Source organism: Ovis canadensis, chromosome 8 (assembly GCF_042477335.2).
Source record: "Ovis canadensis isolate MfBH-ARS-UI-01 breed Bighorn chromosome 8, ARS-UI_OviCan_v2, whole genome shotgun sequence".
Classification (NCBI taxonomy): domain Eukaryota; kingdom Metazoa; phylum Chordata; class Mammalia; order Artiodactyla; family Bovidae; genus Ovis; species Ovis canadensis.
In genome coordinates, this window is record NC_091252.1 from 85472028 (window position 1) to 85615707 (window position 143680).

A 143680-nucleotide genomic window follows, 5' to 3' on the forward strand; every position below is an offset into this window, starting at 1 on the left:
GGGAGAGGTGAGCCACAGGTCTCACCCAAGCCCCTGTCTACTGGCACCTAGAAGGATGCTCTTTCGTAGTCAGGGGCCCCCACACTTCCTGGTAGGTCTAAAATTACTCAGTTGTTGTGGTAGAAGAGGCTGTGCAGGCAGCAAATCCAGTTTCCCTCCTGTGGCAGGGAGGGGAGAGGCAGGGTCTAAACTTCAAAAGGCTGGGGTGGGGTGTTGTCTTCTTGAGATCACACCTACCGTTTCCCCAGTTCTTTCATGAAAAAAATGTTTCCTTTCTGACAATACCATGATTCAGTTCAACAGTTTACCTAATGTTCTAACAGCTCTTCATTCCATCATCTGATGTTTCTTCCATTGACCATGAGAAGGTGGAAATGTTAGATGAGCCCTTGGATGAAGAAACTGATCCTTATGGACAGTCTGGCTGCCAATCTAGTATATTCTCTTCTACTCGGAGGTGTTTTTACCAAGAAGCTAAAGAACTCCTGACTTTCCATGGCTGTTGATTGGCCCTTACCATGTATTGACTTAGTCATGTTGAAGAATTTGCTAAATAAGATGCTTGCTCATAATCAGAGTATCAGCTTTACCTGATGCTTTTCCATGAGTTCCCTCCATGTTAGGCGGAATTGGAGTGTTTGTTGGCACTTTTAAACTCCATTAAGAGGAAAATGCGGAGAAGGCAGTGGCACCCCACTGCAGTACTCTTGCCTGGAAAATCCCGTGGACGGAGGAGCCTGGTAGGCTGCAGTCCGTGGGGTAGCAAAGAGTCGGACATGACTGAGCGACTTCACTTTCACTTTCCACTTTCATGCATTGGAGAAGGAAATGGCAACCCACTCCTGTGTTCTTGCCTGGAGAATCCCAGGGACGGGGGAGCCTGGTGGGCTGCCGTCTATGGGGTCGCATAGAGTCGGACACGACTGACGCGACTTAGTAGCAACAGCAGCAGCAAGAGGAAAATGAGTTAGGAATAAATATGTGTGGTTTAATGAGATATACGTTATGTGTTCTCACTTTTATGTATAGTTAAGTTACTTCATGCTTTTATGGCCAAAATTGTATTCCCCTGAATTCATGTGTTAAAACCCTAAACCCCCAGGACCTCAGAATATGACCATATTTAATAACAAGGCCTTTATATAAATAATGTTAAAATTAGGCCATTAGGGTCTACCCCTAATCCAATCTGATTGGTATTCTTGTAAGAAAATGGAGCAGACCTGGTATGTTACATGGAGGGTCATGTGAAGACACAGGGAAGAGAGGTTCATCTTCAAGCTGAGAGAGTCAATTCCTAGGCAGGTTGATAAGAATTCCAGGGTCCCCGAGGAGGAAAAAGGGGTCTGGAGCTCTAAAGAAGGAGATAGGGGTCTGGAATTCCCAAGGAGGAGGAAAGGACAATTTTTTTTTTCTACATTCCTTAATAAGGACAGAGGATGAGATGGTTGGATGGCATCACTGACTCAATTCAGGAGTTGGTGATGGACAGGGGTATCTCCTCACAGCCGCTTCAGTGCCTATCGTCTTACTGGGGTTTCTCTGACCTTGTGCATGGGGTATCTCCACACGGCCAGTCCAGCAAAGCGCAGCCACCGCTCCTGACCTTGGACATGGAGTACCTATTCACGGCTGCTCCAGCACCAAGCAGCCACCACTCACCCAACATTGCTGGGAGAAATATCAATAACCTCAGATATGCAGATGACACCACCCTTATGGAAGAAAGTGAAGAAGAACTAAAGAGCCTCTTGATGAAAGTGAAAGAGGAGAGTGAAATGGTTGGCTTAAAGCTCAATGTTCAGGAAACAAAGATCACAGCATTGCGGTCCCATCACTTCATGGGAAATAGATGGGGAAACAGTGGCAGACTTTATTTTAAGGTGCTCCAAAATCACTGCAGCCATGAAATAAAAAGACTCTTACTTCACTCCTTGGAAGAAAAGTTATGACCAACCTAGACAGCATGTTAAAAAGTAGAGACGTTACCTTGCCAACAAAGGTCTGTCTAGTCAAGGCTATGGTTTTTCCAGTGGTCATGTATGGATGTGAGAGTTGAACTATAAAGAAAGCAGAGCACCGAAGAATTGATGCTTTTGAACTGTGGTGCTGGAGAGGAATCTTGAGAGTCCCTTGGACTGCAAGGAGATCTGACCAGTCCATCCTAAAGGAGACCAGTCCTGGGTGTTCATTGGAAGGACTGATGTTGAAGCTGAAACTCCAATCCTTTGGCCACCTGATGCGAAGAGCTGACTCATTTGAAAGACCCTGATGCTGGGAAAGATTGAAGGCAGGAGGAGAAGGGGACGACAGAGGATGACATGGTTGGATGGCATCACCGACTCAATGGACATGAGTTTGAGTAAACTCTGGGAGTTGGTGATGGACAGGGAGGCTTGGCGTGCTGCGGTTCATGGGGTCACAAAGAGTTGGACACGACTGAGCAACTGAACTGACTGACTGGCCATTTGTTGAGATTTGTGCACTAAACTATAGGGGTGTCACATTTCAACAAAAAATTAATATCTCAGTTTTCACTAATATCTAGACAAATTGGAAGTTTTCTCCTGTCTGGAATAAAATCAGTTAAATCGGTTATAAAGATGTTGTACATTTTTCTTTTCTGATGAGAATCACAAATTTTTATTAAAACTCCTGTATATCAAGGATACAAATTATTTCAGACTTCTATTTCCCACAGCTGCAAAAGAATAAATTTTGATTGTTTTAAGCTGTTGAGTCTGGTAATTTTTATGAAAGGACTTAACTTCCAACCCAGCCAGCATTGGCTTGAGCTACATCCCTAACACCAAAGGTAGTTGGTGAGTCATAATGCAGACAGGAGACCAGTTTTAGAAAAGAGCAAAGAAATAGACCCAGGGATGTCTAGAAACTTGACGTCTAGTAGGTGTGGCAAGAAATGCCAGTGAAGGGTGTGCTGATCAGTACACAGGAAAGGGATAACTGGTTGATGATGTAAATAAGAAGGAATTTCTATTTGACACAATATACAAAAACTAATTTTAGGTTGATTAATACATGAATATGACTATTCGTGGGGTCTCAGGGCTGTACGCTAGTAGGAGTGTATTTGGTGAGTTCCTTTAGGTGTGGGGCTAGAGCAGCAAAAGAGAGAAAGCACTGTTTTGGGTAGGATCCAGGTTGTTGTTGAGTCACTTAGTCCTGTCTGACTCTTTGTGACCCCATGGACTGCAGCACGCCAGCCTTCCCTGCCCTCTGCTATCTTCTAGAGTTTGCTCAAACTCAGGTCCATTGAGTCAGTGATGCCATCCAACCATCTCATCCTCTGTTGCCCCACCCTCAATCTTTCCCAGCATCAGGGTCTTTTGCAATGAGTCAGTTCTTTGTATCAGGTGGCCAAAGTATTGGAGCTTCAGCTTCAGCGTCAGTCCTTCCAATGAATATCCAGGGTTGATTTAGTTTAGGACTGACTGATAGAGACCTAAAATTCCTGGCTCAGCCCTGGGACAGAGTCCTGGCAGCCAGCTTTCTCCCCAGAACCACCCCGAGCTCTGTGTGGGCTCTGAGACTGCTGCAGGGCCCCCTGTCTTGGGGGAGGACTCATCAGACTATGAGTGTGTGTGTGTGTGTGTGTGTGTGTGTGTGTGTGTGTGAGATAGAAAGGGGGTTGTGCCTGAGAGAAGGGCAGAAGAGAGGAGTGTGTGTGGCAGTGACACACTTATTTGTGATGAGGAGGGTAAGTGTGAGGAGAGTGAGGGGCCACTGGGGAGAGTGTGTTGGGTGTGAGGGGAGCAACTACAACTCATTAGTATGTCAGGACGTTGGGTGTTTGATGGTGTGTGTGTGTGTGTGTGTGTGTGTGTGTGTGTGTGTGTGTGTGACTGTGGACAGCTGAGCCTGGGACAGAAGGGGAGTGGACAGTATGTGTATGCAGAGGGCCCGGAGGGGGGTGCCCTGGGGGCCCCAGAGAGGAGAGAGACAGTGAAGGGAAATGCCCTGTGAGGGGGAATTTTCTGGATGGCAGTGGATGTAGATGGGAGCCTTCTGTGTGGAATTTGTGTGAAGCAGTGTGTACAGACAGTGTGAGGAAGCCAGGGTCCCTGTGGGAGGGGAGCCCAGCGTGTCTTGGGAGAGAGTGGAGAGTGTGGAGGGCAGGCAAGCAGGCACTTGTGTGTGAAAGAGAGTGTGTGGTGGAGGGTGGGGGTGTGCAAAGCGGGGAGAGGGTGTGAGGAGACCTGCCTGGAAAATTTCTCGAGGGCTTCTGTGCACAAGGGTGGAAGGAGTATAAGTGAGAAGCACGGAGTGTATGAGGGGTGTGTGAGTGGGTGGAGCTGGAGAGTCAGGGTGGAGTGTGGGTGACGGAGGGCAGTGTGCAGTATGAGGGGGCTGGTGTCTGTGAGGGTGGGGGCTGGGAGAAGAAACATGGATGGGGAGTATGGGGCCAAGGTGGGTGATGGCTGTTGTTGGAGCGGTTGCCATAACGACTGACTTCCTATGACTGGCCTTTCCTTGGCCTGGACTTTGGAATAAATTAACAGGCTTATTCCTGGCCTGGACCTGGAACTGAAGTTGTAGGGAGCCAAAATGGGCAGGGATAGTAAAGAAACTGACACCCCCTTGTCACTTCCTTTCAATCTTTTTTTCTTTTAGCTTGGAAATGCCACACAAGAATAGCTGCCTGGGGACAGGTGTCAGCTGGGGTCATCAGCCTTCACCTGCTGACGCCTCCCCCAGGCCCAGGGGCTGAGCTGCATTCCCTCCTTCAGGTTCCAATCAGCCTGGAGCCTCTGCGCAACTGTCTTCCCTTCAGTCCCCTCCTGCCTACAAAGCTCACGGGGAGGGACTCCTGGGGGTGCAACAGGTGGGAGTGGGGACACCAAGGGAAGTGGAGTTTTGTGTGTGAAGAGAAGAGTGTGAGACACTGAATGGAGGTGGGGAAGAGGTCAAGAGGTGTTGGTGACAAGGGATGGGCAGTGTGGGGCAAAGACTGGAGGTGGAAATGACCCAGAAGGAAGAGGGGGTAGTGGGGAGGGGCGGGGCGCGAACCCTCTACCACTAGCACTTTGCTGTGCCCCTCTCCAGGCTGGGTCCCCCTCACTGTCCCCTAATCACTCCCTAGTCCTTTCTTCTCCCTTCACCTTCCTCCTCCCCTTCCTGTCTTTCCTCTTACCACCCCCCACCCCATCGCAGATTGTCCCAGCTTTCCCCCAGGTCTGTCCAGCAGCTCAGGCAGGAAGCTAGGAACCTGCACAGAGAGACCCACCTCCCTCACCGGGCCCACCCTTAGATACCCACGGCCACATGTGTCCTGGACTCTTTCTAGCAGCAGGAGAAGCAGTTTCAGGGGAAACAGGGCTCAGGAGCCTGAGCCAAGTTCCTGGGAAACACTCCACCCCACCCACAGCATTGACTCCAGGAATTCTCTACTTCCAGAGTCTTCTACTCCTGGCATCCTCCCAGGCCCCATACAAGGACTTTATCTTGACAAGAGGCCACCCTACAACTGATCATATCATGTTTACTTCCCACCAGAAGGTTTTTGTTTTTTCAGCTCAGTGGTTAACTGCGGGACTCAGGAGGGGCTTTCTGTCTCTTGAGTCACTTGGCACTCTCCTCTTCACACGGCTGACCCCCTCCCCAATATGTGTTAAGGCTACTGTAGTGGCATCAGCATGTTCCCTGGGGAAGTCCTCAGCCATCCATGTGGAGGTGTCTACAGCACATCAGGGGTTAAATGGAGACACCAGTGAGGATGGGGGAAGGGGAGGGAGGCTGTAAGAGAACCAAAAAAGGGCAGGGACAGGGAAGAAACTGACACCCCCCTGACATTGCCTGTCAAACTTTTTTTCTTTTAGCCTGGAAATGCCACACAATAGCTGCCTGGGGACAGGTGCCAGCTGGGGTCACCTGCCTTTACCTACTGATGCCTCCCCCAGGCCCAGGGGCTGAACTGCTTTCCCTCCCTCAGTTTCTAGTCAGAAAATAGTGGCTACATGTGGTAGAGGAGCAGAACATTTGCAAAGAACTAATATTTTTATTAATACCTGATGCTGGGAAAGATGGAGGGCAGAAACAGAAGAAGGCATCAGAGGATGAGATGGCTGGATGGCACCATCAATGCAATGGACATGAACTTCGGCAAACTTCAGGAGATGGTGAGGGACAGGGAGGCCTGGCTGCAGCCCATGGGGTCACAAAGAGTCAGTCATGACTGAGTGACTAAACAACAACAGTATTTTTATTGGTGGTTTGGCAGTAAAGAATCTGCCTACTATGCAGGAGACATGTATATGAGACACTGGTTTGATCCCTGGGTCAGGAAGTTCCCCTGGAGAAGGAAATGTCAACCCACTGCAGTATTCTTGCTGGGAAATCCCATGGACAGAGGAACCTGGTGGACTGTAGTCCTTGGGGTCACAAAGAGTTAGACACCACTTAGTGGCTAAACAACAACAAAATATTTTTATTAAACTGAAGACAACAGCATCTAGGAACAACATCTGCTCAGAATAGAGGTAAAGACGAGGATTTTTATCTTCTATTTCTTTTTCAACAATATCACACACCTCCACCATCCACTTTATGGTGGAGTCATAAACTCCACTGGGTCATCGCAGCAAGCCTCTCTCACCTGATTTCAATTTGGTCACAGTCATTATTAGGAGGGCAGCCGGTACGCTGGGTAAAGACAGGAGAGGCAAGGGAGGGACCCCTGCCTGCTGGAGAGTATGGCCTCATTTAAGAATCAAGACTTTCTTTTTTTCCTTTCTCTAGATTGGGCTGGTTGGCTCCTGTTATCTGACAGTTGATTCCATTCATTCCATCTTCTTAATTCTTTTACACCTGGAGATCTTCACCTTTCTCTAAGCTCTTCTACCTAGGTTCTTAAGCCTGAACTCTTCCTACCATCTAGCTCACAGGTTTTTTCTCTGTCTGCTTCAACTCCACAACATGAGTGAGGACCCAGCCTGCTTGGCCCCAAAGCATCCAATTCCAGGGACTCTTCACCAATGTCTGAAATTTCTGGGCCTGAAGGAAACCAGGTGTCCTTGCAAGAGTCATCTGCTGAGACCCTTGACAAGGAGACTGGACAGTCCTGATTCTTCCACAAGCTCCAGAGTAAAACTATTGCCCATACCTGCCGAGAAAAGTGCACTGAAGAAGGAAGAGAAGGTCCCAGGTAAGAAAGAGAAGATCAGAACCATGTTCAATCAGACCCAGGTGTCTGTGCTCAACGACAGACTTCAGAGGCAGGAATCAGCCTCCAGCAGATGCAAGAACTTTCCAATATCCTGAAACTTAGCTACAACAGGTGAAGCCCTGATTCCAGAACCAGAAAAACAACTGACCGAGTAAAAGTGACTCTGTGACTCAGGGCCACAGAATTCCTGGGTTTCTGTTTCTGGCACAGGCCTGCTTGGTGACCTCTTCTGGAAACCTACCTATACGGAGTGAACGGACCTAGGATATCCCACCTGGGAGCAGCCAAAGCTGAAACAGTTGGTCTTGAAGCAACCACCCCAGAAAGAGTCAGAGCTGGTATCCCCAAGCCTGGAAGAGCCAGACTTGGAACAATCAATTCAACAAACATATCGAGGAATTCCTGCCGCCCCAGATCCAGGGCCAGCAAAACTGTCCTGTCAGCGATTTGGAAGGCACTTTGGAGACTGCTGGAGAAAGCTATAATGTAACATAGCAAACTGCTAAGCATATGAGTTCCCAGCAGCAAATCATGGATTTATCCCAAAATTACTCTATAAATGCAGAGTGATGGTTTTTATAGATAGCTATATTATTCTATCTTTAATATGAGCAGTGACTGTATTCTCTAGAATTTTTCTTCTTTTAGAATTTTGTACCTTTCTACCTTGGAGCTTCCCAGGTGACTCAGTGGTAAAGAACCCATCTGCCAGTGCAGGAGACACCAGTTCAAGCCCTCAGTTGGGAAGAGAGGAATGGAAACCCACTCCAGTAATCTTGCCTGGAAAATCCCATGGACAGAAGAGCCTACCAGACTACAGTCCATGCAGTCGCAAAAGAGTTGGACAGGACTTAATAATTAACGTGCACAAGAGACAACTCTACACATGGACATCACCAGATGGTCAATACCAAAATCAGATTGATTATATTCTTTGCAGCTGAAGATGGAGAAGCTCTATACAGTCAGCAAAAACAACACCAGGAGCTGATTGTCGCTCAGATCATGAACTTCTTACTGCAAAATTCAGACTGAAACTGAAGAAAGTAGGAAAAACCACTAGACCATTCAGGGATGACCTAAATCAAATCCCTTACGATCACACAGTGGAGGTGGCAAATAGATTCAAGGGATTAGATCTGATAGAGTGCCTGAAGAACTGTGGACGGAAGTTCAACATATTGTATAGGAGGCAGGGATCAAAATCATCCCCAAGAAGAAGAAATCCAAAAAGGCAAAATGGTTGTCTGAGGAGGCCTTACAAATAGCTGAGGAAAGAAATGAAAGGCAAAGAAGAAAAGAAAAGATATATCCACCTGAGTGCAGAGTTCCAAAAAATAGCAAGGAGAGATAAGAAAGCCTTCATAACTGATCAATGCAAAGAAATAGAGGAAAACAATAGAATGGGAAAGACTAGAGGTCTCTTTAAGAAAATTAGAGATACCAAGGAAACATTTCATGTAAAGATAGGCACAATAAAGTACAGAAATGGTATGGACCTAACAGAAGCAGAAGATATTAAGGAGAGGTGGCAAGAATACACAGAAGAAATATACAAAAAAGATCTTCACGACCCAGATAACCACGATGGTGTGATCACTCACCTAGAGCCAGACATCCTGGAATGTGAAGTCAAGTGGGCCTTAGGAAGCATCGCTACAAACAAAGCTAGTGGAGGTGACAGAATTCCAGATGAGATATTTCAAATCTAAAAGAGGATGTTGTCAAAGTCAGCTCAGTTCAGCTCAGTCACGCAGTCATGTCCAACTCTTTGCAACCCCATGGACCACAGCACTCCAGGCCTCCCTGCTGCTGCTAAGTCATTTCAGTCGTGTCCAACTCTGTGTGACCCCATAGACGGCAGCCCACCAGGCTCCCCCATCCCTGGGATTCTCCAGGCAAGAATACTGGAGTGGGTTGCCATTTCCTTCTCCAACGGATGAAAGTGAAAAGTGAAAGGGAAGTCACTCAGTCGTGTCTGACTCTTAGCGACCCCATGGACTGCAGCCTACCAGGCTCCTCCATCCATGGGATTTTCTAGGCAAGAGTGCTGGAGTGGGATGATATTGCCTTCTCTGCCAGGCCTCCCTATCCATCACCAACTCCCAGAGTTTACTCCAACTCATGTCCATTGAGTCAGTGATGCCATTCAACCATCTCATCCTCTGTCATCCCCTTCTCCTCCTGCCTTCAATCTTTCCCAGCATCAGGGTCTTTTCCAATGAGTCAGTTCTTTGCATCAGGTGGCCAAATTATTGGAGTTGTCAAAGTACTGAACTCAATATGCCAGCAATTTGGGAAACTCAGCCATGGCCACACTGGAAAAGGTCAGTTTTCATTCCAATCCCAAAGAAAGGAAATGCTAAAGAATATTCAAACTATCACACCATTGCACTCATTTCACACACTAGCAAAGTAATGCTCAAAATTCTCCAAGCCAGGCTTCAATGGTACGTGAACTGTGAACTCCCAGATGTTCAAACTGGATTTAGAAAAGGCAGAGGAACCAGAGATTAAATTGCCAACATCTGCTGGATTATAGAAAAATGAAGAAAATTCCAGAAAAACATCTACTTGTGCTTCACTGACTATACCAAAGCCTTTGACTGTGTGGATCACAACAAACTGTGGAAAATTTTTAAACAGATGGGAATACCAGACCACTTGACCTGCCTCCTGAGAAATCTGTATGTAGGTCAAGAAGAAACAGTTAGAACCAGACATGGAACAATCGACTGGTTCCAGATTGGGAAAGGAGTTAGTCAAGGATGTATATTGTCACCCTGCTTATTTAACTTCTATGCAGAGTACATCATGCAAAATACTGGGCTCAGTGAAGCACAAGCTGGAATCAAGATTTCCGGGAGAAATAACAATCACCTCAGATATGCAGATGACACCACCCTTATGGCAGAAAGTGAAGAACTAAAAAGCCTCTTGATGAAAGTGAAAGAGGAGAGTGAAAAAGCTGTCTTAAAACTAAGCATTCAGAAAACGAAGATCATGGCATCTGGTCCCATCACTTCATGGCAAATAGATGGGGAGGCAATGGAAACAGTATCAGACTTTATTTTTCTGGGCTCCAAAATCACTGCAGATGGTGATTGCAGCCATGAAGTTAAAAGATTGAAGAAAAGCTCCTTGAAGAAAAGCTATAACCAACTTAGACAGCATATTAAAATGCAGAGACATTACTTTGCCAACAAAGGTCCATCTAGTCAAAGCTATGGTTTTTCTAGTAGTCATGTATGGATGTGGAAGTTGGACTATGAAGAAGGCTGAGCAGTGAAGAATTGATGCTTTTGAACTGTGGTGTTGGAGAAGACTCTTGAGAGTCCCTTGGACTGCAAGGAGATCAAACCACTCAATCCTGAAGGAAATCAGTCCTGAATATTCATTGGAAGGACTGATGGTGAAGCTGAAGCTCCAGCACTTTGTCCACCTGATTCAAAGAACTGATTCATTGGAAAAGACCCTGATGCTGGGAAAGACTGAACGCAGGAGGAAAAGGGGATGACAGAGGATGAGATGATTGGATGGCTTTACCGACTCAGTAGACATGAGTTTGGGCAAGCTCTGGGAGTTGGTGATGGACAGGGAAGCCTGGCATGCTGCAGTCCATGGGGTCGCAAAGAGTCGGACGTGACTGAGCGACTGAACTGAACTGAGCCAGCAAGTAAACAAAAACAACCTCTCTACCTTGTGTGCCAATTGTGTGCCTTTTGTATCAATTTGGGAGGGGTGGGAATTGTGGGGAGGGTATGACTGGAGTCCAATCAAAGGGATTTCAGAAGCTTTCAGACATGATAAAAAGTGTCTGGCTATGGATAGCTAAATTATAACACCATCTTTGGGTATCTCTAGGATCTAGAATCTAACCTCAAGAACAGGGAGCAAAAGAACAAAGATGTGTGACAAAGGATTATTCATATTTTCTGAGAGTGAGAGGCTTTCCTTGTTAAGAATTTCAGTTGTTAAGATGAAGGGCTAAGATACCATGTACTTCACTGTTGTTTCCTCTGTCCTGTTTGGCTATTTTACTACAACCTCTTATTTGTTCATTACTAATTTTTATAGAAAGAAGTTTTGTATTTTGCCACATCGTAATAGATGTTTGACTAAAGAGGAAGTCAGGGATTGTTAATTTGTGCCAAGACCTAAGTTCAAAGCAATATTCATTTGACTGGCAGATACATGGATTTTGTGCCAAGCATCATGCTTAATGAAGCAGATAATCGAAACAGAAAGCACTGATTGATAGTACCACATGAAATCACTGAGCCAGCACTGTTTAGTCTTGTAATTCAAGCAGATTTGAGTGTGACTTTAAAAAAATCAGAATATCGTTGCTACCACCTGGCTTTTCATTTATACTTTAGATGCATGAGTAAAAGGAAAAATTCTTAGAAGAGATTAAAGTAGAATTTTTTAAAAGATAACATGTCTGATGTTTACAAAATTTTTGGCTCTAAACAACTGCATGTGATGAATTGACAATGAATTTGAGGAAATAATTAAATGGTGAACGAGAGCCTGAAAACTTTTGGGAAAATAGCCACATAAAGTGGTAAAACCCAGGAAACTCCAAATTTAGCTCTCCAGCACTGAGCTGCGCCCAGTTACCATTTCCTACAACCTTGTCATTGCTTTGGGTTAAGTTCAGCTGTGAGACATGGGAAGAGGCAAGGGACAGCTAATTCCGGAAGATGCGTTAGGGGCAGGAAGGACAGGAGCACCTCGTCTAAAGTGTCAAGCGAGATGTGTGGTGTGCTGTCACCAGTCGCGTCTGACTCTTTCGACCCCGTGGACTGTAGCCCACCAGACTCCTCTGTCCAGGGGTTTCTCCAGGTAAGAATACTGCAGTGGGTTGCCATTTCCTTCTCTAGGGTCATGCTAGATACTGGAGAAGCAAGAAACAAGTAAGAGGAGGGAGAAAGGAGGGGGGAATAGAAAATAAAGCAGAAGAGAGACAGATTTCTGATATTCATCACTTGATTTGCTTTTGGAAATAAGTCATTTACAGCAATGCCATTTGTCTCTGATGTCTGTGCCCAATCAGTATCAAAAGATAAAAAATTAAGGCAGAGGATAGTAAAAATCCACAACCACCAAGGAATCAAAGGAAGTCTTTAAAACCGTAATGTCTTTTTTTTAAAAGACCAGAAATTTTGATTGCCAAATTAAAAGAATTTTATTTTTAAACCTAGTGTAAGCAATAGAGAAATACATAATGAAGTGAGTATATTAAATAGTGAACAATTTAGTATATACTCCTGCAAGTGTTTCAATATGTGTAATATGGGTGGTATTTGTATGTCAATTTTAATGGAGTATTAATACGCTGGAACAGGATTATACCTACATTCTCTTCTGAACCTTTTATCCACTTGCCATTACATTTTTCAGCCTCTTTGCACATCAAAATTTAGAAACAACTATTCAAGAACATTCCGATTCCCTATTTTCCTTATGAAATGTATTAGCCAAGATTGAGATGGTTTCTTCCTCAAATATTCTCTGTCAAAACATTTCTGATAATGAAGAATAGAGTGAAATTCAAGTAATTGAACCAGGGAAAGATCAAGTTTTTTGTTTTTTTTTCTAACACCTCAATAAACTGAGGAAAATTCTGAAAGAGATGGGAATACCAGAGCACCTGACCTGCCTCTTGAGAAACCTGTATGCAGGTCAGGAAGCAACAGTTAGAACTGGACATGGAACAACAGACTGGTTCCAAATAGGAAAAGGAGTACATCAAGGCTGTATATTGTCACCCTGCTTATTTAACTTCTATGCAGAGTACATCATGAGAAATGCTGGGCTGGAGGAAGCACAAGCTGGAATCAAGATTGCCAGGAGAAATATCAATCACCTCAGATATGCAGATGACACCACCCTTATGGCAGAAAGTGAAGAAGAACTAAAGGGCCTCTTGATGAAAGTGAAAGGGGAGAGTGAAAAAGTTGGCTTAAAGCTCAACATTCAGAAAACTAAGATCATGGCATCCAGTCCCATCACTTCATGGCAAATAGATGGGGAAACACTGTCAGACTTTATTTTTCTGAGCTCCAAAATCACTGCAGATGGTGACTGCAGCCATGAAATTCAAAGACGCTTACTCCTTGGAAGGAAAGTTATGACCAACCGAGACAGTATATTGAAAAGCAGAAACATTGCTTTGTCAACAAAGGTCCCTCTAGTCAAAGATGTGGTTTTTCCAGTGGTTGTGTGTGGATGTGGGAGTTGGACTATAAAGAAAGCTAAGTGCTAAAGAATTGATGCTTTTGAACTGTGGTGTTGGAGAAGACTCTTGAGAGTCCCTTGGACTGCAAGGAGATCCAACCAGTCCATCCTAAAGGAGATCAGTCCTGGGTGTTCATTGGAAGGACTGATGTTGAAGCTGAAACTGCAATCCTTTGGCCACCTGATGTGAAGAGCTGACTCATTTGAAAAGACCCTGATGCTGGGAAAGATTGAAGGCAGGAGGAAAAGGGGATGACAGAGGATGAGATGCTTAGATGGCATCACCAACTCAATGGACATGAGTTTGGGTGGACTCCGGGAGTTGGTGATGGACATGGAGGCCTGGCATGCTGCGGTTCATGGGGTCCCAAAGAGTCAGACACAACTGAGTGACTGGACTGAACTGAGGACATTCTGCTAAGTGAAATAAGACAGTCACAAAAAGACAAATACTGTGTTATTCCACATATACAAGATTCTTAGAGTAGACAAAATACTAGGACAGAAAGTAGAATGGTGGTTTTCATGGGTCAAGGAGAAGGTGAAGTGGGGAGCTAATGTTTGATGGGTACAGAGTTACAGTTTTGCAGTGATAAGGTCTATGGAGGAAGATGGTGGTAATGAATGCAGAACAATGTGAAACCATTTAATATCACTGGACTGTACACTTTAAAATATTTAATAGCTAAGATGGGATTTCCCTGTTGGTACAGTGGGTAAGAATCCACCTGCAAATGCAGGGGACATGGGTTCTGTCCCCGGTCCAGGAAGATTCCATGTGCTGCGGAGGAACTAAGCCCATGCACCACAACTATTGAGGCTGCATGCCACAACTGCTGAAGCTGGCATGCTTTAGAGCCCTCACATGGCGACTACTGAAGCCTGTGTGCCTAGAGCCTGTTCTCCACAACAAAAGAAGCCACTTCAATGCGAAGCCCGTAGCCCGTGCACTACAACAAATGTTCACCACATCTAGAGAAAGCCGGTGTGCAGCAACCAAGACCCAGTATAGCCAAAAATAAATTAAGTCATTAACTTAAAAAATTAGCTAAGATGGTAGATTCTGCTATGTGTATTTTATCACACACACAAAACAGTTAAGGGGGCACAATTCTGGCTCATCACTGGTCCTACTTTCCTGGCAGCAGGCTTCAACCCTGACCCTTCCTGCACCTGATTTCTGCTCTGAGTCAACTGGTTTACAGCAGGAGCAGCCACAGAGAGGCCATACCCGGGCAATGATGACGTGGGTGTTTGCCACTGGGCTGGTAAAAAGGATGGGGGCAGCTCTAAGTGCCAACAACTAGGATCTGAAAACGTGGACCTGGGACATTGCCTAAAGCTGGAAGACCCCTCATCCTGCTGTGGGTTGCCCAATAGGTCGCCCTGCTCTCCAGAGCCTGAGAAAGGGTACAAGCTTGTGTGCTGACACTTTTCCAGAACTCTCCAAAACTTTTGGCATGGACTGGAATTAACTCTGATGGAATGGAAGAGATGGTACAAGCCAGTGAACAGAAAGGTGATGGGAAAACAAAAGAAGCAACCCTCTCCACAGAGAGGTGAAGAGTCCAACTCTGGGCTGGAAAACCTGTGTGACCTTTCTGCCTCACGTGGAGAGCTGCCCTCCTCACCCCAGACTGCTGACAGCTGGGCACTGCAGTCTCTCTCAGGGCCCGGACCTGAGAGATGTTCACACTGCTCACACTTTCCTCCTTCCTAGTCTCATTTTCTGAGGCCCTGGGCCAAGGTTCTCTTGTGGTGCCTCTGCTAAGGCCTCCATAAGAGAAGAGAATGGAGAAAGCTTGAAGACTCCTGTCCCCACTCGGACTCAGGCCCAGGTCTCTTTACACTGAGTTCTTCCCCTACCCCTACCTCAGGGTCCATAAAGCTGCTGGAGCCTTTTGCTCTGGGCTCTCTGATCAGGGAGGTGGGCTCTTCGCAGGCCATCCCATGGGGGAAAGTGAATGAGAGCTGCACTTCCTCTGGGTTCAGACTCTGGCCTGTGTTCTCACAGTAAGGGTGTTAATTTAGGTGTCTCTCAGCTCAGCTGAGCTCCTTATAAGGAGTGGTGGGGGTGGTCAGGGATCAGGAGAGCCTGGGGACTGAGCTAATCTTGGTCAGGTCCTTGTTGCCTCAGCTTTCACCGATGCCAACAGGAGACATCAAGTAGGTGGTGTGAGTCACTGTGTGGATTGCCTCAGCTTCAAGACAACAGGAAGCAACACGCAGCCTGGTATGAGCCACGTGTGCCCCAGTAGCTGAGGGTTTTGCCTGCAGTCACTGCTCTCTCCCTCACCCTCACCCTGGACCAAGAGGAAGTGCCCACCCCAAGCCCGTGACAGAGGGCGTCACCAGCCAGGCTGCCATTGGGCTGTCATAGCTGCTCCGCTGGGCTCACCCACAGCTTCTGGGGTGTCCAGAGAGATTTCTCCCTGAACTACCCCCAACTTCAATCTCTCTCTGCGGACGCACCTCCACACTCATCTGCAGCGGTGACTCCACTTCCTACTGTCCTAAGTGTCATGTCGTCTTACAGAGGCGCAAAGCACGGAGGTGAAACAAAACTCAAGCCACAGCCAGAGCTGCCCACGCCTCCCCTCATGACTCCTTTCCGACTGGTGAGCTGGGTGAGTGGGCAGCCTCACTTCACCTCAGTTTCTTCCTCAGTCGCTCAGGGAGAGAAGCAGGACCACTCTCACCAAGGAGCGAGGAAAAAGTGAGGTCACATTTGCCAAGCCCTGGGTGCCCAAGAGCGGGCTTCCCTGATAGCTCAGTTGGTAGAGAATCTGCCTGCAATGCAGGAGATCCCAGTTCACTTCCTGGGTCGGGATGATCCGCTGGAGAAGAGATAGGCTACCCACTCCAGTATTCTCAGGCTTCCCTTGTGGCTCAGCTGGTGAAGAATCCACGTGCAATGCAGGAGACCTGGGTTCAATCCCTGGGTTGCCAAGATCTAGGAGAAGGGAAAGACTACCCACTCCAGTATTCTGGCCTGGAGAATTCCATGGACTGTATAGTCCACGGGGTTGCAAAGAGTCAGACATGACTTTCGGTTTCACTTGGTGCCCAAGAGATGCTCGACAAATATCAGCTCTCCTCATTGACTGAAGAAGCTTCAGTTATTTTTAAACTCTCCAGGATCCCCCAGAGAGAAGCCCTCTACTCCCTTCTGACTAGAGAACCCCAAATCTCTCCCTTTGCAGAAATGCTGACTTCCTTTTCTTAAGCAATCTTTTTCTTTATTCACCTGGGCCCTTTTTCTTCTTGATGGACTCAAAATACTTTATTATAAACATCATATTTACAAACACTAAATATGCACATGGTAACACAATGCACTGTTTGTGCTAATAGTAGCTTATATTTTATTTTATTTTTAATTTAAAAATGTTACTGAAGTATAGTTGATTTATAATCTTTTGTTAGTTTCAGGTATACAGCAAAGTGATTCAGTTATATATTATACATACATATATATACCATATAGATTATTGCAAAATATCAGGTATAGTTCCCTGTGCTATATAGTAAGTCCTTGTTGTTTATCTATTTTATGTATAGTAGTGTGTATATGTAGTAGCTTCTATTTTAAATGCAAACTCTGAGCTCCACATAAAGGAGACAAGGAAATTTCTTTTTCTTTTTTTGGTTGCGCCTTGTGGTTTGTGGGATCTCAGTTACCTAACCACGGTTTGAACCCAAGCCATGGCAGGGAAAGCCTGGGATCCTAACTACTAGGTCAGCTGGAAACTCTGGAAATATATATATATATATATATATATATATATATATATATACTTTTTAGCTAGACTCAGATTTAATAAATTAATAAATTATTTACTCAAAAAAAGAATAAGTTGGTGACAAATTCACACTCAAATAGTTTTGACTGTTGACGGAAGTAAGTAGCCTATCATTTGAAACCCAAGCAGCAAACATAGCATACACATAGGCTACACACATTTTGCTATTTGTTAAATATATAGGCATATAGATAAATATGTTTACATCCTTCAGTAAGCTGTAAGAGCACAAAACTAGAGAACAAATCTTTCCTATATTCAACTTATTTGACCTGAAAATAACGTACTTTCCATCTTTCAACATATATTCTAATTTCTTACCTTGCCTTAGAAAGTAAATGTACACAGTTCAACCTGTATTATTTCCATGCTAAATACTAGTTGCATACATTTATTAAACAGGAGCATCCTTATGAGGGGATTTATGAATTTGTTCTGGGACAGAAAATGAGAACCAGATAGTGATTTCATCACTTTAAACTGAATTCCTTAGCATCCCCTCATGATAACATATGGCAAATCTTTAACCATAAAGTACATTCTGAGCCTTGTGTAGTTCAAAGTGCTAGGACAAAATCATACCATTCTCACTACCTTTGAAAATAAACAGAATTCTTATACTTACCTTAGATCTTGTTGAACATCCCATTCAATTTATTGGAATTTTTTAAAATGCTGCGTTACAAATGTAATAGCAAATGAAGAAAACAAGTTAAATCTTATTGAAAGCAATTATCAGTCTAAAAGCATCAGTGAAAAACCAAAATGGTACTTTTAGTCAAGGCATGAAATACACATAAAATCTAGCTATTTTCCTATTATTCTTTGAGCACTTTCAAGTTGGAAAATACATTACAAAAGACTGAAAGATTCTGCTAAGTTTACTCATTGAGTACTTTTGACACTGAAAATAAGAGAAAGATTAATACCACAGTTTTAACCACTGGGACACAAGAATCATTAAATGATAGGATTGAGGACTTCTCTGGTGGTGCAGCAGTTAAAATCCACCTGCCAATGCAGGGGACACGGGTTTGATCCCTGGTCCAGGAAGATCCCACGTGCAGTGGGGTAACTAAACCTGTATGCCACAACTACTGAGGCCCTGTCTCCTAGATCCCACGCTCTGCAACAAGATAAATCACCACAGTGAGAAACCAGCACACAGCTAGAGGGTAGCCACTGCTTCTCACAACTAAAGAAAGCTGGCACCCAACAATAATGATCCAGTGTAGCCATAAATAAATAAAATGAAAATTTTTTAAGGAATAATTACCAGTGGAGCCCCAGGGCATTCCCTGTCTCATCCCTTTCAGTTGTGCAGTTTGTGTCTAGGTTGGCCGCCCATCTGGGTGTTTGCCTCTAGGATCGCCCTGTGCTGGGAACCAGTGTCATACTCTACAGTCAGGACCTGGCAGCCGTCCCATCTCTCTAATCTTATCAACCATTGCGCCTGCTTTGTTCCTGACACGGTGCAACCCCACCTGGGATCTGCATGCGTGCAACCCCTGTTTCTGCTGGAAGCCCACTGGAGACACCTGCGAGCAGCATCCTGACCTTCAGCAAAAGCCCTCCTGTGTTACCGACCAGGGCTCCTGGACTCCATCAATAGAAGTTGGTAAAAGGCCAGACACAAATTCAGGGGAAGAAAAGCTTTATTGGGACTCTCATGAGGGAGCAAAAACAAGTAACATGTTTCCTTGCTGGCTCCAGAGGGTAGGGGAGCCAGTCCTGCATATGAGATGAGGGTGGGGGCGGGTCCTGGGTTCAGGCCAGGGGGGTGACCTGGGTGTTTGTTCCCCCTTGGTGGTGCTGTGTGCAGGGATCATGACCAGTACCCTGCTTTTGCTCCTGGCTGCTCTGAAATTGCCTTCAGTTTTGGTCTATTTGTATCTTGTTGTTGATTATTTTCGCCAACTGCACATGCATGCAATTACTTTTAGCCCCTTACAATTTCTTTGTGTTTTGATGCTTGATGTGACTTTTGTCCAGGTACACTCACTGCAGCAAACTGTCCCAGCCTGTCTCGTTACCCACTGAGGGGTCTACACCCTTATTCTTAAGGGTTAAGGGGCTGAAGCTTTCTTCTATCAAAACTTCTCCCTACTGGACAGAGACCACTGAACTGAGCCTCCCCTCAAGGTGCAGAAGTCCCTCACAAGGACCTACATGGATCTGGGCCTCCCTCCACTGGAACAGGCTATATTCCTTGAGCCACCAGGAGTGTTATTTCAAACTGGTAGATCCTACAGACACAAAGTCAATCAAAGGGTTAAATAAACAAGGACTAGAAAGGAAAGAACAACAATAGCCATTAAAGGGCCTAGAAAGGGAAGGACCCGGGTTAACTTTGGAAGGACTTTCTCTTTTTTTAAGCTCTTGGCAGAGGCGAAATCTCCCATGAAAAACTTGTGAAGCCCCTCTACCTGTATATTTAAGGTGCATATTTACACCTTAATATAAGATGTAGTAATATAAGGTGTCTATTTCCTTAATATTGATCTCAGAGAGACAGCAGTGAGCGGTGCTAAAGAGGGATCTTAGTTTCCTGCCCAGGAATTGAACCTGGGTAGCTTGGTGTAAAATGAGGAGTTCTAGACACTAAACACCAGGGGCGAGATGCAAAGTTCCCTTGGCTCTTACCATCTTTGAAAGCAAGAATGTTTCAAGGAGGCAAAAACTGTAAAAACAGATACCAAAGTTATTACTGGGGACATACAGAAATAGTTCATTTTAAGACGGAAGCAAGGCGGAAATATACACCCAGAGAGAAGTGCAGGAGTCCTGAATGAGCAGCACAGAGAAGCTAGGCTAGGGATTTAACACACATACAGGGCTTCCCTTGTAGCTCAGTCAGTAAAGAATCTGCCTGCAGTGCAGGAGACCGGGATTCAATCCCTGGCTTGGGAGGATCCCCTGGAGAAGAAAATGGCAACCCACTCCAGTATCCTTGCCTGGAAAATCTCATGGATAGGAGTCTGGTGGGCTGCAACCATGGGGTTGCAAAGAGTCGGGCACGACTGAGCAACGAACACTTACTTACTTACATGTCTCTATCTTCCCTGCTGGCTCAGTTGCTAACGAATTTGCCTGCACTGCAAGAGACCCGGGTTCGATCCCCGGGTCGTGAAGACCTGGAGAAGAAAATGGCAACCCATTCCAGTACTCCCTTGCCTGGAGATTTCCATGAACAGAGGAGCTGGCAGCTGACAGTCCATGGGATCCCAAAGAGTCGGACATGACTGTGTAACTAACCTTCTTTCACTTTCACTTCCATACATGCATCTATTCTTCCCCAAATCCCCTCCCATCCCCACCCAGGCTGCCACATAACATTGAGCAGAGTTCTATGTGCTATACAGTAGGTCCTTGCTGATTATCCATTTTAAATAAATCAGTGTGTACATGTTGATCCCAGACTCCCTAACTATCCCTTCCCCCAATCCTTTCCCCCTGGCAACCATAAATTCATTCTCTAAGTCTGTGAGTCTCTTTCTGTTTTGTAAGTAAGAGCACTTGTATCACGACTTTTTGGATTCCACATATAAGGGCCGTCAGAAGGTGCTTCTGCTTCCCTGTCTGACTTATGTTGTTCAATATGACAATCTCCAGGTCCATCCACATTGCTGCATATGGCATTATCTCATTCTTTCTGACGGCTGAGTAATACTTCCCTGTGTATATGTCCCACATCTTCTTTATCCATTCACCTGTGGGTGGACGTTTAGGTGGCTTCCAGGTCCCGGCTACTGTGAGCAGCGCTGCCGTGAACACAGGGTGTCCTCTCAGACCCTGTTTCCTCAGAATCTCCAGGGGCACTGAATCCCATAAGACGGAGAAACGGTGAAACATCATGACCTCTCTTGTGGGTTACAAAACAAAAATCTTAAATATTTCAAGTTTTCTGGAGTTCTGAGATGTTGATTTAAATAGCGCTAGCATCATAAACAGGCTTCCCCAGTGGCTCAGATCGTAAAGAATCCGCCTGTCAACGCAGGAGACGCGGTTCAATGCCTGAGTTGGAGAGGTCAGCTGGAGAAGGAAACAGCAACCCACTTCAGTGTTCTTGCCCATAGAAACCCACGGACAGAGGAGCCTAGAGGGCTAAAGTCCACCGAGTCGCAAAGAGTTGGACAGGACTGAGTGACTAACACTTTCCCTTTCAGCATAATAAACTATTAAGGGAAATAGTCATGAATAAAATTATCTTCTATTGAAAATAGGCTGAGGTGATTTCCCCAGACACAGAAAGAATCTCTGAGTCCTGTAATAGCAGATGGTATTTTTCTTGCAATATCATTTGAAAGAACGAGGTCACGAGGCAGAATCTAATTATCCACAAACTAGAATATGATGAAAAATGTTCTGTTTGTGGAGATTTCTTCAACTACTTGAGCATTTCAGTGTAGAAGTTCCATCACTTAGCACCAGGAGAAAGTGGAGAAATAAACTGTTTCTGTTTAGTGTTTTAGAGATGCTGAGTAGGATTTCCCCAAATGTGATAAAGCCCATGAGGTGATGCATCTACTGTGACATTGTAACTGGAAAACAGACTCAGGATTCATGGGGTCTGATCTCCTGGATCTAAAGTGAAGAGCAGGAGAAAGGCAGACAGAGCACCTGCCGCGCTTCCTGGGAGCACAGTCACCTGCAGAAAAGAAAGAGCCTTGGTCCAGGGGGCTGAGGAACTCCTGTCACTTTCCTGGGGCTGCCCCTCGCCAGTCCCCCGTCAAGCCCTGCCCTCACTGGCTCCTATATCCTCCACCCCCACCCTAGGCCGCAGCTTCTTGTCACCTCCTCTTTCCTTCCTGCATCACAGAGTCACCCCAGGCCCTGACACCCCCTACTCAGGCTCAGGACTGGAACCAGTGAGGAATCAATCTGCTCCCTTTACTCAGGTCCTGATCCTCCCCGAGGGGGGCCTAAAGGACCAGGGAGCAGGTCCCCGGAGGAGGGGCCTTGCTTCCTGACAGCCTTGGGGAGCTGCAGGGAAACCTCCATCCTTCGTGCCCCTCCAGCCTCTGAGGCAGCAGCACACACAGCTCTCAGGACCAGGGTCTTTGCCCCCCCATCTCTTCACGGTCCCGCCCAGCTGGGCGCCTCCACCCCAGCTGGGGCCCACCACCCCCAGGCACCTCTGCTCAAGGTAGGGTCCCTCAGTGATGGAGGCTCTGGGTCCCCAGGAGGCTGCTGACATGTAGGCCACAGGCTGAACAACAGTTGCTGCTGCTCCAGGAGCACAGGCCTGGCCTCAGCCCTTCCCCCAGTCTCTGCTGTGGGGCTCCTGCCTTGCCTGCTTGACCCAGGCCACTTCCTGTGAGAACAGGCCTTTGGAGTTGGGTCTGCAATTATTGCTCTTGGGTGATATGGGGTCTTATCCCCCTGCTCATTTCCAGGGTGAGGAGGTTCAGTGAGCAGCAGGGGTTGGCTGGGATTCACCTACCCCGGCCTCACACCAGGCCCTATGCCCCTGCCTTCCCTCTGAATTCTGCCCTCAGTACCTGCTCCTGGAAAGGACTCAGCCCAGGAAGATAGTTATGACAAAACTGGTGAGGAGCACGGGGAGGATCCAGGTGGTGTGCTTGCTGGCTGTGACCGAGGACTTCACTGTAGGGGGCCCCGTGGTCGGTGATGCTGCAAGGAGAATGAGGGTGAAGCCCTCGTCCAGACCCCAAACTCGGCAGATGCCGCCTCAGCCCCCCTGACCCAGGTACCCCTACTATGCAGCCTGTTTGCACCCACACGTGGAGGCCCTTGTGACAGGTCCTCAGGCAAGATGGGAGGGAGGGAGGAGCCCAGTCCCCATGGGACTCTGACAGCTAATGGGGAAGCAAGATTTCCAACAGAGTCACTCAGTCCTGCTGTGACATCAGAGATGGTGACATCAGGATGGAGTCCTCAGGAGCTGACAGCAGAGGCGGTATTGACAGATTTCCAGGAGGATTGGTGACATTTAAAAGAAGGTTCTGGAAAGAGGGAATAGTAAGAAGGAGATTGGAATCACAGAGATGCTCTCATGTTTAGGGTCAGTGAGAATCCGTGTCCAACAGTACAAAGGCCTGTGCTGTGAGGAGAGACGCCAGGAGGTGGACGAGGAAGGAGGGTCACAGAGCATCCCCGGGCCATTGTTCTCCCAAGACAGCTCACCTCTGACGGATCATTTTCACAAACACAGAGGGGTGGGTCCATGTCACCAAGAGAGAACTACCACTTTCTCCTACTCTTCTCACTTACCCGAGGTCTTCAACATTTGCTCCCAGAGCTCCAAGAAAGTGTGATACCAGAACCGACAGTCTCCCATGGAGACCGTCCTGAAGAAGTCCGTCACAGCCCTGTCGTTCTCCCACTTCTCTTTCATCCGCCTCCCTTTTTTTCATCCGGTCTTGTGTTTGTCTCTCCTTGGTTTCTGTCTCTCAGTCAAGCAGTTTGCATCCAGGTTCACTGGCCATCTCTCTGCCTCTAGATCACCCTGTGCTCTGAGCCGGCATTGTGCTCTCGGCAGTCAGGCCCTGGCTGGCACTGGGACTCTCTAATCACTTTCAGCTTCCCTGATAGCTCAGTCGGTAAAGAATCTGCCTGCAACACAGGAGACCCCAGTTCAATTTCTGGGTCTGGAAGATCTGCTGGAGAAGGGTAGGCTACCCATTCCAGTATTCTTGGGCTTCCCTTGTGGCTCAGCTGGTAAAGAACCTGCCTGCCATGCGGGAGACCTGAATTCGATCCCTGAATTGGGAAGATCCTCTGGAGAAGGGAAAGGCTACCCACCTCGGTATTCTGGCCTGGAGAATTCCATGCACTGTATAGTCCATGGGGGTCACAAGAGTCAGACATGACTAGCGACTTTCACTAATCACTTTGACCATTGTACCAACTTTGCTGCTGACATACAACACTCCACCTGAAATCTGATTTTTCCCCATTTACCATCCTGTTCCTGCCGGAAGCCCATGGGAACATGTTCTCCTACCACTATCCCTGATTTTCACAAAAGTCAACCTTGAGCTGTTGCAGATGTTTCTCATCCACGCTTTCCTCTCAGGCTCCATAGAGTTCATCATGCTGTCCCATGGAGCTGGTGGATTGCACACTTTCCCACCCTTTCATACCGTGTCTGCCTGGGCAGATTCACTTCCCTAAGGCTTTGATTCCCTCCTCTACCACCTGCCTTGGAAGTTCTGGACTTTCTCTTTCATGCCATGTGGGCCAGGCCTTTCTCCAGGCTCCCGAGACCCATCCTAATGGGAGATCAGCAGCATCTCCCCGGCCTTGCTAAGTCCTGTGACCTGTAATTATTAACTCTTCCTTCTCCAACTTGGGGTTCTGTGCTCACCTGTCACCTCTTTGCCCCTCTCCCTGTGGTCCTGCTTCCTCAGGGGCATCCCCACAGGCTCCCCATCTCTCACAGGACCCGGGGTTAGATTCTGACCGTCCTCTGTCATCTAGACTTTTCCTGCATAGCAGCCTGGCACGTCTCTGCAAAGGTTATGATGCTGGGAACAGACCTGGTGGACAAGGGGACACAGCCAGGATGTGTGCAATTTGCCAGGCAGGGGACTCCTCCTTCTCCACAAGGAGAGGAGGGGCACTGGCTGTATGGTGTGTGTTGTGGGGTGTCATTGCTCTGTCAGCCCAGCCCTGCACTTTACTCCGCTCTCACATAACTGGGGGAAGGGGCCTCAGGGTCTTTTTCCCCAACCTCACCCTCACTGTGTTTTGCCTTCACAGACCCTCATTCTCTTTCCTATCATTTCACCATCGATCCTCAGCCCAGATATGGTCAGCCATGGTGTGAGGTTCAAGGAGAAGTTGATCAAAAGATCTTTCTCTCCTATGACTGTGGTACAGCTCAGATCAAGTACATGAGTCCATTGGGAGAGGAAGTGAAAAATATGAGCACCTGGGAAATACAGACTCGCACACTCAGAGACACTGGAGACTTGCTCCAGGAGCACGTGCTTGACGTTACACCGGAGAAATACACAGACAAGGGTGAGTTGGAAAATCCAAATGCAGGAGGAGTAGACTCGGGGCTTAGCTGCATCCACTGTTTTTGGGTAAAAAAAAAAAAAAAAAAAAAATTGATATTGTCCTTCCCTAGTAGTCCAGTTGAAAGAACAGCTGTTGCAGGAGAGACCAGGGCCAGATTAGCTGGGCCCAGGGAAGGTGGACCCAGGTGGTTAAGAATCTGTTAAGCCCAGAGGCTGAGCTCTTTCTTTCCTTCCATGGGATCAGGCCCTCTGACCCTGCAGGCCAGGATCACATGCTGGCGTGAAGACAATGGACACACCAGTGCATCCTGCGGGTTTGGCTTCAATGGACAACTGTGCCTCCTCTTTGATTCGGAGAATGGACACTGCACAGTGGTTCATCCTGGAGGGAGACAGATGAGAGAGAAATGGGAGAATGACAGGGCTGTGACCGACTTCTTCAAGAAGGTCTCCATGGGAGGCTGTCGGGCCTGGCTTCAGGCTTTCTTGGTGCGCTGGGAGAAAATGTTGAAGACCTCGGGTAAGTGAGAAGAGTAGGAGAAAGTGGTCGTCCTCTCCTGGTGACATGGACCCACTCCCGTGTGGTGTGTGTGTGTGTGTGTGTTAGAATGTGATCCGTCAGAGGTGAGCTGTTCCTGGGAGAGCAATGGCCCGGGGACGCCCTGTCATCCTCCTTCCTCTTCCACTCCTGACGTCTCTCCTCACAGCACAGGCCTTGGAAGACTGAACATGGATTTTTGCTGATCCCAACCTGTAGACATCTTTTTGATTTCTGGATTTATTTCTCACTATACCCTCTTTCCAGAATCTTTCAAATGTCATCAATTCCACTTTGGGCAATCTGTCAATACCGCCTCTGCTATAGCTCCTGAGGACTGCATCCTCAGGTCACCATCTCTGGTGTCACAGCAGGACTGAGTGGCTGTGTCGGAAACCTTGCTCCCCCGTTAGCTGTCAGAGCCCCGTGAGGACTGGGCTCCTCCCTTCCCCCCATCTCGCCTGGGGATCTATCTCAGGGGCCTCCATGTGATGGGTGCAAGCTGTCTGCACAGTAGGGGTACTGAGTCAGGGGGGTGAGGAGGCATCTGCCGAGTTTGCGGTCTGAACAAGGGCTTCACTCTTACTCTCCTCGCAGCATCACTGACCATGGGACCCTCTACAGTGCAGCCCACGGCCCCAGCCATCAATCACATCAGCTGGATCACCACCGGGGTTCTCACCAGTTTTGTCATAATGGGCATCATAATCACCTGTATCCATTACAAGAAGAGGTACTGAGGGCAGAATTCAGAGGGAAGGCAGGGGCATGGGGTCTGGTGTGAGGACAGGGAGGGAAATCCCAGCCAAGCCCTGCCCCTCACTGAACCTCCTCATCCTGTAAATGAGCAGGTGAACAAGGCCTCATATAACCTGAGAGCAAGAACTCAGACAAGTTCAGCCCTGAGTTCTAAGAGGTCCCCACTGTCAGGTGACATTGTGAAAAGGGAGAGGCCTTTACTAGGCTGAGGGTCTACTGATGCTTAAAGGGTTTAGCCAAACCCCCTGACTGAGCACAGATTGCTGGCTGGCAAGGCCCAGGGTAGGTGGTATGAGAACAGCAGGCACTCAGGGGGAGGGCAGGACTCAGGGGCGCTGAGAGCAGGATGGGGGCTCCACGTGATGTGTCAGTGGGGACCCACCCAGGGGCCAAGGTGAGAGGGACTGGGCTCTCACCCAGGAGGAAGGGGTGGGAAGGCCTTTGCAGACCCAACTCCAAAGACCTATTCTCACAGGAAGTGGCCTGGGTCAAGCAGGCAAGGCAGGAGCCCCACAGCAGAGACTGGGGGAAGGGCGAGGCCAGGCCTGTGCTCCTGCAGCAGCAGCAGTTGTGGTTCAGCCTGTGGCTTGCAAGTCACCAGCCTCCTGGGGACCCAGAGCCTCCATCACTGAGCGGCCCTGCCTTGAGCAGAGGTGCCTGGGGATGGTGGGCCTGAGCTGGGGTAGAGGCGCCCAGCTGGGGGGACCAGGAAGAGATGGGGGCAGGGACCCTGGTCCTGAGAGCTGTGTGTGCTGCTCAGAGGCTGGAAGGGCGCAAGGGAAGGAGGCTTCCCTGCAGCCCCACAATGCTGTCAGGAAGCAAGGCCCCTCCTCTGGGGACCTGCTCCCTGGTCCTTTAGGCCCCCCTCGGGCAGGATCCGGACCTGAGTAAAGGGAGCATATTGATTCCTCACTGGCTCCAGTCCTGAGCCTGAGCAGGAGGTGTCAGGGCCTGGGGTAACTCTGTGATGCAGGAAGGAAAGAGGAGGTGACAAGAAGCTGCTGGCCTGGGGTGGGTGTGGGGGTGGAAGACATAGGAGCCCCTCAGTGAGGGCGGGGCTGAAGGGGGCTGGGGAGGGGCAGCCCCAGGAAAGTGACAGGAGTTCCTTAGCCTCCTGGACCAAGGCCTCTTTCTTTTCTGCAGGAGACGGTGCTCCCAGGAAGCCCCAAGGTGTGCTCTGTCAGCCTTAGGACTCAGTCTCTGCTTGTCTGCCTTTGTTCTCCTGCATTCACTTTAGAGCCAGGAGATGAAACCCAGGAATTCAGAGCCTGCCTTCCAGTTATGATGACGCGGTGGCTGCAGTCTCGTGTCTCTTATCACATCTGGTGAACAGCCTCCTCAGTCTCTCTTTTTTCCCAGCCTATTTTACCTCTTTCTCTTGCTGCTAAGTGATGGAATCCCTGCACTGAAATGTTCAACTACTTGAACAGGAAATCTCCTCAAATAGGACACTTTCTGTCTTCTTCTAGTTTGTGAAAAATCAGACTCTTCTCTGTATGGCAATCTCATTGTTGCAAATGATGATAATGGGAGAAAAAATACCATCTGCTATAACAGGACTCAGGGATTCTTTGTATGTTCAGAAAAACAACTTCAGAGTATTTTCAACAAAATAAAATATTGTGCCTGAATGTCTCTTTTAGTCATTTTATTTCCTAATATGAATATTTAAGTCAGTATCTCGCTATTGCAAAGGACATAAATACTTCAAGTTTCTTTTTCTAATCAAAGAGGGAACTCGGGGCATTTCACCCTTTTCCCACCTTATGGGATTAAAGAGAACTGATGATTCGGCTACATTTATTGTGGAAGCCGAGAGTAAAAAGAACGCTCTTAAACTAACATGCAGTCTAGCTGTCAATCCCAATCCTGATACCTGGATCCAAAGACATATCCTGGAACTTGTGCAATGAAATCGTTTTTTATTTCATCAAGATCTGCACCCCCAGTAGTGACTCCTGTGTTCCTCTATTCCTCCCCCTCTTGAAGGAGAAGCCAGACTTCACAGCACAAACTATGTCTGTTTTGAAAAGTAGATTTATTTCTCCACTGACAGGATCATAGAATACATAATGAATTACTACAAATAAATAAGATAAATTGTAACTTTTGGTAACTGAGCTGTTCACATATATGAATTGTTCTTCAGTCGCTAAGTTATGTCCAACTCTGTGACCCCATGGACTGCAGCACGCCAGGCTTCCCTGTATCTCACTACCTCCAGAGTTTGCTTAAACTCATGTCCATTGAGTCGCTGATGCCATCCAACTATCCCATTCTCTGTAGCCCCATTCTCCTCCTGCCCTCAATCTTTCCCAGCATCAGTGACTTTTCCAGTGTCTTGGCTTTTCATATGAGGAAGGCAAAGTAGTGGAGTTTCATCTTCAGCCTCAGTCCTTCCAATGAATATTCAGGACTCATTTCCTTTAGGACTAACTGGTTTGATCTCCTCGCAGTATAAGCGACTCTCAAGGGTCTTATCTAGCACTACAGTTCAAAAGCATCAGTTCTTCAGCACTCAGCCTTCTTTAAGCTCCAACTCACATAGTGCATGACTACTGGAAATTCCATAGCTTTGAGTGGACAGACCTTTGTTGCAAAGTGATGTCTTTGCATTGCACGTCCTACTCAGCATCTTTCTTTTTTCTTCTCAAACCAATTTTACCACTTGACCCTGATGGTCAATTTTGCTTCCTTGTCATGCATGTGTTCACTGGGGCAGCACTTTTGATTTCCTTTAAGTACTTTTTCTTTGCTTTCACAGCTTGGCCAACTGTTTGATTTGCAAGGCCTAGCTTCCAGCCTGTCATGGCTTTTGATATGCCTTTTTCAAAACTTTAACTATTTCTCCCCTTGGATTTAAAGAGAAAGATGTCTGATTCTGTCTCCCACTCGGACATGGAGAGGGCATGTAAGCTTATTTTTTTTTCTTTTCTTAACCTTTTCTTCCAAGGAGCAAGTGTCCTTTCATTTCTTAAATAAAATTAATTTTAATTTGATGGCTGCAGTCACCTTCCAGGTGATTTTGGAGCCCAAGAAAATAAAATCTGCCCGTGTTTCCACTTTTTCCCCATATTATTGCCATGAAGTGATGGCCCCAGATGCCAAGATCTTAGTTTTTAGAATGTTCAGTTTTAAGCCAGAGTTTTCACTCCTCCTTCACCTTCCCCATGGGGCTCTTTAGTTCCTCTTTGCTTTTTGCCATTCGGGTGGTTATCATCTCCATATCTGAGGTTGTTATTTTTCTCAGCAATCTTAATTCCAGCTTGGCATTCATCCAGCCCAGCATTTCACATGATGTACTTGACATAGAAGTTAAAAAAGCAGAGTGACAACATACAGCCTTGACGTACTCCTTTCCCAATTTGAACCACTCCATTGTTCCATGTCCGGTTCTGACTATTGCTTCTTGTCCTGCATACAGGCCACTCAGGAGACAGGTAAGGTGGTCCGGTATTCCCATCTCTTTAAGAATTTTCCACAGTTGGTTGTGATCCACACAGTCAAAGGCTCTAGTGTAGTCAATGAAGCAGATGTTTTTCTGGATTCTCTTACTTCTTCTGTGATCAGCGGATGTTAGCAATTTGATCTCTGCTTCCTCTGCCTTTTCTAAATCCAGAGTGTGCATTGGGAAGTTCTTGGCTCACCTGCTGCTCAGGCCTAGCTTGAAGGATTGTGAGCATGACCTCGCTAGCATGTGAAATGTGTGTGATGGTATGAGAGTTGAAACGTTCTTTGGTATTGGAGTGAAACCGACATTTTCCAGTCCTGTAACCACTGTGGAGTTTTCCAAATATCCTGGCATACTGAGCGCAGCATTTTAACAGCATCATTGTTCAGGATTTTAAATTGCTCAGCTGGAATTCCATCACCTCCACTAGCTATGTTCTTAGTAATTCTTCCTAAGGCCCCCCTTGACTTCACACTCCATAATACCTGGCTCTAGATGAGTGACCACACCATCGTGGTTATCCTGGTCATTAAGACCTTTTTTGCACACTTCTTCTGTCTATTTTTGTCACCCCTTTTTCATCTCGTCTGCTTCTCTTGGGTCCTTTCGATTTGTCCTTTATTGTGCCCGTCTTTGAATGAAGTGTTCCCTTTGTATCTTGAATTTTCTTGAACAGATCTCTAGGCTTTCCCTTTCTATTGTTTCCCTCTATTTGCACTGATCATCTAGGAAGCTTTTCTTACCTCTCCTTGCTACTCCTGGGAATTCTGCATTCAGATGAATAGATCTTTCCTTCTCTCCTTTGCCTTTCACGTCTCTTCTTTTCTCAGCTATTTGTAAAGCCTCCTCAGGAATCATTTTGTCTTCTTGCATGTCTTTTTCTTGGGGATGGGTTTGGTCAGCACCTGCTGTAAAATGTCATGAACCTCCATCCATAGTTCTTCAGGAACTCTGTGTACCACATGTAATCCTTTAAATCTATTTGTCACTTCCACTGGATAATATAAGAGATTTGATTTAGGTCATAGCGGAATGGCCTGGTGGTTTTTCCTAGTTTCATCAATTTAACTCTGAATTTCGCAGTATGGACCTCCTGATCTAAGCCACAGTCAGCTCCCGGTCTTGCTTTTCCTGACTGCATAGAGGTTCTCCACCTTTGACTGCTGCTGCTACTGCTGCTAAGTCACATCAGTCGTGTCCAACTCTGTGCGACCCCATAGACGGCAGCCTACCAGGCTCCCCTGTCCCTGGGCTTCTCCAGGCAAGAACACTGGAGTGGGTTGCCATTTCCTTCTCCAATGCACGAAAGTAAAAAGTCAAAGTGAAGTCGCTCAGTCGTGTCCAACCCTCAGTGACCCCATGGACTGCAGCCTACCAGGCTTCTCCATCCATGGGATTTTCCAGGCAAGAGTACTGGAGTGGGGTGCCATTGCCTTCTCCGCCACCTTTGGCTACAAGGAATATAATCTGTCTGATTTCAGTATTGACCATCTGGTAATGTCCATGTGCAGAGTCTTCTCTTGTTTCGTTGGAAGAGTGTTTTTGCTATGACTACTGTGTACTCTTGACAAAACTCAAAATAGCCTTCTCCTGCCTCATTTTGTACTCCAAGGCCAAACTTGCCTGTTACTCCAGGAATCTCTTCACTTCCTACTTTTTCATTCCAATCCCCTATGCTGAAAAGGATATCTTTTTTGGCGTTAGTTCTAGAAGGTCAGGTAGGTCTTCATAGAACTGTAAACCTATGAAAAGATTGAACATATCTCGAATAATCAACCTGACAAAAAAATTGCTGGGACATCCTTGAGATGTCGCCTTCTTTCAAAATTGGAGTTCATTTTCTGCAGTCTGCTGCTGCTTTTTTCAACTAAGTTTAGATTATGTTCTAAATCCTTTGTTGTCATTTCCATAAACTTCATAGCTTCTTCACCAACAGCAGTTTCTGTCTCAAGAAACCACTTCCTTTCTCATGCATAAGAATGAACTCTTATTCATTTCCCATATCTTGGGACATATTCGTATAACTGACATCCTTTAAAATAAATCTGGATCAAGTGGTACAGGAATTGTAATAACAGGAGTTTCGTACATTGTTTGTAGGAGTAAAACTGAATCCTGCCTTGAGATGTATATTTCACTGTATCTCAACAGTAGATCGTTTGTTCATCTTATTACACAACCAACCCGATGTTAGTTCCAGATGGAAAACGTGTACCAAAAGCCATGTAGATACAGCAAAACCTCAGAGATAGTCCAGGCTGTGTTCCAGACCAGGGGACTAAACTGAAGATCATAATAAAGTGAGTCACACAAGTTTTTCATTTCCCACGTTGCATATAGTTTTGTCGACACTGTCTGAAGTCTGTGAAGCGTGCAATAACTTTATGACTAAATAAATAATATACAAAGCTTAATTAACAGCACTGTGCTTCTAAAATAAAGTAGTTTGAGCATCATCTGTGTCTTCACAAATCAAAATCTTTATGCTGGTGGAGGGTCTTGTCTCAGTCTCTCTGTCTGCTGACTGGTCAGGATGGTGGTTGCTGAAGGTTGGGGTGGGTAGGGCAATTTCTGAAAAGAAGACGACAATGAAGTTCGCCACGTCTTATGACTCTTCCTTTCACAGAGTTCTCTGGAGCATGCAGTGCCCTTTAACAGTGTTCTTACCCACAGTAGAACTTCTTTCAAAATTGGAGTTCATCTCCTGCAGTCTGCTGCTGCTTTTTTCAACTAAGTTTAGGTTATGTTCTAAATCCTTTGTTGTCATTTCCATAAACTTCATAGCTTCTTCACCAAGAGCAGTTTCTGTCTCAAGAAACCACTTCCTTTCTTATGCATAAGAATGAGCCCTTATTCATTTCAGCTTTATGATGCCGCTGCAGCAATTCAGCCACATCTTCAGGCTCCACTTCTAACTCTAGCTTCCTTGTTATTTCCACTACATCTGCACTTACTTTCTCTAATGAATTCTTGAACCCCTCCAAGTCATCTGTGAAGGTAGAAATCTACTCCCATTCTTGCGTTACTGTTGATATTTCAACCTATTCCCATGATTCACTGTTTTCAGTGGAATCTATAACCATGAATGCACTGTAAAGGGACTTCCTTGGTGGCCCAGTGGTGAAGAATCTACCTTCCAATGCAAGGAATGATGGCTTGATACCTGTTCAAAGAACTAACTGTTCAGATACCTAAGATCCCACATGTTGCCAAAAAAGTAAGCCCACGTGTCACAACTTCTGAGCCCAGGCAACCCCACTAGAGAGTCTGTGAGCTGCAATGAAGGATCCTGCATGACCCAACAAAGACCCCACATGCCTCAATTATGACCAATGCAACCAAAAAAATAAATTAGCAAATGTTTTTTAAAAGACAGTATCTTTTTTTTTAATGAATTCAGTGCAGAAATTTTTCAGTTGACTTTGCCCAGATCCAACAGAGGAATAACTATCTATGCAGCTATAGCCTATAATGTGCTTCCTAAATACAATGAATTGAACATCATAATTACTCCATGATCCATGTGCTTCGGAATGGACGTTGTGTTGGCAGCCATGAAAATAACATGAATCTCATTGTACTTCTCCATCACATTCTTGGATGCTTTGTCAATCAGCAGTAATATTTTGAAAGCATTCTTTCTTTCTGAGCAGTTGTTCTCAACATTGGACTTAAAACACTGGGCGCCAATGTTGTAAACAGGTATGCTGTCATCCAGGCTTCATTGTTTCACTTGCAGAGCTCAGGCAGAACAGGTTCAGCCTAATTCTAAAGGGCTTTAGAATTTTCCAAGTGGTAAGGGACCATTGACTTCCAGTAATCTGCTGCATTAGTCCTTATCTAGAGAATCAGCCTGTTCCTGGAATCTTTGAAGCCAGGCATTGACTACTCCTTTCCAGGTATCAAAGTCCTGGTGGGCATCTTCACCCAATAGATGGATATTTTGTCTACACTGGAAATCTCTGATTCAGTGGAGCCACCTTCATAGATTGTCTTAGCTAAATCTTTTGGAAAACTTGCAGCAGCTTCTACATCATGTCTAGTTACTACACTCTGCACTTTATGTTATGGAGATGGCTTCTTTCCTTAAACTCCATAACCCACCCCCTGCTGGCTTCAAATTTTTCTTCTGCAACTTTTTCACCTCTCTCAGCCTTCATAGAAATGAAGAGAGTTAGGACTTTGATCTCGATTAGGCTTTGGCTTAAGAAAATGTTGTGGCTGGTTGGATCTTCTACCAAAACCCATAAACCTTTCTTCATATCAGCAATAAGGATGTTTTGCATTCTCAGAAAGAGACTCACAGATTTACTTAGAGAACAAACTACTAGTTGCTGGAGGAGGGATGGGGGAAAGAGATCGTTAGGGAGTGTGGAAAGGTCATGTACACCCTGCTCTATTTAAAATGGATAGCCGTCAAGGGCCTATGGCACATGGTGTGTCTGTGTGTGTGTATACTCCTTCTGTGTGTGTCCGACTCTTTCTGTCCTCACAGACTGTAGCCTGCCAGCTCCTTTGTCCATGGGATTTTCCAACCAAGGATACTGGAGTTGTTGTCCTTTCCTTCTCCAGGGAATCTTCCCAGCCCAAAGAACGAACCCACAACTCTGCTCAATGTTATGTGACTGCCCTGTGAGGATGGGAGTGTAGGGAGAATGGATACATGTATGTGTACGGGTGAGTCCCTTAGCTGTTCACCTGAAACTATCCCAACACTGTTTGTAGATCAGCTATACCCAATATAAAATAAAAAGGTTTTTAAAAATAGACTTTTTTAGGTGGAGTAGCTGAAGCTATTCTGGGAAAAAGACACAAAGAGATGAAAAACCCAACTGCCACTTTTGAAGAGCCCAAGCAAAAGCAGGATGCCTCACATGCCCCCAACTCACAACAACACTTGAGGGTTCAGCCAGTCACTTAGCCACCCCTCTGACTCACCCTATAGACTGGGAACACCCCTCCCCTCACCCTATAGAAGGAACAAGCTCACCCCACTACCTCAGGGAGTGAGCAAGCAACAAAACTGTCATTTGTCCTCTCTCCCCTCAGCTGCAGCAGGAGCCCCAATAAAGCCTTACCTCAATTTCTTTTGATTAGGAAATTTGATTTATTTCTATTGCCTGGCCTCTGGTTGATTTCTATTGATGAAGGAGGCCAAGAGCCTGGTGTGTAACAATTTGGGAACAGAGACACATGGGGGCTGGAAGGAGGACAGGACTCAGGCTTGGGTGGGGCAGCAACTTGGTGGGTTCAGGTGACCGATGTGTCAGGGGAAGACTCTCATGCATAGGCCTGGGGACAGGGGCCTGGGTTTAATCTCTGGCAAGAGGCAATACCGGGACCATGTAGCCCCAGTGGAGGAGGCTGGCGAAGAGCCAAGTGAGTGGGAGAGCAGGAGAAAGGCAGAAAGACAGCATTAGAGTCCTGGTCAGGACAGCCAGGTGGGGGAAGACGGGGCTCTCTGGACAGGCCTGGCCACCCCCACCCGTGCATGCTCCTGGCACCTGGGCACAGTCTAGACCCCAGATGGGAGTGGAATCAACTGCGAGGTGATTTTAATGAGTGTTGACCACTAGCATACTTCCAACAACATGAAACTCCACCTGATTGCTCTTGCTACTTCGGTAAAACTCTGCTTGCATCCATTTCCACATCTATAAACAGAGAAGCCAGCCTCACTCAGTGACAAGACATGAAATGGAGCACTGCCCGTGCTGAGTCAGCGCGACCTTCCGAGCTCAGGGCTCAGTCACCCCTGAAGCAGAGGCCAAGAGCCCCATGATAACAGAGGTGGATCCCTTTGTCACAGACGTTGACCTCTCAATGTCATTGGTAGACCCCCTTCCCAAGAATCAGGAGGTCTTGCCAGCCCCAATGAGTGATGGATGATCTCACTCTTCATCAGTGGATAGCCCTGAGACGTAAACCTGAGATGCTCAATGCTGCTTGGATACTGCATAGAAGTAAACTATGAGGGGGAAGAAAATGGATCACACAGGCCACAGTGTAGATCCCCTGGAGGACAGCATTGCAGTCCGCTCCTGTATTCTTGCCTAGAGAATCCCCATGGACAGAGGAGCCTGGTGGGCTAAAGTCCATGAGGCACTGGGAGTCAGACATGGCTGACGCAACTTAGCATGCACAAAGGCACCAGAGTAGAACAAGCAGCCAGAGTGACCGCCAGGGGGCGCCCGGGGGGCACAGGCTCCCCGTCTCCACGCGGATCCTGTAAATCGGGTTTCAGACTCAGTCCTCAAACCCTTTCTAATGAGCAGTTACTTTGGCCCACAAAATGTCTAGGACTACCCTGGGACAGAAACTACTAGAAAATATATTGCTGATGACACTGCAGTTAAGGGCTCTCTCCAGGCCCTTTCCACAGATCCGCAGAGTTTTCCGGTGGGGGTGGTGTTTTTTTTGGGTGGGGGGGGCGGTGCAGGGGGCAATCGAGTCTTTTAAAGAAAAGCAGGGCTTTCCTAGAAGCTCAGTCAGTAAAGACTCTGCCTACAACGTAGGAGATCCGGCTTCGATCCCAGGGTCAGGAAAATCCCAAGGAGGAGGGCATGGCGACCCACTGAAGTCCTCTCGCCTGGAGAATCCCCATGGTCAGAGGAGCCCGGCGGGCTACAGCCCTCGGGGTCGCAATAGTCGGACACGACTGAGCGAGTAAACCACCACCGCAGGAAGACAGGCGGGAATGGGGAGGAAGGGGCGAGAAGGACTCGGAGGAGAAAGAAACGGGGAGGGACTGGAAGGGACAGGAGTGAGTCACGCAGGTCGGCTACTGCCCGGCGTCAGTGACGAGGGGAGCAGACTGGGGCGGAGAACGGACTAAAGGCTGGGCGGGTATAAATAGCTCCCCGCGAAGTCGGATCCAACCAGTCTCCAGCTGGCGATGGACTGGAAGGCTGGCCCCGGAGCGCGTCTTGGTTTCACGGCTCTGGTGCTCCTCGTGGCTCCCCGGTTCTGCACGGCGGGAGGCGGTGAGTTCGGGGATTAACCTGCGAGGAGAGGACATGGGGCCATAAGACCCGAGAGGGACGGGGTGTCCGAGGCGGTTCGGGGAACACGCGACTGGGCCCCCTCCCTGTTTAAAGCTCCGCGCGCTCCTTTCCCGCTGGGCTCCTGCTCCCCGCCTCCTCTCGCGGCTGGCTGCAGTCCCCCTGCAGGGAAAAGACAAGATCTGGGTGAAAAAGGAATCCCATCAGGAAGGGAGGGAAGGCAGGGAGACATGAGAGGCAGGTGGGCGTCACGAAATGCTGCTGCAGCCCCCCGGGCTCCCCCGTCAGGAATTCGGAGTCACTGAAGCGGGTGCAGGAAAGGTGGCGGCCGCTTCCGAGGGACCGAACCCACGGGGGTTCAGGGGAAGGCTGGGTGGAGTCTGACCAGTTGCCTTGGCCGCAGGAGAGGCGGCGGGAGATGGGCAAGGGTCGAGGTGGAGTCTGCCATTTGGGCGGGAAGTGGGGGGCCCAGTGCAGGAGGGCTGGGCGGGGAGATGGGTGGAGTCTGTCGTAGGAAGCTTCCTTAGAGTCCTGCTTGGTTACAACACTATTTTTTTTTTCGAATTCCTCCCCATCCCAAGAACCTCAGAGCCTCCAACCACTTCCCATCTGTGAAGGGATCCTAAACCTGCCTTCTTTCAACTGGCATCCTATCTTCTTGCCTGAGAATTCACCCCAGCAGAAGCCTCCCAGCCTAGCCCCCAGGACATAAAGCAGGAGAGATGGGAGAAGAGCTTCCCAAAGTGTGTGACACAGGGCACGAGGGTGAGGACGGGCACCCCCACTTCTACCCTTCAGTCCCACACTCATATTCCCTGAGACTATGGAGACAGTGGCCTAGAATAGCTATTATTTAAGACAGGAGTTGGAGAACCTTTTCTTCAAAAGATAGAGAGTAAATCTGTTTGTCTCGACAGGCTATTTGGTGTCTGTGTGCATTCTACATCTCCACGTTTGTGCTACAAGAGCAGGCAAAGACGACCTGGATAAAACCTAAAGAATCATGTGACTTCCCTGGGTCACAAAACAGTAACAGATGACTCATCCCCTAGGGACTAGTGCAAGGGATTCCTTAGCTGCCTGTTGGTGAACCAAAAACTTGCTCTGTCCTGCCTTGTAGGTTCTGGGTGGTGTGAATGTGAAAGGATTGTGGGTCCAGCAGATATGGGCTAATGTCCCCTGACCCCCTCTGCTCTAGAGTGGTTTCCATGGTCCATGGAGATATAGGGGACACTGCATGAAGCCTCAGGCATGAGCAGGGTAGTATGTGCATGCTAAGTCGCTTCAGTCATGTCCAACTCTTTATGATCCTATGGACTATAGCCCACGAGGGTCCTCTGTCCAAGAGATTCTCCAGGCAGGAACACTGGAGTGGGTTGCCATGCTCTCCTCCATGGGATATTCCCTCACTCAGGGATAGATCCCACATCTACTCCAACTCCGACATTGCAAGTGGATTCCTTACTGCTGAGCCACGGGGGCAGGCCCTGGAGAATAGTGGTCCCACAACAATTCTGATGTCAGGCCTAGGCCACCTGCTGCTCTCTCTTATTTGTTGCCTCTGGCCCTTCTTATGCCAAACGACAATATCTCTTTAATCCTCTGATGGCTGGTCTATCTAAACTAATGATTAGGGTTTGATGAGCCCAGATCATGATAGACAATGTTGGCATTTCATGACCAGAGGCCTCACCTCCACCAGCCCACAGGACCACACCAGGAGCCACATTTAAATGGTGTCGTATTCCCCACTGCAAATCACATGGCCTTTCTTCAGGACATAAAGGGTCTGTGTTGTGAACCTCCAAGTAAAATGCCATATTCGGCACATAGCACCTTTCAGAGCACAGATACCTCTGACATCACAGGTTCTGCTGGGTCATCTGCCCAAGAAGCAGGTCATCATTCACCACTCATCTGTGACTGCTTTTGTGCTAGGATAGCAGTTGTAACAGAAAGCCATGATCTGCAGAGCCTGAATATGTCATATGTACAATTATAGAAATTTATGGACACACTGGGAATTAAATGGAGATCGGATAGGGTCGACACTCCTGCAGCCCTGGAGGGTTGTAGGTTGGTACTCCTCTCTGTCATTTTCTCCAGAATATGATATTGCTTACATGTACTATTGGGGGATGAAGGTCCGTGTCAGAAGTGTGAACTTGGAAATCGCTGCTGTGGTAGCCCTCACCACATGGTAACTTACTAACTGTGAAGATTTTTCATTCATATGCAAATGCAGTGGATGTGAAATGAGCACTATGAGGACCAGTGAATGGGTGACACTCCTGTGGGCAGGACGTGGGACAGAAGTGTATTCCTTACACAGATCAGAGGCACCACAGTAATAACAGGCGGGCCATGACGATGTTTCAGACTGCTGGACATGATGACAGTCCCACTCTAGGTCCTTATGAACGTGGCGGTGGCTTCTCTGCCAAGTGTACACTTACCCCAGTCAATGACCGTGTGGCTTCCAAGGCCAGAAGGACTTCTGCACTTGCTGTGGTGATAAGAGGGCCCTCCTTGCTGATGCCTGGCATCTCTGTCTCTAGGAATGGATTCTGAATATAAGACCTGACTCAGTGCTGGATACTGCACAAAGGACCTGGACATTTTGTTGGGATGTCTGCTCAGGTTCCTGAACATCCAGCCTTGTGTTTGTCTCTGTTTTTTATATAATTTTTCCTTTCAACTGTGTAGTTTTTAGCAGGGCTCACTGCTCATCTGTCTGCCTCTAGGATCGCCCTGTGCTAGGAGCCAGCGTGGTACTCTCTGCAGTGAGGCCTGGCTACAGGGGGGCTCTCTGGTCCCCTTGGCCGCTGCATCTGCTTTGTTTCTGACATAGGGCACTCCCCCTGGCATCAGCTCTTCCGCCTTCTCCATCCTCACTCCTGCTGGAAGCGCCCAGGAACACCAGTCCCACCACCGACCCTGACCCTCAGCAAAAGTCACCCTGGAGCTGTTGGAGATGCTTCTCATCCATTCTTTCCTCTCGGGCTCCATAGAACCTGGGGGACTGCACACTTTCCTGCCCTTTCATACCGTGTCCACCCTGGCACATTCACTTCTCTGAGCCTTTGATCCCCTCCTCTACCACCTGCCTCGGAAGTTCTGGATTTTCTCTTTCATGCCATGTGGGCCAGGCCTTCTCCAGGATCCCAAGACCCATCAAAGTGGTAGATCAGCAGCATCTCCCTGGCCTTGCTAAACCCTGTGACCCCAATTGTGAATTCTCCTTTCTGTAGCTTTCGGTTCTGTGTTGGCCTTATCAGCACAGTAGAGATAATGTTGTGTGGTTTCTCCACTTGCTCAGCCTGTAGGTGGTGTTGGGAGCAGAGGGGCCTTCCTGCTCTACCAACCCAGCCCTGCAGCTTTCCTCTGCTCTCACATAAGTTGGGGGAGGAGGTAACGGGTCTTCTCCAAAACCTGTCCTCACCTGCGTTTTCCTTCACAGGAGCTCACTCTCTTTGCTACAACTTCGCTGTTGATCCTCAGCCCAGAAATGGAGAGCTGTGGTGTGTCATTCACGGCCAGGTAGATGATTCATCCTTGAATCTGCCATGAGTAGTTGCTCAATCCTGTCTGACTCTTTGCAACCCCATGGACTTATACAGTCCGTGGAATTCTCCAGGGTTGAATACTGGAGTGGATAGCCTTTCCTGTTTCTAGGGGATCTTCCCAACCCAGGGATTGAACCCAGGTCTCCCACATTGCAGGTGGATTCTTTACCATCTAGGAAAGAAGCTAGATGGCACCAGGGAAGCTCAAGAATACTGGAGTGGGTAGCCTCTCCCTTTTCCAGGGGATCTTTCTGACCCAGGAATTGAGCTGGGGTCTCCTGCATTGCAGGTGGATTCATTACCTGCTGAGCCACCAGGGAAACCCTTAAGTTTCTTTCTTTCTTTCTTCCTTTTTAAAAAAATATTTATCACTAGTCCTGGGAATTATTTGTTTATAAGATGAAATACTTTGTCTTACGAAAAGAAAAATTAAAAAATGCACTCACCTTGTACAAGAAAAAGCAGTGTTGGAGGAAGAAAACTTACAAGGTAGAAGGAAAAAAAAAGAAAAAATACAATAGAAACAGAAACTACTCTTTCATGGAAAGTTGCCTTTTTAAATTTTTTTTAATACAGACGAGTTCTGCCTTCTTGCTTTGGGGAAAGTAGGAGAGGAATTTACTGAAACATCTTAAATTTGGCAGATGCTAGCATTTCTCAGTGCCAGATGTGGGTTTGGGTCACGTCAATAGTAAAAAATCCCTTTTACTGCACCTAGAACAGTGCTATGCACAGAATGGGTGCCCGAGTTGTGTTGCGTAGGAAAAAAAAAAAAAGTAAACAGATTTTGTGCTTATCTTCAAGGCTGGCTTAAGTAGAAAATGAATTTTTTAAAACACTTGAAAAAATTAAAGAATTCAATTTATTTATTTTTTAATTACATATGCATCATGAGGAAGACACTCAATACCTAGCCACTGATCAGCGCCTCCCTGGAGTCAAAGCTCCTCCCAGACAGCTCAGGGTGTTACTAGTTGAAGCTGGTTATGACTCAGATCCTACCACCTATGAAAGTAACAAGTGGTTGAAAAGGACAAGTTGGTTTGCTCAGGAGCCCCGGGAAAATAGTGGCCTAAAGTCCTCAGACCGCCTCCAAGTTTCCAGGCTAGAAAGGGGGCAGAGGTGGCTGCTGCAGGGCGCATCAGCGTCTTGAGCACAGTCAGGGTGGTTGGCACAAGCCGAACATTTGAGCACCACCAAGCTTATGCTTTCAACCAGTCTGGGGGTCTGCGTGCTTGCAGCCAGCAGTTTTGATGTGCTGGGGGTCTGCTTCCTGTAGAAGCAACTTGAGGCTTGTGTCAGCTCTTTGTTATCTTTCAGGGAACTGGGAGTTTCATGACACTGCTCTGTGGCTGGTCACAGTCTAAATTGTTACCAGTTTCCCAGCCTAAGGAGTATTCCTTTCTCCATCTTCACATGTTCTAATCCTTAACTCTTAAACCACCATTTTGAGACTCACAGGAGGCCTGGCTGACTAAAACTTTTCTACAAACGAGAGGCAGACAGAGACCATGGGGGCGGGTCTTTCCCACTAAGGCGCCCTAGGGCCCTTTTGGTTACAAGAGCATTTATTACCCATTTTTCCATGATCCCAAGAAGCTCAGGGCCTCCAACAGCTTCCTGTCTCTTGAAGAGAGTCTAAACATGCCCTCTGTCAACTGGCATCTTATCCCTTTGTCTGATAACTCACCCAGCAAACCCCTCTGACCTGGCCCCCAGGACCTAACTTAGGAGGCATGGACACAGGGTTTCGCAGAGTGTGACACAGGGCTCGAGGGTGAGGCAGGGCATCCCCACGCCTACCCTTTGCTCCCACATTCATAGTGTCTAGGAATTGGGACACCGTCAGCAGTGGCACCCCACTCCAGTACTCTTGCCTGGAAAATCCCATGGCTGGAGGAGCCTGGTAGGCTGCAGTCCATGGGGTCGCTAACGACTGAGCGACTTCACTTTCACTTTTCACTTGCATGCACTGGAGAAGGAAATGGCAACCCACTCCAGTGTTCTTGCCTGGAGAATCCCAGGGACGGGGGAGCCTGGTGGGCTGCCATCTATGGGGTCGCACAGAGTCGGACACGACTGAAGCAACTTAGCAGCAGCAGCAGCAGCAGCCTATAATGGTTATTGATTAAGGTAGGAGTTGACAGATATTTCTTCTACAGAAGAAAGTAAATCTCAAGGTCTCATTAGGCAATTTGGTATCTGTATCTGGGTGCAAAAGGAGCTTCCGCATTTGGGGAGCAGCAGGAGCCAAATATAATGTATAAATCAACTGAGAACCAGACTTGTCCACTGTCCCAGTTTCTGACCCCAGTAATGAGTGATCCATTCCCTAGAGAATCATCCAAGAGCTGCCTCAGTTGTCTGTTTATGAACCAGAAACGAACCCTGTCCTGCCTTGTAGCTTCTGGTGGTGGGACTGTGATAGGAGTGTGGATCTGGCTGTTATGGGCTAATGCACCCCCTCGGCTGTAGACTGGCTTCCTTGGTTCAAGGAGCCGCAGGGGACACTGCATGAAGTCACAGATGTGATCAGGGGATAGTGGCCCTGTATCAACTCTGGTGTCAGGCCTAGGTCCCCTGCTGGTACATCTTATTTGTTCCCTGTGGCCCTGGTTATGCCAAGCCACATAATCACTTCTATCCTATGACGGCTGGCCTATCTGAACTAATGGTTAGAGGTTGGGTGAACCCAGATCATGATGGGCAAGTCTGACATTCCATGACCAGAGGCCTCATCTCTGCCAGGCCCCAGGACCATACCAGGAGCCACGCTGAATGGTATGGGCTTTCTCACTGCAAGTAGTGTATCCTTTCTTCAGGACACTAGGAGTCTGTGTTGTGAGCCTCCAAGTAAAATGCCACATACAGCATGTAGCACCCTTCCGAACACAGATAGCTGTGACATCACCGGTTCTGTTGGGTCATCTGCCCAAGAAGCATGTCCAGCCACACTCATCATTCATCAATTGTGACTACTTTTGTGCCAGGAAAGAAGTACAGTGATTTATAACAAAGAGAAAAGTAATTAACTCAAAAGTCTAGTGTTGCTAACATCAAAACTACTATATTCCTTTTTCTATATCCCAATTACATGGATTAATATCCTTCAGGTGCCTAAAAGATAAAGAATATGGAGGCCTGGCAGCTGTCATTGACTCAACAGTGAAACCTGTCACCAATATAATTTTTAGCTCTTTAGAAAGGCTCTGTATCTGTAGATGCTTTAAGCTTTGTGCCTCTCACGGTTGGGGGCCATAAACAATCACAAGTTGTAAAAGTCCAGGCAGACCGGTCAGGTAAGTTAGAAAGCCATCAAAGGGGTTTAAACTGAGACATTCTTTTTATATGCAGGAGACTGTTAACTGGAGCCCTAAGTTAATTCCTTTGAGAGGAAGGTGACTGGGGATGGCCCCCTGATATGTCAGAAGAGTGGAAAGCACAGTACAATAAGGCAGGCAGACTCTGGTTTTGGGGGGTAGACGTTCAGGAAAACCCAGGGGGAAGCCCTGAAGCCAGATCACACCTTTGCATATGTCTGGCTTCCTTTCTCATGACCTTTGCCATGGGCAGGATTCCTCACGCTGGCTCCCAGTACATCTCTTCTTTGCGTGTCTACATTTCTTTAAAGGCGTGCCTCCTGGTAAAGGCACTAGTCTTTGGATTAGAGCCCAACCTAATCTATGCTGACCTCACCTTGGTTGGATTACATCTGCACACACCCTATTTCCAGGTGAGGTCTCCTTCACCTAATGGTAGGACTTTACCACGTTTGGGCCCCTAAAATAAAGGAGTTTCAATAAACATTCATGTGATTCTCACTGGGCAAAAAAGGTACAGTGTATAATTGAATTCTCTGCATCACTGAATATATTCCTGACAGGAGAAAACTTCAAGTTTGTCTAGACATTAGTGAAAACTGAAAGGTTAAAATTTTTTCTGATGTTGTCTTCTTCTCATCCTGGTATGAATGTATGAGCTCAAACATCCTCTGTGTTTGAGCATTGTTTTTAGGTGTTTCTGAGGTCAGCAGTGTTCTCTGTTAGCCAGTTCAGTGCAGTCGCCCTTTCTAAGTGGAAAATATTCATCCAAGAGCTAATTCTCTAGTTTTGTTGTGCATGAGCTGGTTTAGAGCACCTGATAAGGGTCCATCTAGGTTGTGGGTAGTCCTTTAAATAATATCTTTTCCAGTATGCATAATTTCCTGGTTGCAAGTCATGGAACATCTAATCTTCATCCATAAATTATTGAGATGTGATTTAGAAGCAAGCTTAGAATGTCTTTTTAATAATTCCATTAGGGGCTTCCCTGGTGGTTCATTGGTAATGAATCTGCCTGCCAATGCAGGAGACACAAGTTCAATCCCTGTCCGGGAAGATCCCACATGCTGTGAAACAGCTAAGCTCATGGGCCACAAATACTGAGGCTGTGCTCTGGAGCCTGGGAGCCTCAACTGCTGAGCCTGTGTGCCCCAACTACTGAAGCCCGCAGCCTAGAGCCTGCACTCTGCTACAAGAAGAGTCATCACAGTGAGCGGCTCTCGCACCGTAACTAGAGAGCAGCAAGTAGAGAAAGCCCACACACAGCAGTGAAGACCCAGCACGACCAAAAATAAATACATCTTAAAAAGATAATTCAGTTAAACTGCACAATCATGTAACACAACAAATAGGAGTAGCACAGCGTATCTATTCTTTTGTGTCCAGCACTTGCCTCTCAAATCCTTTTTATGAGGCATCTATGTTTTTACTGCAGTAATTTATTCTTTATTGATTGCGTTATACTGTTCCATTTCTGGCTATATCACACTTTATCCTTTCTTCTGTCCTGGATACATTTTTACACATTAACATGTTAGTATGTTAATATGCATATTAATCTACATGATAATTCAACTGGTAGCCTCATACTTTTGTGTCATGACATCTAGGCAGTTAGCACTTGACTGTGGTTTCTGCATATGTATTAATCTGCTAGGTCTCTAAAGAAAAGCTGGTTTTCTATACTCAGAACACCAAATATGCTACCAAAATGTGGGTTTTAGAAACTCTGCTCCAGGAACCAGGACTCCGACCAAACGTATACTTCCTATTGTATCACAACACAGACTATAACCACACACCGCCGACTGAGTGGTTTCAACAAGTCTTCCTGGAGGTGAGGATTTTATCACATGAATTAAGAACATTCAGCCCATAAAAGAACACGGTAACTTAACTATACATGAAAGTGAGTGTGAACACATAAATTATGTCTCATTAAATCACAGAAGTATATCCCTAATGCATTGTCTTCTTAACAGAATTAAAAAAATGCCAACCCTGCCCCCTATCCCAATTCCACCCCACATGAAGGGAAGTCTAATGGAAAGAATAGAACTGGAAGTCTTAATTGATTGTGAGCAAATATTTGACTTTTGCAAATCCTCAAAACGACCAAGTCAGTACATCTTAAGGGCCTATCAACAGCCATGGAAAGTGAAGGAATTCTTAAGCATAAGCTTCTTTAGCTTCTTGTTAAACCCCACTCTGAGTAGAAGGTAGTATATTAGATCAACAGCCAGACTGTCATCAAGGGTCAGCTTTTGCCACCCAGAGTTGGGTTAACATTGTACCTTCTCATAGTCCAGGGAGAAACATCCAAATGATGGAATAGCTGTTAGAACACTGGGGGAAATGTTCAGCTAGATAGTGCTATCATCAGAGAACAAAAGGTTTTTTTCATCAAAGGGCTGGGAAAGCCTGAGTAAGATCTCAGGACAACTCCCCACCCCACCACGTCTACATCTCAAACCTGGGGCCCCCAAAGGAGAAGACACTTGTCTTCATCCCCACCCCCACTGCACTGTCCTGCTGCCCACACCAGCCTCTTCTACCCCAACAACAGGGTGGTTCCCAACCCTACAGGGAAGTGTGGGGGCCCAAGACAAAGACAGAACATCATCTTGGTAAAGATGGGTTCAGTGGACAGTGGCTTGGTGAGACCCGAGGCTCACCTCTCCCAAGTCCTGACCAGAACATGCCTGCCTAGGAGCCAGAGGCCGGCTGGCTTCTCACCTGCTGTGGTCCCTGATTTCTTCATAAGATTCATGACGATGAAGCAGTTAGAACTAACTGGGTGATGATCAATAGGATAATGCAAGCTACCAATCAGATGGATGCAGACTGGCTGATATCTGGGGCCATTATTAGTGGTTCTAAAATGAAAAAGCAAAAGCCTTGTCAAATCTAAGAATACACCTTCCTCAGCACCTGCTGTCCTTAGCGCCTGTCCCCCATATAGTTACTGACTCATGTGAAGGCACGCTTCAGGTCCGGGTATGGAAAGATTAATGGGCTTATGCTCTGTCTTCGTGGAGCTTATATTTCTCCTGAGTTGTGTTAGTTGCTCAGTCATGTCCAACTCTTTTGAGAACTCAAGGACTGTAGCCAACCAGGCTCCTCTGTCCATGGGATTCTCTGGGCAAGAATACTAGAGTGGGTTACCATTTCCTACTCCAGGGGATCTTCCCAACCCAGGGATCGAACCCAGGTCTCCTGCCTTGCAGGCAGATTCTTTACCGTCTGAGTCACTGAGACAGCAAGTGTCCATCTGATTATCTTTCAGGTGGACATGTTTACTGTGAGGAGTCCTTTTTGAGGAGGACACAATTGGGGGCACTTAATTCTCTCTGGGAAGGAATAAGGGCTTCATTAAGTGACACTGGAGCTGGTTAAAGGCTCAGTATGACAGGAGGGAGAGAAGGCCTGGAAACATAATGCATATATAGATTTGGGGACCATCGTGCAGTGCCTGGGGTCTGGGTCATTGGTTAATGGGGAAGGAGGCTCCTGTGCTGAGGGAGGTGGGCTGGGACAGGAGGATGCTGGCAAGTTCTGTGCTATGCCCATCACTGACTGTCCAGACAGGAAGTCCACCAAGAGATCAGTCACTCCATCCATCCATCATATTTTCAATTACACACACATATGTGCTCACATCCACACATGAAGGCTCTACACCTTTGAAGAGAGCTGCCACCTCCCCCACACCCCGCTCAGGTACCTGTGGTCTCTGGAGCAGCATGTTCTCCCAGTGTTCCAGGAATTCCCTAAGCCAATAGCTGCAGTCTCCTGTTGAGATGGTCCTGAAATACTTTGCTAGTTCCTGGTCGTTCTCCCACTCCTCCTTGATGCCTGTGGCTCCAGGATCAATGACTGTCCAGGTTACGCTCATGGTGTCAAGGAGGAGGGCTGTCCGTCCATTGAGACTGAAGTGCAAGGATGCACCAGAGCATTGCTCAGCTTCACGTTGACAGCACATTTTGACCTGCAGGGTGGGAGGACCTGCAACCCCCACACACAATGAATCTTTCTGGACTCTCCACAGTCCCTCCTCCCCAGTCACTCAAATGTGTCTGCACATCTAGGGGCCTGTGATCTTCTGACCATGACCTCCCCCTCTTACCCATCAGGTCCACCGGGTCTCTAAAGCTGGATCGTGTTCAGTCCTTTCACAGGAATCCTCTCCTTGCATGCACTCTTTCTCTTGCTGTCTCCAGCTCCCCATCCCCTTCCCAAACTTACCCCTCGTCTCCTTTTTGTCCAGTTTGGTGACAGGCAGGACCATCTTGAGCTCTTTTCCTGCTTCTGCCAGTGTTTCGCTCAATCCGGTCCACACGTTCGTGTCGTTTACCTCCTTCCCCAGGAAACCCAAAGGTTTGACCTTGTTGCTGTCACTGTCATACTGAAGGAAAGGCTTTGTGTTCATGGAGGCCTGGACTCGACACCAGGGCTGGCCAGGTCTGGACTGAGATTTGATAGTGAGGTCAAGGCACAGAGAGTGGGCATCTGTGAGAGAAAACCACAGGTATGGCTGGGAGTTTTCTCCTCCAGGGCCTGGTTGCAGAGGGAGGGGTCTCTATCCCAGACCCCCTCCTCTGCTGCATCCTCAGTCCTGCCTCTCCTTTAACTGTCTGAGCTTTAGTTAAACACTTTGATGCCACCATGGATCTTTTCCGTCCATATACTATTAGCAGGAAGATTTATCTGATATATGGTGGCTCAGGCAGTAAAGAATCTGCCTGCAATGCAGGAGACCCAGGATTGATCCCTGGAGAAGGAAATGGCAATCCACTCCAGTATTCTTGCCTGGAGAATGGACAGAGGAGCCTACAGAGTGCATAGGCTGGCAAAGAGTTGGACACACCTATGGACGGAGGAGCCTGGTAGGCTACAGTCCATGGTGCCGCGAAGAGTCAGACACGACTGCGTGACTTCACTTTGACTTTTTACTTTCATGCACTGGAGAAGGAAATGGCAACCCACTCCAGTATTCTTGCCTGGAGAATGGACAGAGGAGCCTACAGAGTCTGTAGGCTGGCAAAGAGTTGGACACACCCATGGATGGAGGAGCCTGGTAGGCTACAGTCCATGGGGCCGCGAAGAGTCAGACACGACTGAGCGACTTCACTTTGACTTTTTACTTTCATGCATTGGAGAAGGAAATGGCAACCCACTCCAGTATTCTTGCCTAGAGAATCCCAGGGGTGGGAGAGCCTGGAGGGCTGCCGTCTATGGGGTCACTGAGTTGGACACAACTGAAGTGACTTAGCAGCAGCAGCAGCAGCAAGTGACTAAATATGCACATGCCAGCTTGTGAGGCAGCAAAAACAGAAGACAGTGTCTGGTTTCTAGAGACTTCAAATCTATCTGAACAGACAAGACTTTCAACAGAATGGGGAGAAGGATGCCATAGGACACATGCCGCATTCACGATGGGCCCCTGGTCATCAGGAAAGTCTTACTGGAGTAGGAGGTGGGGCTTGCCAGGAGAGGGAACGCTGCTACAGGAGCACAGGCCCAGGCACCATGCCTTGGGTGGGGTCCCGGAAGGCAGGGTGTCATCTCCTGGGCAGCCAGTCCAGCTAAACCACACCCTGTCCTAAGAGCAGGTGGACAGGCGCCCACCAGGGTGGAGCCCCTTCCCTCCCCATTTTCTCATGTCCTCCCTCCCCCACCAGAGCCCCAGATCCAGGACACTCACTGCCCAGAGTCTTCCCGGCTTCTGTCAGCAGTAGTGTCAGCAAAAGACGACCTGCACTGTGAGCCACTGACATTCCTCCCTGCAGTTTTAGGAGAGTGACCAGCAAAAGGTAGTCTGGGCTGTGTCTATACCTCTGTCTCCTGGCACTGCCCAAAGTCTTCAGTCCTAGACTGAGGAAGCCCTGTTGAAATACAAGAAAAATAACACTTATACCCAGGAAGTATTTCTTAAGTTTCAAATGTAATTACTCATTAAAAAAAAAAATAGTCATGACATTACAAAGCCAAATTCACTTTGAATAACTATCCTCCCTCCAAAAAAGCCCCTTTCTGGTGTGAGCAAGCAAAGCCCACGTTTTGTTGGCTCTTCTGCTCATTCCTTGAACCACTTCCTTCTCTGATCTTTCTTTGAACTCACTTCCTCCCTCACTCACAGGGCACCAGCACTGGTACCCTCCGCTGCCATCTCCTGCTCAGTTATCCCTTCTTTTCTCCTACATCCACTTTCCATCCTAACCTCTCAAACTTTCTCTGTAATGATTACGATTCCCTACATGGTAGTCACTCAGTTGTGTCCGACTCTTTGTGACCCCATGGACTGTAGAGCCTGCCAGGCTACTCTGTCCATGGGATTCTCCAGGCAAGAATACTGGAGTGGGTTGTCATTCCCTTCTGTTAATCAAACTAGCAGCCGCCGACCCCACCAGGTCTGTCATATCGGAGGAGGGTGTACAACAGAGTCCAATAGTCCTGTTGGAGCCGAGCTCCAGAACAGCCAGGAATTTATTATCGTTTGCTCATCTGCAAGTGGCAAAGGCCTCCTAGGGACCCAGAGAAGCAAGCTCACCGCAAAACATTGGCGGATCTTCCCTAGTCAAGCAGCAGCAGCGGCCCCCTCCCGCCTTTCCCAGCTCCCTCCACTATGCTACCCGTCTCCAGCACGACATCCGCCGCGCAGGTGGCTCAACCCCGCGGTCTTCTGACTGGTGGCTTCGGGGCGGCAAGAGTAGACAGAACATTTGCTGGGGCCCGTCCTGGTTTCGTCCTCACCCCCCACTCCTTCTCCGCACCCGGCTCCTGCGATCGGCGGGGCGCGGTCCTCACCTGCACGGTCCAGCCAAGGTCTCTTCTGCGTAGGTTGAGGCTGTCGAGTTCACAACGACAAGGGAAGTTCAGAAACTCTCCTCGGGGTTTCGTTTTGGGGTTTTCAGTTTGAATCGCTCTTTCGAATCTTAGCCCGACGCCCCGTGGCCCCGGCTCGGGGGAAGCTCGGCCGGCGGCTTCGGAGAGGCGTCGCTGGAGCGCGGACCCCGGGCGGCAGCGGAAGAGGGGCCCCGGGCCGAGGGGCTGCGGTCGGGGGACGTCGCCCCGGGAGGCCCGCCCGGCCGGTGAATGAGTCTCTGTAAGGCAGTGCCCAGGGCTGGGGGGTGATGACCAGGCACTTTCCGGTTGTCAGTCTGGGCGCCGCCGCGGTGACTTCGGGGACCCAGGACCTGGGACGGGGCCGGCCAACGAGCCACGGGCGACTTCTCAGTCCTGCCCGGGTGAGTTTCCAGGCTCTCAGGCTCCGCCACTCTCTTCTCTATCAGCCTTTCCCCTGTTTCCTGGCCACCTGACCAGCTGCCCCAAGTCAGTCCTTCATGGATGGCATTCTTTATAAGGGCAGCTCAGTTAGAACTGGACACGGAACAACAGACTGGTTCCAACTAGGAAAAGGAGTACACCAAGGCTGTATATTGTCACCCTGCTTATTTAACTTATATGCAGAGTACATGATGAGAAACGCTGGGCTGGAAGGAAGCCCAGGTTGGAATCAAGATTGCCAGGAGAAATATCAATAACCTCAGATATGCAGATGACACCACTCTTATGGCAGAAAGTGAAGAGGAACTAAAGAGCCTCTTAATGAAAATGAAAGAGGAGAGTGAAAAAGTTGGCTCGACATTCAGAAAACGAAGATCATGGCATTTGGTCCCATCACTTAATGGGAAATAGATGGGGAAACAGTGGAAACAGTGTCAGACTTTATTTTTCTGGGCTCCAAAATCACTGCAGATGGTGACTGCAGATGTGAAATTAAAAGTCGCTTACTCCTTGAAGGAAAGTTATTACCAACCTAGACAGCATATTAAAAAGCAGGGACATTACTTTGTCAACAGAGGTCAGTCAAGTCAAGGCTATGGGTTTTCCAGTGGTCATGTATGAATGTGAGAGTTGGACTAGAAAGAAAGCTGAGTGCAGAAGAATTGATGCTTTTGAACTGTGGTGTTGGAGAAGAGTCTTGAAAGTCCCTTGGATAGCAAGGGAATCCGACCAGTCCACCCTAAAGGAGTTCAGTCCTGGGTATTCATTGGTAGGACTGATGTTGAAGCTGAAACTCCAATATTTTGGCCACCTGATGTGAAGAGCTGGCTCATTTGAAAAGACCCTGATGCTGGGAAAGATTGAGGGCAGGAGGAAAAGGGGATGACAGAGGATGAGATGGTTGGATAGCATCACCGACTCAATGGACATGGTTTGGGTGGACTCTGGGAGTTGGTGATGAACAGGGAGGCCTGGCATACTGCAGTTCATGGGGTCGCAAAGAGTCGGACACGACTGAGTGACTGAACTGAACTGAAATAAATAGATGAGCTAAATAAAATACATGGCAGCAGGCTGTTTATTCTTCCGACATTCTGTTACTCCCACCGCCTTTCTAGGTGGTCTGTGATCAAGTCTGGGACAAGTTAGAGGGTGCAGGGCACCACCCCACTCCTAGGGACAGTCCTTCTCTGTTCCTCCCCAACAGTGGTTCCACGTTCACCTTGAACCTCCAGGGTCCGAGGGACACGGTCTTCCCCAGCACCCCTCACTTCACACTGCCTCCCACACGGAATGTCTGTTGTGTATTGGTTTGATCTGATTTCAAATCCACTTGCTTTTGACTTAAATGAAGTTGTACTACTTGTTTATGACTTAAATGAAATGTTCTAGTCCACTTGTTTATAACAAAAACAAAAAAGTTAGTTTTTCATGGTAAAGTTATTTTGAGACTAGAATGATGTAAGATGTGACAGCGTGTCCTTTCATCCGTTGTGGTTCCTCAGCACTTTTTAGATCATCTGCCATGGGTCCTCCCTGGGAGCTTGTCCAGAGAGCACACCCATTATGGAGTGAGTTCTTTATCTATTCTGATGTCAGTCACTTACCAGATATATGTGAGCTCGTTCTTGTGTTCAGCCGCTCGGTTGTGTTTGCTTCTTTGCGACCCTATGGACTGTAGACCGTCAGGCTCCCCTATCCATGGGATTTGCCAGGCAAGAATACTGGAGAGAGTTGCTATGTCCTCCTCCAGGGAATCTTCCTGATCCAGGATCAAACTTGTGTCTCCTGCGTTGGCAGGCAGATTCTTTACCAATGAGCCACCTGGAAGCCCTACCAGACACATGACTTGCAAATATCTTCTCTCATTTTTTCACTTTCTTCATGGTATCCTTTAAAAAGGAATTTTCTTTTAATTTTGAAAAAGTCTTTTTTTTTCTGTTGTCTTTTGTGGCTAGTATTGTATTTAAGAAGAGTTTTGTCAAATGCAAAGGCAAAGATTCACTCATCTTTTCTTCTAAGACTTTCATAGTTTTGTCTCTTCAGTGTATGTCTATGATCCAATTTGAGTTAATTTTGTATATGGTGTTAGGGGGCGGGTCAACCTCATTCTTTTGCATGTAACTCTCCAGTTGCCCCAGCACCTTTTGCTGAAAACATTCTTCTTTGCCCATGACTTGAAAATTAATTGACCATTGTTGACTTAAAAAATAGTCACAACCTAAAAGTTGAGAGCTGTGTTTTATTTGGCGGAAATTTTTCAGACATAAATCCCAGAGGTAGCATCTCAAGTAGCCTTGAGAGAATTCTTCCAAGAAGGCAGCGAGGAGGACTCAGGTGATGTGGAAGTTTGCAACAGAGGGCAGGTAGTCTGAACATCAAAAGTATTTTTGTGAATTAAAGAAAACCAGATATCTCAAGTTAGGGAATTTAGTGCTTTCCTATATGTGGGAAGATGCAAGAGTCTGGGCTCACTGAAATCACTCCTTTCATATGCATCTCAGCTCTCTGAGGCCACTTGTCTGTGTCTTCACCTTCCAAGTTCCTCAGGGCTCCCAGTAGCAAGTGGCTGCAGCCTGATTCCTGCCATATCACACAGGTGTTCTTTTCCCTCCTGAGTGCTCTGGAGGGCCGGAATCGCTGATGACTGTGGCATCCTTTACTGACATAACAGGAAATATTCCATTTTCCAGTCCCTTCCCTTGGTCAGAAATTCGACCGATATTTGGGAGACATTTCGTGACCAATTTTGGTCCCACGGTGCTGGGAGGCTCATCCCAGGTCAGGTGAAGGTTTTCGTTGATATATCGCTCCAGGTGTTAGTTTCTGGATTAGACCCATTGATAGAGAATGAAAGATTTTCTGGGTCCTCTGTCTTTTAAGCTATTGTGATCCAGGAGATAGTTCCCTTCTTTTCTTTCCCCATACCTAGAGTCACACTATTATAATTATTGATCACATACAGAACTAAATATTTGATTAATTGTTTTAAGTCACTGTTCCATTTGTTGGAAGCCTGGTTATACACTCTAAGAGACAACAATCTTATAAAATATAATATAGGTAATGTAGCTGTTAATAGCCAGAGAAGGCAATGGCACCCCACTCTAGTACTCTTGCCTAGAAAATCCCATGGATGGAGGAGCCTGGAAGGCTGCAGTCTATGGGGTCGCTGAGGGTCGGATACGACTGAGCGTCTTCACTTTCACTTTTCACTTTCATGCATTGGAGAAGGAAATGGCAACCCACTCCAGTGTTCTTGCCTGGAGAATCCCAGGGACGGGGGAGCCTGGTGGGCTGCCATCTATGGGGTCACACAGAGTTGGACACGACTGAAGTGACTTAGCAGCGACAGCAGCAGCAGCAGCTGTTAATAGCAACATTGACAGAGTCATAGTGTAGTAGAGACACGGACATAAACAATTTGGAAACGAAAAATAAGTTAAAACAAAGATTAGTATCACTAGTTGTAATCCAGTTGTAATAAACCATCAAATCCATAGGAGAGCCAGCTGGAGAATCCAAATTTTGCCAGTATCAGGTAGAGAGAAAAAGTTAAATGTCTCATCTTTGTTTACAAAAGCTTCATATATCAACTTGGGACAGTATCAGAGAAAAAGGTTTACTGGAAGACAGATTCAAGTTAGTATGTTTTCTGAAATTAAAGTGATAAATTATATTTATCTATTTAGTGTCATGTACTTAACTCCTATTGATCTGCAGGAATTAGTCAAGTTTTCTATTATAGTTGTCATTTATCATCCAGTTTAGCGGCATTACCTAAAGGCTATCAGAAACTTACATTTGTTTAAACAGGTTCTTTTTATGAGTCTTTTTGAAAATCTTTATTTTGTACAAGCAATGTAAAATTATAATACTCTATGAAGGACAAATTTAAAATAGTTTAGTTAAAACTTTGAATACAATGTAATTTGCAAGAAACTTGGATATTTCTGTAACATATAACCTTTTAGGATAATAACTAGAATTATGACTGATAACATTATATCAGGACATATCAGATGTTAGGGATAAATTTTGGAATATCTTTATCAATGACATTTACCTATACATTACAACCTAAAGTTTACCTTCAATAACTTGACAATGTTTTTGAATTAAAAATAAACTTAATTTAGTATTTCTCTCTGAGATGTCTCAGAGATTTTTTTTGAAGCATCTCAGAGTCAGCTGGAGGCTAAAGGAGTTTTAGTTAGATTTTACTATTTGGGAAGTTTGTTAGAAATATTAAAAAAAGTTTTAAAACAACAGGATCATAGGTCACTGAAACAGTACTTATTCACTTCACCAAAGTCACAAAAACAGTAAATATGGCTCGCCTAAGGGCACAGAAACTCATGCAATTTGTTTTCAAACAGGAGCACTTTTAACAGAAAGAGAAATCAAATTCCAGTCTTGCATTAGCTCACTTAACAAAATCCATTTAGTTAGCTTCAAGGCTCAGAGGGTAAAGCATCTGCCTACAATGCGGGAGACCCGGGTTCAGTCCCTGGGTTGGGAAGATCTCCTGGAGAAGGAAATGGCAACCCACTCCAATATTCTTGCCTGGAAAATCCCATAGACGGAAAAGCCTGGTAGGCTACAGTCCATGGGGTCGCTAAGAGTCGGACACAACTGAGCGACTTCACTTAGCACTTAGGTGTTGTTTATCCTAACTATGTATAAAATTTTCCTCCTCAGGCTTCTTTTGCATAATCTCTCATCACTTTCTGTATTCATCCTGTCTCTCATTTTTCCATCTAAATATGCTCACCCAGCTAATTTTTTTCCTCCATAAAATGTAATCTCATTTCTCATATCTTTTTTAACTGAAAACATATATTTTACTTCTTACTATATACTGAAATGTTACTATATTATTCCTTATAGCTTTAGTGACATGTTTAAATTAGAATCCTCAGCACTTAAAACCTTACTTTTTAGTAAAAGCTAAGAATTAAGCAATGGACTGTCTTTTACACTGGCATTTTATAGACTAACGGTTATCATAAACACTAGTGATAAGTCTTTAAAACTTTTGTTCTCTTATAGAGAACATCTCAATGTGATAGAAACATTTTTTGATATTTCTAAAAGGAGATCAGCCCTGGGATTTCTTTGGAAGGAATGATGCTAAAGCTGAAGCTCCAGTACTTTGGCCACCTCATGCGAAGAATTGACTCATTGGAAAAGACTCTGATGCTGGGAGGGATTGAGGGCAGGAGGAGAAGGGGAAGACAGAGGATGAGATGGCTGGATGGCATCACGGACTCATGGACGTGAGTCTGAGTGAACTCCGGGAGTTGGTGATGGACAGGGAGGCCTGGCATGCTCTGATTCATGGGGTTGCAAAGAGTCGGACACAACTGAGCGAGTGAACTGATCTGAGCTGAAATACCTTTAGTGTTTTTTAGTAATTGATGTTTCAGTATATTTTATTTAATAAACTTTTATCACTTAAATTAACACAGTTCTAGGACTTTCAGTTCGTCAGTCATTTCAGTTGCTCAGTCATGTCCAACTCTTTGCAACCCCCTGGACTGCAGCATTCCAGGCTTTCCTGTCCATCACCAACTCCTGGAGTTCATTCAGACTCACATCCATCGAGTCAGTGATGCCATCCAGCCATCTCTGCTCAAACTCAGTTATCAAATATCTAGAAAGATTATTTTAGGTAGACATTTCTAAAATATAATTATTTTAAAGAGTTTATCCCAATGTTTTTATCTCATTTACATTTACTTTCAGATTTCATAATATCGTTATTTTTCTTATAACAGATCTAGTAAGGTCTTATGTATTAAATCTAGGTACAATAAGGAGTTACATAATTTTGATGAGTCTTGACATGTCTATATCAATTAGATAAACAAACAAACATTAATACCAGATATTAACTTAATATTGAATATTTGCCAGTTCACGTGAACCTGAAAGTTATTTAGCCACTGTCTTTAAATGTAAGTGCTTTTTAGTAAAATTAAATAGTTATTTATAAATCTAATCTTGATAAAACTTTTTAGAAGTAGAGATATCTCATATGTATAATGTATACACAGAAATATACAGGCAAAACCAGAGATCTCATAGCTTCACTTAAAAGCTTAACCATGAATCGGGTATTACAATATAAAGTTATTAGTTTACAAAGAACAGCTGAAATACATTAACATTGTTTGCTCAGATGACAAAGGCTTTGCTATCTGTGCAGTTTGGTTAACAGAACATTCCCAGCGCTTTTAATTTTAAAGCTGCCACTTTTCCCCTTGGTTTCAACTCTTGTCTGATGGAGCTAATTAGGCTCAGTCTCAGTCCTTGGGGCTTGTATTTACACTTTGGTTTGTAAGAGATTTCTAAGAGAAAGCCAGTTGCTTTTATAGTTTTCTAAAGAACAGTTCTGTCACCTAAAGATATTAAAATCAGTGACAAGATCTTTAACAAAACTGAAACTTCTTTTACTAATTGTCTGTTTTAGAACTTTAGAGTTTAACTTACCATGCCTTCAAAGGTTTATATAAAGTATTTAGCAAAGATCCTTTTGAGTTTACAAATTACACCCAAAGCAAAATCACTATTTTTATTAGTCCTAGTATGTTAGTTCCCAGTTGTTTTTTTTTTTTTTTTTCCCTTTCTTGTGTGGCTCGGGTAACATTATTGGTTAGTACGTTTAGTTATTATCTCCTGGGTGGCAATCTATATCTCTTGTCTTATAATTCCACGCAGGAGAACTATTCTCCAGTGAAACATGTCTATCTCATAGTATAGTTAAACAAGAGATTTAACCATTTTCTATAAATCCATTTAAATGTACCAATTTTATATACTCTTATCTAAATTCCATTAACTTGTATACCCTTTAACTTTAGTTTCTATCATTATTGTTGTTGTTCAGTAGCTCAGTCACATCCAACTTTTTGTGACTCCATGGACGGTAGCCCACCAGGCTCCTCTGTCCATGGATTTCCCAGGCAAGAATACTGGAGTGGGTTGCCATTTCCTTCTCCAGACGATCATCCTGACCCAGCGTTCGAACCTATGTCACCTGCATCACAGGCGGATTCTTTACCACTGAGCCACAGGGGAAGCATATTGGAATTTTTTTTTTCTTTTTTTCCCTGTCCATTTTATCTTGTTTTATATAAAAAGCTCTGGGATCCCCAGAGTGGGGTTGAGCCAAGATGGTCAGGCCCCTTGGTCTAATTCTTGCCCCAAATAACTGTTGGTCAGATATCTCCATGTGAATTTTTCTAGCCCCTTAAATAATGGCTGCAGCCTGATGGCTGCTAGATCATAGGTGTTCTTCCTGAGTGCCCTTAGGGCTCACCAGCTCTCGTAGGAAGGCTGAGCAATCACTGGTGGCTATAGCATCCTCATTTGCTGATATGGCAGAAGATATTCCATTTCTCACTTTCTTAAACATCTTTTATCTCCCCTAAGCCTACATCCCTCTCCTCTCTCATTTCCTTATTAATGTGATATTTTGTGTGTGTATGATATAAACTGCTTTTTATTATTTATTAAAATTTTTTTGGATTGTGGTTTTGAGATATCTATTATGTAAGTTTCAGGTATACAGCGCAGTGATTCACAATGTTAACATGTTATTCTCCGCTTATAGTTATAAAATATTGACTCTATTCCCTGTGCTGTACAATTAAAGGTAGTATTTAAGTCTGAATTCTAAGGAGATACTCATTTTTCCGTGGGTATCTCCCATATATACATGAGGTATACATGTTAATAAACTTAGCCACCTGATGCAAAGAACTGACTCATTGGAAAAGACCCTGATGCTGGGAAAGATTGAAGGCAGGAGAAGGGGACAACAGAGGATGAGGTGGTTGGGTGGCATCACTGACTCGATGGACATGAGTTTGAGTAAATTCTGGGAGTTGGTGATAGACAGGGAAGCGAGTTCGATCCCTGGGTTGGGAAGTTCCCCTGGAGAAAGAAATGGCAACCCACGCCAGTATTCTTACCTGGAAAATCCCTGCTGGGCTACAGTCAGTGGGGTTGCAAAGAATCAGACATTCCTGAGCTACTAACACATGTATCCTCCAAAGGCTCACAGTCTGCCTGGACACACAGGATGTTCAGCAGATAGTGAAGAGGCAGAACATCCTGGAAAACGTGGTAAATGAACACAGGGCGCAGGGTGGCCAGAGGCCTCCTGGGGAAGAAGGTAGGACACAGCAACAGGCAGAGTGAAGAGGAAGACTAGAGGCAGGAGTTATAAACCAAGGGTCTGCTTTCCAGAAGATCCAGAGAAAGGCGCAGTGCCAGGAGGGGTCTACCTTGGGGTCTAAGAGGCAAGATTCCAGAGCAGTGATGAAAGAGATGTTCACATATTGGGATATAGGGAAGTCATTCTGGCTTATACATGAGTTTACCTGAATTTTATGTTAGTTAAGATAGCCTGTTTGTGGCCTATCAAACATACACTGTACATCTGCTTTAATTGCTATGGAAAAGGACACCCTGACCAGAAGGAAAGAATGTCCATGCTAAAAATGAAGAATTAAATGCCCTTCCTCCTGGGATTCCAATGCTGGTCCTTCTTTGAGGGTAAGACGCCCTTCCCAGGGGCCAAGGCTGTACCGACTGGATGTGTACATGCTGGTCTGTTCTTTCTTGAATCATTGGAGAAATATAAGCCTCACTTCTTTAATGTTCTTTGTTCTGACGAGATATAAGACTGTGCAGAAAACCCTGCTTCTCTGGAGCATTTTCTCAGAGTAATCTGAAAGCTGGCTACTGGGCTAGTTGTTCGTTTGGCTCCAACAGAACTCTTTTCTATTCTTATAAATTGTTTCTTGGTTATTTCTGTTGACAGAGGGCCAGGCTCTCTCTCAAACACTGGGAGGGGACAACTTCCCTGGTACCTCCTGGCTAATCTACAGGCCCCTTTAAACACACTTGGAAATCAGACAGACACACACACACACACACATCTGAAGAAAGAAACAGGCAAAGCCCCAAGCACCTAGCTCAGAAGATTGAGGGAAGGATGAGAAAGACTCATCTTCTTCCTTCACCAAGACAGAGTTCCCTCCTCCTTGGCTGAGGGGACCCAGCTCTGCAGAACAATGACCAATTCCAAGAGAGAGAAAAAGCATCACGCAGCCATGCTCCAGAGACAAGGCAGAGGCAGGAGCCTCAGCTTCACCTAAGGGCACAGGGATGGGAGGCCAGGCCTGAAGCCGCAGCCCCTCCTGCCCTTCCAAGTCCTGTGCTTCTGTTAGGGGTGGATCCCCAGAAGTGGTACCGACCCAGGTTCTGGTGAGGGAGGCAACAGTGGGCCTCTGGGCTGGACACTGGTGTTTGTCAGGTGGAATAACATTCAAGCTTTGTCCTCACTCCAAGGACAAAGTTAGTGGCAAAAGTTGAGCTCTGCTGAAGCAGAGATGAGGTGCCCACTCCTGAGGTTAAGGAAGACTTCCCTGGGTGCACATGTGCAGGAAGGCTTCTTGGAGGTCAAAAAGGGAGCCCCCCCCCCCCCACCATAAAAAGTGTGAACATGTACCTATAGGCCTCTGTGGTGGGATCCAACTTAGAAAAACATTGCACATGTTACAGTTCACAAGGGGCTCATAGCGTATTGTTAAAATATGGCCCATTGTGGTGACCTGACAATCAAGGGATGAAGTCACAGTGGCCACATTGCCCTGGGGGGCAGACTGTACCTTCCTTAAGGCGATATCCTGTTTTCCCCTGCTGGTGCCAGTTTCTCAAGACTATGTGACCACCCGACCCTGAGACCCCTTTGACTAAGTGACCGTAAGACCCCAGCTGCAGGCTAAAGACAAACTGAGGCCCCCTTCCTCCAGGGCACAATTTCCCATCCATAGGGTATAAGAAGGCTTGGCTGTAAAAAGAGAGCACTGGTTTCTCTCCCTAGCCAGTCACTTTCTTTCTTTCTTCCTATAATAAATCTTTCTCTGCTTGAATGCCTGGCTCACTCTCTTATTCATCACGTTTGCCTTACGTTTCTGGTGCTGAAACATGGGAGGGAAGACCCACTGCGGCTAGGTGGGCTCCTCTCCTGAGCCCACCTTTAGTGGTTCCCTCCCTTGGACCTTGCTAAGAAACTGAAGGGAGTCCCCAGGATGAGACTCTCCACTTGCCTTCCTGGACTGACATCCACACACAGGCTCTAATTTCATCAGCTGCAGGGGTGAGTGAATTCCTGCTCTCTGGGATCCTCTTTCTCTGGTCTGGTTTTTGAAGCCCTAGAGCTAGGCAGAGGATCCCCTCAGCCCTTGGGCCCTGCTCCCACTTTGAAATAGGGGATGCCCATTTCAAAAAAATAAAATGCTGAGCACCGAAGAATTGGTGCTTTTGAACTATAGTGTGGTGTTGGAGAAGACTCTTGAGAGTCCCTTGAATAGCAAGGAGATCTAACCAGTCCATCCTGAACAAAATCAATCCTGAATATTCATTGGAAGGACTGATGCTGAAGCTGAAACTCCAATCCTTTGGCCACCTGATGTGAAGAACTGACTCATTAGAAAATACCCTGATGCTGGGAAAGATTAAAGGCAGGAAGAGAAGGGGATGACAGAGGAGGAGGTGGTTGGATGGCATCACGGATTCAATGGACATGAGTTTGAATAAACTCCGGGAGTTGGACAGGGAAGCCTGGTGTGCTGCAGTCTATCAGGTTGCAAAGAGTCGGATACGACTGAGTGACTGAACTGAACTGATATCAAGGTAGACCCTGCCGCTATCTGGCTGTCTGAGAAGCCCGTGAGAGTGGGTACGCCTTTTCTTTGAGACTTTTCTCCTCGTTTTTCTCTCTCCCTAGTTTGCCCTCCCTCCCTATTTGTCTATAATGGGAAATTCTCAGTCCCAACCTACAAAATCTACCCCTTTAGGCTGCCTTCTCCAAAACCTAAAAACCTTGGGTTTTCAAGGAGAGATAAGGCCAATGCAACTCACTTATCACCCTAACACTGTCTGGCCACAATCTCAACTGGATATTAGGTTCCAATGGCCAGAAAACGGAACCCTCCATTCCAGTACTTTACGGGACCTCTATAACTTTGGCTGCCGCAATGGCAAGTGGTCAGAGATCCCTTATGTTCAGGCTTTCTTTGCTTTCCACCCTTGGCCCTCTCTGTACTTCCTGTTTTACTCCTGAAGTACTTTTAGCCCATCCTGGGCCACATCCCCCCAATACTATATCTCCTGATCCCTGTTCGGATTTTTCCTCCTCTTCTTTTGAGCCTTCTGACCACAGTGCACCTCCTATCGCCCCTAATCCCACTGTAGCAGACCCAGTTCCCCAACCTCCACCTTAGGTTCCCCCTCTCCTCTTGCTCTCAGGTGCAGGCGGCCACCACTTCTCACCCTCCCCCCAAGCCTGTTTGGAAGGGGCTCTGCGGCTTTGATCCACCCTGCTACCCTGCTACCTGAGTCTCAAGTCCCATCCGACCTCCCTAAATCCCCTCCTCACACCTGGCTGCAAAGGGCCTTAAAGAAACAGGACCTTGAATCTCTCCTGCTCCCCTCCTTCTCTTAGTAGAGGTGGCTGGTACAGAAGGCATTGTTCGGGTACACGTCTCATTCCCCCTCTCCGATTTATCTCAAATTAAGAAACATCTTGGCTCTTTTTCCTCTGACCCTGACACTTGTTTCAGTTCAGTTCAGTCGCTCAGTCATGTCTGACCCTTTGAGACCCCATGGACTGCAACACACCAGGCTTCCCTGTCCATCATCAACTCCCAGAGCTTACTCAGACTCATGTCCATTGAGTTGGTGATGCCATCCAACCATCTCCTCCTCTGTCATCCCCTTATCCTCCTGCCTTCAATTTTTCCCAGCACCAGGGTCTTTTCCAATGAGTCAGTTCTTTACATCAGGTGACCAAAGTATTGGAGTTTCAGCTTCAGCATCAGTCCTTCCAATGAATGTTCAGGACTGATTTCCTTTAGGATGGGCCGGTTAGATCTCCTTGCTGTCCAAGGGACTCTCAAGGGACACTTTTATTTAAAATAATTTAAATACCTCACCCAGTCTTATGACTTGACCTGGCATGATATTTATGTTATACTCTCTTCTACCCTCCTCCCAGAAGAGAAAGAACAAGTCTGTCAAGCTTCTCAGGCTCATGCGCATGAAATACATCAAACTGATGGTACTAAACCTGTAGACCTAGGTGCCATTCCCAGGGGCACCTGGGCCTGATTGGGCCTACCAGGCAGGACATCTGGGGTGAACAGCCCATAATCACATGGTGACTTGCCTTACTACAGCCCTCCAAAAAGCAGGACATAAGGCTGTTAACTTTGATAAACTCAAAGAAATAACTCAAAGATCAGATGAAAATGCAGCACAAATTCTAGCTAGATTAACAGAAGGCATTGTTCTGTTAACCTAGCTAGAATTCTATCCCTACAAAAATATACAAAATTAGATCCAACTTCAAAAGAAGGTACTATTGTCCTGAATACCCATTTTACTTCCCAATCATCCCCAGACATTCAAAAAAAGCTAAAAGAGGCAGAGAGGAAGGCCCTCAAACCTCTCAATGAGATCTTTAAAATTTGGCTTTAAAATTTTTCAATAAATGGGAAGAACAGGCAAAACTAGTAAAGGCTCGAAGAGATCAGGCTAAATATCATCTCTTAACCTCTGCTCCACACAGCTCCAAACCTTAATCCTCTGACAGAGAGAAGAAATCATCTAGGCCCTGTTGCAAGTGCGGTAGAGAAGGGCCCTGGGCCTGCTCACGCCCAAAGCCCAGGCCCCCTCCCGGCCCATGTCCTAATTGTGGCATAAAGCGACATTGGAAGGCGGGCTGCCCTAATCCCTCTCTAGGGATCCGGACATCTCCTCCCGGTCCCGAGCAGGAGTCCTCAGACCCAGCTCTGCCCAGGCTCCTCGGACTGGCCGCTGAAGACTGAAAGTACCCAGGGCCCCAGGCCCCAACTCTCATCACCTTTATGGAGTCCAGGGTAACTCACAGCGGCAGGGAAGCCGATCTCTTTTCTTATCAACACAGAGGCCACCTGTTCTGCCACGCCTGCTTATTCCAGAAAAACTAAAGTCTTTCAGATCTCTGTCATGGGGGTTGACGGTTTAGCGCCTACACCACAGATTACCAAGCCTTTGCCTTGCACACTTCAAAATACCCCATTCTCTCATTCTTTCCTTGTACTCCCAAATCGCCCCACTCCAATCCTTGGAAAGGATCTACTCTCCAAATTCAAGCCTTTCCTCACTGTTCCAAATCTTTCTCCTGACCTGGCCTGGCTACTGCTTCTCGAACCTACTATTTCTTTACCTCCCCCACTACCCTCCTCGTCTGTAAACCCTATAGTCTGGGATAGGGTTTACCATCGCCTCCCACCATACTCCCATTTATATTTGTCTAAAAGATCCAACAAAGTTTCCCAATCAACCTCAATATCCTATTTCCCAAATACATCAGCAGGGATTAAAATCCAACATCTCTAAGCTGCTGCGTCAGGGTCTCTTGTGCCCTACTCACTCTCCTTATAACACGCCTATCCTACTTGTTAAAAAGCCAAATCGCTCCTACTGTCTGGGTCATGACTTGACCCAGGGATTAAACCCAGGTCTCCTGCATTGCAGGCAGGTTCAGGCTACCATATGATACAGCAATCCCACTTCCGGGCATATATCCAGAGGTGAAAGGTGATGGAGAGAGATAAACTGGGAGTTTAGGATTGATGTATACACACTACTATACTTAAAATAGATAACCAACAAGTACTTATTGTGTGGCATAGGGGACTCTGCTCAATATTCTATAATAACATAAACGGGAAAAGAATTTGTAAAAAAAATAGATACATGTATATGCTTAATTGAATCACTTTGCTGTACACCTGAAACTAACACACATTTTTAATCAACTATATACTCCAATCAATATAAAATAATTTTTTAAAATTAATTAATTAAAAATAATAAATATTGATATCAAGCATCTTTTCACTTGCCTATTGGCCATGTGTATGCCTTCTTTGGAGAAATGTCTATTTAGATCTTCTGCCCATTCTTTGATTGGGTTCCCTGTTTTTATTATTGAGTTGTAACAGCTTTTCGTATATTTTGGAAATTAACCCTTTATCAGCTGCATCATTTGCAAATCTTTTCTCCCAGTATGTAGTTTGCCTTTTTTTGTTTTGTGTATGGTTTCCTTTGCTGTGCAAAAGTATGTAAGTTTGATGAGGATCTGTTTCTTTATTGCTTTTTCTCATCTTTTTGTTTTCTGTTTCTACCAGAGTAGAAGCCATCTTGAATTGGCCTTCTTTCAGGAACTTTAATTCCCCTTGGATGGTTGCTGGGAGCAAGAGAAAGTTGTTTTGTTTTGTTTTGTTTTGAATGACAAATAATACTGGATCATTATAACTTATGTAATTTTCAAAGTTGTACAATTATACAGAAAAAAAAAGGAGGGGCAAACAACCTGTAGAATTACACAGAATCCTTCTTCAAAATGCATCGGCATTGAAATTTTTAAGGAAAAATAAACAAATGGGACCGAAGCAAACTTGCAGTGATGAACTGGCCTAATTTCAATACTGTTGTGTCTCTGGGACTCAGGAAGCCCGAGTAGAGGGAGAGAGATGAGAGAAGGGCAGATCAGTGGACCGGTCAGGACACAGACGACGTTTATGAACTAAGTTTGCCACCTGAATGGCACCGGACACAATAACTGGGTTGGCTGAAAAGTTCCTTCAAGTTTTTATAAGATGGTATGAAAAACCTTAAGGAAACTCAATACAATGAAAAGGTCAGTGATCAAGGCAAGCTCGAGATGGGGAAGCAGGAAGCCCTGAGCTCTCCCCTCCATGACCTTCTTGCCAGAAATTCTTTCCTGACCTCTGATCAATTTCTATTAATTAGGGAGATCAAAATGATCAAACTAGGAATATTCTGGCTATCAGCTCGCGGAACGCCTCCAACAAGTGGGAAGAGGAGGAAGTGGCAACACCCTGGCTGCGAATTAGCAGTCTGGGGAAGCCTCAGGTTAATGACCGCAGGGGCCTGTCCCGGGCCGGGGCGTGCGGGTGGAGCAGCGCCGGCAGCGCCAGAAGCGCAGTGTCTGCCTCCCCAGAAAGGATGGCTCCTCTGACCTGGCATCCTCCATGCCTGCAAAATCGAGATCCAGGTGGTAAAGGGAGAGATGGGTGGCCCTGAGACGCCTCTTGGCTTCCTGGACTTGCTTCTCATTGTCTGGTTCAGCGGGACTCCCGGGGGTGAGTTCCGGGATGAACCTGCGCGCGGGGGGCGGGGGATGGGCCCGGAGGGCGGCCGGCGCGAGGAAGTTGGGTGCGCGGGGGTTCGCGAAACTTCTTGCGGGGTGGCGCCGCCGCCCTTTCCTCTTTTCCCTCCCCTGGGTCCTTTACTCCTCGGTGGCTCCCCCAGGCTACTTGCGGGCTCTCTGGGCCAGAACAGGGGTGCCTTGGTGGAGCAGTAATGCGGGGAGTTTGGGAGGTGACGCTAGGAGAAGAGGGGGCCAGAACGCTACAGGAAATGGTGTTGAGGCGCCCCCCGCCCCAGGGCTCAGCCCGGCCCCAGAAAGTGGGAGTTCTGGAGCCGGGGGAAGGCACCCAGAGCCGCCCTAAAAACCACAAGCCCATGATCTGCCCTTCTGCACCGTCGCAGCCGCCTTGCTCCTGTCCCCTGTCGCAGCCGTGGCTTTCCCGCACCAGGCTTCAGCAATACATGAACCATGAACTTCCAGATGTTCAAACTGGTTTTAGAAAAGGCAGAGGAACCAGAGATCAAATTGCCAACATCCGCTGCATCATTGAAAAAGCAAGTGAGTTCCAGAAAAACATCTATTTCTGCTTTATTGACTATGCCAAAGCCTTTGACTGTGTGGATCACAACAAACTGTGGAAAATTCTGAAAGAGACGGGAATACCAGAGCACTTGACCCGCCTCTTGAGAAACCTGTATGCAGGTCAGGAAGCAACAGTTAGAACTGGACATGGAACAACAGACTGGTTCCTGCTGGGGTCCAGCCCCAGTGGATCCAGGGTGATTCGAAGGTGAGGACAGAGTCGGCGTCTTTGGAAAAATGCATATTTAATCACAGATATAGAGAGATTAAAAATGGATAGTGTAGTAGGAAGATTAGTGGAGAAAAGGAGGCTGAACAACTTGGATTACGTGGAATAGCATCCATGCTCCAGATGGGAATTCAGCCAGAAAAACTGGAGCAAGAAAGAAGCGACATGGGGGAATCAGTCTTTCCGGAAACTGATCCGATTTCTTTATTTTTGGGTTTGCTTATATACCTTTGTTACACATAGGGATGAATACAGAGTCACGCGGGAGTCAGCAGTCCTGACCTCTATCAAAATCAGGTGCTTCACATAAAAAGTTCTTAGGGATTTTATGATTCTTTCTTTCTGATAACCAAAATCTTATTTTTTTCCAAGGGTGTTTTTTCTTAAACCAGGCACCACCCTCCAGTAAAGTTACATTCCTATAGCATGAGGGTGTAGTGAGTTACAATCAAGAAAGGAATTTATTTAACCCAAGGTTAACATGATTAATCTTAAAGGTTAATGCTTATTTCTCCTATATGCTTAAAGGTTAATACTTATTTCTTCCTATATGCTAGTTATATTCATTATAAGGGTAGGGAACATGGAGATTTAGCAGCAAACATCAGCCCAACAAATGAAAATCCTTTCACCAATGCTCCCCTTAAGATCTATTTAGTCATAAGATACGATAAAGTTACATTTTACATAGCAAGGACACAGTGATTTATAACAAAGTACAGTGATCTATTACAAAAGAGAAAATCCATCAACTCAAAAAGTCTAGTATTGCTAACATCAAAAACTACCATATTTCCTTTTCTATAGTCCAAATATATTGATTAATATATTCCCAGGTGCCTAAGGATATGGAGGCCTGGCGGCAATCATTGACTCAACAAGAAAAAAAAGCCCTATGCTAATTAGGACTCTCAAAATACTCCAAAACTCTCTGTGCTGTTTATGGTTAAGAGGTAGTAAACAATCATGTGGCAGGAGTATGGATAATCCTGTCACACAAGCTAGTCTGTCAGCAGAGAGGTTTGACCTGAGACATCCTTGTCCCACCCAGAGCAGGGAATTGGCAGCAATTATTGACACAACAAATGAAAAACCCTTCACCAATATAATTCCTAACCAACCCATTATACTAATAATTTTTAACTCCCCAAAAGAATTTGCCTTTAGTAAGTCTAAAACATCTCGTGCCTCTCAGATTGGGAGGCTGTAAACAATCACATGTGGCCGGACGAACCTATACAGGTGGGCTAGATAACCTTCAGAGGAGTCCGTAAGCTGAAACACTCTTGTCACGCCCAAGAATTTTTATTGCCTTGGAGCTGCATGTCTACTCCTTCTCCGAGAGAAACGGTTATGGGGGAGAGCCCCCCGTAAAGTCAGAGGTGTAAGTGAGAGCATAAAACAGACTCTGGTTTTGGGGTTAGATGCTCGGGAACAGGGGGTTTCCTGAGACTTCACGCCTTTGCATATGCCAAGCCTCCTTCCTCATGACCTTTGCCATGGGCGGAGTTCCTCACGCTGGCCCCCGGCAGGTTCCAAATAGAAAAAGGAGTCTGTCAAGGCCGTATATTGTCACCCTGCTTATTTAACTTATCTGCAGAGTACATCATGAGAAACACTGGGCTGGAAGAAGCACAAGCTAGAATCAAGATTGTTGGGGGAAATATCAATCACCTCAGATATGCAGAGGATACCACCCTTATGGCAGAAAGTGAAGAGGAACTAAAAAGCCTCTTGATGAAAGTGAAAGAGGAGAGTGAAAAAGTTGGCTTAAAGCTCAACATTCAGAAAACGAAGATCATGGCATCTGGTCCCATCACTTCATGGGAAATAGATGGGGAAACAGGGGAAACAGTGGCTGACTTAATTTTGGGGGGGGGGCTCCAAACTCACTGCAGATGGTGATTGCAGCCATGAAATTAAAAGATGCTTACTCCGTGGAAGAAAAATTATGATCCACTGAGACAACATATTAAAAAGCAGAGACATTACTTTGTCAACAAAGGTCCATCTAGTCAAGGCTATGGTTTTTCCAGTGGTCATGTATGGATGTGAGAGTTAGACTGTGAAGAAGGCTGAATGCTGAAGAATTGATGCTTTTGAACTGTGGTGTTGGAGAAGACTCTTGAGAGTCTCTTGGACTGCATGGAGATCCAACAAGTCCATCCTAAAGATGATCAGTCCTGGGTGTTCATTTGAAGGACTGATGGTGAAGCTGAAACTCCAATATTTTGGCCACCTGATATGAAGAGCTGACTCATTTGAGAAGACCCTGATGCTGAGAAAGATTGAGGGCAGGAGGAGAAGTGGACGACAGCAGATGAGATGGTTGGATGGCATCACCAACACATTGGACATGGTTTGGGTGAACTCTGGGAGTTGGTGATGGACAGGGAGGCCTGGCATGCTGTGGTTCATGGGGTCGCAAAGAGTCAGACATGACTGAGTGACTAAACTGTATTGATGATCTGTGCACAGAGCCCCGTCTGGTCCCTTCGTACTACTGATGAACTGAAGTAGATCCCTTCCCTACTGCTCTCTGCCCTTGAAGGACCACCAGGTCCCTTCCCTACTGCCTCTGGTCTCTTCTTGCTAATGCTGAAGGGAAGTAGTCCACTTCTCTACTGTTCTCAGCCACGAAGGATCAGCAGGTCCCTTCTGAAATGCTCTCTGGTTCCTTCTTACTACTGTTGAGGGAAGTAGGTCCTTCCCTACTGCTCACAGCCCTTGAAGGACCAGCAGGTCCCTTCTCTACTGCTCTCTGGTACATTCTTACTACTGCTGAAGAGAAGTAGGTCCTTCCCTACTGCTCACAGCCCTTGAAGGAACAGCAGGTCCCTTCCCTCCTGTGTCTGGACCTTCTTACTACTGCAAAAGGGAAGTATGCCCCTTCCCTACTGCTCTCGGCTCTTGAAGAACCAGCGGGTCCTACCCTGCTGCTCTCTGGTCCCTGTTTACAACTGCTGAAGGGAAGGAGATCCCTTGCCTGAGATGCTCTGGTTCCTTATTACTACTGCTGAGAGAAGTAGGTCCCTTCCCACAGCTCTCAGCCCTTGAAGGACCAGCAGGTCCCTTCCCTATTGCTCTCTGGTCACTTTTTACTACTGCAAAAGGGAAGTAGGCCTCTTCCCTACTCCTCTCGGCCCTTGAAGGATCAGCAGGTCCCTTCCCTACTGCTCTCTCGTTCCTTCTTAATACTGCTGAGGGAAGTAGGCCCCTTCCCTACTCCTCTGGGCCCTTGAAGACCAGCAGGTCCTTTCCCTACTGCTGTCTGGTCCCCTCTTACTACTGCTGAAGGGAAGTAAGTCCCTTCCCTACAGCTCTCGGCGTCTGAAGTACCAGGCAGTCCCTTCCTTACTGCTCTCTGGCCCCTGCCTACTACGGCTGAAGAGATGTACCTCCCTTCCCTACTGCTCTCTGGCTCCTTACTACTGCTGAGGGAAGTAGGCCCCTTCCTTTCTGCACTTGGCCCTTCAAGACCAGCAGGTCCCTTCTCTAATGCTTTCTGGTTCCTTCTTACTACTGCTGAGGGAAGTAGGCCCCTTCCCTGCTGCTCTCGGCCCTTGAAGACCAGTAGGTCCCTTCCCTACGGCTCTCTGGTTCCTTCTTAATACTGCTGAGGGAAGTACGCCCCTTCCCTACTCCTCTCGGCCTTTGAAGACCAGCAAGTCACTTACTAATGCTCCCTGGTCCCTTCTTACTACTGCTCAAGGGACGTAGGTCCCTTTGCTACAGTCTCGAAGCTTGAAGGTCCAGACAGTCCCTTCCCTACTGTTCTCTGGCCCCTTCTTACTACGGCTGAAGAGATGTACCTCCCTTCCATACTGTTCTCGGCAAAGGAAAGACCGGCAGATCCTTCCTTATGACTCTCTGGTCCCTTCTTACTATTGCCGAAGAGATGTACCTCCCTTCCCTACTGCTCTCTGGTCCCTCCTTACTACTGCTGAAGGGAAGTAGATAATTTCCCTACTGTTCTCTCGTCCTTTCTTACTACTGCTGAGGGAAGTAGCCCCCTTCCATACTGTTCTCGGCAAGGAAAGACCGACAGGTCTCTCTGGCCCCTTCAACTACTGCTGAAGAGATGTACCTCCCTTCGCTACTTCTCTCTGGTTCCTTCTTACTACTGTTGAGGGAAGTAGGCCCCTTCCCTGCTGCTCTCGGCCCTTGAAGAGCAGCAGGTCCCTTCCCTACAGCTCTCTGTACCCTTTCACTACTGCTGAAGGGAAGTAGGCCACTTCTCTACTGTTCTCAGCCCTTGTAGAATCAGCAGGTCCCTTATGAACTGCTCTCTCGTCCCTTGTTACTACTGCTGAGGGAAGTAGGCCCCTTCCTTTCTCCTCTCGGCCCTTGAAGACCAGCAGGTCCCTTCCCTACTGCTCTCTGGTCCCTTCTTACTACTTCTGAAGGGAAGTAGGTCCCTTCCCTACAGCTCTCAGCGCCTGAAGGACCAAGCACTCCCTTCCCTAGCACTCTCTACCCACTTCTTACTACTGCTGAAGAGATGTACCTCCCTTCCATACTGCTCTCGGCAAACAAAGGATGGGCAGGTCCTTCCTTATGATTCTCTGGTCCCTTTTTCTATTGCAGAAGAGATGTACCTCCCTTCCCTACTGCTCTCTGGCTCCTTCTTACTACTGCTGAGGTAATAGGCCCTTTCCCTACTGCTCTTGATCCTTGAAGACCAACAGGTCCCTTCCTAATGCTTTCTGGTTCCTTCTTACTACTGCTGAGGGAAGTAGGCCCCTTCCCTACTGCACTTGGCCCTTGAAGACCAGCAGGTCCCTTCTCTAATGCTCTCTGGTTCCTTCTTACTACTGCTGAGGGAAGTAGGCCCATTCCCTACTTCTCTCAGCCCTTGAAGACCAGCAGGTCCCTTCCTAATGCTCTCTGGCTCCTTCTTACTACTGCTGAGGGAAATAGGCCCCTTCCCTTCTGCTCTCGGCCCTTGAAGAGCAGCAGGTCCCTTCCCTACAGCTCTCTGTTCCCTTTTCACTACTGCTGAAGGGAAGTAGGCCACTTCTCTACTGTTTTCGGCCCTTGTAGGATCAGCAGGTCCCTTATGAACTGCTCTCTCGTCCCTTCTTACTACTGCTGAGGTAACAGGCCCTTTCCCTACTGCTCTTGATCCTTGAAGACCAACAGGTCCCTTCCTAATCCTTTCTGGTTCCTTCTTACTACTGCTGAAGGAAGTAGGCCCCTTCCCTGCTGCTCTTGGCCCTTGAAGACCAGTGAGTCCCTTCCCTACTGCTCTCTGGTTCCTTCTTACTACTGCTGAGGGAAGGAGGCCCCTTCCCTACTGCACTTGACCCTTGAAGACCAGCAGGTCTCTTCCTAATGCTCTCTGGTTCCTTCTTACTACTGCTGAGGGAAGTAGTCCCCTTCCCTGTTCCTCTCAGCTCTTGAAGACCAGCAGGTCCTTTCCCTATAGCTCTCTGGTTCCTTCTTACTACTGCTGAGGGAAGTAGGCCCCCTTCTCTACTCCTCTCAGCCCATGAAGACCAGCAGGTCCCTTCCCTACAGCTCTCTGTTCCCTTTTTACTACTGCTAAAGGGAAGTAGGCCACTTCTCTACTGTTCTTGGCCCTTGAAGATCAGCAGGTCCCTTATTAACTGCTCTCTTGTCCCTTCTTACTACTGCTGAGGTAAGTAGGCCCCTTCCCTACTGCACTTGACCCTTGAAGACAAACAGGTCCCTTCCTAATGCTTTCTGGTTCCTTCTTACCACTGCTGAGGGAAGTAGGCCCCTTCCCTGCTGCTTTTGGCCGTTGAAGACCAGTGGGTCCCTTCCCTACTGCTCTCTGGTTCCTTCTTACTAATGCTGAAGGAAGTAGGCCCCTTCCCTACTGCCCTTGACCCTTGAAGTCCAGCAGGTCCCTTCCTAATGCTCTCTGGTTCCTTCTTACTACTGCTGAGGGAAGTAGGCCCCTTCCCTAATCCTCTCGGCCCTTGAGGACCAACAGGTCTCTTCGTAATGCTCTCTGGTCCCTCATTACTACTGCTGAAGGGAAGTAGCTCCCTTACATACTGTCCTTGGCAAAAGAAGGCGTGGCAGGTCCTTCCTTATGACTCCCTGGTCCCTTCTTACTATGCTGAAGAGATGTACCTCCCTTCCCTACTGCACTCTGGTCCGTTCTTTCTTCTCCTGAAGTGAAGTAGGCCCCTTCCCTACTGCTCTCGGCCCTAGAGGGCCACAGGTCCCTTCCCTACTGCTCTCTGATCCCTTCTTACTACTGCTGAAGGGAATTAGGTCCCTTTCCTACTTGCTCTGGGCCCTTGAAGGACCAGTGCTCTTCATCACGGATCAGCTAATACCAGCAGGGTGGCCAGTGTAGGAGCTATTCATCTATCAATGGCTTGGGCTGGGTGGGCGGCAGCAGGTGGCCTGGTTTCTCCTTGGCGGTGGAGGCGGGCACTCACAGCAGGATGGATGTACAGGGCTGTCTCCCTGGGATGGGGATCTGCAGGCTGCCACTCGTACAGCTTGGGTTCGCTATGCTGCCTGCAGACTGGGCCCCCCCCTGCCCCCAGAACTCCCACGCACTGTATCACTGTTTGGGCTCGAGCTGTCCTGTCCTGGAAAAGTAGATTCTGAAGTTATGATACTAAATGCAGCTCAACTTGACAGTAACTTCAAAAAGCTTCACATCTTAGAGTTGAAACGAAGGAAAAGTTGCCATCCAGAAATTGAGGAAGGAAAACTTCAGCCTTGGACAAAACGACGAGCAGAGGAACCCATTTATGATCCTGTACTTGCAGCTCCAGCTGTGTCTGCACGTGTGTTTTATATCAGCCTAGGGATTTGCTGTCCAGTTATATCTCTTGCAGTACTAGTATTAGCTGTTTTGCATCTTCATCGTATGAAAAGGATTGAACTGGAAGGTAGTATCAGCGCCAGCAGTAGTTCCCAAGGGCTGTCTCAGTCCCAGTCATTCCCAGATGTCTCAGTATATGAGAGGCAACACACCCAACAGTACAAGTCCCATGTCCAGTTATCCAACCTTGTGGGTAGAGTAGGACTTGAGAAGTGTCGCTCTTTCGGAGGCCAGAGCTAAGGTGAATGATATCAAAATATCTATCCAGGGAGAGGAACTCAAAAGAAGTACTCTAAGAAGGTACCTTTTGGTGTACTATCCATGGAGTTTATGGAGATGAAAAAGATCCAGATAAAAAGCAACAAGCATTTGTAAAAACAATTAGAGATCGAGCTTCTGAAATTCAGGTGACAGCGATGCTCCCTGAAAGTTGTGAGCTACGAGATCTTCATCACAGAAATCATCCTATTACCCATGTGTGAACAGAAAAAGGGGGAAAGCCCATGGTGATTGCCTTACATGAACTGGGGGTATCTTAAATTGTTTTTATGACAGTGCAAAGTTGTAGAGGCCAATAGTCTGCAGGAAACTTCTCAACAAAACCTAGTTCACATGGCTGCTCAGATTGCCTGTGGAATGAGCTACCTGGTCAGAAGGATGTCATCCACAAAGACGTGGCAGCCAGGAGCTCCATCATTGATGACAACTTCAAGTTAAGAGCAAAGCCAATCCCTCTCCAAGTCTTGTTCCCCATGGACTCTCACTGTCTAGGGAACAGCAAACACATGGGATCAATGGATGGCTTTTGAAAGTCTGGTTAATAATGAGTTCTCCAGCCTTCCCTGGTGATCCAGTGGCTAAGACTCCACACTTCAATGCAGGGGCCTGGGTCTGATCCCTCGTGGGAGAACTGGATCCTGCATGCCACAACTAAGAAGTCAGCATGCTGCTACTAAAAGAGCCCATGTGTCTATGACTCTGACCAAATGTCCTAAGTGGACATCTACCCGTTTGATGTGGCTGCGTACCTGAAAGAGGGTTACCAAATAGCCCAGACTATCAACTGTCCTGATGAACTATTTATGTGATGGCTTGTGCTGGGCCTTCGATCCAGAGGAGAAGTGGAGTTCCAGAAGCTGGCCCAGTGTCTCACAGAGCTCCATGAAGCCCTGGGAGCCTGTGTCTGACTCTCCTCTCACAGTCCCCCAGTGTCAGGAGGAAGGTGCCTGTCGAGGCCCACTTGGAGCCAGCCAGTCACATACATCACCCAGCACCACAGAAGCACATTTGTCTTCCAGAACACCATGCCTTAGGAATGCTTTAGCATCTCAACTTTCGAAGACAGACTTAATGATGTGGAATACTTTCTCAATATCACTTTTATTAGCTTGAACTGAAAATGTTTGTGTAAATTTTTTACACATAGTTGCCTCTGAGGTATAGGTATAGTATTACAAAATAGTTTTAAAATTGTTTAAACACACACATTTGAACTAACAATCTTACTACCAACTGCTTTTTATTTTCTTAACTTCTACAAGGTAATGCAGTTGATTCACCTTTAAAGTTTTGCTTTCTTTCACTAGTTTTGGGAATTATTTGTCTTCAGCATGCAGTACTTTTTCTTAGGAAAATAAAAACCATCTGGAAGTTATGGGCTAACGCCCCCGCTCCTTTATTACAGAGTAGCTACCTTGGTCCAAAGTGCCATACAGGAATCCAGAGGTGTGAGCAGAGGATAGTGGCCATATAACAACTCTAGTGTCACATCTAGGCCACCTGCTGGTGGATCTTGTTTGTTCCTTGTGGCCCTGCTTATGCCAAAACACATAACCACTTCTATCCTATGATGGCTGGCCTAGCTGAACTAATGACATGGGGTTGATGAGCCCACATCACGATGGGCAACCCCAGTCCATGACCAGAGGCCTCATCTCTGCCAGGCCCCAGGCCCACACTAGGAGCCACGTTTAAATGGTGTGACTTTCTCCATTGCAAGTGGCATGGCCTAGCTTCAGGATACTCGGGGTCTGTGTTCTGAGCCTTCAAGTAGAAAATGGCATGTAGCACCTTTCTGACCACAGACACCTCTGACATCACCGGTTCTGCTGGGTCATCTGCCCAAGGAGCAGCTCCAGCCATGCTCATCGTTCACCAATTGTGACTGCTTTTGTGCTGGGACAGCAGGTTGCACCAGAGACCTAGGGTCTGCAAAGCCTCAGATATTTTCTCTGTACCATTACAGGAAACCTAAGGCCACAGTGGCAGTTAAATGGAGATAGGATAAGGACCACACCCCTGCAGCCCTCAAGAGGATATTGTGTACATGGACTATTGGAGGATGGGGAGGTAGAGTCTGAAGTTTGAATCTGGAATTCATTAATATGGTAGCCTTCACCCCACGATAATTTACTAGCTACTCAGGTCTCCATGCCTGTCACAAGTCCAGGGCATGCGAAATGACTGCTGTGTGGTCTGTGACCCAGTGATAACCACTGCACCAGAACCTGGGACTTCTGTCCATGAATGGCCTGGTACTCTGAGCATCGCTTCAACACTTGGGGGACCATGATGATGCTACGGTTCCTGTGCCAGATATTAGAAACACACTAGTGCAATGCGAATGTGAGAGTAGTTTCTGCTTCTGCAGGTTCACTTACCCCAGTAAATAACCATGTGGCTCTTTGGGAAAGAATGGAAGGACTTTTGCATTCGATGTGGTGATGAAAGGGCCCTCCTCTTTAGAATGTGGCTTCTAACTTTGGTGGCTGAGCTCTGAGAAGTGGCTCAGATCTGGAAAATGGGCCTGGATCAGATGTTTGGTAGGGATGGCTGCCTTTGACTTCCTTATCAATCAGCCTTGTGTTCTGTCTCTCTTTATTTCTTTCAGTGGTCCAGTGAGTTTGTATCTAGGTTCCGGCCCATAGGTTTGCCTTTAGGATCACCCTGTGCTATGAGCCAGCATCATGTTCTCTGCTGTCAGGCCCTGACTGGCATTGAGACTCCCTAATCACTTTGATCCCTGCACCTACTTTTCTGCTGCCCTAAAGTACCCCCACCTGGAATCTGATTTTTCCACAAACTCCATCCCTGTTCCTGATAGAAGCCCACAGGAACATAGTCTCTTCCCACCATCCCTGACTTTCTGCAAAAGTCATCCTTGAGCTGTTGGAGATGCTTCTCATCTACGCTTTCCTCTTGGGCTCCCTGGAGTCCATCAGGCTTTCCCATGGAGCTGGTGGGCTGCACACTTTCCTGCCCTTTCATACAGTGTCTTCCCTGGCAGGTTCACTTCTCTGAGCCTTGGATTCCCTCCTCTACCACCTGCCTCGGAAGTTCTGGACTTTCTCTTTCATGCTGTGTAGGCCAGGCCTTTCTCCAGGCTTCCAAGACCCATTCTAGTTGAAGATCACCATGTCTCCCCGGCCTTGCTAAGCCCAGTGACCCATAATTATAAACTCTCCCTTCCCCATTTTGGGTTCTGTGCTCATCCTCCCCACCCCCAGCCCCACTGGCTGTGATCCGCTTCCTCAGGAACAGCCCCCTCACCCTCTGCATCTCCCACAGAACACTCAGAGAGAAGCTGACAGTCCTGTGGATTTAGGCCTTTCCTTCTGAACCAGCCTGGCTGATCCCTGGGAAACGTATGTGTCTGTTAGTGCCACGTGGGGAGCTTGTGAGCAGAGTGGAAATGGGGCACATGCAGGGTTGTGGTGTTTCTTGCCTGACTGAGGCTTCGTTGTCTTCCTCAGTTGTACCTGGTGAGGGGTTGGGGGCGGCAGGCAGAGCCGTCCTGCTCTGTCAGCCCAGCCCTGCAACCCCACTCTGCTCTCACAGAACTGGGGGAGGAGGCCTATGGGTCTTCTTCTCCCAGCCTCACCCTCACTGCGCTTTGCCTTCACAGATGCTCACTCTCTTTCCTATAACTTCACCGTCGACCTTCAGCCCGGACGTAGACAGCTGTGGTGTGAGGTTCAAGGGCAGGTGGATGGAGAGGTTTTTCTCTCCTATGATTGTGGACATGCTAAGATCATATTCACAAGTCTACTAGGAGAAGAAGTGAAAACCATGGAGGCCTGGGAAAGACAGGTCGAAACACTCAGAGACATCAGGGACTGGATCAAGGACCAACTGCATGACTTTGCACTGGGGAAACGCATGGCCAGAGGTGAGTTAGAAAGTCCAAGTACAGGAGGGCCAGATTAGGGGCTCAGCTACATTCACTGTTTATAAGTAAAAAATATAATTGGATATTGGTCCTTCCCTATAGCCTGTTCCGGGCGCCACTTGTCAGGGTCTAGTCCTGGTGGATTTAGGGTAATTTGAAGCAGGGACTGAGTCGGCGATAGATTTAAAGAGAGATAAGAAAAGAATGTTGTAGATAAGAAAATAGATAGAAAGAGGCTGATATTTCTTGGTTTACATAGAAAGCCAATAAAACTTCAATATAAGAAGTTTGCCCTGTTCATGGAGGCCACAGGTGTCCTCCTGGTCTCCCGAGGGAGTGAAGACGCAGAACGTCTTTCCATTTAGGTCTTAGAAACCCGGGCAAATAAATGAACGCAGGGAGCCTCTATGTTCTAAGGGATCAGCCTGAAAAAAGAGAGGGAGAGAGAGAATGATTGACACGGGGAGACCAAGCTGTTTTGGTGAGCAAGACCTCATAGATTTATTTTTAAAAAGGACTATTATATCTTTTTCACAAATGATGTTGTGTACAATATCTTTTGGCCTTGGAGACCTGTGAAACATTTTAAGACCCTCTTTTGATAAAGGCTGTTCAACCAGAAAAGTTATTTTCCCTTGAAGTGTTTTTTCTTTATATGTCTAATCTATGTCAGCCTCAGAAAGTATCAAACAAAGTTACATTTTTCATGGAGCAAAGGTGCAGTAAGTTACAACAAAGAAAAAACCAATTAGCTCAAAAGTCTGATGTGGTTAGTTTCAAGGCTACATTTTATTTTATTTTATTTTTTTTACATTTTAACTATGTTAACAAATATACTCCCAGATGCACAGTGGGTAAGAGATATGGGAACTTAGCAACAAGTATTGGCTCAACAGTGAAATCATATACCAGCGCTATTCTAATAACTTTTTAACTCTTTGAAAGGCTCTATGGTGCCTCTCACAGTTGGGAGGGTATAAACAATCACATGTGTAGTTGTAAAAGTCTGGGTAAGGCAAGTTAGAGAGCCATCAGAGGGGTCTGAGCCAAAACACTCCTTTTATATGCAGGAGACTGTTAGCTGGAGCTCTAAGTTAACTCTTTCCAGAGAAAGGTGGTGGGGGGACAGCCCCCTGTTAATGTCAGAAGAGTTGGTGAGAGCATAATGCAGTAAGGCAGGCAGACTGTGGTTTGGGGGGCAGATGTTTGAGAAAGCCCAGGGGGTTTTCCTCGAGGCCTGATCTCGCCTTTGCGTTTTGTCAGGCCCCTTTCCTCATGACCTTTGCCACGGGTGGGATACCCCATGCTGGCTCCCAGCACCAGTGGAAGGAGTGGCCTTTGGGGAGAGCAAAGGGCCACATTAGCTGGGCCACGGGAAGTGGACCCAGGTGGGGCAAAGAATCTGTCAAGCCCAGAGGCTGAGCTCTTTCTTTCCCATGGTGGGAGCAGACCCCCTCACCCTGCAGGCCAGGATGGCATGTCGCTGTGAGGATGACAGACACATCAGTGGATCCTGGCAGTTTGGCTTGAATGGACAAATGAGTCTCCACTTTGATTCGGAGAATGGCCACTGGAGAGTGGATCACCCTGGAGGCAGATGGATGAAGGAGAAGTGGGAGAGTGACAGGGCAGTGACCGACTTCCTGAAGAAGGTCCCCATGGGAGACTGTCGGGCTTGGCTTCAGGCTTTCATGGTGCGCTGGGAGGAAATGTTGAAGACCACGGGTAAGTGAGAAGGGAGGAGAAAGTGATCGTCCTCTCATGGTGACATGGACCCACTCCCGTGTGTGTGTGTGTGTGTCTGTGTGTGTTGTGTGTGTGTTTGAGGAAGGGATCCATCGGGAGGTGAGTTGTTCCTGGGAGAGCAATGACCTGGGGATACTCTGTCATATCCTTCCTCCCCCACCTCCTGACGTCTCTCCTCACAGCACAGGCCTTTGGTCAACTCAGCATGGATTTTTGCTAATTCCAAACCTGTAGACATCTTTTTGATTTCTGGGGTTTATTTCTCACTGTACCCTCTTTCCAGAATCTTCTTTCAAATGTCACCAATCCTTCTTCTAGAAATCTGTCAATACCACCTCGGCTGTAGCTCCTGAGGACTGTATCCTCATGTCACCATCTCTGATGTCATAGCGGGATTGAGTGCCTGTGTTGGAAACCTTGCTCCCCCATTAGCTGTCAGAGCCCTGTGAGGAGTGGGCTCCTCCCTTCCCCCTGTCTCGCCTGAGGATCTATCTCAGGGGCTTCCATATGATGGGTGTAAATTCTGCATAATAGGGGTACTGAGTCAGGAGAGCGAGGAGGCATCTGCCGAGCTTGGGGTCTGGACAAGGGCTTCACTCTTGCTCTCCTTGCAGCATCACCGACCACGGTCCAGCCTACAGTGCAGCCCACAGTCCCGCCTACAGAGCAGCCCATGGCCCCAGCCATCAGTCCCATCACCTGGATCGCCCTTGGGGTTCTTGCCATTTTTGTCATAATGGGCATCGTAGCCTGGATCCTTTACAAGAAGAGGTACTGAGGGCAGAATTCAGAGGGAAGGCAGGGGCACAGGGCCTAGTGTGGGGACAAGGAGGGGAGTCCCACAGGCTGAGTCACAACTGTTGCTGCTCCAGGAGCACAGGCCTAGCCTATCCCCTCCCCACAGTCTCTACTGTGGGGCTCCTGCTTGCCTGCTTGCCATGCCACTTCATATGAGAAGAGGCCTTTGGAGTAGGGTCTGCAAACGCCTTCCCACACCTTCCTCCTGGATTTGGGAATCCCATGCAACCCCTGCCCTTCACTGAACCTCCTCATCCTAGAAATGAGCCAGGTGAGTAAGACCTCATATAACCTGACAGCAAGAACTCAGACAAGCTCAGGCCTCAGTTCTGATAGCTCCTCACTGTCAGATGACAATGGGAAGTGGGGGCGGGGGGGTGGCTGGGTGCAGGAAGACTGGGGGCCTGTTGAAGTTGCACAGACTGCTGGCTGGCAGGGCCCAAGGGTAGGTGGTGTGAGAATAGCAGGCAGTCAGGGCGAGGGCAGGACTCACGGGGGCTGAGAGCAGCATGGGGGCTCCACGTGATGTGTCAGCAGGAAGGGGACCCACACAGGGGCCAAGATGAGAGGGGCTGGGCTCTCATCCCAGGAGGAAGGGGTGGGAAGGCCTTTACAGACCCAACTCCAAAGGCCTGTTCTCACAGGAAGTGGCTTGGGTCAAGCAGGCAAGGCAGAAGCCCCACAGGAGAGACTGGGGGAAGGGGTGAGGCCAGGCCTGTGCTCCTGGAGCAGCAGCAGTTGTGGTTCAGCCTGTGATTTGCACCTCACCAGCCTTCTGGCGACCCAGAGCCCCATCACTGAGCGGCCCTGCCTTGAGCAGAGGTGCCCGGGTATGGTGGGCCTGAGCTGGGATAGAGACGCCCAGCTGGGGGGACCAGGAAGAGATGGGGGCAAGGACTCTGGTCCTGAGATCTGTGTGTGCTGCTGGCTCAGAGGCTGGAGGGGAGCGAAGGAAGGAGGTTTGCCTGCAGCCCCTCAAGGCTGTCAGGAAGCAAAGCCCCTCCTCTGGGGACCTGCTCCCTGGTCCTTTATGCCCTCCTCGGGGAGGATCCAGACCTCAGTAAAGGGAGCAGATTGATTCCTCACTGGCTCCAGTCCTGAGTCTGAGCAGGGGGTGTCAGGGCCTGGGGTGACTCTGTGATGCAGGAAGGAAGGAGGAGGTGACAAAAAGCTGCTGGGCCTGGGGTGGGGGTGGGGGTGGAGGACATAGGAGCCCCTCAGTGAGGGCGGGGCTGGGGGGGTTAGGGAGGGGCAGCCCCAGGAAAGTGACAGGAGTTCCTCAGCCTCCTGGACCAACACCTGTTTCTTTTCTACAGGAGGCGGTGCTCCCAGGAAGCCCCTGACAGGTGCTCTGTTGGCCTCAGGACTCAGTCTTTCTTTGGTTGCTCTTCTTCTCCTGTGTTCACTTTAGTGCCAGGAGAGCAGACCTTAGGAATCCCAAGTCTGTCTACCAGTTATAACGACACGGTGGCTGCACCATCTCGAGTCTCTTGTCCCATCTGATGAGCATCCTCCTCAACATCTTTAATTTTTTCAAACCTAATTTCTCTTGGTGCTGAGTGACGGAATCCCTGAACTGAAACTTTCAACTATTTGAACAAGAGATCTCCACAAACAGAACTCTTTTAGTCTTTTTCTAGTTTTTGGAGAATTAGACTTTTCCCTGCATTGTGACCTTATTCTTACAAATGATGATATTGCTGGAAAAATACATCTGCTATTACAGGACTCAGGGATTTTTTTCTATGTCTAGAGAAACAACTTCAGTGTGTTTTCAATGGAACAAAATTTTACGTTGACTGATTCCCTTCATGATTTATTACCCTATTGGCACTGAGTCTTGCTCGATTTTTTGTGACCCCATGGACTGTAGCCCACCAGGCTCCTCTGTTCATCAGATTTCACACCAAGAATACGGAAGTGGGTTCTTATTTCCATCTCTAGGGGCTCTTCCTGACTCAGGGATCAAATCCTTGTCTCCTGTGTCTCCTGTATTGGTAGGCCAATTCTTTACCACTAGCACCACCTGGGAACCATTTATGCTGCTGCTGCTGCTGCTAAGTTGCCTCAGTAGTGTCCGAATCTGTGCACCTCCATAGATGGCAGCCCACCAGGCTCCCCCGTCCCTGGGTTTCTCCAGGCAAGAACACTGGAGTGGATTTATCTCCACACAACTATGGACACCTGATCTTCGACAAAAGAGGCAAGAATGTACAATGGATTAAAGACAATTTCTTTAATAAGTGGTGCTGGGAAAACTGGTCAACCATTTGTAAGAGAATGAAACTAGAACAGTTTCTAACACCATACACAAAAATAAACTCAAAATGGATTAAAGATCTAAATGTAAGACCAGAAACTGTAAAACTCCTAGAGGAGAACATAGGCAAAACACTCTCCGACATAAATCACAGCAGGATCCTCTATGATCCACCTCCCAGAATACTGGAAATAAAAGAAAAAATAAAGAAATGGGATCTAATTAAAATTAAAAGCTTCTGCACAACAAAGGAAACTATAAGCAAGGCGAAAAGACAGCCTTCGGAATGGAAGAAAATAATAGCAAATGAAGCAACTGACAAACAACTAATCTCAAAAATATACAAGCAACTTATGCAGCTCAATTCCAGAAAAATAAATGACCCAATCAAAAACTGGGCCAAAGAACTAGACATTTCTCCAAAGAAGACATTTGGATGGCTAACAAACACATGAAAAGATGCTCAACATCACTCATTATCAGAGAAATGCAAATCAAGACCACAATGAGGTACCATTTCACACCAGGCAGAATGGCTGCAATCCAAAAGTCTACAAGCAATAAATGCTGGAGAGGGTGTGGAGAAAAGGGAACCCTCTTACACTGTTGGTGGTACAGCCACTATGGAGAACAGTGTGGAGATTCCTTGAAAACTGGAAATAGAACTGCCTTATGACCCAGCAACCCCGCTGCTGGGCATACATACTGAGGAAACCAGAATTGAAAGAGACACATGTACCCCAATGTTCATCACAGCACTGTTTATAATAGCCAGGACATGGAAGCAACCTAGATGTCCATCAGTAGACGAATGGATAAGAAAGCTGTGGTACATACACACAATGGAGTATTACTCAGCCATTAAAAAGAATACATTTGAATCAGTTCTAATGAGGTGGATGAAACTGGAGCCTATTATACAGAGTGAAGTAAGCCAGAAAGAAAAACACCAATACAGTATACTAACACATCTATACGGAATTTAGAAAGATGTTAATGATAACCCTGTATGCAAGACAGCAAAGAGACACGGATGTATAGAACAGACTTTTTGGACTCTGTGGGAGAGGGAGAGGGTGTGATGATTTGGGAGAATGGCATTGAAACGTGTACTATCATGTAAGAAACGAATCGCCAGTCTATGTTCAATACAGAATACAGGATGCTTGGGGCTGGTGCACCGGGATGACCTAGAGAGATGATATGGGGAGGGAGATGGGAGGGAGGTTCAGGATGGGGAACTCATGTACACCCGTGGTGGATTCATGTCAATGTATGGCAAAACCAATACAGTATTGTGAAGTAAAATAAAGTAAAAACAAACAAACACTGGAGTGGGTTGCTCTTCCTTCTCCAATGCATGAAAGTGAAAAGTGAAAGTGAAGTCACTCAGTTGTGTCTGACTCCTAGCGACCCCATGGACTGCAGCCTACCAGGCTCCTCCCTTTTACTGATCCTTAAATTAATATTGCAAAAGAGTTAAGTACTTCATGCCTGTTTTCTAATCCAGGAGAAAAGTCATGGTATTTGAGCCTTCCCCCTGGTTATGGGGTTAAATAAAACCAATGATAATGCTTTATTTCTTGTGGAAACAGAGAATTCCTAAACAAACATGGAGTCCAGTTGTGGAGTGATGCTTAAATTCTCTGGATTTTCAAATGTATATTTCACCATATCCCAACACTAGGTCATATATTCACCCTACTACGCAGCCATCCCAATGTTAGTTCTAGGCTAGAAGTTCAGTTCAGTTCAGTTCAGTCGCTCAGTCGTGTCCGACTCTTTGCGACCCCATGAATCACAGCCGCCAGGCCTCTCTGTCCATCACCAACTCCCGGAGTTCATCCAGACTCCAGTCCATCGAGTCAGTGATGCCATCCAGCCATCTCATCCTTGGTCGTCCCCTTCTCCTCCTGCCCCCAATCCCTCCCAGCATCAAAGTCTTTTCCAGTGTGTCCACTCTTCGTATGAGGTGGCCAAAGTACTGGAGTTTCAGCTTTAGTATCATTCCTTCCAAAGAAATCCCAGGGTTGATCTCTTTGAGAATGGACTGGTTGGATCTCCTTGCAGTCCAAGGGACTCTCAAGAGTCTTCTCCAACACCGCAGTTTAAAAGCATCAATTCTTCAGTGCTCAGCCTTCTTCACAGTCCACCTCTCACATCCATACATGACTACTGGAAAAACCATAGCCTTGACTAGACGGACCTTAGTCGGCAAAGTAATGTCTCTGCTTTTCAATATGCTATCTAGGTTGGTCATAACTAAATGGCAACCCACTCCAGTATTCTTGCCTGGAGAATCCCATGGACGGAGGAGCTTGGTGGGCTACAGTCCTCGGGTCACAAAGAGTCGGACATGACTGAGTGACTTCGCTTCACTTCACTTTCTTCCAAGGAGTAAGCGTCTTTTAATTCCATGGCTGCAGTCACCATCTGCAGTGATTTTGGAGCCCCCAAAAATAAAGTCTGACACTGTTGCCACTGTTTCTCCGTCTATTCCCACGGAGTGATGGGACCGGATGCCATGATCTTCGTTTTCTGAATGTTGAGCTTTAAGCCAACTTTTTCACTCTCCTCTTTCACTTTCATCAAGAGGCTTTTTAGTACCTCTTCACTTTCTGCCATAAGGGTGGTGTCATCTGCATATCTGAGGTTATTGATATTTCTCCTGGCAATCTTGATTCCAGCTTGTGTTTCTTCCAGTCCAGTGTTTCTCATGATGTACTCTGCATATAAGTTAAATAAGCAGGGTCACAATATACAGCCTTGACAGACTCCTTTTCCTATTTGGAACCAGTCTGTTCCATGTCCAGTGCTAACTGTTGCTTCCTGACCTGCATACAGATTTCTCAAGAGGCGGGTTAGGTGGTCTGGCATTCCCATCTCTTTCAGAATTTTCCACAGTTTCTTGTGATCCACACAGTCAAAGGCTTTGGCATAGTCAATAAAGCAGAAATGGATGTTTTTCTGGAGCTCTCTTGCTTTTTCCATGATCCAGTGGATGTTGGCAATTTGATCTCTGGTTCCTCTGCCTTTTCTAAAACCAGTTTGAACATCTGGAAGTTCACGGTTCAAGTATTGCTGAAGCCTAGCTTGGATAATTTTGAGCAATACTTTACTAGTGTGTGAGATGAGTGCAATTGTGCAGTAGTTTGAGCATTCTTTGGCATTGCCTTTCTTTGGGACTGGAATGAAAACTGACCTTTTCCAGTCCCATGGCCACTGCTGAGTTTTCCAAATTTACTGGCATATTGAGTGCAGCACTTTCACAGCATCATCTTTCAGGATTTGAAATAGCTCAACTGGAATTCCATCACCTCCACTAGCTTTGTTCATAGTGATGCTTTCCAAGGCCCACTTGACTTCACATTCCAAGATGTCTGGCTCTAGATGTGTGATCACAGCATCGTGATTATCCAGATCGTGAAGATCCTTTTTGTACAGTTCTTCTGTGTATTCTTGCCACCTCTTCTTAATATCTTCTGCTTCGGTTCGGTCCATACCACTTCTGTCCTTCTGAGCCCATCTTTGCATGAAATGTTCCCTTGGTATCTCTAACTTTCTTGAAGAGATCTCTAGTCTTTCCCATTCTGTTGTTTTCCTCTATTTCTTTGCATTGATCGCTGAAGAAGGCTTTCTTATCTCTTCTTGCTATTCTTTGGAACTCTGCATTCAGATGCTTATATCTTTCCTTTTCTCCTTGGCTTTTCGCTTCTCTTCTTTTCACAGCTATTTGTAAGGCTTCCCCAGACAGCCATTTTGCTTTTTTGCATTTCTTTTCCATGGGGATGGTCTTGATCGCTGTCTCCTGTACAATGTCATGAAGCTCATTCCATAGTTCATCAGGCACTCTATCTATCAGATCTAGGCCCTTAAATCTATTTCTCACTTCCACTGTATAATCATAAGGGATTTGATTTAGGTCATACCTGAATGGTCTAGTGGTTTTCCCTGCTTTTTTCAATTAAGTCTGAATTTGGTAATAAGGAGTTCATGATCTGAGCCACAGTCAGCTCCTGGTCTTGTTTTTTTTGACTGAATAGAGCTAGGCTAGAAAACGTAGACTAAAAGCCATGTAAATACAGGCAGACCTCAGAGATATTGCAGGCTGGGTTCCAGACCAGGGCAATAAAGTGAATTTCACAACAAAGGGAATCACACAAACTTTTTCATTTCCACTGCAATGTATTGTTATGTTGACACGGAAGTCTGTTAAGGGTGCAGTAACTTTATGTCTAAATAAATAATGTACAGACCTTAATACAGAACACTTTGTTTCTAAATTAAAATATGTTGAGCATCATCTGAGCCTCCAGGGAGTCATCATCTTTTTGCTGGTGGAGGGTCTTGTCTCAAGGTTTGTGGCTGCTGACTGATCAGGGTGGTGGTTGCTGAGAGTTGCGGTGCGTAGCACAACTTCTGAAAATAAGACAACAATGAAGTTTTCCACATTGTTTGACTCTTCCTTTCACAGAAGCTTTCTCTTAGCATAAATGCTCTTTGACGGCGTTTTACCCACAGTAGAACTTCTTTCAAAATTGGGGTTAATTTTCTCAAACCCTCCTGCTGCCTTTGCAACTAAATTTATTCTAAACTTAATATTCTAAGTCCTCTGTTGTCATTTCAACGATCTTCACAGAATCTTCACCAGGAGTCGATTGTATATCAAGAAACCACTTTTTTTTGCTCATCCTTTAGAGTCAACTCTCGTTTATTCCAATTTTATCATTCAGTTTAGTTCAGTCACTCAGTCGTGTCCAACTCTTTGTGACCCCATGAATCGCAGCACGCCAGGCCTCCCTGTCCATCACCAACTCCCAGAGTTCACTCAAACTCATGTCCATCCAGTTGATGATGCCATCCAGCCATCTCATCCTCTGTCGTCCCGTTCTCCTCCTGCCCCCAATCCCTCCCAGCATCAGAGTCTTTTCCAATGAGTCAACTGTTCACAAAAGTATTGGCGTTTCAGCTGTAGCATCATTCCTTCCAAAGAATACCCAGGACTGATCTCCTTTAGAATGGACTGGTTGGATCTCCTGGAGTCCAAGGGACTCTCAAGAGTCTTCTCCATTAGATTGCAACAATCAGTCCAATCTATACATTAGGCTCCACTTCTAATTCTAGCTCTCTTGCTATTTCCACCACATTGTAGCTACTTCTTCCAGTGAACTCTTGAACCCCATCTAAGAAGGTTAAAATCAACTTCTAAATTCCTGTTAATGTTGTTATTTCAACCTCTTCTCATGAATCACATGTTTTGGGTGGAACTTATAATTGTGAATTCGCTCTAGAAAGTTTTCAATTGATTTTGCCCAGCTCCATCAGAGGAATCACTATTTCTGGCAGCTATAGCCTTACAGAAACTATTTCCTAAATGCCATAACTGGAACATCATGACTACTCCTTGATATGTGGGCTACAGACGGATGTTGTGTAGGCAGATGTGATCAGAACGTGAATCTCATTGTACTTCTCCATCAGGGCCCTTGGGTGCTTTCTTAACGAGCAGTGATATCTTGAATCTTTTTTGTGAGTAGTAGGACTCAACAGTGAATTTAATATTTTTGGTAATCAGTGTTGTAAACAGATATGCTGTCATCTAGACTTTGTTGCTCCATTTGTAGAGCACAGGCAGAGCAGATTTAGCAGAATTCTGAAAGTCACTAGGATTTTCAAAAGGTAAGTGAGGCTTAGCTTCACCTTCAAGTCACCAGCTGCATTAGGCCCTAACAAGAGAGTCAACCTATCCTTTGAATCTTTGAAGCCAGGAACTAACTTCTTGCTAGACATGCAAGTCCTTGGGGGCATCTTCTTCCAGTAGAACACTCTTTTCTCTACACTGGAAAGCTCTAATTTAGCATAGCTATCAACACAGATTATTTTATTAGATCTTCTGGATAAATTACTGCAGCTTCTGCATCAACCCTCACTCTTCCACTCTGTACTCTGTTAGGAAGATGGCTTCTTTCCTTAAACTTTATGAACCAACCTCTACCAGCTTTCAACTTTTTATCCCTGCAGCTTCCTTACCTCTTTCAGCCTTCATAGAATTGTAGCCAGCTAGGGCCTTGCTCTGGATTAGGCTTGGGCCTAAGGTAGTGTTGTAGCTCTTGTGGTCTCTCATCCAGACCACTGAAACATTCTCCATATCAGCAGTAAGGCTGTTTTGCTCTCTTCTCATTTGTGACTTCAGTGGAGGAGCACTTTTGATTTCCTTTATTTGAGTTCACAGCTTGACTAACTATTTGGGGCAAGAGGCCTAGTTTCTGTCCCAACTTGGCTTTGACGTGCCTTCTTGAAAAGCTTAACCATTTCTATCTTTGGATTTAAAGTGAGAGATGTGTGATTCTTCCTGTCAATGGCATAATTTTGATATTGCTGTGTCTCAGGCACTCAGGAGTCTCAGGAGAGAGATGGACGGGTCAACAGAGCAGTCAGGACACACACACATATCAGATGGCAATGTGCCCATGGTTCCTGGCACCTCAAAACAATCACAATACTAACATGAAAGATCATTGATCACACAAAGGCAAAATCAAGATGGCCAAGAAGGACGCCCTGAGCTCCACTCTCCCATGAACACACCAAAACTACAACCACATACAAAACAGTTCTCTTTCTGAGAAAATGACCTGAAACAAGCAGAACATCCCCTCTACAACCAGCATAGAGAAAGAACCACGCTGAGAAGGGCAGGAGCAGAAAAGAAGGGATCTAGTCAGGACCCTTTGGCCAGGTACTCTCCAACAGAGGGGTCATCACAAACTGGAGCATTCTTCCTAAGGAGCAGGAGGTTTGGGCCCTACATCAGGCACCCCAGCGCTGCAGCAGAGAAGCAGCGCTGCACCAGAGAAGCAGCCCCACGTCCCTCCTCCCTCACTCCTGTTTTAGAAACCAAGAGGGTTTATGATCTAGAGCACTGGAGGACTATGGGAAATGGAGACTCCACTCTTAGAGACCATGGGCACAGAATTATTTGCTCCCTGTCCCAGCACAGAGTCAGCAGATTGCAAAGTGTCTGGTGAGCTGGCCAACATCTGGAGACCATGCCTAGCATTGGGTGGGGCTCACAGCCAACAGAACTCCAGACAGGAGCCTCCCCTCAACCCATCCCCCCAACACACACACATACATACACACACAGGCACACGGGGAGAAGCCAAAGCTTGGCTCTAGCCAAACTCTCAGCTCTGCCCCACCTCCATGTGATGCCAGCCCAGGCTAAGACAATCACTGCAGGTCCCTGGGATCCTGATGAGTTGTGTGACTGCATTGCCACACGAAGGCTTATCTGAAGCCCTGACTCACACCCAGTCCAGCACCAGGCTCTACCTTGGGGTCACCCAGCTGCCGCCCACGGAGAGCAGCAAACTCTATGAATCAGCAGGTGCAAAGGAGACAAGAAGGTTCTCAATGGACTCGCTAGAGTCTCTGTGTGGGATGGACCTGTGCTGGGAGGCTGGTTGGAGGACAAGAGACCCACAAGGGTGGGCAGGACTCAGGGTTGGGTGGGGCCAGGTGAGCTGTGTGGGGACAGACTCCCTTATGAAGGGCTGGGGGTCTGAGCCTCAGTTGAATCCCCTGGAGGAGGCAACCCGGAAGCCCCTGGTAGACTCAGACCACAGGGAGGAAGGACTGGGAGAACAGGAGAAGTCAGAGGCTGCCACCACAGATGGGCCAGGTCGGCCCCATGTGTGGAGCACAGGCCCCAGGGACCTTGGCACCCAGACTCACCCCATGCATGCCCCTGACCCCCGGCCTCACTCCAGATCCCCAGGCATGAGGTAAGAGGTGGAGGGCTGGGGAGGTTGCAATTAGTACCTGAGGCAGTTTCATGGATGTGAACTGTAGATACCTCCAGAAACAGGAACCTGGACAAAATTCTGACTGTGCTAGATTCTTCATCTTGCCATGCCTCAATTTACACATTTGTCAATGGGAAACACTACCTACAGGAATGAACAGAGGCTGAACATTCATTTAGGACCTGAGGAGATCATGCAGGTGGCCCCGAGTGTGTATATGCTGAGGACTCGCCAACCCCTGTCTCAGGAGTTGTTGTTGTTTAGTCACTAAGTCATATCTGTGATCCTGTGGACTGTATGCCTCTAGCCTCCTCTGTCCATGGGATTTCCTCAGGCAAGAATATTGGAGTGTGTTGCCATTTCCTCCTCCAGGGGATCTTCCCCATCCAGGGATGGAACAGACATCTCCCACATTGACAGGCGGATTCTTTACCACTGAGCCACCTGGGAAGCCCCTTATCAGGTGTTAGTGCTGCTAAAAAACACAAGGAACATGGGGATCCAGAGAAGTGGATGGATAGAAGAAAGGGGAGGGACAGATCATTGAAATTTTGAGGAACACCAGTCCCACAGAGGGTGTGGGGAGCCTGGGGGAGCCCCCAGGAGAGACTCCAGTGGGAGGACTCTGGGGACTGATTCCCTTCTCCACTGGCCAACCAGGCTCCTCCTTAAGGGTGGGTCACCCCAGGGCTCCAGGTGGCAAGGGGTGCTGGCACCAACTTCAGTCATGGTTCCTGGTCCTGCTTCTGCTGCCCAACTATGCCCACGAAGCACAGGCTGGTGAGCTCCCAGTGAACCTCCTGTGAGAGGGCGGGGATGATGCATTATAACCAGAGAGCGGGACCCGAGCTGCCTTGATTAAAGAGCCCACAGGCGTGGTGTTGCCTCCGCCTCCTCCTCCTCAGTCCTTAGGTGAGCTCCATTCCTTGTTGGCAGCTGTTGGGCTGCTGGCCACTTTCAGGCCAGCAAAAGTGCAAACTGGTTGAAATAACAATACTCAGACTATGAGAGGTGGGGAGGCGAGAGGACAAGGAGAGCATGGCAGGAAACACTGCCATCCCTAAGCTCCAAGCCCCTCAGCAATGCCTCCAGGAGTGGGAGCCCCCGTGGCAGGGCTGGGACAGGCGACCTTCCTGTGGGGAGGAACCTGGACACCCCCTGAAAAGCACACACCACTCATCTCATCTGTCCACACAAACCCTTCTCCTCCACACGACCCCCTGCCCTTGACTCCCAGGCCACTTTACCAGCCATGAACCACCCGTGCCACCCCGGGCTCTCCCTTCCCCAGACACATCCCTTTAGTGGCCACAGCTCCTCCTCTGCAGCTCACTAAGTTCATTCCACATCTCTGCATCCCGAGAAGCCCAGGGCCTCCAATACCTTCACACCTGTGAAGGGACCCGAATCACACTCTCCACCAACTGGCGTCTTATCCCGTTGCCTGAGGACTCACCCCAGCAAAAGCCTCCCAGCCTGGTCCCCAGAGGGACAGGAGCCCATTCTTCTGAAGGGTGATATGGGGCCTGAGGGTGAGGAGGGGCACCCCCACTTCTGCCCTTTGGTCCCACATTCATATCGTCCACAGACTGTGGAGATGGCAGCCTGTAATGGTTATTGATTAAGACAGGAGCTAGGGAACTCTTCTACAGAAGACAAATCTGTTCGTCTCTTCAGGCCTTTTGGCATCTGTCTCTGTGCACGTCCAGGTTTGTGGCGCAAAAACAGGCAAAGACAACGTGAAAAACCAAAGGAACCCCTCTGACCACTGCCCTGGTTTGCGAACCCCAGCACTGGGGGACTCATCACCTGGGGAATTATCCAGCGGCTGCCTCGGCTGCCTGTTTATGAATCCCAACTCTGCCCTGTCCGCCTTGTAGCCTCTGGTGGTGGGAATGTGATAGGAGGGTGGGTCCTTCAGTCACAGGCTAAGGCCCCCCTCCTCTGCTGTAGAGTGGCTTCCTCGGTCCAAGGGACCACGGGGACACTATGTAACCACAGAGGTGAGCAGAGGACAGGGAGGTGCCACAGTTCTGGTGTCAGGTCTTGGTCCCCTTCTGGTCATCTTATTTGTTCCCTGTGGCCCTGCTTATGCCAAACCACATGATCACTTCTATCCTACGACAGCTGGCCTCTCAGTCATGATTATGAAGTGGATGAACCCAATTCATCAAGACCAGAGGTCCCTTCTCTACCAGACTTAGGACCATATCAGTAGCCATGTTTAAATGTTAGGCTTTCCCCACTACAAGTGGTGTGGCCATACCTCTGACCCTGTGGGGCTGGGTTGTGATGCTCTGATTAGATGTCACAAGCTGTCCCTGGATGAGGGCGTGGCAACCCACACTGGTATTCTTGCCCGGAGAATCCCATGGACAGAGGGACCTGGTGGGCTACAGTCCATAGGGTCGCAAAGAGTCAGACATGACTGAAGTGGCTTAGCAGGCAGGCAGGTTACCCCTGGCATGATTTCCCCGCTGATGGACTTCTGTGTCATGGGTGCCGCAGGGTCCTAGGGTCCCAGTGGCAGATCCCGCCACACTCCTTCCTTCATGTCCTTTCCATGAACACCTTCCACAGCTGAGTTGAGCACTTGCAGAGGCCTCTGGTCTGCAAATCCTGAAATATTTAGTGCCCATCCATTGATAGAAATGCTTTACACCAGGCAGATATAAAAAGATGTGAAGGGATCACAGCCCTGCATGCTTTCAGGTTATGATTGTTCACTAATCTCTGCCATTTTACCCAGAAAAGGGTGGTCTTGCAACATTCTGTTTGTAGCAAAGGAAAGGCAATATGAGAATGTACTTGTACTTCTCAACTATGGCAGCCTTCACCCCATTCCTAACTACAGAGACTTTTCCATCACTGGATCAAACCTGGAGAATGTGAAATAACCACTGTGTGGGTCTTCACACACCATGATACTCCTGTAAGCAGGATGCAGGATGGTTATGTACTCAGTACCCTGCATCTCAGGCATCACATTAATCACAGTGGGGCCGTGATGATGCTTCAGATCCCCGGACATGATGTGAATCACATCCTGGGTCCATAGGAATGTGGGGTGGCTTCTGCTTCCCAGTGTGCACTTACCTGAGTCAATGGCCATGTGGCTCCCAGGGATGGGGAAGGCCAGAGGACCGTGGCACTGCACTTGCCATGGTGATGAGGGCCCGCCTGCTGGAAACTGCACCTCTCTCAGATAACGGGTTCTCGGTTCTGATAACTGGCTCAGTTCTAGAAACTGGGCAAAGTATCCAGACAAGCTGTTATGATGGCTGTTTTCAGCGTCATGATTATCCAGCTTGTGTTCTATTTTCTTTGGTTTCTTGGGTGTTTTGTTTTCTGGTCGGCTGCCTGGCTTTTGGGATCTTAGCTCCCTGACCAGTGATCAAACCGGGCACCTGGCAGTGAAAGCCTGGAGTCCTGACCAGTGGAGCCCCAGGGCATTCCCTGTCTCATTCCTTTCAGTCGTGCAGTTTGTGTCCAGGTTGGCCGCCCATCCGGGTGTTTGCCTCTAGGATCGCCCTGTGCTGGGAACCAGCATCATACTCTGCAGTCAGGACCTGGCAGCCGTCCCATCTCTCTACTCATATCAACCATTGCGCCTGCTTTGTTCCTGACACGGTGCATCCCCACCTGGGATCTGCATGCGTTCAACCCGTTTCTGCTGGAAGCCTACTGGAGACACCCTCTCCGAGCAGCATCCTGACCTTCAGCAAAAGCCCTCCTGTGTTACCGACCAGGGCTCCTGGACTCGATCAATAGAAGTTGGTAAAAGGCCAGACACAAGTTCAGGGGGGGAAAAGCTTTACTGGGACTCATGAGGGAGCAAAAACAGGTAACATGTTCCCTTGCTGGCTCCAGACAGTGGGGGAGCCAGTCCTGCATATGAGATGAGGGTGGGGGAGGGTCCTGGGTTCAGGCCAGAGGGGCTGAGCTGGGTGTTTGTTCCCCCTTGGTGGTGCTGTGTGCAGGGATCATGACCAGTACCCTGCTTTTGCTCCTGGCTGCTCTGAAATCCCCTTGGGTTTTTGGTCTTTTTGTATCTTGTTGTTGATTATTTTCGCCAACTGCACATGCATGCAATTACTTTTAGCCCCTTACAATTTCTTTGTATTTTGATGCTTGATGTGACTTTTGTCCAGGCACACTCACTGCAGCAAACTGTCCCAACCTGTCTCATTACCCACTGAGGGGTCTACACCCTTATTCTTAACAGTTAAGGGGCTGAAGCTTTCTTTGATCAAAACTTCTCCCTGCTGGACAGGGACTACTGAACTGAGCCTCCCCTCAAGGTGCAGAAGTCCCTCACAAGGACCTACATGGATCTGGGCCACCCTCCACTGGAAGGGGCTGTTTTCCTTGAGCCACCATGAGTGTTATTTCAAACTGGTAGATCCTAGACACAAAGTCAATCAAAAGGTTAAATAAACAAGGGCTAGAAAGGAAAGAACAACAATAGCCATTAAAGGGCCTAGAAAGGGAAGGACCCGGGTTAACTTTGGAAGGACTTGCTCTTTTTTTTTAAACTCTTGGCAGAGGCGCAATCTCCCATGACAAAATTGAAGCCCCTCTCCCTGAATATTTAAGGTGCATATTTACACCTTAATATAAGATGTAGTAATATAAGGTATCTATTTCCTTAATATTGATCTAGAGGGATAGCAGTGAGTGGTGCTAAAGAGAGATCTTAGTTTCCTGCCCAGGAATTGAACCTGGATAGCTCGGTGTAAAATGAGGAAAACACCAGGGGCGAGATGCAAAGTTCCGTTGGCTCTTAGCATCTTTGAAAGCAAGAATGTTTCAAGGAGGCAAAAACTGTAAAAACAGATACCAAAGTTATTACTGGAGACATACAGAAATAATTCATTTATTTAAGACGGAAGCAAGGCGGAAATATACACCCAGAGAGGAGTGCAGGCATCCAGAATGAGCAGTACAAAGAAGCTAGGCTAGGGATTTAACACACACATACAGGGCTTCCCTTGTAGCTCAGTCAGTAAAGAATCTGCCTGCAGTGCAGGAGACCCGGGTTCGATCCCTGGGTTGGGAAGATCCCCTGGAGAAGGAAATGGCAACCCACTCTAGTATCCTTGCCTGGAAAATCTCATGGACAGCGGAGTCTGGTGGGCTGCAGTCCATGGGGTTGCAAACAGTCGGGCATGACTGAGTGACTAACACTTAATCACTTACATGCCTCTATCTTCCCTGGTGGCTCAGTTGCTAAAGAATTTGCCTGCAATGCAAGAGACCCAGGTTCGATCCCCGGGTCGGGAAGATCCCCTGGAGAAGAAAATGGCAACTCATTCCAGAACTCCCTTGCCTGGAGATTTCCATGAACAGAGAAGCTGGCAGCTGACAGTCCACGGGATCCCAAAGAGTCAGACATGACTGTGTAACTAACCTTCTTTCACTTTCACTTCCATACATGCATCTATTCTTCCCCAGCTCCCCTCCCATCCCCACCCAGGCTGCCACATGACATTGAGCAGAGTTCTATGTGCTATACAGTAGGTCCTTGCTGGTTATCCATTTTAAATAAATCAGTGTGTACATGTTGATCCCAGACTCTCTGACTATCCCTTTCCCCTCATCCTTTCCCCCTGGCAACCATAAATTCATTCTCTAAGTCTGTGATCTCTTTCTGTTTTGTAAGTAAGAGCATTTATATCACAACTTTTTTGATTCTGAGTATAAAGGACATCAACAGATGCTTCTGCCTCTCTGTCGGACTTATGTTGTTCAATATGACAATCTCCAGGTCCATGCATGTTGCTACATATGGCATTATTTCTTTCTTTTTGATGGCTGAGTAATATTGCCCTGTGTATATGTTCCACATCTTCTTTATCCATTTACCTGTGGGTGGATGTTTAGGTGGCTTCCAGGTCTGGCTACCGTGAGCAGCGCTGCCATGAACACAGGGTGTACGTGTCCTCTCAGACCCTGTTTCCTCCATATCACCAGGTGCACTGAATCGCATAAGACGGAGAAATGGTGAGACATCATGACCTCTCTCATGGGTTAGAAAACAAAAATCTTGTATACTTCAAGTTTTCTGGAGTACTGAGATGTTGATTTAAATAGCACTAGCATAATAAATTGCCTTCCCCAGTGGCTCAGATGGTAAAGAATCTGCCTGCCAGCGTAGGAGACACAGGAGACGTGGGTTCAATCCCTGAGTTGGAGAGGTCCGCTGCAGAAGGAAACAGCAACCCACTTCAGTGTTCTTGCCTGGAGAATCCCACAGACAGAGCAGCCTGGCAGGGTACAGTCCAGGGGGTCACAAAAGGTGGGATACGACTGAGCGACTAACACTTTCACTTTCATCATAATAAATTATTAAGGGAAATAGTCATAAATAAAACTTTCTTCTATTGAAATAGGTTGAGGTGATTTCTCCAGACACATAAAGAATCCCTGAGTCCTGTAATAGCAGACGGTATTTTTCTTGCAATATCATTTGCAGAAATGAGGTTACGAGGCAGAGTTTAATTATCCACAAACTAGAATGAGATGAAAAATGTCCTGTTTGTGGAGATTTCTTCAAGTACTTGAATATTTCAGTGTAGAAATACCACCAATTAGCACCAGGAGAAAGTGGCGAAATAAATTGTTTCTGTTTTTTTTTAAAAAAGTGCTGAGTAGGATTTCGTCAAAAGTGATAAAGCCCATGAGATGATGCATCTACTGTGTCATCATAACCGGAAAACACTGAGGATTCATGGGGTCTGATCTCCTGGATCTAAAGTGAAGAGCAGGAGAAAGGCCAACAGAGCACTTGTCACACTTCCTGGGAGCACCATCTCCTTTAGAAAAGAAAGAGGACTTGGTCCAGGGGGCTGAGGAACTCCTGTCAATTTCCTGGGGCGGCCCCTCCCCAGCCCCCTCCAGCCTCACCCTCACTGAGAGGCTCCACCCTGACCCCCACCCCAGGCCCAGCAGCTTCTTGTCACCTCCTCCTTCCTTCCTGCATCACAGAGTCACCCCAGGCCCTGACACCCCCTGCTCAGGCTCAGGACTGGAGCCAGTGAGGAATCAATCTGCTCCCTTTACTCAGGTCCGGATCCTCCCCGAGGGGGGCCTAAAGGACCAGGGAGCAGGTCCCTGGAGGAGGGGCCTTGCTTCCTGACAGCCTTGGGGGGCTGCATGGAAACCTTCTTTCACTGCCCTCCAGCTTCTGAGCAGCACACACAGCTCTCAGGACCAGGGTCCCTGCCCCCCATCTCTTCCTGGTCCCACCCAGCTGGGCGCCTCCACCCCAGCTCAGGCCCACCCATCCCCAGGCACCTCTGCTCGAGGCAGGGCGGCTCAGTGATGGAGGCTCTGGGTTCCCAGGAGGCTGGTGACTTGCCGGCCACACTGAGTCAGACCTGCTGCTGCTCCAGGAGCACAGGCCTGGCCTCACCCCTTCCCCCAGTCTCTGCTGTGGGGCTCCGGCCTTGCCTGCTTGACCCACACCACTTCCTGCGAGAACAGGCCTTTGGAGTTGAGTCTGCAATTATTGCTCTCGGGTGATATGGGGTCTACCCACCTGCTCATTTCCAGGGTGAGGAGGTTCAGTGAGGGGCAGGGGTTGGCTGGGATTCACCTGCTCCGGCCTCACACCAGGCCCGGTGCCCCTGCCTTCCCTCTGAATTCTGCCCTCAGTACCTGCTCCTGGAAAGGACTCAGCCCAGGAAGACAGTTATGATGAAAGTGGGGAGGAGCATGGGGAGGATCCAGGTGATGTGCTTGATGGCTGTGGCCGAGGACTTCACTGTAGGGGGGCCCGTGGTCGGTGATGCTGCAAGCAGAATAAGGGTGAGGCCCTTGTCCAGACCCCAAATTCGGCAGATGCCGCCTCAGCCCCCCTGACCCAGGTACCCCTACTATGCAGCCTGTTTGCACCCACACGTGGAGGCCCTTGTGACAGGTCCTCAGGCAAGATGGGAGGGAGGGAGGAGCCCAGTCCCCATGGGACTCTGACAGCTAATGGGGAAGCAAGATTTCCAACAGAGTCGCTCAGTCCTGCTGTGACATCAGAGATGGTGACATCAGGATGGAGTCCTCAGGAGCTGACAGCAGAGGCGGTATTGACAGATTTCCAGAAGGAGGATGGAGACATTTAAAACAAGGTTCTGGAAGGAGGGAATAGTAAGAAGGAGATTGGAATCACAGAGATGCTCTCATGTTTAGGGTCAGTGAGAATCCGTGTCCAACAGTACAAAGGCCTGTGCTGTGAGGAGAGACGTCAGGAGGTGGACGAGGAAGGAGGGTCACAGAGCATCCCCGGGCCGTTGTTCTCCCAGGACAGCTCACCTCTGACGAATCATTTTCACAAACACAGAGGGGTGGGTCCATGTCACCAAGAGAGAACTGCCACTTTCTCCTCCCTTCTCACTTGCCCATGGTGTTCGCCCAGCACACCAAGAGAGCCCGATGACAGAGCCGACAGTCTCTCTTGCAGACCTTCTTGAAGCAGTCGGCCACAGCTCTGTCATTCTCCCTCTTCCTTTTCATCCGCCTCCCTCCAGCATGATGCACTGTACAGGGTCCATCGTCCAAATTTGCACTGATGTGTCCGCTGTCTTCTCAACAGCATTTCATCCTGGCCTGCAGGGTGAGAGGTCCTGACCCCACGGAGGAAAAGACAGAGCTCAGCCTCTGGGCTTGACAGATTCTTACCCACCTGGGTCCACCTCCCCTGGGCCCAGCTAATCTGGTCCTGGTCTCTCCTGCAACAGCTGCTCTTTCCACTGGACTACTAGGGAAGGACAATACCCTTTTTTTTAAATTCCGAAAACAGTGGATGCAGCTAAGCCCCCAGTCTACTCCTGCATTTGGATTTTCTAACTCACCCTTGTCTGTGTGTTTCTCTGGTGTAACATCAGGCATCTGCTCCTTGAGCAAGTCTCCAGTGTCTCTGAGTGTGTCAGCCTGTGTTTCCCAGGCATTTATACATTTCACTTCCTCTCCCAATGGACTCATGTACTTGCTCTTACCTTTACCAAAATCACAGGAGACAAAGACCTTTTGATCAACTTCTCCTTGAACCTCACACCATGGCTGACCATCTCTGGGCCGAGGATCGATGGTGACATTATCGGAAAGAGAATGAGCATCTGTGAAGGCAAAACACAGTGAGGGTGAGGTTGGGGAAAAAAACCTGTAGGCCCCTTCCCCCAGTTATGTGAGAGTGGAGTAAAGTGCAGGGCTGGGCTGACAGAGCAATGACACCCCACGACACACACCATACAGCCAATGCCCCTCCTCTCCTTGTGGAGAAGGAGGAGTCCCCTGCCTGGCGAATTTCACACAGCCTGGGTGTGTCCCCTTGTCCACCAGGTCCGTTCCCAGCATCATAACCTTTGCAGAGACGTGCCAGGCTGCTATGCAGGAAAAGCCCAGATGACAGAGGACTGTCAGAATCTAACCCCGGGTCCTGTGAGAGATGGGGAGCCTGTGGGGATGCCCCTGAGGAAGCAGGATCATAGGGAGAGGAGCAAAGAGGCGACGGGTGAGCACAGAACCTCAAGTTGGAGAAGGAAGAGTTAATAATTACGGGTCACAGGACTTAGCAAGGCTGGGGAGATGCTACTGATCTCCCACTAGGATGGGTCTTGGAAGCCTGGAGAAAGGCCTGGCCCACATGGCATGAAAGAGAAAATCCAGAACTTCCGAGGCAGGTGGTAGAGGAGGGGATCAAAGCCTTAGAGAAGTGAATCTGCCAGGGCGGACACCGGATGAAAGGACAGGAAAGTGCGCAATCCACTAGCTCCATGGGACAGCCTGATGGACTCTATGGAGCCCGAGAGGAAAGCATGGATGGGAAGCATCTCCAATAGCTCAAGGTTTACTTTTGTGGAAATCAGGGATAGTGGTAGGAGACCGTGTTCCTGTGGCCTTCTTGCAGGACTAGGGATGGAAAATGGGGAAAGATCAGATTCTGGGTGGAGTGTTGTATGTCAGGAGTAAAATTGGTACAATGATCAAAGTGATTAGTGAAAGTCGCTCAGTCGTTTCAGACTCTTGTGTCCCCCATGGACTATACAGCCCATGGAATTCTACAGGCCAGAATACTACAGTGGGTAGCCTTTCCCTTTTCCAGAGGATCTTCCCAATTCAGGGATCGAACCCAGGTTTCCGCATTGCAGGCGGATTCTTTACCAGCTGAGACACAAGGGAAGCCCAAGAATACAGGAGTGGGTAGCCTATCCCTTCTCCAGCAGATCTTCCCGACCCAGGAATCAAACTGGGGTCTCCTGTGTTGCAGGTGGATTCTTTACCAACTGAGCTATCAGGGAAGCTGAAAGTGATTAGAGAGTCCCAATGCCAGCCAGGGCCTGACTGCCAAGAGCACAATACTGGCTCAGAGCATAGGGTGATCCTAGAGGCAGACACCACTGAGTGACTGAACTGAACTGGAACTGCAGAAGGAGAAACTACTCCCACATTCATTTGAGACCCAGTGTGTTGCTAACACCACGCACAGGAACAGTAGCATGATCCTGGCCCCCGTGCTGTGAAGTGATGCTCCGAGGACCAGGTCCTGCTAACAGTGGTTATCTCTGGGTCCACAGATCCACTCAGTGTCCATTGCACATGTCCTGGACTTCTGACATGAATGGACAGTCTGTGTTGTTAGTAAACTACCATGGGTGAGGGTACCACAGTCGTGAATTCCACATTCACTCTTCTGACCCTGACTCCCCATCCCCTGATAGTATGTGTAAACAACATCACCTCCTGGAGGAAATAATGGAAACGAGTAGCAACCTACAGTCTCCCTAGGCCTGCAGAGCTGTGGTCCCTATCTCATCTCCACTGAATTACCACTGAGGTCCTAGGTTTCCTCTAATGGTACATATGAAACATTTCAGGCTTTGCAGACCCTAGGTCTCTGCTGCAACTGCTGTCCTGGCACAAAAGCAGTCACAATTGATGAATGATGAGTGTGGCTGGACCTGCTTCTTGGGCAGATGACCCAACAGAACCGGTGACATCATAGCTATCTGTGTTTGGAAAGGTGCTACATGCTGTATGAGGCATTTTACTTGGAGGCTCACAACAGACTCCTAGTGTCCTGAAGAAAGGACACACCACTTGCAGTGAGAAAGCCCATACCATTCAGTGTGGCTCCTGGTATGGTCCTGGGGCCTGGCAGAGATGAGGCCTCTGGTCATGGAATGTCAGAGTTGCCCAGCATGATCTGGGTTCACCAACCCCTAACCATTAGTTCAGATAGGCCAGCCGTCATAGGATAGAAGTGATTATGTGGCTTGGCATAACCAGGGCCACAGGGAACAAATCAGATGTACCAGCAGGGGACCTAGGCCTGACACCAGAGTTGATACAGGGCCACTATCCCCTGATCACATCTGTGACTTCATGCAGTGTCCCCTGCGGCTCCTTGAACCAAGGAAGCCAGTCTACAGCAGAGGGGGTGCATTAGCCCATAACAGCCAGATCCACACTCCTATCACAGTCCCACCACCAGAAGCTACAAGGCAGGACAGGGTAAGTTTCTGGTTCATAAACAGAAAACTGAGGCAGCTCTCGGATGATTCTCTAGGAAATGGATCACTCATTACTGGGGTCAGAAACCAGGACAGTGGACAAGTCTGGTTCTCAGTTGATTTATACATTATATTTGGCTCCTGCTGCTCCCCAAATGCGGAAGCTCCTTTTGCACCCAGATACAGATACCAAATTGCCTAATGAGACCTTGAGATTTACGTTCTTCTGTAGAAGAAAAATCTGTCAACTCCTTCCTTAATCAATAACCATTACAGGCTGCTGCTGGTGCTGCTGCTGCTAAGTTTCTTCAGTCGTGTCCGACTCTGTGCGACCCCATAGATGGCAGCCCACCAGGCTCCCCCATCCCTGGGATTCTCCAGGCAAGAACACTGGAGTGGGTTGCCATTTCCTTCTCCAGTGCATGCAAGTGAAAAGTGAAAGTGAAGTCGCTCAGTCGTTAGCGACCCCATGGACTGCAGCCTACCAGGCTCCTCCAGCCATGGGATTTTCCAGGCAAGAGTACTGGAGTGGGGTGCCACTGCTGACGGTGTCCCAATTCCTAGACACTATGAATGTGGGAGCAAAGGGTAGAAGTGGGGATGCCCAGCCTCACCCTTGAGCCCTGTGTCGCACTCTGCGAAACTCTGTGTCCGTCCCTCCTAAGTTAGGTCCTGGGGGCCAGGTCGGGGGGGTTTGCTGGGTGAGTTATCAGACAAAGGGATAAGATGCCAGTTGACAGAGGGCATGTTTAGACTCTCTTCAAGAGACAGGAAGCTGTTGGAGGCCCTGAGCTTCTTGGGACCGTGGAAAAATGGGTAATAAATGGTCTTGTAACCAAAAGGGCTCTAGGGCGCCTAAGTGGGAAAGACCCGCCCCCATGGTCTCTGTCTGCCTCTCGTTTGTAGAAAAGTTTTAGTCAGCCAGGCCTCCTGTGAGTCTCAAAATGGTGGTTTAAGAGTTAAGGATTAGAACATGTGAAGATGGAGAAAGGAATACACCTTAGGCTGGGAAACTGGTAACAATTTAGACTGTGAGCAGCCACAGAGCAGTGTCATGAAATTCCCAGTTCCCTGAAAGACAACAAAGAGCTGACACAAGCCTCAAGTTGCTTCTACAGGAAGCAGACCCCCAGCACATACAACTGCTGGCTGCAAGCACGCAGACCCCCAGACTGGTTGAAAGCATAAGCTTGGTGGTGCTGAAACGTTCGCCTTGTGCCAACCACCCTGACCGTGCTCAAGACGCTGATGCGCCCTGCAGCAGCCACCTCTGCCCCCTTTCTAGCCTGGAAACTTGGAGGCGGTCTGAGGACATTAGGCCACTATTTTCCCGGGGCTCCTGAGCAAACCAACTTGTCCTTTTCAACCACTTGTTACCTTCATAGGTGGTAGGATCTGGGTCATAACCAGCTTCAACTAGTAACAGCCTGAGCTGTCTGGGAGGAGCTTTGACTCCAGGGAGGCGCTGATCAGTGGCTAGGCATTGAGTGCCTTCCTCACGATATATATGTAATTAAAAATAAATAAATAAATTGAATTCTTTAATTTTTTCAAGTGTTTAAAAAAATCCATTTTCTACTTAAGCCAGTCTTGAAGACAAGCACAAAATCTATTTACTTTTTTTTTTTTTTTATGCAACACAACTCAGGCATGAATTCTGTGCATAGTAAAAGCTCTTATTTACTATTGACCTGACCAAACCCACTTCTGGCACTGAAAAATACTAGGATCTGGCAAATTTCAGATGTTTCAGTAAATTCCTCTCCTACTTTCCCCAAAGTAAGAAGGCAGAACTCTTATGTATTAAAAAAAAAATTTAAAGGCAACTTCCCATGAAAGAGTAGTTTCTGTTTCTATTGTATTTTTCTCTTTTTTTCCTTCTAGCTTTTAAGTTTTCTTCCGCCAACACTGCTTTTTCTTGTACAAGGAGAGAGCATTTTTTCATTTTTCTTTTCCTAAGACAAAGTATTTCATCTTATAGACAAATAATTCCCAAGACTAGTGATAAATATTAAAAAAAAAAAAAAAGAAAGAAACTTAGCGGTTTCCCTGGTGGCTCAGCAGGTAATGAATCCACCTGCAATGCAGGAGACGCCGGCTCAATTCCTGGGTCAGAAAGATCCCCTGGAAAAGGGAGAGGCCACACACTCCAGTATTCTTGAGCTTCCCTGGTGCCATCTAGCATCTTTCCTAGACGGTAAAGAATCCACCTGCAATGTGGGAGATGTGGGTTCAATCCCTGGGTTGGGAAGATCCCCTAGAGACGGGAAAGGCTATCCACTCCAGTATTCAACCCTGGAGAATTCCACGGACTGTATAAGTCCATGGGGTTGCAAAGAGTCAGACAGCAGTGAGCAACTACTCATGGCACATTCAAGGATGAATCATCTACCTGGCCGTTAATCACACACCACGGCTCTCCATTTCTGGGCTGAGGATCAACAGCGAAGTTGTAGCAAAGAGAGTGAGCTCCTGTGAAGGAAAACGCAGGTGAGGACAGGTTTTGGAGAAGACCCGTTACCTCCTCCCCCAACTTATGTGAGAGCAGAGGAAAGCTGCAGGGCTGGGTTGGTAGAGCAGGAAGGCCCCTCTGCTCCCAACACCACCTACAGGCTGAACAAGTGGAGAAACCACACAACATTATCTCTACTGTGCTGATAAGGCCAACACAGAACCGAAAGCTACAGAAAGGAGAATTCACAATTGGGGTCACAGGGTTTAGCAAGGCCAGGGAGATGCTGCTGATCTACCACTTTGATGGGTCTTGGGATCCTGGAGAAGGCCTGGCCCACATGGCATGAAAGAGAAAATCCAGAACTTCCGAGGCAGGTGGTAGAGGAGGGGATCAAAGGCTCAAGAAATGAATGTGCCAGGGTGGGCACGGTATGAAAGGGCAGGAAAGTGTGCAGTCCCCCAAGTTCTATGGAGCCCAAGAGGAAAGAACGGATGAGAAGCATCTCCAACAGCTCCAGGGTGACTTTTGCTGAGGGTCAGGGACGGTGGTGGGACTGGTGTTCCTGTGTGTTTGCAGCAGGAGTGAGGATGGAGAAGGGGAAAGAGCTGATGCCAGGGGCAGTGCCCTATGTCAGAAACAAAGCAGATGCAGCGGCCAAGGGGACCAGAGAGCCCCAAGTAGCCAGGCCTCACTGCAGAGAGTACCACGCTGGCTCCTAGCACAGGGCGATCCTAGAGGCAGACAGATGAGCAGTGAGCCCTGCTAAAAACTACAATTGAAAGGAAAAATTATATAAAAAACAGACAAACACAAGGCTGGGTGTTCAGGAACCTGAATGCAGACATCCCAACAAAGTGTCCAGGTCCTTTGTGCAGTATCCAGCACTGAGTCAGGTCTTATATTCAGAATCCATTCCTAGAGACAGAGATGCCAGGCATCAGCAAGGAGGGCCCTCTTATCACCACAGCAAGTGCAAAAGTCCTTCTGGCCTTGGAAGCCACACGGTCATTGACTGGGGTAAGTGTACACTTGGCAGAGAAGCCACCCCCATATCCATAAGGACCTAGAGTGGGACTGTCATCATGTCCAGAGTCTGAAACATCGTCATGGCCCGCCTGTTATTACTGTGGTGCCTGAGATCTGTGTAAGAAATACACATCTGTCCCACGTCCTGCCCACAGGAGTGTCACCCATTCACTGGTCCTCATAGTGCTCATTTCACATCCACTGCATTTGCATATGAATGGAAAATCTTCACAGTTAGTAAATTACCAGCCGGTGAGGGCCACCATAGAAGCGATTTCCAAGTTCACACTTCTGACACTGACCTTCATCCCCCAATAGTACATGTAAGCAATATCATATTCTGGGGAAAATGACAGAGAGGAGTACCAACCTACAACCCTCCAGGGCTGCAGGAGTGTCGACCCTATCCGATCTCCATTTAATTCCCAGTGTGTCCATAAATTTCTATAATTGTACATATGACATATTCAGGCTCTGCAGATCATGGCTTTCTGTTACAACTGCTGTCCTAGCACAAAAGCAGTCACAGATGAGTGGTGAATGATGACCTGCTTCTTGGGCAGATGACCCAGCAGAACCTGTGACATCAGAGGTATCTGTGGTCAGAAAGGTGCTAGTGCCGAATATGGCATTTTACTTGGATGTTCACAACACAGACCCTTTATGTCCTGAAGCAAGGCCATGAGATTGCAATGGGGAATACGACACCATTTAAATGTGGCTCCTGGTATTTACCTGGGGGCTGGTGGAGGTGAGGCCTCTGGTTATGAAATGTCAGCATTGTCTATCATGATTTGGGCTCATCAAACCCTAATCATTAGTTCAGATAGACCAACCATCAGAGGATTAAAGTGATATTGTGGTTTGGCATAAGAAGGGCCAGAGGCAACAAATAAGAGAGAGCAGCAGGTGGCCTAGGCCTGACATCAGAATTGTTGTAGGACCACTGTTCCCCACGGTCTGCCCCCGTGGCTCAGCAGTAAGGAATCCACTTGCAATGTCGGAGTTGGAGGAGATGTGGGATCTATCCCTGAATGAGAGAAGATCCCATGGAGGAGAGCATGGCAACCCACTCCAGTGTTCTTGCCTGGAGAATCTCTTGCACAAAGGACCCTCGTGGGCTATAGTCCATAGGATCATAAAGAGTTGGACATGACTGAAGCGACTTAGCATGCACACACTATTCTCTGCTCATGCCTGAGGCTTCATGCAGTGTCCCCTATATCTCCATGGACCATGGAAGCCACTCTAGAGCAGAGGGGGTCAGGGGACATCAGCCCATATCTGCTGGACCCACACTCCTTTCACATTCACACCACCCAGAACTTACAAGGTAAGACAGAGCAAGTTTTTGGTTCACCAACAGGCAGCTAAGGAATCCCTTGCACTAGTCCCTAGGGGACGAGTCAGCTGTTACTGTTTTGTGACCCAGGGAAGTCACATGGTTCTTTTGTATTTTTTTCAGGTCGTCTTTGCCTGCTCTTGTAGCACAAATGTGGAGATGTAGAATGCACACAGACACCAAATGGCCTGTGGAGACAAACAGATTTACTCTCTGTCTTTTGAAGAAAAGTTCTCCAACTCCTGTCTTAAATAATAGCTATTCTAGGCCACTGTCTCCGTAGTCTCAGGGAATATGAATGTGGGACTGAAGGGTAGAAGTGGGGGTGCCCGTCCTCACCCTCATGCCCTGTGTCACACACTTTGGGAAGCTCTTCTCCCATCTCTCCTGCTTTATGTCCTGGGGGCTAGGCTGGGAGGCTTCTGCTGGGGTGAATTCTCAGGCAAGAGGATAGGGTGCCAGTTGACAGAGGGCAGGTTTAGGATCCCTTCACAGATGGGAAGTGGTTGGAGGCCCTGAGGTTCTTGGGATGGGGAGGAATTCGGAAAAAATAGTGTTGTAACCAAGCAGGACTCTAAGGAGGCTTCCTAGGACAGACTACACCCATCTCACCGCTACTCCCTCCTACACTGACTCCCTACTCCCCGCCCAAGTGGCGGACTCCGCCTCGACCCTTGTCCATCTCCCGCCGCCTCTCCTGTGGCCAACGCAACTGGTCAGACTCCACCCAGCCTTCCCCTGAACCCCGGTGGGTTCGGTCCCTCGGAAGCGGCCGCCACCTTTCCTGCACCCGCTTCAGTGACTCCGAATCCTGACGGGGGAGTCCGGGCAGCTGCAGCAGCATTTCGTGACGCCGACCTGCCTCTCAGGTCTCCCTGCCTTCCCTCCCTCCTGCGGGGATGCAGCAGGATGGCATCCAGCCGCGAGAGGAGGCGGGGAGCAGAAGCCCAGCGGGAAAGGAGCGCAGGGACCTTTAAAAGCAGCGAGGCGGCCCAGCCGCGGAGTTCCCCGAACCGCCTCGGACACCCCGTCCCTCTGGGGTCTTATGGCCCCATGTCCTCTCCTCGCAGGTTAATCCCCGAACTCACCGCCTCGCGCCGTGCAGAACCGGGGAGCCACGAGGAGCACCAGAGCCGCGAAACCAAGACGCGCTCCGGGGCCAGCCTTCCAGCCCATCACCAGCTGGAGACTGGCTGGATCCGACTTTGCGGGAGCTATTTATAGCCCGCCCCGCATTTCAGTCAGTTCTCCGCCCCGGCCTCCTCCCCTCGTCACTGACGCCGGGCCGTAGCCGCCCCCTTGTGACTCACTCCTTTCTCCTCCGGTCCCTCAGCGTTTCTTTTCTCCTCCGAGTCCTTCTCGCCCCTGAACCTTCCTCCCCATTCCCGCCTGCAGTCTTCCTGCGGTGGTGGTTTACTCGCTCAGTCGTGTCCGACTCTTGCGACCCCGAGGGCTGTAGCCCGCCGGGCTCCTCTGACCATGGGGATTCTCCAGGCGAGAGGACTTCAGTGGGTCGCCATGCCCTCCTCCTTGGGAGTTTCCTGACCCAGGGATCGAAGCAGGATCTCCTACGTTGCAGGATGAGTCTTTACTGACTGAGCTTCGATGGAAGCCCTGCTTTTCTTAAAAGACTCAAGATTGCCCCCTGCAACCCCCCAAAACACCACCCCCATCGGAAAACTCTGCGGATCTGAGGAAGGGCCTGGAGAGAGCCCTTAACTGCAGTGCCATCTGCAATATATTTTCTAGTAGTTTCTGTCCCAGGGTAGTCCTAGACATTTTGTGGGCCAAAGTAACTGCTCATTAGAAAGGGTTTGAGGACTGAGTCTGAAACCCGATTTACAGGATCCGCGTGGAGACGGGGAGCCTGTGCCCCCCGGGCGCCCCCTGGCGGTCACTCTGGCTGCTTGTTCTACTCTGGTGCCTTTGTGCATGCTAAGTTGCGTCAGCCATGTCTGACTCCCAGTGCCCCATGGACTTTAGCCCGCCAGGCTCCTCTGTCCATGGGGATTCTCTAGGCAAGAATACAGGAGCGGACTGCAATGCTGTCCTCCAGGGGATCTACACTGTGGCCTGTGTGATCCATTTTCTTCCCCCTCATAGTTTACTTCTATGCAGTATCCAAGCAGCATTGAGCATCTCAGGTTTACGTCTCAGGGCTATCCACTGATGAAGAGTGAGATCATCCATCACTCATTGGGGCTGGCAAGACCTCCTGATTCTTGGGAAGGGGGTCTACCAATGACATTGAGAGGTCAACGTCTGTGACAAAGGGATCCACCTCTCTGTTATCATGGGGCTCTTGGCCTCTGCTTCAGGGGTGACTGAGCCCTGAGCTCGGAAGGTCGCGCTGACTCAGCACGGGCAGTGCTCCATTTCATGTCTTGTCACTGAGTGAGGCTGGCTTCCCTATTTATAGATGTGGAAATAGATGGGAGCAGAGTTTTACCGAAGCAGCAAGAGCAATCAGGTGGAATTTCATGTTGTTGGAAGTATGCTAGTGGTCAACACTCATTAAAATCACCTCGCAGTTGATTCCACTCCCATCTGGGGTCTAGACTGTGCCCAGGTGCCAGGAGCATGCACGGGTGGGGGTGGCCAGGCCTGTCCAGAGAGCCCCGTCTTCCCCCACCTGGCTGTCCTGACCAGGACTCTAATGCTGTCTTTCTGCCTTTCTCCTGCTCTCCCACTCACTTGGCTCTTCGCCAGCCTCCTCCACTGGGGCTACGTGGTCCCCGTGTTGCCTCTTGCCAGAGATTAAACCCAGGCCCCTGTCCCCAGGCCTATGCACGGGAATCTTCCCCTGACACATCAGTCACCTGAACCCACCAAGTTGCTGCCTCACCCAAGCCTGAGTCCTGTCCTCCTCCCAGCCCCCATGTGTCTCTTGTTCCCAAATTGTTACACACCAGGCTCTTGGCCTCCTTCATCAATAGAAATCAACCAGAGGCCAGGCAATAGAAATAAATCAGGTTTCTTAATCAAAAGAAATTGAGGCTAGGTTTTATTGGGGCTCCTGCTGCAGCTGAGGGGAGAGAGGACAAATGACAGTTTCGTTGCTTGCTCACTCCCCGAGGTGGTGGGGCAAGCTTGTTCCTTCTATGGGGTGAGGGGAGGGGTGCTCCCAGGGGTCAGTCAGAGGGGTGGCTAGGTGACTGGCTGAACCCTCAAGTGTTGTTGTGTGCTGGGGGCACGTGAGCCATCCTGCTTTTGCTCTGGGCTCTTCAAAAGTGGCAGTTGGGTTTTTCATCTCTTTGTATCTTTTTCCCAGAATAGCTTCAACTACTCCACCTAAAAAACACTCTATTTTTTAAAACCTTTTTATTTTATGTTGGGTATAGCTGATCTACAAACAGTGTTGGGATAGTTTCAGGTGAACAGGTTAGGGACTCACCCGCACACACACACACACACACACACACACACACACACACACACATACATATATATCCATTTTCCCTACATTCCCATCCTGACAGGGCAGTCACGTAACATTGAGCAGAGTTGTGAGTTCGTTCTTTGGGCTGGGAAGATTCCCTGGAGAAGGAAAGAGCAACCCACTCCAGTATTCTTGGTTGGAAAATTCCATGGACAGAGGAGCTGGCAGGCTACAGTCCATGAGGACAGAAAGAGTTGGACACACACAGAAAAAGAGCACACACACACACACACAGACACACCATGTGCCATACTTAGGCCCTTGACGGCTATCCATTTTAAATAGAGCAGGGTGTATATGACCTTTCCACACTCACTAACGATCTCTTTCCATCATCCCTCCTCCAGCAACTAGAAGTATGTTCTCTAAGTCTGTGAGTCTCTTTCTGAGAATGCAAAACATCCTTACTGCTGATAAGAAGAAAGTTTTATGGGTTTGGCTTGAAGATCCAACCAGCCACAATATTCTCTTAAGCCATAGCCTAATTGAGATCAAAGCCCTAACTCTCTTCATTTCTATGAAGGCTGAGAGAGGTGAAAAAGCTTCAGAGGAAAAATCTGAAGATAGCAGGGGGTGGATTATGGAGTTTAAGGAGAGAAGCCATCTCCATAACATAAAGTGCAGAGTGTAGTAACTAGACCTGATGTAGAAGCTGCTGCAAGTTTTCCAAAAGATTTAGCTAAGACTATCTATGAAGGTGGCTCCACTGAATCAGAGATTTCCAGTGTAGACAAAATATCCATCTATTGGAAGAAGATGCCCACCAGGACTTTGATACCTGGAGAGGAGGAGTCAATGCCTGCCTTCAAAGATTCCAAAAACAGGCTGATTCTCTTGATAAGGACTAATGCAGCAGATTACTGGAAGTCAATGGTCCCTTACCACTTGGAAAATTCTAAAGCCCTTTAGAATTAGGCTGAATCTGTTCTGCCTGAGCTCTGTAAGTGAAACAATGAAGCCTGGATGACAGCATACCTGTTTACAACATTGGCGCCAAGTGTTTTAAGTCCAGTGTTGAGAACAACTGCTCAGAAAGAAAGATTCCTTTCTAAGTATTACTGCTGATTGACAAAGCATCCAAGAATGGATGGAGAAGTACAATGAGATTCATGTTATTTTCATGGCTGCCAACACAACATCCATTCTGAAGCACATGGATCGTGGAGTAATTATGATGTTCAACTCATAGTACTTAGGAAGTACATTATAGGCTATAGCTGTATAGATAGTTATTCCTCTCTTGGATCTGGGCAAAGTCAACTGAAAAATTTCTGCACTGAATTCATTAAAACAACAACAACAACGATACAGTCTTTCAAAAAAACATTTGCTAATTTATTTTTTTGGTTGCATTGGTCTCAATTGAGGCATGCGGGGTCTTTGTTGGGTCATGCAGGATCCTTCACCGCAGCACACAGATTCTCTAGTGGTGCTGCCTGGGCTCAGGAGTTGCGACATGTGGGCTTAGTTGTTCGGCGACATGTGGGATCTTAGGTCTCTGAACAGGTGTCAAGCTATTATTCCTTGCATTGGAAGGTAGATTCTTCACCACTGGGCCACCAGGGAAGTCCGTTTACAGTGGATTCATGATTATAGATTCTGCTGAAAACAGTGAATCATAGGAATAGGTTGAAATGTCAACATTAATGTGAGTATGGGAGAAGTCAATTTCTCCCTTCACAGATGACTTTGAGGGGTTCAGGAATTCACTGGAGAAAGTAAGTGCAGATGTAGTGCAAATAACAAGGAAGCTAGAGTTAGAGGTGGAGCCTGAAGATGTGGCTGAATTGCTGCAACTGAGTCATAAAGCTGAAATGAATGAGGGTTCATTCTTATGCATGAGAAAGGAAGTGGTTTCTTGAGACAGAAACTGTTCTTGGTGAAGAAGCTATGAAGTTTATGGAGATGACAACAAAGGATTTAGAATATAACCTAAACTTAGTTGAAAAAAGCAGCAGCAGACTGCAGAGGATTAACTCCAGTTTTCAAAGAACTTCTACTGTGGGTAAAAACACTGTTAAAGGGCACTGCATGCTCCAGAGAAATCTGTGAAAGGAAGAGTCAAAGGATGTGGCAAACTTCATTGTCTTCTTTTCAGATATTGCCCTACCCACCCCAACCTCAGCAGGCACCATCCTGATCAGTCAGCAGACATAGACACGGAGACAAGACCCTCCACCAGCAAAAAGATTTTGACTTGTGAAGACAGAGATGATGCTCAAACTACTTTATTTTAGAAACAAAGTGCTGTTAGTGAAATTCTGTATATTGTTTATTTAGTTGTAAAGCTATTGCACACTTAACAGATGTTGGACAGTGTCAATTAAACTACATACAAAGTGGAAAATGAAAAATTTGTGTGATTCACTTAATTATGATATTCAACTTACTGCCCTGGTCTGGAACACAGCCTGGACTATCTCTAAGGTTTTGCTGTATCTACATGTCCTTTGGTCTACATTTTCCATCTGGAACTAACATTGGGTTGTTTGTGTAGTAAGATGGACAAACGATCTACTGTTGAGATACAGTGAAATATACATCTCAAGACAGGATTCAGTTTTACTCCTACAAACAATGTACGAGAACTCCTATGATTGCATTTTTTGTACCATCTGATCCAGATTTATTTTAAAGGCTGTCAGTTATATGAATATATGAGGATCCCAGCAATTTTTTTGTCAGGTTGATTATTCAAGATATGTTCAATTGTTTCATAGGTTTATGGTTCTGTGAAGACATACACGACCTTCTAGAACTAACACCAAAAGAGATGTCCTTTTCATCATAGGGGATTGGAATGAAAAAGTAGGAAGTCAAGAGATTCCTGGAGTAACAGGCAAGTTTGGCCTTGGAGTACAAAATGAAGGCAGGAGAAGGCTATTTTGAGTTTTGTCTAGAGTACACACTAGTCATAGCAAAACACTCTTCCAACAAAACAAGAGGAGACTCTACACATGGACATTACCAGATAGTCAATACTGAAATCAGACAGATTATATTCCTTGTAGCCAAAGGTGGAGAACCTCTACACAGTCAGCAAAGGCAAGACCGGGAGCTGACTGTGGCTTAGATCATGAGTTCCTTATTGCAAAATTCAGACTTAAATTGAAGAAAGTAGGAAAAACCACTAGGCCATTCAGCTATGACCTAAATCAACTCCCTTATATTATACAGTGGAAGTGACAAATAGATTTAAGGGATTATATGTGGTACACAGAGTTCCTGAAGAACTATGGATGGAAGTTCATGACATTTTATAGCAGGTGCTGACCAAAACCATCCCCAAGAAAAAGAAATGTAAGAAGACAAAATGATTTCTGAGGAGGCCTTACAAATAGCTGAGAAAAGAAGAGACGTGAAAGGCAAAGGAGAGAAGGAAAGATCTCTCCATCTGAATGCAGAATTCCCAAGAGTAGCAAGGAGAGGTAAGAAAGGCTTCCTAGATGATCAGTGCAAATAGAGGAGAAAAAAAAAAAAACAGAAAGGGAAAGCCTAGAGATCTGTTCAAGAAAATTTGAGATACCAAGGGAACATTTCATGCCAAGATGGGCACAATAAAGGACAAATCAAAAGGACCTAACAGAAGCAGATGAGATGAAAAAGAGGTGACAAAAACAGACAGAAGAAGTGTACAAAAAGGGTCTTAATGACCTGGATAACCACGATGGTGTGGTCACTCATTTAGAGCCAGGTATCTCGGGGTGTGAAGTCAAGTGGGCCTTAGGAAGAATTACTAAGAACATAGCTAGTGGAGGTGATGGAATTCCAGCTGAGCAATTTAAAATCCTAAACGGAGATACTCTCTAAGATGGCAGAGGAATAGGACGGGGAGACCACTTTCTCCCCCACAAGTTCAATTTTCAGGTGAATAAAATCACTGACAGGCAGTAATGTAGGTGAAATTTTGCCGAGGTCCATATCTGTTTTGGTGCCCTGACATATGGTGGTTTTTCTTTGCTTCTCTGTCTCCCCTTCTGTCTTTGCTCTCACCCCCGGGAAACCACTATTCTCTGGCTTTTCAGTGTCAAAACCCGCACTTTGGGGGTGCTTCCTTGATGATCCAGTGGTTAAGAATCTGCCTACCAGTGCAAGGGTGCTTAGTCACTCAGTCAATTCCAACTCTTCGCAACCCCATAGACTGTAGACTGCCAGGCTCCTCAGTACATGGGATTCTCCAAGCAAGAATACTGGAGTGGATTGCCATTCCCTTCTTCAGGGCCAAAACAAGGGACATGAGTTCAATTCCTGGTCTAGGAAGATCCTGTGTGTCTCAGAGCAACTTGGCCCATGTGCCACAACTACTAAGCCCATGTCTAGAGCCTTCAGGCTGCAGCTTCTGAGAACACACATCAACGACTGAAGCCTGCACACCCTAGAGCCCATGCTCAGCAAAAAGAGAAGCCACCACAGTGAGAACCCCAAGCACCACAAGGAAGAGTAGCCCATAAATAAAATAAATGTCTTAAAAAAAAAAAAAAAACAGAAACTGCACTTTTCAAAAAAGTCCTGTTTAGGAAAAAAAAAAAAAAGAGAGAGGAAAAAAAAAAACCCACTGTCCAGAAATCAGTGGGAAAATCATGGTCCTCAAGAAATGAATCAGTGGAACTCTGCTTCCTTGGGTGATTACAAAAGGGGACTGTGTGGGACTTATAAAAGTGTCATTGTTGCTTCTAAATCTGTTAAGTAATTCCAAAAGAAACATATTATACTTGGATCTCCAGAGGGGTGTGTATGTGTGGGAGGGGGAGAGTGTCTGGAAACCAGTGGAAAACTGGTGGTCCCCAGGAAATGAATCAGTGGAACTATAACTGTTTCCCTGAGTCAATACAAAAGGGGCCTGAATAGGACTTAATTACAAAAGTGTCACTGTTACTTTCAAACTCACTGTTTGTTAAGGTTACTAAATTTAAGTAATTCTGAAATAAACACATTATCCTGTATCTCCAAAAGGAGGGGGAAAAAAAACCCCACATACTGTTTTGACCCAGACTGATCTGCGGTGGCCTCCACCTGCAATTCAGGGCTTTGGTTCTGTAGACTGAGGTCGGGGTACGGCCTTGAGAGCTGAATCCTAGACACTAGACCAGAGGTCAGGGACAAGGCCCTGCCCCTTCGGCTTGGCAGAAAAGAATCCCCACAAAGACGGGAAGCAGTGAAACAAGTGTTTCTTAGGAGGAAAAAGAATGCAGTACCTGTGGACGGACACACAGGCGGATTCAGAGAGAGAGTCATGCCCTAGTGGCAGTCTGAATCACTTTTATGGGACATTTTTTCATTTGGGTGTCCTTTGGCCGATCATTTTGATTTGCCTGGTTGAGAATCCGTATTAGGAATATTTCAGGATTCTCCCACATGTGCACGCACATCTCTCAGGCAAGATGGACTCCACCGAAGAGGTCTATGGGTAGATTTGACATCACTCCCGTTTTGACCTCCAAGGAGCTTTCTAGTTGGGAGGGTCTCCTTGATTTCAAGAATGAGAAATATGTAATATGTGGTCTCTAATCTTTTATCTGGGCAGGGGCCCAGCCTCCTCTCTTGATGGTCCCTCTATGATATTTTGGAGTTTCTGTCCACAGGGAACAAACTCCAATGCTCACCCTGGGTGTGTGTGTAGAGGGGTGGGTATGGGGGACATGAGGTGGAGGGTCCATCTATCTCCTACCTCAAGACCAGAGTTTGGAGGATTTCCTCCACAGGCACTGGAGGTATGAGGTTTTGTTCCCTGTTAAAGGCCTTCTGGGCACTGTTGAACACAGGGAGTAAGTATTTGGGGTTCCTTGGGAGAATCTCTAAGAGAACATTACCCAGGCACCAACATAGTCTGTCTGGGTGCAAGACAGGACTACCAGAGACCACGTGGATACCATCGAAGGAAAGATGATCTCAGAATAAATAGAATAATATGCTTTTTGACTGTTTACTCTGTGCTGCTCACTGTTCCAGGGGTCTTATTTGCATTTCATCCTTTCATCACAGTAATAATGTTAGGAGAACCACTGACTGAAACCGCCCACTCACTCTGGCCACGTTCGACAGGAACCACTTGCATGAGTTACTCTACAGTAGTAAGGAGCGTGGAACCTATTGAACTACCTCCAACTGAAAGACTTCAGCAAAGGTCAGAAGAAGGGAGCAGATGCCAGTCTGTATGTCCTACCGTGTGTGTGCGTGTGTGCGCACGTGTGTGTATGCATGTGCGTGTGTGCATGTGTGTGTGTGCACTGTAGCTTCAGTTGTCTCCAACTCTGCGTGACCCCATGGACGGCAGCCTGACATACTCCTCTGTCCATGGGATTCTCCAGGCAACAATACTAGAGGGGGTTGCAGTGTCTCTTTCTGTCTCCTGCATTGGCAGGCAGGTTCTTTACCACTATGTCCTACCAACCTCCCAGAATCCTTCTCGCTAGAATCCATCTTGGCTGAGCAATGTGTGCGCTACCAGGAAGGACGCTGAGTCAGAATGATTGGTCAGAGACAACCTGGAAACTAATCCCATCACCGTAAAGGCCAAGACTGTGAGCCAAGTGGCAGAGCAGTTCTCCTGGGTCCCCTTATCCTGCTGTTCTCCACCCGGGCACCTCTTCCCAGTGAGTTCTTTTACTTTGTCAGCACCTGTGTCTCCTTGGAACATTTGTGCCCGAGTGTTAGACAAGAGCCCAGTCTTGGGCCATGGAAGGGTGTCCCTGTTCATGCCATGATAATACCTTGAAAGAGGCCTTTTGTTATCCCATCTGGCACAGGGAAGTGGTGAATCAAGGATTCAAAAACCAAAGCCAAGCAGAGGCTGCGTTAGACTTTTTCTTTCATTCACTGTTAAACTGACTCACTGAGGGAGGAAAGAAATAGTTGAAATGTGATAGGAAGCTTTCTCAGTTATTTATTAATATCATTTCTCTTTTTAAAATTTAGAAAGAGTCTACTCCCCCTCGCTCCTCTACCCCTACCCCATGGCCTAGAATATCTAGGATAACTTTTATTAAAGGGATTTACAGTTTATTTCATGAAGACTAGATATTGTCCAGTAGCCAAGAAAAAACAATAGGTGATATGTGTCTAGGATCTCCTTTGATGAGATGCAAAGTAATTGTTCGATAGCTCTTAGTGGCCCTTCCTAACATCCGTGTGAGGCCAGAGTGTGGAACAATGCTGATCTTGCTAGGAAGGATGATAAAAATTTGAGGGTTAAAAGGTTAGCAAAATAGTCAATCGTTTTTTTCTTTTTTTTAAAAGAGCCAATCAATTAGCGAGTGTTAGCATCCTAGTGATTGGAGAAGGAAATGGCAGCCCACTCCAGTGTTCTTGGCTGGAGAATCCCAGGGACGGGGGAGCCTGATGGAGTCACACAGAGTTGGATACGACTGAAGTGACTTAGCAGCAGCAGCAGCAACAGCATCCTAGTGAGTACAAAGTATAGTTCTAGGCTTCAGGAGGTAAAGGGAAAGAATATTAAGAAAGGAAGAAATAAAGATGAGAAGGAAGAGGAAGGACAGAAGGAAGAAGAAATGGAAGAAGGAAGAGAGGAGGGAAGGGGGGGGAAAGAGGAAGGGGGAGAAATCCTGGTAGCATACAAATGACTGAAATCCCTATCCACTCATCACTCTGTCCCTCATTGAAAATAATTCTAAAGAAATCCTTCATAATCCTTATAAATTCTGTTGTGATAGTATAGATTTTATATATTTTCTTGACCTGTTATCAACAAACATAAATGAAAAACAGAAGACAGATATAGTTATTAATAGCCTTTACTCTTCAAAGATCACATGGGTTCTCTGGAACTTTGTGTATTAGTTAAACAACCCAGGCTGCCTTGAAAACCCTGCTAACTAAATGTTTAGAAAGTCTTTCAATATGTTTTTTAATGTTGTCCTTAACATATATGATTCTTTCCTTTTGTAGTCATTTTCAGTATTGACCCAGATTATATCCCAGGGAATCTGACTGAGGAGGGGTAAACCACAAAACATCTCCTACGTAAGACAGAAGACAATTTGAAATTCGACATTTATTTGGCATTCTCTTTCCCCTAGGACAAAAAGTCAATATTTTTCTATTTATGTTCCTTTCCCAGAAAACCTTTTCTCTAAGCCTCAGTTTTAAAACCCTATTTAAATCCATTTAAGGGGATCTAAAAATGAGATTAATTAGGAGACTAATCATTCGGTCTCATGAAACTTGAGTTTTATCAGGAGGGACCCATGTATCTGTTTGCTCAAGACAGTCTCAGTTTATCTCTGTGGTCCTGGTGTAATTATTATTCCACTTCACAAACATGTTTCAGTGTAGATAATACACCTATCTGTTTGTAAAAGTTAATTATTTATAGCAGACACACCAGTGTGCAATTGGTTTTAAGTTAATAATGACGTTATCAGTGTAAATAACATCCATCCTTTAGTAGGCTTCCGTTACATGTGGCTCCACCTCCAATGCAGGAGACGCGGGTGGGGAAGATTCCCTGGAGAAGAGAAAGGCAACCCACTCCAGTATTCTTCCTGAAGAATCCCCATGGACAGAGGAGCCTGGCGGACTACAGTCCATGGAGTCACAAAGAGTCAGACATGACTGAGCGACTAACACTTTCACACATGGTATTTTAAGACAGCTTAGCTCAATTTTCCACATCTGATGAATGGAAATCAATCTACAGATTTATGAATTTCAAATCTCCTTGAACACTGTCATACTCTGTATCATATTTTACATTGTGACTTCAGATTTAATGTATTACATTAAATAATCATGAAACTCAGCAACATATAATGGACTATCTAAAAAAAGTGTCTTCTTACATTTAAGAATGTGTTGTAGAATAATATTCAGTTAAATGGATGTAGAATATCCTGTTAGAAAGCAGAAAATATGTAACTTTAAATTCAGAAACCTCTTGGGAATTCCCTAGTGGTCTGGTGGTTAGGGCTTGGCACATTCACTGCTGTGGCCTGGGTCTAATCCCTGGTCAGGCAGCTAAGATCCTGAAAGCCGCAGGGTCAGTCAAAGCACAAAGCAAAACAAACAGATCCTCTTGGTCATGGCCAGTCATCTCTCTTACTCATTTCCTTCATAAATGAGGAAACCATGTGAGCTTTTCCATAAGAACACGAGTTTTCCTTATGCTTAGTCAATTTAAAGTGCTGAGAATAGCTGAGAAGGTTAGCTATTAATTTGATCATAATTAAGGTGGCAGCATAATTCTTCTTAAGATGGAGAACCTCATTTATTTTTGTTTTTTTGAGACCTGAATGGGTGATTTGGATGTGAAAGGACAGGTCCTAGAAACTAGTCTTAAAGTATTGCAAAACAAAGCGAGGATTGACTATCGTACATGGAAGATGAGAAAAGGGGTGAGAATTCTGCAGATGGTGAAGAGAGGGGAGGGGAGGGCACGAGAAGGGGTTGGGATAGGCACTCAGTGGAAAGCCTGACCAATGAGAGTTGAGTTAACTTTGAGGGCATTCGTGAATGTCTCACGAATATATATTTATATATATTGTAGTATATATAAATATATACTATTATATATATTATATAATTATATATATGGTGATTATATATAATATATTATAGTGTATATAATTATATAATATATTTATATAAATATACAATTATAAATATACTTATATATTAATATAATGTATAAAATATATTATATTATATAATATATACAATATATGTTTGTATATATAATATATATAATTATTTATAAATAATTATAAATAACCACTATAAGACAGTTGCAGTTTGAGAGCAAATAGCTCCTCTTTTGCAGGCTTTGTTATTAGATGGTGGCTTTAGAGTTTTAGGTCTGTGTGCTATCACTGTTATAACTTGGCTGGGGAATTGTCCACAATTTCCTCTTTTTTCTTTCCTTAGTTCTTCTGACCAGAGATGGAATCCCCACCCCCTGCAGTGGAAGTGCAGAGTCTTAACCACTGGACTGCCAGGGAAGCCCCACACGTTTTCCTCTTTAGTCAGCCTTAAATGCCTAATTTTGTTACTTCTTTATAAACACCTTCAGTAAATTTAATACTGAATCATAAGCATTATTTTTACTTGGCATTCATACACACAATTCATAATCTACAGAATAAAGCTTTTCATATCAACTATGAAAATCTAGGTGATCATAGAGACAGATTTGCAATTGCTTGAACAAATATATCCATGAGTGCCAGTTAATAGTCAGCATCCACCTCAAGGGAACTCTCATAGAGGTCTGATCAGTGGCTTGTTCATGATCCTTTTCTGATCAATCTTGGAAGTAAAAGTGAAAGTGTTAGTCGCTCAGCTGTGTACAATTCTGCGACCCCATGGTCTGTCCATGGAATTCTCCAGGCAAGAATGTGGGAGTGGGTTGTTCTTCCCTTCTCCAGGGGATCTTCCTGACCCAGGGATTGAACGGGGGTCTCCTGCACTGCAGGCAGATTCTTTATTGTCTGAGCTACCAGGGAAGCCCTCTTTAAGGCTTAAGATTTATCAATCTTAAATAAATTAAGATTGATCAATCTTAATTCTCAGAAATTTCAGTAAAAATGTATTAATTTTGCAGCTGACACAATGCACAGAGGAATAATAAACATTGGGTTGGCAAAATGTTCATTTGAGTTTTTCATCAGGTTTAACATCTTATAGAAAAACCCAAACAAAAAAATTTTTTTTAAACTTTAAGTTTTGTATTTGGATATATAGCCAGTTAACAATGTGCTGGTTTCAGGTGAACAGTGAAGGGACTCAGCCATACATGAACAAACTTTTTTGCCAAGCCCAATATAATGGATGATACTCAAAGTTCAAAAATTATTTCTGTTGTAGCTGAAAACTACACTTAAGTATAAAAAGGTAAACATATGGCCTTGCAGTCAGGTTCAAATAAATCAATTACACAAACACAGAATGGGGGAGACCTCAAGATGGAAATTTGTGTGGAAAGATGAAGCAGGCTTTGGGTGTTCCTTCTAATGGAAAGCTCAATATGAACCTACCCTGGAGAAGGAAACGGCAACCCACTCCAGCATTTGCTTGGAAAACCCCATGGACAGAGGAGCCTGGCGGGTAACAGTCTGTGGTGTCACAAAGAGTTGGACATGACTCAGCATGCATATTTATAGTTTTTGATGGAAAGCTCAACACGAACCTATAGTGAGAAGCAGATACTAAAATGGTTTATGTAAATGAATCTTCATTAATAGAAGTGAGACAATGTCTGGATCACAGGAGGTAATAGTCTGTCAGGAAGAACCACAGTTTAAGTATGGGTTTCAACTAGGGGGTTCAGATCTTAAGAAGGGCGAGGATGAACCTGAGAAAATCTAAAAAAGGCTGGATGGTGGACAGTCTAAGAGCCAATTCAAATGAGGAACATCGTAAGAACTGGGAGCGTTGAGTTCTGAGAAGACCATTTTCAGTGGTGACATTCATTAAAAAAAAACAAAACGGACTTTAATTGCTGCTGCATAGAATAAAAAGATGTGTTCAGTGCTTTTCCAAAAGGAAGACCCAACATAGATGCACAGAAGTAACAGGGAGGCACATCCTATTGGCCCAGTAATGAGAGCTGATTCAAGATGTCACAGGACATGATGCGAACTAGTGAGCTTTCATCTCTGGAAATACCAGGCAGGTTGCACGACCACTAGAAGGGAGGTGAAAGCAGAGGCTCTTGTATGGATAGGGGACTGGGTAAGATGCTGGTCGAAGGTCTGATCCAGTTCTAAGACTGTATAGTCTTTGGCTAAATCAACGTGCTTAAATCAGTCTTGAGGGACTAGCTGATTACTGTTCTTGTTTTCATCCCAAGAGCAGAGAAATCAGTATTTCCTCACAGTGGGAAGAGCCTGTGGAGATGAAGGAAGGAGGAGACAGCCACCTGCAAGCCAAGGAGAGAGGCCTTAGAAGATGGCAGACCTGCTGACACCTTGACCTTGGACTTCCAGCCTCCAGGACTTGAGAAATGCATTGTTTAAGCCATCCAGCCTGATACTCTGCTATGGTAGCCCTGGCAAACCAACCCAGATTTTTCTCCACCTTCTCTGACTGGAGTGATTTGGATGAAGTTTATCTGCCTAAGCCAGGAAATACTCTTATCTACAAAGAGGCCCAGCAGGGTTAATAAAAAGCCACTTTCCTAAGGACTGAAGACTCTGTTGATACAGCAATTCAACGTCTGGGTATTTATCTGAAGGAAACAAAAACGCTAACTTGAAAAGACACACAGGACTTCCCTGGTGTTCCAGTGGTTAAGAATCTGCCTGCCATGCAGGGGACACGGGTTCAATCCTCGGTCCAGGAAGATTCCATGTGCCATGGGGCCACAAACTGAGCCCACACCGCAACTACTGAAGCCGAGCCGAGTACTCTAGAGCTTGTGCTCCACAACAAGAGAAGCCCCTGCAGTGAGCACCCTTGCGCTGAAACCAGAGAGTAGCCCCTGCTCACCACAACTGAAGAAAGCCCGCGCACAGCAAGGAAGACCCAGAGCAGCCAAAAAGAAATAAAATTTTAAAAAGATATATGCACCCCATGTTCACTGCCGTGTTATTATGATAGCCAAGATATGGAAACAGCCTAAGCGTCCATCAACTGATAAGAGCAAAATGAAAATATGGTGTACAAAAAGAAGGAAGTTGCCATTTGCAACAACATGGATGGTCCTTGAAGTCATTATGGTAAGTGAAACAAACCAGGCAGAAAAATTAAATGCTGTATGATCTCACACTTACATGGAATCTAAAACAAACAAACAAGCAAAAAACCCCAAACCAAGCTCAGAGATACAGTGAACAGACTGATAGTTGCCAGAGGCAGTGGGCAGGGCTAGGTGAAAGGAGTCAAAAGGTACAAATTTCCAGTCATAAAATAAAAAAGCCATGGGATGTAATGTACAGCATGGTGATTTTAGTCAATAACACTGTCTCTTATTTGAAAGTTGCTGACAAAGGTCTGTCTAGTCAAGGCTATGGTTTTTCCAGTAGTCATGTATGAATGTGAGAGTTGGACTGTGAAGAAAGCTGAGTGCCAAAGAATTGATGCTTTTGAACTGTGGTGTTGGAGAAGACTCTTGAGAGTCCCTTGGACTGCAAGGAGAGCCAACCAGTCTATTCTGAAGGAGATCAGCCCTGGGATTTCTTTGGAAGGAATGATGTTAAAGCTGAAACTCCAGTACTTTGGCCACCCCATGCAAAGAGTTGACTCATTGGAAAAGGCTCTGATGCTGGGAGGGATTGGGGGCAGGAGGAGAAGGGGACGACAGAGGATGGGATGGCTGGACGGCATCACGGACTCGATGGACGTGAGTCTGAGTGAACTCCGGGACAGGGAGGCCTGGTGTGCTGCTATTCATGCGGTCGCAAAGAGTCAGACACAACTGAGTGACTGAATTGAACTGAACTGAAAGAGTTGGACATGACTGAGCAACTGAACTGAACTGAACTGAAGATTCAGAGTAAATCATAACAGTTGTTACCACAAGAAAAAAAAAATTGTAACTTTGTGTGGTGACAGATGTTAACTAGACTTACTGTGATGATCATTGCACAATATATATGTATATCAAGTCATGATGTACTACATCTGAAACTGATATAATGTTGCATGTCAGTTACATCTTAATTGAGTGTAGGTAGGCACTGGACAAGAGGCTGATTCCCATTGGCTGCAATTCCAGCCCAGGTAAACCATATGAAAATCAGTGTGGAGCACTTGATAGGAGGCCTTGATGTCAAACTCTCCTCACTTAATTAACTCAACTAACTCAGGCAGGCCTAATGCTAAGTGAGAAGCTTGCTTTCTGGATCATGTAAAGAGTAAGTTCATTTTGTTGTTATTTTCCTCTCTATGCGCTTTTGTATTTTTCATATTTTCTACTTGGGCTCTGAACTGAAACAAAGAAGAAAGGAAAATACATAATGCTTTTAACATTTCTTAAATGTTTTAAAAACATTTTTTAATCCGAGTCAACAAAACAAAGCATGAGTCTTCCCCCTTGAAGCTTTTATGTGCTCTGGAGAAGTTGACAAAAAAGCAAGAAAGAAGGTAAGCTTTAAAACACACGGCCAGGGTCCTCCCTGGTGGTCCAGGGCTGAGGACTCCATGCACTCACTGCCAAGGGCCTGGGTTCTATCCCTGGTTGGGAAGCTAAGATCCTACAAGCTGAACGGTGTGGCCAAAAATATAAAATAAGAACAAAACACATGGTCAGGATCACAGTTTTCTCAGAAGAAAAGTAAATTGATATAATAAGACACTTTTTCAACAACCATTTTTATGCTTTCTCCATTTTACACTTCTGCCAATTTACAGACATTCGGGGAACGTAAGTAGAAAGATCATTTTGCTGAAACATTAGTTTTCTTTACAATTACAACATGAATTACCTTCATGTCCACTGTCGGGTCACCCTCCCCATCTTGACCACTGTTCCCCCACATGAGAAATCCCTTAGTTTAAACCAGCCTATTAATAGCTAGTGTTGCCCACTACAGTCTGTCTATAAAAACTCTGTAATCCCTTTGTTCCGGGCTCAGAGCATAGAGTGTTAACTCCTCTGGGCCCGCTGGTGTAATAAACCTGACTTCTCCAGCTCTCCAAGTGTGGTGCTTGGTTTCTCAAGTACTGGTTTCTGCAACAGCCTGACATTTGAAGCTAGCAGTAATCCTATTATTTTCTCAGACTGCAAGGAGATCAAACCAGTAAACCCAAAAGGAAATCAACCTTGAATGTTCATTGGAAGGACTGATGCAGAAGCTGAAGCTCCAATACTTTGGCCACTTGATGCAAAGAGCTGACTCACTGACAAAGACCCTGATGCTAGGAAAGGTTGAGGGCAGGAGGAGAAGGGGACAGTAGAGGATGAGATGGTTAGATAGTTACACTGACTCAATGGACATTAGTTTGAGCACACTCCAGGAGATAGTGGAGGACATCCCACCATCGCACGCATGGATGGCATGTGGCAATTCATGGGATCACAAAGAGCTGAACACGACTCAGCGACTAACACAAGGAATCAGCACACTTGCTGTTGCCTAAGGGTACATATTCCTATTGAGAAAATGAGTCCCATTTTTACAGTCATTTAAAACAATGAGGACTAGTACTCAAATTATGCCACATAAGCAACCCCTGCCTTAGAAGACAATTGGTCTGGTTTTTACCCCTTGAGCAAAGAGCCAGTGCCTGATGACTTTATTCTGCTTCTCCCAGGGAAGCAGAGAGATGACAACTGCTTTACTAACAGGCCCTCTTTTAGTTCTATAGAGAACTTTCCTTTGCTTCTGGAAGGTTCATCACTTTCCACACAATGGTTTACTACATTACAAGTCTGGAATCTTTTGTGCCTTGCTGCAAAGCTTGTGGGATCTTAGTTCCCCAACCAGGATTGAACACTCGCCCACTGGGGAACCGGAAGAAGAGCGGAATCCTAACCCCCAGACTGCCAGGGAAGTCCTAGGCCCTCAAAGATTTAACCAAAAATACTTAAGATGGAAAAATCAGATAAGCTCGGAAATATTGCATATATTATAAACCTAATCCTGGCCCTCCTGGAAGAAAAAAAAAAATCACTGTAGTCATTTACTTTTCTTTAGGGAAGCTTAAAGATATGGTTTATGAACACAGTAAAATCTTCATATCCTCTAAATTGGTCCTTGTATCAGAAATAATAGAACTGTATTTCCTCCTCAGTTTAAGTCCAGGCAAATTACACTGTATAATGTATTTAAAAATAAGTCAGAGCTGGGACTTCCCTGGTGGTCCAGTGGTTAAAAAATCCGCTTGCCATGGAAGGGGACACAGGTTCGATCCCTAGTCTGGAAACTAAGATCCCACAAGCAGTGGGGCAACTAAGCTCATACACCACAACTACTGAGCCCTAGAGCCTGAGAGCCCGAGCTCTGCAACAAGAGAAGCTGCTGTAATGAGAGGCCCATGCACTGAAACCAAAGAAAGCCCGAATGCAGCAGTGAAGAGCTGATACGACCATAAATAAACACACAAGTAAATAAAATCTTAAAAATAAAACAACCCAGAGCGATTTGGCTTAGGCGACTTAAGCCAGAAACAGGTCTTAAAAATAAACAAATGACAACAAAAAGAGGAAAGGAGTGTGCCGTCATTCAAGAAAAATTTTGACTTAATGAAGAACAAGCTTAAATGTCACTTTGAGTTTTTGTTATAAAAATGAAATAAGCCAGCGTGAAGTACTCTGGAAACACTGATTTCTTTTGACGATCAAGCATATTTGGTATGATCCACAGAGATGAAATAAAACTCACATCCATCTTGATGGAGCATATCAAGGTGGCACTTTACGCAGAGAGGTATATTAACTACTCTGATTTTCTATATGTTGCTCTGAACAACGCCTTATTGACAAGAAAGAGGAATCTGGGTCTTATTGCGTGGGCACCAATAGTCAAGGCTGAGGATATGGAAGTGGGGCCAGCCAGACCAAGAGAAGAGGCTTAGATATTAAAGGTCAAAGTCCATCTTGATTTTTCTGTTTGTTTGCTTTTGTGACCTTTTTTCTTCATAGTGCATTTTTCTTAATTGCAACATGTCAGGAAAAAGTTATTTACAACTACAATATGATTGTCTTCATTTTTGGTGTGTATTGTTGGTCTTTCCCCATCGGAGCTGCCAATAATAGCAATTAATGTTGGTGATGCTGGTGTTTAGCTAGTTGGTCGCGTCCAACTCTTTACCACCCCATGGACCATAGCCCGCCGGGCTCCTCTGTCCATGGGATTTCCCAGGCAGGAATACTGCAGTGGGCAGCCATTCCATTCTCCAGAGTACCTTCCCCACCTAGGGATTGAACCCGGGTCTTCTGCATTGCAGGCAGATTCTTTATCACTGAGTCACCAGGGAAACCCAATAATAAGTAACAACTACTGTTTATTGGGTGATTTCTTTGTACCAGACATCACATGAAGCATTTTTGAGCCATAAATTCACCCAATTTTCACAAGTCTCTGAGGAAACTAGGTCAGATTGGCTAACTTAGTTGCCTAAGACCACACAAGTGATAAATTTGTCAATTGAGATGTCAGCTCAGATCTGTCTAACTGAAAGGCTCCACATAACCCACTATATTTTGGGAGCACTCACATATATTCTATTTACAGTAAATATAAAGTTACATCCTGAATTTAACCTAACTTATTGATATATTCTTACTTATTGATATTTATTCATATATCCTACCATTGCTTGCATCACTGTATAAACTTCACAGTTGTCATTTTAAGTCCCTAGCCTCTACTACTGGACATTACTTTGTTACCAATTTTCTTCATCATCATACATAATGCCATAATAATTTTTTTGCTCACACTTTTCTTTAGCATGGATCATTTTCCTTAAAACATATCTCAGGAGAATGAATATTTTAAGGTTCTCTGATATCTTTCTTGATTGATTTCCAAAAGAGACATTTCAATGTACACTTTCAGTGACCATGTATGATTAGAAGTTCTCCACATGCATACCAATGTAACTCTTCAGTAAACGTATTATTGCCAGTGTAATAACAGCGCATGTGTGTGTGCTAAGTTGCTTTAGTTGTGTCTGACTCTTCGTGACCCTCTGGACTTATACTCTGCCAGGCTCCTCTGTTCATGGGATCCTCCAGGCAAGAATACTGGAGTGGGTTGCCATGCCCTCCGCCAGGGGATCCTCCTGACCCAGGGACTGAAAGAGTCTCTAAGGTCTCCTGCATTGGCAGGCGGGTTCTTTACCACTAGTGCCACCTGGGAACAGTAAGCTGGTATTATCTGCATTTCTCTGCTTACTTCTAAGGTTGAACATTTTTCCATGTTTATCAATTAAATATCCTCTTCTGGAAACTGTTCATATCCTTTGCCTACTTCTTTTTGTTTTTCCTACTAATTCACATAACCAGATCTCCTGCATTGCAGACGGATTCTTTATCAGCTGAGCTACCAGAGAAGCTCCTGATTCACATAAGCTTACTATTAATACAACAAATACACTGGTCTCATATCTTCCCAGACTTCTATTTGCAATTTCTTTTGTTTCTTGACATAATGAAGTTTTTCAAAACATGTGTATACTACATCCTTTCTCTTCGTGATCTCTTTAACTGATGAGAAAGTTATCTTCCCCCCAGATGTGTAATAGTGGATTTATTTTCTTCAAATCTTCTATGTATGGAGTAACCTATGGCCTAATTTTTTAAAAAATTATTTAATTCTTTAACCCATTTGGAATTTCTGTGTGATCAGAGTTGCAGGTCTCAATGTATTCCCACTGGTTATCTCAATAGTATTACATAATTATTTGCAACTCTTTTGTGATATTTATTTGTAACACAAAAGGGAGAGGTTGAAAATGTGAGAAGCATGCAATAGTCAGGCACTCACGGAAGGATGAGCTTTGAACCTTCCCAGGTCAGTTCTTTCCTTTGCTCTTGGAGTAGATGGGAGAGAGGCCTGGGGTGGCTACGCATGGGTTTACAGAGGGGATGGCAGAGTGCTGTCCAACACTGACTTTCCCTAATACAGATGCAAGCCTGACTTCTCAGATTACCCAGTGTTTGCCTAGAGATCCTGGTTTTCAGGCTGAATATCCAGTGGAAAGAGCATAAGGGTGCTGGCCCTTGAGCTCTTGGAGACTGCATTCTCCGGGTCCTCTGAGGTCCTAACCGCTCCACTCCCTCCTTCCTGCTGCTCCTCACTTTCATCAGAAAACATAGACCCCCCCAGGTCCTCCAGTCAGCCACACAATACAGCCAAGCTCTCATAGTGACATCAGGTACGTGGGAACCGCCTTTCTAATTCACAAAGCATGTCCACCCTTGATCCTCATGACAGCCCAGCTGGAAGGCAAGGCCAGCACTCAAGTCCTAAGAGGATGAGCAGGGAACCTCATGGAGAAGAGCCGGCTCTCAAATTCAGGACTCAGGACTGCAAGCCCCCTGCCCTGCCCTTTGCATAGGACTGCAGGCAGATTGCGTCAGTTCAGCACACCTCTCTCTCCAGCATACTCCACTCCTTCCCACCTCCTCCCATCATCCCAGGTAGCTGCTTAGTCAGTCTCACCCTGGAAACTCTGAGGGCATCTCTGCTTCCAGGTGTCCTGATGCTGTTGGAGAAAGCATTCAAGTTGCCCCGGAATACAGCTCCACAACTCACAGAGCACAGCTCACGACTCATATAACACAGCTCACAGCTCACATAACACAGCTCACAGCTCCACAAAACACAGGTCACAACTCACACAACACAGGTCAAAACACATACAACACAGCTCACAACTCACACAACACAGGTCACAACTCACACAACAGTTCACAACTCACACAGCACAGCTAACAACTCACAGAGCACAGCTCACAACTCACAATGCATAGCTCCACAAAGCAGCTGCTATGGGACCTTTGGGCAGGTTACTTTCTCTCACCAAGCCTTCGAGTACCCTGGGGATTATCAGAGAACCGAGATTTGGAAAGGACAGATCTGTGAGGACAGAGTGAGTTCACGTGTCTAAGGAGCTTATAGCAGTACCACTTATCAAACTCAGTACATGTCCACAAAGAACAGGGCTGAGGGGGTCTGCTATAACAACAAACAGGGCTGATGGGGTCCGCTAAAAATGTGTACTGCGCAATTCCACCTGGCCCCCTGCCCTTTTTTCATGGTCCTTGTATTCACCTCAAATGGACCCTAAAACATTTTCTGTAAAATTCTAAACCATTTTTATGCTTCTTTAGCCTTAAACTACTTGTGCTCACAGCTTCAGAAAAACAAAAAAACATTCATGAAGGAACCACTTAGTCTCAGAAGCACAGGGAACTTCAGGAGGTTAAGGATCTAGGTAGGAAAAACACAAGACACTCGGTTAGAGTGACCTTTGCCCTCTCTGCAGACAGAATGAGGGCATTTGGGCCAAGCAGCACCCTTCCATGTGTCCATATTCCTGGGATCCAAAGAACTTGTGAGCAGGGCGGCTCTTTTCGTGAATAAGGACCAAGCCCAGTGGTCATCTGGGTGTACTCTTGAGCATCTCCAAAGTGAATTACTAGACAAACTCCCCCCACCCCCCGCCCAGAGAAAGGAAGGTCAAAAAAGGGAGTAGAAGAAAAAATGATCCAGAAACTTCTACAATAAGCTAAAGTCCCTCCCCCCAACCCCCCATGGTGGATATATTCTTTCCTTGTTTCCACTTTCCTTTCTGTTTCCACTGGCTTATAAGAAAGCTCCATTTGGCAATGCTGGTTTCCTCCAGTTGTGCAGTGAGAAGGGAAAGGGATTTTGTTTCATTGGTGCTGGGATTTATTTTTGAGTCCCTGCTTGGGCAGAGGAAAGATGTGTGTTTAACAGCCATGAGTAGGCTGAGGGACGCATGTGAAAGTGCCTCCTGCCTCCACTTCAGGGAGAAAACTTTGGGGTCCTTTGCAGTGTGTGCCTCAAGGCCTAGAAATCTCGGGTGACCTTGGATGTTTATTCCACTGGAGGTGGGAAGGGAGATGGGCCATTGTGGACACAGATTTCCAGACCATTCTCTTTGGACCTAAAGGTCATGGAGACTCCAGATTTCCAAAGTGGCTGAGGCTACGCCCCTCTAGTCTTGTTATGGTTTCATTCTTGTGTCATCATAAACCAAACAGCAACAGAGCACAATCAAACACACTCAGCTGAACACAAGCAGGCCCAATCAAGGTTTCAGTTCCTGAGATCTTATCTCCAACTGCCACCTTTTTTTTTTTTTGCCTCCTGTTTGGGTCTTAATTCTCATTCTGATCATCCCCAGAATAAAAACCATCAAACGAGAAGCATCCTTTTTAGCTCCTCTTCAAAAGAGAGGTGCTTTAAACTTCATTTTCAATTAATCGAGTTCCTTTTCTCCCCACTCCTTAAAAAAGAGAACCATAGTTCATGGGAAATAGTCAGACCCACTTCAAAATAACCTTACCTATTCCCTTCTGAATTTTGTCTGATAAAGCAACTTTAGGTGGAATCATGGATCCTGAGAGCCAACCTAAGAAATAAGGGTGTGCTATGAGCAATCTGGCATCTAATTAGATTTTGCTCTTGTAATTACTTGACACAGACCATATCTTATAAGAATCTGAGACTAAAATAGACTTTCCCTCCTGAACTTTTCTCTTCCATTAAATCGAATTTCTGTGAATCCTTTCGGATCAGCATTCCTCCCTCAGCTTAGAAAAATTCCAGAATCAGTCCACCATGTCCGCTTCCACCCAATCTACTGGGGGCTTCTCAAAAACCATCCCTAGGACTGAGACATCAAAGCCAGATGTTTTATTTCTGACTTGACTGAGGAGGGCCCAGGTCTCCCAGACGCAGCCACCAGCAGGTCCAAGGACAGCGACAGCAGGGCCCAAGCGACCAGGCCCTGGTCTCGGGTGGCGTGCTTACCCAGGCGAGATGAGGCCCGGGCGAGGGCCGGGGCACCGGCTTCCAGGCCTTCCTGCTCGCTCTCTGGGGCGCGGCTGAGGCTGTAGCTGCTGTAACCTCGGTGCAGCGCAAACTTGCAGACGCTGCGGCCGCGCCAGGTGCAGTTGAAGAGGTAGCAGCCGAGCGCGGCGGCTGGGGGCGCGGGCCGCAGGGGCAGCTCCACCACGGCCAAGGGGCAGTGTGGCTCGAGGCAGAAAGCCTGCAGGCACTGCCGCCAGTCCCTCACGGCCGCCGGCGCGCTCAAGAAGCTGGCGCCGGCCGCGATCGAGTCCTTGGTGCGGATGATGGCGTCGGGCCCGGCCCTGTAGCCGCCGCCCCCGGGGCCGGGCAGCCTTCCGGGGGTCGCCGCCCGCGCGCAGCTCGAGTTGCAGCTCCTCCTGCGGCCTTTCCTGCTGCAGCTGTCGGCGGAACTCCTCCAGCAGCTGCTCCACCCCCGAGAGCTGCGCATGCAGCTCGGACAGCGGCGCGGAGGGCGAGCCGGCCGCGCGACCACCGGGCAGCCACAAGCACAGCAGCAACAGGCCGGGCAGTGCCCAACGCGGCGGCGGGCGCCTGCGCCCCGAGCCCGCGCCCTCCCGGGCGGCGGAGGCCATGGCGGGCGGCGGCGGAGGAAGCGAGGCGACGCTGGCCGTCAGAGTGCGAGGGAGGCGGAAGACGGGAGAGCGCCGGCCCCGGGGTTCTACGGCGCGATCGCGGCGGGCGCTAGGCCCCGGGGACCTCAAAGCGCGGCCTCCCCGGGGCCCCGCTGCGTCCCCGAGGCCGCAGGCGCGCGGTCGCCGGCGGGAACCGTAGCGGCTGGAGGCATAGCCGGCCCGCCGCCTTGGCACCACTCCTCGTCCCTTCCTGGAAGCCCGAGAGAGACGGCGACTCTCTGCCAGGAGCCGGGGCAGATCGGCGAGAAGGAGGGCGCGTCTACAGGATCAGCTCCCGGAGGTGAACAGCGGCCGCGGGAAGTGGGGCATGTCAAGCCCCGCCCAGCACCGCCCCTCCGGGCCCGCACCCCGCAAGCTCGGGCCCGCCCATATTCGCTTCTGTTTGTTTTGTGTGTGTGTGTGTGGGCAGGGAAGGTAGCTGTCAGATATGCAGATGACACCACCCTTATGGCAGAAAGTGAAGAAGAACTAAAACGCCTCTTGATGAAAGTGAAAGAAGAGAGTGAAAAAGTTGGTTTAAAGCTCAACATTCAGAAAACTAAGATCATGGCATCCGGTCCCATCACTTCATGGGAAATAGATATGGAAACAGTCGAAACAATGGCTGACTTTATCTTTCTGGACTCCAAAATCACTGCAGATGGTGATTGCAGCCATGAAATTCAAAGACGCTTACTGCTTGGAAGGAAAGTTATGACCAACCCAGACAGCATATTCAAAAGCAAAGACATTACTTTGCCAACAGAAGTCCGTCTAGTCAAGGCTATGGTTTTTCCAGGGATCATGTATGGATGTGAGAGTTGGACTATAAAGAAAGCTGAGCACCGAAGAATTGATGCTTTTGAACTGTGGTGTTGGAGAAGACTCTTGAGAGTCCCTTGGACTTCAAGGAGATCCAACCAGTCCATCCTAAAGGAGATCAGTCCTGGGTGTTCATTGGAAGGACTGATGTTGAAGCTGAAACTCCAATTCTTTGGCCACCTGATAGGAAGAGCTGACTCATTGGAAAAGACTCTGATGCTGGGAGGGATTGGGGGCAGAAGGAAAAGGGGACGACAGAGGATGAGATGGCTGGATGGTATCACTGACTCAATAGACATGGGTTTGGGTGGACTCCGGGATTTGGTGATGGACAGGGAGGCCTGGCATGCTGCGGTTCATGAGGTCACAAGGAATCAGACACGACTGAGTGACTGAACTGAACTGAAGGTAGCTGTGGGAAGAAGGCGGTGCCCCAGAGGGGCCTAGTACCTCCCCCACCGGCCTTCACTTCTGGGCGGGCATTCTGGTCCAAGCATGCTGGGCTTATTATTGTTATTTTTTAATTAAAAAAATATTTTTGTCAGTTAATAATTTATTGCCTTTGACTCCAGGTGCACTCTTCAGTACACCCTTGGAGATAAACAAAGTAATTCTTTTAAATCATTATTTTTTTTTCTAGTAGCAGGGAGAAGACATGATTTTATTTTATGTTTTACCTTTTTTTTTTCTTGAAGTATTATTGCTTTACAATATTGTGTTAGTTGCTGATACACAGCAAAGTGAATCAGCTGTATGTCAGTATGTGGAAACAACCTGTGTCCATTGACAGATGAATTTGAAGATGTGGTACATATATATAAGGGAATATTGTTTAGCCATTTAAAGGAACAAAATTGGATCATTTTTGAGATGTGAATGGACCTAGAGTCTGTCAGACAGAGTGAAATAAGTCAAAAAGAGGAGTGAGTGAAGTAAGTCTAAAGGAGAAGTAAGTGAAGCCAGTGTTCACTTTCTTAATTTATAAGGCTTTGTATTGATTGATTTTTTTGCTATGACTTGTAAAAAAGGAAATCAGTCCTGAATAGTCATTGGAAGGACTGATGCTGAAGCTGAAACTCCAATACTTTGGCTACCTGAATCAAAGAACTGACTCATTTGAAAAGATGCTAATGCTGGGCAAGACTGAAGGCAGGAGGAAAGGGCGACAACAGAGGATGAGATGGTTGGATGGCATCACCGACTCAATGGACATGAGTCTGAGTAGACTCTGGGAGTTGGTGCTGGACAGGGAGGCCTGGCGTGCTGCAGTCCTTGGGGTTGCAAAGAGTTGGACATGACTGAGTGACTGAACTATGATAAAGGAAGTAATTTATTTATCAGTTATAAATATATTTATAAATTATAATTTTTAAAATCAACTCATTTCCATTATTTTGGAAATAAGATAGCTTTGATTTGAAAGCCTAAACATCAAAACCTTATGAATGGACAGAAGAAATTTTATGTGAGGATACAAATGTCAGGACAGTGATCTAAATAGATGGAGATGTTTCTTTGTTTTATAAGATCATTAAAGGTAAAAGTCCAGCAAATTGAGAGTTGCACATTATCCATCAGTTTATTGAAGGTTGGAACGAGGTTGTCATTCTAGTGACTGTCTTAAATGCTTTACAGGCAATAAACAAGTGAAACTAGTGCATGTAAAATCTTTACAAGGGCACCTGGCACATGGAAGATGCTCAATAAATAATAATTATTATGATTTCTTGTTCTACCTTTTAAGTTTACAGGAAAAAACCAGGTCCCAGAGAAATAAGGGAGCTTCCCCAAGATTAGAAGATGTGCAACTAGCTGAAGCCTGAATCCCCTACAACCTGCCGGCCCAGCAGTCATGTTCTTAAGGTCGTCCCCATCCTCACCCCCTTCACAGCGTCTGCTCTGTCCACCTCCCTGGAGCCCCAGCTCCCAGGTGACCCACCTCGTCCAGTGCTGATGGAACCATAATGAATTCCTGGCCCGAGCCCAGCAATCAACACTGTCTCCCAAGGACAGAGAATCTAGGAACAATGGAATCAGTGAGGGAAGTGAAGCTGGGAGGCCAGTTGGGCGAGTGGGGTGTGTGTGTGCACATAGTCCTGTGTGGGGTGATGGAGCAGAGAAGCTGCTCAGCTGAGGGGGCGCAGGGGGCACCTGTAGAGCATGGGGGACACGCAGTCCCGAGAGAGTGAAGGCAGGGGCTGCCTGACAACTTTCTCATCCCAGCAGCTTCCTTGGGCACCTCCCTGGCCTCCTCCTTGGATTCTCTGCACAGACTTGTATATATCGTCACTTAGTGATGGGATTTGTCATGGTAAAATCTCCGTGGATTGGACTTCCCTGGTGGTCCAATGGTTAAGAATCCATCTGCCATTGCAGGGGACATGGGTTCAATTCCTGGTCCGGGAAGATCCCACTTGCCACAGAACAGCTAAGGCCATTCGCCACAACTACTGAAGCCTGAGCACAGTAGGAGTGGTGCTCTGCAACAAGAGAGGCCGCCAACATGAGAAGCCCAAATCAGAGAGTAGCCCCAACTCACTGCACGTAGAGAAAGCTCACACACATCAGTGAAGACCCAGCGCAGCCAGAAAAAAAAAAAATCAGAGTCTCTGAGTTGCAAACAACAGAAGCCTACTTCACAGTGGCCTGAGGAAAAGCACCAGGGAGCTTCGGCATGTGAGATATGTCACTTATGGGCAGGGCAGGAAGCATCGCCAGGGCCAGAAAGAGGGCTGGCATCCAAGGGCAGAGACCCTCAGCCCAGGGCAGTTGGTCCCCAGAGGGTACTTTCCTTCCAGGCCAGGTGGTCTTGCATCTCCACCCCTCTGAACACAGAATTCCTGTTTCTCTCAATGTCTGATGTTTTCTTCCCTCCATGTACAAAGCCTGCAGTTACCACAACTTAATTTCCCGCAATGCACAGAAACTGAGCCCATGGACTGTGGGTCAGGAGAAACTGTTAGGGTCCAGCTGGGTCCTGGGCGCCCAGGTGCCGTTACTGAGGTGCAGAGGTCTTGAGGTACAAGCATGAATTTAGAAAGATGGTAATGATGACCCTATATGTGAGGCAGCAAAAGAGACGCAGATGTAAAGAACAGAATTTTGGACTCTGTGGGCGAAGGTGAGGGTGGGATGATTTGAGAGAGTAGCATTGAAACATGTCTATTATCATATGTGAAACAGATCGCCAGTCCAGGTTTGATGCATGAGATAGGGTGCTCAGGGCTGGTGCACTGGGATGACCCTGAGGGATGGGATGGGGAGGGAGGTGGGAGGGAGGGTCAGGACGGGGAACACGTGTACACCCATGGCTGATTCAGGTCAATATATGGCAACCCCCCCCAATATTGTAAAGTAATTAGCCTCCAATTAAAAATAAATAAATAAATAAATAATAAAATAAAAAATCCCAAATAAAAAAAAATTCCGTAAAAAAATTTCATTTTATTTATTTATTTATGGCTATACTGGATTGTTATTGTTGCGTGCCAGCTTTCTTTAGTTGTGAGAAGCAGTGGCTACCCTGTAGCTGTGTGCTGGCTTCTCACTGTGGTAATTTATCTTGTTGCAGAGCGTGGGATCTAGGAGACAGGGCTTCAGTAGTTGTGGCATACAGGTTTAGTTTCCCCACTGCACGTGGGATCTTCCTGGACCAGGGATCAAACCCGTGTCCCCTGCATTGGCAGGTGGATTTTAACTGCTGCACCACCAGAGAAGTCCTCAATCCTATCATTTAATGATTCTTCTGTCCCAGTGGTTAAAACTGTGGTATTAATCTTTCTCTTATTTTCAGTGTCAAAAGTACTCAATGAGTAAACTTAGCAGAATCTTTCAGTCTTTTGTAATGTATTTTCCAACTTGAAAGTGCTCAAAGAATAATAGGAAAATAGCTAGATTTTATGTGTATTTCATGCCTTGACTAAGAGTACCATTTTGGTTTTTCACTGATGCTTTTAGACTGATAATTGCTTTCAATAAGATTTAACTTGTTTTCTTCATTCGATATTACATTTGTAATGCAGCATTTTAAAAATTCCAATAAATTGAATGGGATGTTCAAACAAGATCTAAGGTAAGTATAAGAATTCTGTTTATTTTCAAAGGTAGTGAGAATGGTATGATTTTGTCCTAGCACTTTGAACTACACAAGGCCCAGAATGTACTTTATGGTTAAAGATTTGCCATACGTCATCATGAGGGGATGCTAAGGAATTCAGTTTAAGGTGATGAAATCACTATCTGGTTCTCATTTTCTGTCCCAGAACAAATTCATAAATCCCCTCATAAGGATGCTCCTGTTTAATAAATGCATGCAACTAGTATTTAGCATGGAAATAATACAGGTTGAACTGTGTACATTTACTTTCTAAGGCAAGGTAAGAAATTAGAATATATCTTGAAAGATGGAAAGTATATTATTTTCAGGTCAAATAAGTTGAATATAGGAAATATTTGTTCTCTAGTTTTGTGCTCTTACAGCTTACTGAAGGATGTAAACATATTTATCTATATGCCTATATATTTAACAAATAGCAAAATGTGTGTAGCCTATGTGTATGCTATGTTTGCTGCTTGGGTTTCAAATGATAGGCTACTTACTTCCCCATAACAGTCAAAACTACTTGAGTGTGAATTTGTCACCAACTTATTCTTTTTTTGAGTAAATAATTTATTAATTTATTAAATCTGAGTCTAGCTAAAAAAAAAATATATATATATATATATTTCCAGAGTTTCCAGCTGACCTAGTAGTTAGGATCCCAGGCTTTCCCTGCCATGGCTTGGGTTCAAACCGTGGTTAGGTAACTGAGATCCCACAAACCACAAGGCGCAACCAAAAAAAGAAAAAAAAATTTCCTTGTCTCCTTTATGTGGAGCTCAGAGTTTGCATTTAAAATATAAGCTATACATATACACACTACTATATATAAAATAGATAAACAACAAGGACTTACTATATACCACAGGGAACTATGCCTGATATTTTGTAATAATCTATATGTTATATATATGTATGTATAATATATAACTGAATCACTTTGCTGTATACCTGAAACTAACAAAAGATTATAAATCAACTATACTTCAGTAACATTTTTAAATTAAAAATAAAATAAAATATAAGCTACTATTAGCACAAACAGTGCACTGTGTTACCATGTGCATATTTAGTGTTTGTAAATATGATGTTTATAATAAAGTATTTTGAGTCCATCAAGAAGAAAAAGGGCCCAGGTGAATAAAGAAAAAAATTGCTTAAGAAAAGGAAGTCAGCATTTCTGCAAAGGGAGAGATTTGGGATTCTCTAGTCAGAAGGGAGTAGAGGGCTTCTCTCTGGGGGATCCTGGAGAGTTTAAAAATAACTGAAGCTTCTTCAGTCAATGAGGAGAGCTGATATTTGTTGAGCATCTCTTGGGCACCAAGTGAAACCGAAAGTCGTGTCTGACTCTTTGCAACCCCGTGGACTATACAGTCCATGGAATTCTCCAGGCCAGAATACTGGAGTGGGTAGTCTTTCTGAGCTATCAGGGAAGCCCGCTCTTGGGCACCCAGGGCTTGGCAAATTTGACCTCACTTTTTCCTCACTCCTTGGTGAAAGTGGTCCTGCTTCTCTCCCTGAGCGACTGAGGAAGAAACTGAGGTGAAGTGAGGCTGCCCACTCACCCAGCTCACCAGTCGGAAAGGAGTCACGAGGGGAGGGGTGGGCAGCTCTGGCTGTGGCTTGAGTTTTGTTTCACCTCCATGCTTTGCGCCTCTGTAAGACAACATGACACTTAGGACAGTAGGAAGTGGAGTCACCGCTGCAGATGAGTGTGGAGGAGCGTCCGCAGAGAGAGAGTGAAGTTGGGGGTAGTTCAGGGAGAAATCTCTCTGGACACCCCGGAAGCTGTGGGTGAGCCCAGCGGAGCAGCTATGACAGCCCAATGGCAGCCTGGCTGGTGGCGCCCTCTGTCACGGGCTTGGGGTGGGCACTTCCTCTTGGTCCAGGGTGAGGGTGAGGGAGAGAGCAGTGACTGCAGGCAAAACCCTCAGCTACTGGGGCACACGTGGCTCATACCAGGCTGCGTGTTGCTTCCTGTTGTCTTGAAGCTGAGGCAATCCACACAGTGACTCACACCACCTACTTGATGTCTCCTGTTGACATCGGTCAAAGCTGAGACAACAAGGATCTGACCAAGATTAGCTCAGTCCCCAGGCTCTCCTGATCCCTGACCACCCCCACCACTCCTTATAAGGAGCTCAGCTGAGCTGAGAGACACCTAAATTAACACCCTTACTGTGAGAACACAGGCCAGAGTCTGAACCCAGAGGAAGTGCAGCTCTCATTCACTTTCCCCAATGGGATGGCCTGCGTAGAGCCCGCCTCCCTGATCAGAGAGCCCAGAGCAAAAGGCTCCAGCAGCTTTATGGACCCTGAGGTGGGGGTAGGGGAAGAACTCAGTGTAAAGAGACCTGGGCCTGAGTCCGAGTCGGGACAGGGGTCTTCAAGCTTTCTCCATTCTCTTCTCTTATGGAGGCCTTAGCAGAGGCACCACAAGAGAACCTTGGCCCAGGGCCTCAGAAAATGAGACTAGGAAGGAGGAAAGTGTGAGCAGTGTGAACATCTCTCAGGTCCGGGCCCTGAGAGAGACTGCAGTGCCCAGCCGTCAGCAGTCTGGGGTGAGGAGGGCAGCTCTCCACGTGAGGCTGGCCAGAAAGGTCACACAGGTTTTCAGCCCAGAGTTGGACTCTTCACCTCTCTGTGGAGAGGGTTGCTTCTTTTGTTTGCCCATCACCTTTCTGTTCACTGGCTTGTACCATCTCTTCCATTCCATCAAGAGTTAATTCCAGTCCCTGCCGGAAGTTTTGGGGAGTTCTGGAAAAGTGTCAGCACACAAGCTTGTACCCTTTCTCAGGCTCTGGAGAGCAGGGCGTCCTATTGGGCAACGCACACCAGGATGAGGGGTCTTCCAGCTTTAGGCAATGTCCCAGGCCCACGTTTTCAGATCCTCATTGTTGGCATTTAGAGCTATCCCCATCCTTCCCTACCCTACCAGCCCAGTGGCAAACACCCAGATCATCATTGCCCGGGTATGGCCTCTCTCTGCGGCTGCTCCTGCTGTAAACCAGTGACTCAGAGCAGAAATCAGGTGCAGGAAGGGTCAGGGTTGAGGCCTGCTGCCAGGAAAGTAGGGCCAGTGATGAGCCAGAATTGTGCCCCCTTAACTGTTTTGTGTGTGTGATAAAATACACATAGCAGAATCTACCATCTTAGCTAATTTTTTAAGTTAATGAATTAATTTATTTTTGGCTATACTGGGTCTTGGTTGCTGCACACCGGCTTTCTCTAGATGTGGTGAACATTTGTTGCAGTGCACAGGCTTCGGGCTTCACATTGAAGTGGCTTCTTTTGTTGTGGAGAACAGGCTCTAGGCACACAGGCTTCAGTAGTTGCCATGTGAGGGCTCTAAAGCATGCCAGCTTCAGCAGTTGTGGCATGCAGCCTCAATAGTTGTGGTGCTTAGTTCCTCCGCAGCACATGGAATCTTCCTGGACCGGGGACCGAACCCATGTCCCTTGCATTTGCAGGTGGATTCTTACCCACTGTACCAACAGGGAAATCCCATCTTAGCTATTAAATATTTTAAAGTGTACACTCCAGTGATATTAAATGCTTTCACATTGTTCTGCATTCATTACCACCATCTTCCTCCATAGACCTTATCACTGCAAAACTGTAACTCTGTACCCATCAAACATTAACTCCCCATTTCACCTTCTCCTTGACCCATGAAAACGACCATTCTACTTTCTGTCCTAGTATTTTGTCTACTCTAAGAATCTTGTATATGTGGAATAACACAGTATTTGTCTTTTTGTGACTGTCTTATTTCACTTAGCAGAATGTCCTCAGTTCAGTCCAGTCACTCAGTTGTGTCTGACTCTTTGGGACCCCATGAACCGCAGCATGCCAGGCCTCCATGTCCATCGCCAACTCCTGGAGTCTGCCCAAACTCATGTCCATTGAGTTGGTGATGCCATCTAAGCATCTCATCCTCTGTTGTCCTCTTCTCCTCCTGCCTTCAATCTTTCCCAGCATCAGGGTCTTTTCAAATGAGTCAGCTCTTCACATCAGGTGGCCAAAGGATTGCAGTTTCAGCTTCAACATCAGTCCTTCCAATGAACACCCAGGACTGATCTCCTTTAGGATGGACTGGTTGGATCTCCTTGCAGTCCAAGGGACTCTCAAGAGTCTTCTCCAACACCACAGTTCAAAAGCATCAATTCTTTGGCGCTCAGCTTTCTTTATAGTCCAACTCTCACATCCATACACAACCACTGGAAAAACCATATCTTTGACTAGTTGGAGCTTTGTTGACAAAGCAATGTTTCTGCTTTTCAATATACTGTCTCGGTTGGTCATAACTTTCCTTCCAAGGAGTAAGCGTCTTTGAATTTCATGGCTGCAGTCACCATCTGCAGTGATTTTGGAGCTCAGAAAAATAAAGTCTGACAGTGTTTCCCCATCTATTTGCCATGAAGTGATGGGACCGGATGCCATGATCTTAGTTTTCTGAATGTTGAGCTTTAAGCCAACTTTCTCCACTCTACTCTTTCACTTTCATAAAGAGGCCCTTTCGTTCTTCTTCACTTTCTGCCATAAGGGTGGTGTCATCTGCATATCTGAGGTGATTGATATTTCTCCTGGCAATCTTGATTCCAGCTTGTGCTTCCTCCAGCCCAGCATTTCTCATGATGTACTCTGCATAGAAGTTAAATAAGCAGGGTGACAATATACAGCCTTGACGTACTCCTTTTCCTATTTGGAACCAGTCTGTTGTTCCAGGTGCAGTTCTAACTGTTGCTTCCTGACCTGCACACAGGTTTCTCAAGAGGCAGGTCAGGTGGTCTGGTATTCCCATCTCTTTCAGAATTTTCCTCAGTTTATTGAGATGTTAGAAAAAAAACAAAAAACTTGATCTTTCCCTGTTTCAACTACTTGAATTTCATTCTTTTCTTCATTATCAGAAATGTTTTGACAGAGAATATTTGAGGAAGAAACCATCTCAATCTTGGCTAATACATTTCATAAGGAAAATAGGGAATCGGAATGTTCTTGAATAGTTGTTTCTAAATTTTGATGTGCAAAGAGGCTGAAAAATGTAATGGCAAGTGGATAAAAGGTTCAGAAGAGAATGTAGGTATAATCCTGTTCCAGCGTATTAATACTCCATTAAAATTGACATACAAATACCACCCATATTACATATATTGAAACACTTGCAGGAATATATACTAAATTGTTCACTATTTAATATGCTCACTTCATTATGTATTTCTCTATTGCTTACACTAGGTTTAAGAGTAAGATTCTTTTAATTTGGCAATCAAAATTTCCAGTCTTTTAGAAAAAAGACATTACAGTTTTAAAGACTTCCTTTGATTCCTTGGTGGTTGTGGATTTTTACTATCCTCTGCCTTAGTTTTTTATCTTTTGATACTGATTGGGCATAGACATCAGAGACAAATGGCATTGCTGTAAATGACTAATTTCCAAAAGCAAATCAAGTGATGAATATCAGAAATCCGTCTCTCTTCTGCTTTATTTTCTATTCCCCCCACCTTTCTCCCTCCTCTTACTTGTTTCTTGCTTCTCCAGTATCTAGCATGACCCTGGAGAAGGAAATGGCAACCCACTGCAGTATTCTTGCCTGGAGAATTCCCTGGACAGAGGAGTCTGGTGGGCTACAGTCCACGGGGTCGAAAGAGTCAGACGCGACTGATCACAGCACACCGCACATCTCGCATGACACTTTAGATGAGGCACTCCTGTCCTTTCTGCCCCTAACGCATCTTCCGGAATTAGCTGTCCCTTGACTCTTCCCATGTCTCACAGCTGAACTTAACCCAAAGCAATGACAAGGTTGTAGGAAATGGTAACTGGGTGCAGCTCAGTGCCGGAGAGCTAAATTTGGAGTTTCCTGGGTTTTACCACTTTATGTGGCTATTTTCCCCAAAGTTTTCAGGCTTGGTTCACCATTTAATCATTTCCTCAAATTCATTGTCAATTCATCACACGCAGTTGTTTAGAGCCAAAAATTTTGTAAACATCAGACATGTTATCTTTTAAAAAATTCTACTTTAATCTCTTCTAAGAATTTTTCCTTTTACTCATGCATCTAAAGTATAAATGAAAAGCCAGGTGGTAGCAACGATATTCTGATTTTTTTAAAGTCACACTCAAATCTGCTTGAATT

At 46.7% G+C, this 143680-nt stretch overlaps 2 protein-coding genes and 4 pseudogenes across 3 annotated transcripts; 4 read left to right on the top strand and 2 right to left on the bottom strand.

The window, feature by feature from the left end:
* Positions 1-7753, top strand: part of LOC138444668 (homeobox protein NANOG-like) — an 11282-nt pseudogene extending 3529 nt beyond the window's left edge.
* Positions 7754-15948: 8195 nt separating this feature from the next.
* On the top strand, positions 15949-27843 carry LOC138444669 (UL16-binding protein 1-like; annotated as a pseudogene).
* Positions 27844-36776: 8933 nt separating this feature from the next.
* On the top strand, positions 36777-83183 carry LOC138444955 (UL16-binding protein 3-like). 2 transcript variants are annotated; one of them, XM_069598700.1, is made up of 5 exons: positions 36777-36948; positions 77904-78167; positions 79617-79892; positions 80528-80684; positions 82028-83183. In XM_069598700.1, the coding sequence occupies exons 1-5, from the start codon at positions 36861-36863 to the stop codon at positions 82212-82214; spliced, it is 972 nt and encodes a 323-aa protein (XP_069454801.1). In that variant the 5' UTR covers positions 36777-36860; the 3' UTR covers positions 82215-83183. The 2 variants fall into 2 exon arrangements, with proteins under 2 accessions (XP_069454801.1, XP_069454802.1); XM_069598701.1 differs by lacking the exon at positions 36777-36948 and adding an exon at positions 59605-59704.
* On the bottom strand, positions 45665-51261 carry LOC138444970 (retinoic acid early transcript 1E-like). Its single transcript, XM_069598714.1, has 5 exons — positions 50660-51261; positions 49557-49737; positions 48098-48361; positions 47577-47857; positions 45665-46728 (listed from the first exon to the last, which is right to left on the bottom strand). Exons 2-5 carry the CDS (start codon positions 49627-49629, stop codon positions 46720-46722), a joined length of 627 nt encoding a protein of 208 aa, XP_069454815.1. The 5' UTR covers positions 49630-49737; positions 50660-51261; the 3' UTR covers positions 45665-46719.
* On the top strand, positions 66297-75186 carry LOC138445157 (tyrosine-protein kinase RYK-like; annotated as a pseudogene).
* A 12441-nt stretch (positions 83184-95624) lies between the features above and the next one.
* Positions 95625-132666, bottom strand: LOC138444960 (low-density lipoprotein receptor-related protein 11-like; annotated as a pseudogene).
* Positions 132667-143680: the final 11014 nt, after the last annotated feature.

Bases quoted from the DNA above. Each gene is read 5' to 3' on its own strand.
- LOC138444970 (XM_069598714.1), bottom strand. From the start codon at position 49,629: ATGTCAGTGGCTCACAGTGCAGGTCGTCTTTTGCTGACACTACTGCTG. The intron at 48,362-49,556 runs GTGAGTGTCCTG...TTTCTCTCACAG, and splicing joins AGCCGGGAAGACTCTGGGCA to ATGCCCACTCTCTGTGCCTT. The intron at 47,858-48,097 runs GTAAGTTTGGGA...TGGGGGTTGCAG, and splicing joins GGACAAAAAGGAGACGAGGG to GTCCTCCCACCCTGCAGGTC.
- LOC138444955 (XM_069598700.1), top strand. From the start codon at position 36,861: ATGGACTGGAAGGCTGGCCCCGGAGCGCGTCTTGGTTTCACGGCTCTG. The intron at 79,893-80,527 runs GTAAGTGAGAAG...CTCTCCTTGCAG, and splicing joins GGAAATGTTGAAGACCACGG to CATCACCGACCACGGTCCAG. The intron at 80,685-82,027 runs GTACTGAGGGCA...TCTTTTCTACAG, and splicing joins TGGATCCTTTACAAGAAGAG to GAGGCGGTGCTCCCAGGAAG.